Raw genomic sequence first — 144,179 nt, 5'->3', positions numbered from 1 at the left:
CGGGTGTCACAGTTATAGAGGACCTGTGGTCAAGTTTCTGTCCACCCAGACATGCTCCATCACAGATTTATTTATTTCCTGTTTTGTTTTAAATGGAACCTGCCACGTAAAAAAATGCTATTAATCTGCAGATATGCAGGTAATCCGCAGGTTCTGAATGTGCCCAATACCTGCACTTAGACCCCTGTTGCTGACAGGAAATTAACTTTAGTTCCTTCGGCAACTTTCGGGGTGGCGCCAGCTCAGGGTCAGTCACTGCTCTGTGTATAGAGAGCTTTGGCTCTAACCACGCTTTCTGCAGTGACTGACAGCTCGCTTAGGGCCGGGTGTAAGTCAGTGCCGGGGGTGAGGTTACAGCTTCCGTTTTCTCGCTTTCTATACACAGAGCGTTGACTAAAACCGCACCAACGCAGGTTCACAATGCTATTAACGTGCAGATTAATGCCATGTCTGCAGGTTAATAGAATTGTTTCACATAACAGATTCCATTTATAGAGAACCTTTCACCAGTTTGAGCATGTTAAACTGGCCACATCACGGAATTGTGGCTGCAAAGCTGAGTAAAACATATTTTTTTATTTTTTCATTTCTCCTCTCCATTGTGGAGATATTGGCTTGTAAAGCTTAGGTTATAATTCATATTATTGTTCCATTGGGTGTTACCAGAGATTTGTCTTTGCAAAGTGTGCATCTTCCCCTGCATGAGATTGACCAATCATAAGGAGGTAGTGTCATGCAGGTGAGAAAGGAACATGACCTCCTCTCCTCTGATCTCTGCAAGTCCTGTGTAGATTGAGATAGAGCACAGCTGAGTTATTTATCATTACAAACACTTCCAGACCTAATCTCACTGGAGTCAGTGTGAAGGAAGTGTGAAAGCTGACAGCACTGAGATGAGATATGCAAAGCTTTGTAATAATACATAGCTCAGCTCTGCTGTATTTCTATGTAGGGGATCAGCCTCTGTCACAAGCTGAATTAGACTGTTTAGGTACCTTCACACGAAACGACATCGCTAGCGATCCGTGACGTTGCAGCGTCCTGGCTAGCGATATCGTTTCGTTTGACACGCAGCAGCGATCAGGATCCTGCTGTGATGTCGCTGGTCGCTGAATAAAGTCCAGAACTTTATTTGGTCGTCCGATCGCTGTGTATCGTTGTGTTTGAAAGCAAAAGCAACGATACCAGCGATGTTTTACACTGGTAACCAGGGTAAACATCGGGTTACTAAGCGCAGGGCCGCGCTTAGTAACCCGATGTTTACCCTGGTTACCAGCGTAAAAGTAAAAAAAACAAACAGCACATACTTACATGCGTCCCCCAGCGTCTGCTTCCTGACACTTACTGAGCGCCGGCCCTAAAGTGAAAGTGAAAGCACAGCGGTGACGTCACCGCTCTGCTGTTAGGGCCGGAGCTCAGTCAGTGTCAGGAAGCGGACGCTGGGGGACGCATGTAAGTATGTGCGGTTTGTTTTTTTTACTTTTACGCTGGTAACCAGGGTAAACATCGGGTTACTAAGCGCGGTCCTGCGCTTAGCAACCCGATGTTTACCCTGGTTACCCGGGGACCTCGGCATCGTTGGTCGCTGGAGAGCGGTCTGTGTGACAGCTCTCCAGCGATCAAACAGCGACGCTGCAGCGATCGGCATCGTTGTCGCTATCGCTGCAGCATCGCTTCGTGTGAAGGTACCTTTCCTCCACTCTGATTTGTATGCACTTTGCATTGTGTTGGTTTGAGCAAGCAGGAAGTGACAGTTTAGGAAGTGTTGAGACAGGCTCGAGCCTGAGTGAGGGAGACAGGACAATAAGTGTGTCCTGACACTGAGAGACTGGCAAATGAACTAACGGCTTCAAAGGAAAAGATAGTCCCAGATTACCGCAGGATCGATCACCAGTACCGTGTCAGAAGGAAAGAGTCGCATCACACAGCCAAGATGGTTCTCCCCAAGCACCTGTTACCTGACAGAGAAAACAACACTGTGGTAACAGTAATCCCTCAGCATTGAAAATTGGGAATGAGACTTGCCTAGACCCGGAAGAAGACGGATCTGTTAACCTGAAGGAAGATCTCAACACAACAAACTCGGTTCTTCTACATTGGGACCAAGCAGAAGTTTCTCCTAAGTGCTATAGAACTGTGAGTGTGACATTGCTGTTCAATTGTGTTAGGGTTAACTTGAGCGCGACCCTATTATCGGAAGCCAGATTGGAAGTTAGAAAAGAGTAGTTTGTAGAAATTGTTTATTCTGTTTGTATTGAACTATGCATTGCCATAGCTGGAGTACAGCTTGTGTGAAACAATCCAGCTGTGTCTCCTGGTATCTATTTTTGCTATTTTCATTACAAGATCTGATAGTCTTATTTTCTGGCATATAATCCTCTGTATTTTAATAAAGCTGGTGTTTTGTTTCTACCTCCTCGTCTACTGTACCTTATTTGAGTTCTGCCCAGTAGTGTCATTCAGTCACCACTACATCTTGACAGGAGCTGCAGAATTTGATGAGGAGAGTAGGGCTTGTTCTTTTCTCCCCTGCATGATGTTGCCTGCTTATGATTGGTCAACTTCACGCAGGGATAGACGTACATGCCCCCAAATACAAATCTATGGTAACGTCCAGTTGAACTATAACCTAAACTTTATAAGCTAATATATCCACAATGGAGAGTAGAAATTAAAAATGAAAACAGTTTTACTCAGTTCTGCAGTCACAATTTCATAATCAATTAACAATTACTGACATTGCGGATATTCATATATAGATTCTATCAACAATAGATCTACTACTGATAGTGAGGGCTGCTCCCAAACATACATTAATCCTACATAGAAAAATGGAGCCACTATGCTCTCAATAAATGTGGTGAGACAAATGTGTCAAAAAATTTATACAAATTGTATTAATAACTCACTCACATATATACAATAATAAAGTCAATAAATATATGGACAAAGAAAAGACAAGGGGAGAACTCATAGTACAGAGGCGTCCACCTTAAATACCCTCCCAATATTAATTGGGACATAATTTAATGGTTGTGCTGCTTCCAAGCAAATCAGTAACAATTGTGCATATGCTGCTGACATCCCCACATATAAAGTGCCAATGCTAGTGCAGAATGCAAATAATGCAAAGAAGCTTACCTTTACAAAAGATGAACCGGAAGACAGGAGGTAATGACCCGGTGATCAGGGATGCATGTACCAATAGCCCCTATTGTCTCACCACATTTATTGAGAGCATAGTTGCTCCATTTTTCTTTGCAGGAGTAACACAATTTCATAATGTGGTATTGTGCCACCGATGTACGTAGATGAGATGTGTCTAAGGGATGAGAGCACAGATCTCTGTACAAGCAATGGCAGATGTTACTTGCTAACCTCTCCTCCAATTCTTGACCACCTGCATGTTGTTAATCTGGAAAGTATGATGCAGTGATGAATTTTAACATGTTTTATTCACAGTATTTTGAAGAAATGAGGTAAGATGTCAGGAAAGATGAAGGGATGAAGATGAGGTAGAATATGGAGGGTGGAGGATAGAGATATATTTTCCACAAAGGTTCCGAAATAAACCAGGAGCACACTCACTCTCTTCTAGCACCACACATGGAGTTGAAGGGAGTCTTCCAGAATATAATGACTGTTCAAACAAGGAACTTGGTGCATGCTTGGCATGGCTGAGCAAGTCAGTGCAAATTCCCATCTACATGTTTCGCATCTACTGGATCTGCTCTCCTCTGGCTCCTGTAAAACCAAATCTGTCAATCAAGAAAGAAAGGAAGGCAGAGATAAATGAAAAAAGAGTAAGTGGAAGGCGCACTGAACTGCTTGTCCACACCAATGTTACAATGAGCACCTACAATCAGCACCACTACTGGTTAAGTAATGTCAAAGAACACACATGGAGAGATTTACAAGGCTAAATTCTCTGTAATTCAAGCCAAATTTGTATAAAATGTGTCATATATATTTATTATGTGCTTAGATACTTTTGTCTAACTAGACAGTTTAGATAAATGTGTAGACAAGGGTGTATGGTTTAGAAAAAGGGGGCATGGCCATGCTTTTGGCACCAAGCATTGTTGTGAACTAAGTCAACCAAGTTGTTGTCAAAAGGTAACTCTGCAAGATGCGCCAAATCTGTCTTCTAGTGTAAGCAATCTAGGGTTACTATGTTTTTTACTTGCACATATTTTTTCAGGGTTGCTCATTGCATGCTACTTAGTCTATGCATGCCGTGTCAGAGCTGCAGATGCTATCCGTTTTTTGCGTCTACGCCGCCCTGGATCTATACAGACAGGATCGCAAGTTTCTGTTGTTTGTGATTTTGCCCTTTTTCTATGTTCACAATGGACGGTTTTTCCCAAAGCACCTCCTGGTTATATTGCTTTTACCTTGCCTCAATATCTGGTCTGCCAACGACACCTTCTTCATGGACAGGAAGCTCGGAGTTTGCGCCATCTTCCAAAGCCTGTAGTACTTATATGTCGTAGATTGGCCCAGCTGGCAGGTGGAAGGCGAGCAAGAGGACCATGGGTAGAATTGGAAAGAGAGACTGCAAATAGACTTTTACATCAGGTCATCATTAAAGCAGCAAGTGACCGTCAGTGTATGAAGTCTCACTCACCAATTTATGAAAGTGAAGACGCTGAACAGGAAAGAAAAGTTAAAAAGAGACAAGGTCTCCTGCAAAGTCAGGTCAGCTGTGACACAGGAATCCTGCAACTCCTGCTAACAAGTGACACATCAGTAAGTAATAAGACCGTAGCCTTACGTATATGGCAAGGACTTATGTATGGAGCCTGCACAGCAGTATCCAGAGATCCTCTGGTTCCATAGTATAGAGCGGTAGACACTCCGCATGCTGCTGTAGGCTGCCTCCTTATTACTCATTCCTTAGAAGCAATGCTACTTAATAAGAGTACCTCTATAATCCCCATAACAAGTAGGAGAGCTTATAAAGCACAATATGGCCTAATAGTCTTCTATAAGTGCCATGCTATGGCAAAGTACAACTTGAAGGTTGTCATCATGTTTTAGTGCATAAGATATAATTCATTCATTCTTTACTCAGGTGGATACTGTCAACAATGGGCTGTGTGAACTTGATCTTGTTAAAATGTCAGGATCTGAAACATCAAAGCTAAACGTTCCTGGAATGATACCGCACATATCTAATTATACACTGGAAAATAACGGGGCAAAGGTAAGTTATAAAAGAAAAGAATGTCCAGCTTCACCGAATCCGTAAAAAAGAGTTTTCTTTATTCACATACTATTGAGCATAGAGGATACAGACTTCAGCACAAGCCATATGGGTAAGAATCTCAACGCGTTTCTGGAGACTAAGCTCCCTTAATCATGACAGGTAAGTTATGCCCATTATGTGGGTAAATCACTTTTGAGAGTTCTCAGAAAAACATATCATTAAATGTCCTTCTAAATAATGATATGAAGGTAGGGAGTTATGTTGTCACTAGGTGAAGATGGAAAGAAAGTAACGATGAGTGTGTAGTATACACTCACCTCAATGCATGACTCTGGCACTGAACACTTCCGTTCTGTTCTTCGAGCAGGTTAGGATCATGGATACTGGGCATACAACGCACCACTGCACCATTGCAAAGCAGTTCTTCACTTCTAAATAATTAAACTTGCATGTGCTCATAAATGTCTCTGATCTCTTTGGCCAGCTTCATACATTTACATTTCAACAGAGATTTCTGGGGAGAACAAGAGCCTCCTGACTCAAAGTCAACATGCTAATACATGTCTATGAGTTTGTTGAGTTTGGGACAGAAGACTCAGAGCGCCTCTGGAAATCAGGACCTTGAAACTCCGATATGTGAAGCTGGCATAAGTCTATACACTTGACCATTATTTATAGCAACAGTAATTAGTGGTACAAAAGTAAAAGTGCTTTGATAAAGTTACAAGTTCAGAGCATTGTGAGCCACAATGGACACCACTGGCCCTTGTAGACCGTGAACTGTTGCATTCTCAATCCCATGTTTCCACTTTTTAGAAAGTGTTGTTTAGTCCAGTCCTTCTCAAGCTGTAATGAAAGGTAGACATGGCACTTCTGCTGGGTGGTGCAAAAGTAGGATCCAATCCCATCAATAAATATGTGGAAACTTGGCACTCAGATGTGATCAAGAGAGATAAAATTTTATTTCTGTTATTTTCCAGACAATAAAGGGACTTTTTGGTCTGTACCTTGACCAGCTCAGCCTTGCACTGCCTAAGCAGTTATTCCATAATCCAGCGGAATGATGAAGGTTGAGTTGTAGACTGAAACGTTTCTTTATTGTCTCTATTTTTCACATCCGAGTGCCAAGTTTTCATTTACTTCTCAAGCTGGTCTAACCACTGATTATCTCCATAGTTATTGGTGAGGCATGAATGGGGAGGCAGTCTACATAGATGTGATCATATGCTGTACAACCCTTTCTATGACTGCAGGTTTAGCAACATAATTGACTAATTTTGTGCATTTTTGTAATGTTATTCTATTTTCAGGGGGGCAAAAATTGAAGGATTGAATTGAAGGATGCTTTACTTTTTACTTTTTAAGACCATACTAAAATATAAAACATCCTTCAATCCAATCCACTACTTATGGTTAGGTCAGATATAGTCTTGGTCTGTCTGGTGAGAGCCCAGTAGAAAATGTTTCAGAAGTCCTGGTGTTTGAACCTGTTTTTCAGTGATATTTTTAGCTCTTTATGGTAAATTATCTTAAGCCTTGTATTACTGCATTATTGGTGCACTATTTGGTAAGCCATAAGGGTTGGAACCAGTAGAATTTAACACAAAGTGCAGCAATCAACTTGAGTCAGGGCCTGGGCTGACATACATAATTTGCATTCATTTCAATATGAAACATTCAGAAAAAAAAAAGATATAAAACTTTAGATTTTAACAAAGCAACTGAGGCACATTTTTGCTAGGAAATTTGCACACATTGAATAAAAACACTTTATTAGGCTATGTGCACACGTAGTCATTTTGCTGAGTATTCTGAGCAAAAACTGAGTGGAAATTCAAAGTTTTTGAGGAGTTTTGATATTTGGAACATGACATGGAGACTGTCCACTCATTTTCTGCTCTGAAAACTCAGCAAAATAACTCCATTTGTACAAAACATTTATAGTATGTTCACATGGAGTTCTTAGGCTATGTGCACACTTTGCGGGGTCCTCTGCGGGTTCTCCCGCAGCGGATTTGATAAATCTGCAGGGCAAAACCGCTGCGGTTATCCCTGCAGATTTATCGCGGTTTGTTTTGCGGTTTCCGCTGCGGTTTTACTCCTATACTATTGATGCTGCATATGCAGCAATATGCAGCATCAATAGTAATCTTAAAAATAATAAAAAATGGTTATACTCACCCTCTGACGTCCCGATCTCCTCGGCGCTGCACGCGGCGGTCCGGTTCCAAAGATGCTGTGCGAGAAGGACCTTCATGATGTCACGGTCATGTGACCGCGATGTCACGGTCATGTGACCGCGACGTCACGGTCATGTGACCGCGACGTCACCGCAGGTCCTGCTCGCACAGCAAACCTGAGACCGGACGGCCACGTGCAGCGCTGAGAGGTGAGTATATCATTATTTTTTATTTTTTATTCTTTTTTTTTTACACTAATATGGTTCCCAGGGCCCCGGGTACCATCTGCACATGATCCGCTTACTTCCCGCATCGTGGGCACAGCCCCATGCGGGAAGTTAGCGGATCAATGCATTCCTATGTGTGCAGAATCGCAGCGATTCTGCACAAAGAAGTGACATGCTGCGGAATGTAAACCGCTGCGTTTCTGCGTGGTTTTTCCCGCAGCATGTGCACAGCGGATTGCAGTTTGCATAGGGTTTACATGTAAATGTAAACGCTATGGAAACTGCTGCGGACCCGCAGCATCAAAATCGCCGCGGATCCGCAGTAAAACCCGCAGAGTGTGAACATGGCCTTAATGTTGTTTTTTTGTAGCGGGTCCACTTAAAAACGCTTGAAAGGCTATTTGTATTTATTTCTATTGTAAAACAACTTTTGTTGTTCTGTTCACAGGTACACGGATGCAACGGCACAGAGAATGAGGAGACAGTGGTACTTAACTAACAATTATTTATTTGATTAAGACCATTACATAGGTGCTTAGTGCCTACGGCACAATATCAAATGTAAGAAATTAACCCCTTACTGACATCGGACGGGATAGTACGTCCGATGTCAGCTCCCCTGCTTTGATGCAGGGCTCCGCGGTGAGCCCGCATCAAAGCCGGGACATGTCAGCTGTCTTGAACAGCTGACATGTGCCCACAATAGCGGCGGGTGAAATCGCGATTCACCCGCCGCTATTAACTAGTTAAATGCCGCTGTCAAACGCAGACAGCGGCATTTAACCACCGCATCCGGCCGGGCGGCCGGAAATGACGGCATCGCCGACCCCCGTCACATGATCTGAGGTCGGCGATGCTTCTCCATTGAGACTTCTATGGTTACTGATCGCCGGTAGCTGTGAGCGCCAACTAAGCAACTATTGTCGTAACATCTTAGTCTTAATTCCTCGACCTAGGGTGTGTCACTGTCACTAACAGGCCAATTGCCGTCACCACTACTCAAGCGATATGAAGCGCCATACAGGCCCCAACAATCTACGTTACTCCCTGTTAGGCCGCAAGTCTCGTATTGATGGATAACTCAGCACACCCAACAAGCTGGCTGCCTCTGTTTCCTGAAGCATGACAGCGATTCTTTTCCCTCATTTTGTAGCATTTATTTGCATCTGGGTTGTGGCTCATACCACTGTCCCTCTCTAGCAGTCCAATCGCCTCCCCCAGTTCTGGCTCTGCCCACATGACTCGGATCTCCCAACTCTGGTCTCTCGTCTCCAGGTCTGGTTTTATGGGTTTTCAATTGGGTATGGTCTCTCAAATCTTCACTCCAGTCTGGTCTCTTGGGTCTTTACTCGGGTCTGGTCTCTCGTAATGGTGGCTATAACTCTGCTGCTCACACAACCGTCCTGCTACAGGTCCTGGCACTGACTCCTCCCCTTCTCAGCTTTCCCTGGCCTTTTATAATTAGAGCTGTCACCTGACCTGGCATCTCCTTGAATCTTGTCCCTCTGGAGTTGTATACTTCAGTCTTCAGTTCCTACCAATGTAGTTCTGCTTTCTCCTTTGTTTATTTTATCTTTAGTCAACAGATGGTGAATTGATGTTCACTTGCAGATACTCGATTTAGGCATTACTGTGTGTATTCTCACTCATTCATCCCCTTACTGTTCATATGTTCAGTCTTTTGAGGGTCTTTTCACTTCAGGACTTGAAAAACACCTGGTAGGAAAAAAGAAATTGCATCTCACTTCTTTGGAGCAGCTCTTGATGGAATCGATTCCAAACTAAGCACAGACCAATCGAAAGACTGCAAAAGAAAAAAATGATTCAGTAAAGAAAACTCTTCCAAAATGCTCCTGTTCAGTAAATGCTTCAGGAAATAAAAAACTTCTCCATAAACTCCTCAAAGAAGGAGTGTTTCCTGGAGCAATTTCAACTTGAAAACTCATTACTATTGACTGCCTCAAGAAATCTCCTTGAATTACCAAAGGGTTCTTACACACATAGCTATGGTTGTGAGAGGTGAACGACACACTAGGAAATGACTTTTATAAAAATGTATGGTACGTTTAAACCCTTCACAACCTTGGCTGGTACTTACCGACATTAGACGTACACAACTGCCGCTTCATGTCAGCTGATTCTGCTGATTCTGACAGCAGACATCCGTCACTCAGTGCACCGCTCCCATCACTTTAACCCCATAAATAGAGTTTAAGTCCTCTTTTTCTCTGAAGAGGCAATTTGCATATTATATTTACCAGAGGAGCATTGCATGGCGAATAAGCCTCCTTACCTTGACAAGCCAGAGCTGGTATGTCACTCTCCATAAGGAGAAACGTTACCCCCTAGACCCCAGTCCAGAGCCTCTCATCTAGCCAAATTAGTTCTCATGCTTCACACTGACGAGGGCCAACATCCCGAAACACCGTGTCTGCGAATTGAGATACTGATTTGGCTTTTATCCTAAGTCATATTGCACGACTCGTTAAAGGGTTGATTGTGACTTGTAGGATCGCTATTTCCAACAGGTGGCGCTATAGAGTTTAAGTCCTCTTTTTCTCTGAAGAGGCAATTTGCACAATAAAAATGGTATCACTGAAAATGTCATCTTCTCCTGCAAAAAACAATCTGCCACTCAGCTCCACCAGCGGAAAAATAAATAAGTTATACCGGGCTCTCAAAAAGAAGCAATGCAAAAATAATTATTTTTTCTATAAAATAGTTTTTATTGCTGATTTTTGTTTATTCTGCCTCCCAAAATTCTGATTAGAAAGCAATCAAAAAATGCTATTTGGCCAAAAATTGTATCAATAAAAACATCAACTTGTCCCGCAAAAAAACAAGCCATCACATGACTCTGTCTGCAGAAATATGCAAAAATAAAAAGTAACTCTGCTGCTTGATTATAGTGAATGGATCCCTCAGGGGTTTCATCTGAATCACGTCACTTAGAAATTTAGATGGAAACCCCAAAGGAAGTGCTCAGTGTACAGTGCCGGATAAATGTGATCCCAAACATTATGTAAAATATTCCCAATAAAAACTTCAACTCAATCCACAAAAATAGCAAGTCATCACTTGGGTCCGTCACTTGTCAATGGAAATATAGGGGGATTCCACATGACTGGTAGTACAAAGACTCTGGAAAAGCGCTATGGCTTCTCACATTCCATAAGATATCCAGCAAATTCTGCGCTCCCAAATCCAAATGCCCTTCTCCCTTCTGAGCCCCTGTGTTCCTAAACCATTTTTTGGCAAATTTGGCAATTCTGTAGTAATGAGAGACCGCCTAATTTACAGTTGCGTGTCTCCAGAAGAAGGAGTGGGGCATAACGTATTGGTCACTACAACATGCTGGTCACTACAACGTACTGGGCACTATAATGGCAGTTTGCATTTTACTCAGTAACATCCATTGCTTCTTGTTACTGGAAAGCACCCAAGGAGTCCAAATTGTCACTATACCTGTAGATACATTCCCAAAGAGGTGTAATTTCCAAAATGGGGTCACTTGAAAGGGGGATTCTGCTCTTCTAACACTTAGGGGCTCTGTATATGGAGTCCGCAAACTATTCTAGGAAAATCTGGGCTCCAAGAGGCAAATAGCGCACCGTACCACCGTAGTTCTCATGCTTCACACTGACGAGGGCCAACATCCCGAAACACCGTGTCTGTGAATTGAGATACTGATTTGGCTTTTATCCTAAGTCATATTGCACGACTCGTTAAAGGGTTGATTGTGACTTGTAGGATCGCTACTTCCAACAGGTGGCGCTATAGAATTTAAGTCCTCTTTTTCTCTGAAGAGGCAATTTGCGCAATAAAAATGGTATCACTGAAAATGTCATCTTCTCCTGCAAAAAACAATCTGCCACTCAGCTCCACCAGCGGAAAAATAAATAAGTTATACCGGGCTCTCAAAAAGAAGTAATGCAAAAATAATTATTTTTTCTATAAAATAGTTTTTATTGCTGATTTTTGTTTATTCTGCCTCCCAAAATTCTGATTAGAAAGCAATCAAAAAATGCTATTTGGCCAAAAATTGTATCAATAAAAACATCAACTTGTCCCGCAAAAAAACAAGCCATCACATGACTCTGTCTGCAGAAATATGCAAAAATAAAAAGTAACTCTGCTGCCTGATTATAGTGAATGGATCCCTCAGGGGTTTCATCTGAGTCACGTCACTTAGAAATTTAGATGGAAACCCCAAAGGAAGTGCTCAGTGTACAGTGCCGGATAAATGTGATCCCAAACATTATGTAAAATATTCCCAATAAAAACTTCAACTCAATCCACAAAAATAGCAAGTCATCACTTGGGTCCGTCACTTGTCAATGGAAATATAGGGGGATTCCACATGACTGGTAGTACAAAGACTCTGGAAAAGCGCTATGGCTTCTCACATTCCATAAGATATCCAGCAAATTCTGCGCTCCCAAATCCAAATGCCCTTCTCCCTTCTGAGCCCCTGTGTTCCTAAACCATTTTTTGGCAAATTTGGCAATTCTGTAGTAATGAGAGACCGCCTAATTTACAGTTGCGTGTCTCCAGAAGAAGGAGTGGGGCATAACGGATTGGTCACTACAACATACTGGTCACTACAACGTACTGGGCACTACAATGGCAGTTTGCATTTTACTCAGTAACATCCATTGCTTCTTGTTACTGGAAAGCACCCAAGGAGTCCAAATTGTCACTATACCTGTAGATACATTCCCAAAGAGGTATAATTTCCAAAATGGGGTCACTTGAAAGGGGGATTCTGCTCTTCTAACACTTAGGGGCTCTGTATATGGAGTCCGCAAACTATTCTAGGAAAATCTGGGCTCCAAGAGGCAAATAGCGCACCGTACCTCCCAACTCTCGCCGTATGGTTAACCAGTACTTTATAGCCACATATGTGGTATTGCATATTTAGCAGAATTTATGGGCCAAATTTTGGTGCCATTTTTACCCATTTCTCATTGTGAAAATGTAAAATCTGGGGCTAAAACCAAATTTTTGTGGTAAATATAATTATTTTTTCTTCACTGCCTAATGGTATAAAATTCTGTGACACATCTGTGTTGTCAATATGATCACTGCAACTCTAGATTGATTCATCAAGAGGTGTAGTTTGTAAAATGAGGTAACTTATGAGGAGTTTTGCTGTTCCGTCACCTCAGAGACTCTCCCGGTGGATCGTGGCACCTGCAAACCATAACAATAATATCTGCACAATAATATGACGCTCCTTCCCTTGGGATCATTGCACCCCTAAATGAATTAATTGTGGAATGTGGTTTGTAGAATTAGATCATATATGAGGGGGTTCTCCTGCTCTGGCACTTCAGGGGCTCTTCCTATGTGACATGGCATCCTCAAATTATTCCAACAAAATCTGAACTTCAATATGGCACTTCTTCCCTTCTGAGCTTTGCACTGTACCTCAAAAGTAGTTTTCGTCCACATATGGGGTATCTGCGTACTTAGCAGAAATTGTATACCAAACTTTGGGGTCCATTTTCTTCTGTTAGTCTTATGAAAATAAAAAAATTGGGGTTAAAACAACATTTTTGTGGGAAATACTTTTTTTTTTCACAGATCAGCGTTGTAAAATTCTGTGAAACACCTGGGCATTCAAGGTGCTTACCACACATCTACAGAAATTCTTTGAGGGGTCTAGTTTCCAAAATGGGGTCACTTGTGGGGGTTTTCTGCTGTTAAGGCACACCAAGGGCTCTACAGAAACAACATGACACCTGCACACAATTCCATCAAAGTCTGCATTCCAAAGCATCACTCCATCCTTTCTGAGTCCTGCTGTGCGCCCAAATGGTAGTTTTCCCCCACATATGGGGCATTGGCATGCTCAGAAAAAATTGAGCAACAAATGGTGTGGTGCAATTTATCCTGTTACCCTTCTGAAAATAAAAAATGGGACTAAAATAACTTTTTGTGGGAAAAATTTGATTTTTTATTTTCACAGTTCAAGATTTTAAACTGCTGTGAAGCACCTGGAGATTCAAGGTGCCTACCACACATCTAGATACATTCCTTGAGGGGTCTAGTCTGCACAGTGGGGTCACCTGTGGGGGGTTTCACTGTTTCGGCACATCAGGGCTCTTGAAATGGAACATGCAGTCCACTAATGATTCCAGCAAATTTGTGTTCAGAAAGTCAAATGGCGCTCCTTCCCTTCTGAGCCTTGCTGTGCGCAAAAACATTACTTTTCCTCTACATATGGGGTATCGGCGGGCTCAGGAGAAAAGGCACATCAAATTTTTGTGTCCATTTCTCCTGTTTCCCTTGTAAAAATAAAGAAATTTGGGTCCAAAGTAAAAAAAAAGCTTCTTCCACATTTAATTAATGACTGTGATGCACTTAAAATTCTTGAATGTGGTTTTGTCACCTTGAGGGGTGCAGTTTTAAAATGGTGTCACTTTTAGATATTTTCTGTCATATAAACCCCTTAAAATCTCTTCAAATGTGATGTGGTCCCTACAAAATGGTGTGGTAAATTTTGTTGGAAAAGTGTGAAATCGCTGGTCATCTTTTAACCCTTCTAACTTCCTAACAAAAAAATGTTGTTTTAAAAATTGTGCTGTCGTAAAGTAAACGTGATGAAAAATGTTATTTGTTAACTGTTTTGTGTGACAAAACTGTCTGATTTAAAGGCAAACAAATTGAAAGTTTGATTTTTTATGTCATGAAAAAAACATTTTTAGAATGAGTGGGATCCGTCAAAGCGTTCCAGAGTTATTACCTCATGAAGTGACACTGGTCAGAATTGTAAAATTTGGCCTGGTCGTGAATTGTGGAGCAAAGGGGTAAAAAAACGTGATCTCCATTTTCATTGCTATAACAGACAGGACATTCTACATGTTTGAAAATCTTGACCATATTTTGCTGATGCGATTGATAAAAATCCCCTTCACCCTAATACTTTGTCTTCCACTTGGAGCAAGCTAGGTCTTCATACAGTACATACTGGCTGCTCTCAAGTGCTGCAACTCGGCTCCTATTAAAGAGATTGGGAACTGATCTGCAGTACCTGCTAGCGGCCACTACACAGTGTAAAGAGTTGTACTTTTCTAGCTCCATGCAATGTATAATTTTGGCTGCTGGTGGCGCTGTAAACAGCTAATGGTATTTCATGCAGAGGCACACTTTGTTTTAAAATAAAGGGGGTGCAGAGTCCCGGGAGATACGTATACCACTATGTCGCTGTTCAATTGTATATGATCTAACATCCAAATACTTTGTGGAATGCCACAGAGTAGACTTATACCCCTTTTGGATATGTGCTTGTGTATACCACTTAAATAACATACTGAAAATATAATTTTCAGATTTATTTAAATTTGTGGATTAAGATATTTTTCAGTTTATTTTGCAAACACAAATAACATGTATTACCCGTAGTAACTAACTTTATGCATATATTTTACCCCCTCTGATCTAATATTGATGACCTAAATAATGTACAATCCATTTCAGTTTGTTACTGTAGCTTATGGTATTGATGAAAGGTAGATTTTAATAAACATACCTTTCTTTGGTCACTATGTGACTCCTTTGGTCTGTAATTCTTATCATGAGCAGATCAGAAATAATCCATTGATTCTACATTATTTTCTGGATTCCTTTGTCAATCTGCAGGCCAATCTTTATGGGTATACATTAAAATCATAGGGAAATTTCCCACAACTAATTCCTGCTAATTCTTCAGCCGACATGCTCATTCCTAATATATTCTTTACAAAAATTGGAGCTTTCTGTGAATTGTACTCACTAAGCTGATTTTTAGTATTTGTAATTTATGCGTTAGTGACTGGCTGTTTCTGGCTGTTAACAGAGAGACAGTGTTGCAGAGCCATGTCATCCTATTACTCCACACCATATCTTGTGCATTGCAGAAGCCATGGCTGAACTGGAAGTCCCCGAGTTAACAATAAAGCAGAGAGTGGACTATCTGCAGGTGATAATGCTCATTTACTTATATCTTTAAATGTGTTCTCAGCTCATCTGGGTCCAAGAGATTTCAATCCTAAACAGGATAAGAAAAATATAAATTTTCTAAATCAGACATCCCCTTTAAAGAGGTTGCCAAGCCAATTGCAAATTTTTGGAAAGCACTGCAGCTTTCTGAATCCTAACAGTGTGAATAATGCACACTATTAGGATCCGGCTCCACTTGTGATTTGCATATTTGCAGTCAAGTGCCAACTAGCTTCTCTTCTTGCTTCTCTTCTTACTTCCATTAAGGCTCTATTTAGAGAGGGAGATGAGAAACTAGTTGGCACAGTGATGTGACGGCTACTCGAACTGACAAGTACAGTCAAATCTTATTCGTGTGCATGTTACACACTGTTAGGATTTGGCAAGCTACACTGCGCTGGATAACCCCTTTAAGAGTCCTTACAGTATTGATATTTCACATACTGTATACACTGTACCATATTTCTTTTATAGTTTACTAATATTTACACTTTATTATGATTACAGTAATGTTAATTTTCATTGGATTTGCCATGGGTTAGAGTGTGTTGATATTATTTTACCACTTTATGGTAAGCTATGTAAACCACTGTATTGCTGTTTATGTTGAAACCTTCTCTTCATTTTTAGAAATACATCAGACCTACAGGTGCTTCTCACAAAATTAGAATATCATTAAAAAGTTAACTTATTTCAGTTCTTCAATACAAAAAGTGAAACCAATGTATTATATAGAGTCACTGCAAACAGAGTGATCTATTGCAAGTGTTTATTTCTATTAATGTTTATGGCCTACAGCCAATGAAAACCCAAAAGTCATTATCTCCTAAGGCTTTCTAAGCATTTAAAATGGTCCCTTAGTATGTTTCAGTTGGCTCCACAATCATGGGGAAGACTGTTGACTCGATAGATGTTCAGAAGGCAGTCATTGACACACTCCACAAGGAGGGTAAGCCACAAAAGGTCATTGCTAAAGAAGCTGGCTGTTCACAGAGTGCTGTATCCAAGCATATTAAGTGAAAGTTGAGTGGAAGGAAAAAGTGTGGTAGAAAAAGGTGCACAGGCAACCAGGATAACCGCAGCCTTGAAAAGATTAAGAAAAGGCCATTCAAAAATTTGGGAGAGATTCACAAGCAGTGGACTGTTGCTGGAGTCATTGCTTCAAGAGCCACCACACACAGATGTATCTAGGATATGGGTTACAAGTGTCACATTCTTTGTGTCAAGCCACTCATGACCAATGGACAACACCAGAAGCGTCTTACCTGGGCCAAGGAGAAAAAGAACTGGACTGTTGCTCAGTGGTCCAAGGTGTTGTTTTCAGATTAGCATAAATTTTGCATTTCATCTTGAAATCAAGTTCCCAGAGTCTGGAGGAAGAGTGGATAGGCACATAATCCAAGCTGCTTGAGGTCTAGTGTAAAGTTTCCACAACCAGTGATGGTTTGGGGAGCCATGTCATATGCTGGTGTAGGTCAACTGTGTTTTATCAAGACCAAACTCAGCGCAGCCATCTACCTGGAAATTTTAGAGCACTTCATGCTTCCCTCTGCCGACAAGCTTTTTGGAGATGGAAATTTCACTCTCCAGCAGGACTTGACATCTTCCACTCTGCCAAAAGTACCAATACCTGTTTTAAAAACAACAGTATCACTGTGCTTGATTGGCCAGCAAACTGCCTGACCTTAACCCCATAGGAAATCTATGGGGTATTTCAAGAGGAAGATGAGAGACACCAGGCCCAACAATGCAGACAAGCTGAAGGCTGCTATCTAAGCACCCTGGTCTTCCATAACACCTCAGCAGTGCTACAGGCTGATCACCTCCATGCCACGCCGCATTGATGCAGTAATTGATGTAAAAGGAGCCCCGACCAAGTATTGAGTACATTTACTGAATATACATTTCAGTAGGCCAACATTTTGGATTGAAAAATCATTTTACAAGCTGGTGTTATGAAGTATTCTAATTTACTGAGATAATGACTTTTGGATTTTCATTGGCTATAAGCCATAATCATCAACATTAACAGAAATAAACACGTTAAATAGATCACTCAGTTTGTAATGACTCTATATAATATATGAGTTTCACTTTTTGCATTCAAGAACTGAAATTAACTTTTTGATGATATTCAAATTTTATGAGAAGCACCTGTATACCTCTGACGGACATATACATGATGCTTACCACCAAAAGCATACTGAAAATATACTTTTCACATATAGTGAGCTTATTTAAAGCTGTGGACTAAGATGTTTCCCAATTTTATGGCAAACGAACACCATAACCATGGTGTGAACACTTGAAGAACACAAATAACATGTATTACCCATATGTACTGGACTTTTTTTTTGTATTCTTATTAAACATTTACTGTAGAATATTGTGAATGAAGAGGGAGCTTGGGCTGAAGTGTCCACAGAGAGTGATCCCAAAATCCTTAGTACCCTGCTATGGGATTGGCTACAGCAATTATCGGTGAGTCACTTTTTTATGTTGTGGCTATTGAGACTTTTTTCAGCACCGGATAATAATGGCAGTGTCCACAATTCAGAGATTGATTTAGACTTTGGGCTGATTTTTTTCCGAGTAAGGCTGGTTTCACACTTGCGTTTTGATCTGCAGCATTTAAAAAAAAACGCATGTGGTGAAAAAACGCATGTAAACGCATGCAAACGCTGCGTTTTTAAGACGCATGCGTTTTTGCGCCCAAAAAAAACGCGCCAAAACGCGGCGTTTTCCCGCGTTTACATGCGTTTTTGAAACGCATGCTGAGAAGTGTGTGACAGCTGCCAATCATCAAAATCAACTAGAAAACACACTATTAATAGAATTAGCTAGGGTTAGGGTTAGGGTTAGGATCCCTAGGGTTAGGGTTAGGGGTAGCTTTTTATTAGAATGTCCTGGTCACCAGGTCACTGATAAGCCACCCCCCACCATCAAGGTGATAAAGGGATCCAAACCCTAACCCTACTCCTACCCCTAACCCTAACCCTAACCCTTGGGATCCTTACCCTAACCCTAACCCTACCCCTAACCCTACCCCTAACCCTAACCATAACCCTTGGGATCCTAACCCTAACCCTGCCCCTAACCCTACCCCTAAACCTAACCCTACCCCTAACCCTAACCCTAACCATAACCCTTGGGATCCTAATCCTAACCCTAACCCTACCCTTAACCCTACCCCTAACCCTAACCCTAACCATAACCCTTGGGATCCTAACCCTAACCCTACCCCTAACCCTAACCCTGCCCCTAACCCTAACCCTAACCATAACCCTAGGGATCCTAACCCTAACTGTAACCCTAACCCTAACCCTAGGGATCCTAACCCTAACCCTAAGGGTTAGGATCCTAACCCTAAAGGTTAGGGTTAGGATCCCTAGGGTTAGGGTTAGGGTTAGGGCTAGGATCCCTAGGGTTACTAGGGATCCTAACCTTAGGGTTAGGGTTAGGTTTAGGGTTAGGATCCCTAGTAACCCTAGGGTTAGGGTTAGGGTTAGGGTTTTCTTGTTTTTTCTTGTGGTTAGGGTTAGGGTGTTCTTGTTTTTTCTTGTGTTTTCTTGTGCTTTTCGGTAAAAACGCATGCGTTTTTAACGCAAGCAAACGCATGTGCTTAAAAACGCATGCGTTTACATAGACAGCAATGCATTTTTTTGCCGCGAAAAAACGCATGCGTTTTTTTTCGGCAAAAAAACGCCGCTAGAAATTACTACATGTTGCATTTCTGCAAATGAACGCACGCGTCAAAAAATGCATGCGTTGCCGAAAACGCGTCAAAACGCACGCTAAAAAAGCATGCGTTTTTTAATGTTAAGTATAGGAAAAAAAACGCATGCGTTTTTTAGCGCTAAAACGCTGCAGATCAAAACGCAAGTGTGAAACCAACCTTAGGAGGTAGAAGAGTAATATGACTGAAACCTGATTGCCATAATCTAGACAGTTGGGTTTATTTATCCATGCTAATTCTTAGACAGTGCAATGTTAGGTGATGTAAGCTTAGTCGATTGATTGATTGATTGATTTGATTTGTAGCAGAAATTGTAAAAAAATTTTTTTGCATTTTTGGTGCACAGTGTTGCATATTACACACCTTTCCAACAAACACCACATTTCAGTGAGACCACGCCTCTCATCAGACAAGGTGCAGAAAGTGTCAAAAGCACATAATAAGCTATAAGACATATTATTATTATCATTATTATTACTATTTAGAGCACCATTGATTCCCTGTTGTTGTACATTGAGAAGGGGTTACACAAAAAATGCAAATATGAGTTACAGTGAACAAACTAACAATGACAGACAGGTACAGAGGGGCGAGAACCCTGCCCTTGTGGGCTTACAGTCTACCAGATAATGGACAAAGAGACAAGTTGAGGGGGTTGCGGCAGTTTCGGTGGTGGTCAGGAGGCACCCTGGTTATTGCAGGCTCAAAGATTGCTTGAAGAGGTGCGTTTTCAACTTGTGTCTTAATTTTCCAAGACTGGCAGATAATGGGACACGTTGAGGCACCGAACACATCTATGGAGCAAGACATAAAAGACAGTTTTTTTATTATCATATTAATAAATATGCCCAACTTTGTCCAAGTAGTGGCAAGATTGCTGCTAATATGGTGCAAAATTACACTTTTGAAAGTATAAATAATTTAAAAAGTTCAATTTGCAAAATTGACCAAATAATGCAAATCTTAAATTGTAAAAAATAATAGTTTAGTATACACTTTGTGTATATTGTTAAGTTTGATGTACATGACAATTCATGTATCCTGGTCTATTTCAGTGGTTCTGTTTTTGTTTTTGTAGGAACCTGTTCTGAGTCGGAATGATGTAAATGTGTTTTGTGATGGGGATTGGAGACAAAATCTGAAGAAACTGAGTAGGGTAAGATCATATTTATGTTAAAAAGATGGTTAATGCTGGTGGGTTATGATGAAAAGAGCCACTTTTTGCTTATCTGTCTGTTGTTACAGTTAGGCTGCCATCACACTAGCAGTATTTGGTCAGTATTTTACATCAGTATTTGTAAGCCAAAACCAGGAGTGGGTGATAAATGCAGAAGTGGTGCATATGTTTCTATTATACTTTTTCTCTAATTGCTCCACTCCTGGTTTTGGCTTACAAATACTGATGTAAAATACTGACCAAATACTGCTAGTGTGACGGCAGCCTCAGTGGGATGTGAAAAGATGCAGATACTACAGACAACCCCCAAAGGGTTTTGTGCATGGGTTCTATTCTAATTTAAAGGGAATCTGTCAGCAGGTTTTTACTATTTAATCTGAGGGAGAATGAGGTATGGGCTGAGACACTGATTTCAGTGATGTGTCACTTATTAGTCTATGTGCTTTGTTTCAATACAATGGGTGTTTTATCAACAGGAGATTATCACTGCCTGGACTAGGTATCAGCGTGCATTATAGTCCAGCTCCACCCCCACCACTGATTGGCATTGTATTGTCGATAAACAATGTACACAGAAAACTGCCAATCAGGGGCGGTGGTTAGGTTTGTTTTTTGAGCTATACTACATGCTACCCAGTAAAGTAAGTGATTCATCGCTAGATTCGGGGTCTCTTTTTCTTCATTATGCTGCTATCAGATGAGGTAACAAAAATCTGCTGAAGATATTAATGGCCATCATGTGATTATATATGTACCACCAGGGTGCAGCCTGTGACTACCCACAGTTATTTCCTCCATTGTCCTATGAGGCACTTCCAGCAGAAATCTCCCCACCAGTGATCAGTAATCAGTGTCACTCAAGCTGTTGTAAAACTACAACTCTCAGCATTCCCTGATAATCACACACTGCCAGGCATCTGTCAGGATAAGCTGAGTGTAGTAATTTCATAACAGCTGAAGTGCCCGAGAATGCTGCTCTATGCAACAGGAATCGGTGATGGAGGATTCAGTCCAGCTGACGCAAAATTAGATCAGATGTGCTGCATTCTGTTGTTACAAATCCAGTCCTGCCTCTCGAAATTCCGGAAATTTAGGGTGAGGTCCAGAAGCCTCACTACTAGTCCCACAAGATATATAACAATCCTGAGAAACACAATAAACACCCTGATTCTAGCCGATATTCTCTTATTCTTGTTTTTTCAAGTTACTGAAATTAATAAATATATTTATTTATTAATTTACTTTTTACCTGATTGTATTTTACAGTGTCAGGGAGAGACTCTTTGCTGTCTTCTGCAGTGTGTTAGCAAACTTTCTTCACTACCAGTTGTTCTGGAAGATCTGGTTTTATTAAGACTTCTCAAAGCTCTAACACAAGTAAGTTTAACAGTAAGCACAAGAACATTCCTTAGTTCGGTATTTTCCCTTTTAAGGTGAACCGGTCATGTGAAAAAACAATATTAACATGCAGATATGGAGTTAATCCCAGGTTAATAGCATTCCGCAACTGCCCAGGGCCTGGTCTGACAGACCCGCTGCCAGGAGGAAATGAATTGTATTCCTCCCTGCAGCCTCTGGCTTTCAGTCATACAGGTGGTGCGGCACAGCTTCAGTCACCTCTCAGTGCGTAGCGAGTGTTGGCTGTAAGCATGCCCCGGCACTGACTGATAGCCAGTTCTGATTTTTCTTTACTGATTCACCCTGCATTTTGTTAATTGATAAAAATAATCTAATTCATTTATATTTTTCAATCTAATCTTACTCTTTGCAGCATTTTTCCGTGCCTGCCTGTAATTGTAGCACATTACAGTATAATATGTAAAGTCTTTTTTGTGAATATTGTATATTATGTAGCTTTCTTTTCATTTACAGCAACCACCAGTTACCCCCAATTTGTCCGCTACTGTTTTGTGTCAACTGCACTCAATTGTAAGCGAGATAAGAGCTCATGGTGTCACTTCCCGATTACAGCGAAGAGTTGCAGAACCAACACAATGGAGGCAACTAAGTGCAGAGATACAAGAGGAAAAGATCAGTTAATGGATGCTTGGAAGGCTACATGTACTTTGGAAGGTAACTGAATGTTGGTAACATTCATAAAGACACTTCTGCTTCAAATTGAAGTTAATGCAGCAATTGGTTGTGTTTTGGCTTTTCTAACCTCCAGCGGTTTCGTTATCTCCTCTGGCAGCCATGGCAGCCAATCATCCACCTCACTGGACTAATGTACATGTGTTGACATGAATGGAGCATGTGTAAGATTTCAGTACCTAGCGCAATGACGTACAGTATAGAAACAATTTCTTTGGGTGGTTTTCTTCGAACAGTTAATAAATATTGGCCAGCGCTGTAATTGGGTGACATTTTTTATAACAGCCAAAGCACCTGCCTAATGAATTTTATAGGAAAAATAAAAATATAGAGGTGCTCTACTACGGTAATAAGTTTGAGCGAAAAGTTGTCCATAAATCAACAGTGCTCCATCAGCAGTATTGAGTGACTAGATTCAACCCGAAAAACACCAAGTTCTGAGGGCACCACTAAATCCAGCTTCATCCTGCTCCATGCTCATTTGTAAATCCGGTCTTTTGAGTCAGTCTGAAAGCTATACTGCAAGACATTGGGATTGGCTGAGCACATAGCAGCTAAAGAAAAAAGTCAGTTCCACTGCAAAGGAGACTGCAAAGGGGGTCCAGCCTATTTTTACTCTCATTTGATAGCTTGAGGAAGGTGAGTTTCAATGCTCCTTTCATTTAGTGTCAGTGCTGTGTGGCGGCCATTGTTGCAGTGGTTTTGTGCTTGTGGGGCGGTGCTGTCAGGAGTAGTGGTGAGCGATACCTTCCGATATGCAAAGGTATCGGTATCAGATTGGATCGGCCGATACCGGCAAAATATCGGATCTCGCCGATACCGATACCCGATACCAATGCATATCAATGGGACACAAAATATCGGAATGGTTCCCAGGGTCTGAAGGAGAGAAAACTCTCCTTCAGGCCCTGGGATCCATATTCATGTATAAAATAAAGAATAAAAATAAAAAAATATTGATATACTCACCCCTCCGACGGCCCCGGCTCTCACCGGTCCAAGCGTCTGCCTCCGTTCCTAAGAATGCAGAGTGAAGGACCTTCGATGACGTCGTGGCTTGTGATTGGTCGCGTGACCGCTCATGTGACCGCTCACGCAACCAATCACAAGCCGCGACGTCATCGAAGGTCCTTCACTCCCTGCATTCTTAGGAACGGAGGCACCGCTAAGAGCCAGGGTCCGCCGGAGGGGTGAGTATATCAATATTTTTTATTTTTATTATTTATTTTTTACATGAATATGGATCCCAGGGCCTGAAGGAGAGTCTCCTCTCCTCCAGACCCTGGGAACCATACACACCGCACACTTCCGATTCCGATTTCCCATATCGCAAAAATATCGGAACTCGGTATCGGAATTCCGATACAGCAAATATCGGCCGATACCCGATATTTGCAGTATCGGAATGCTCAACACTAGTCAGGAGTCTTTGGAACTTAGTCTTTGGAACTAAGTCTGGCATCATGGGGCCTGTGAGGCACCAGGCCGCCCGCCCAGCTGGTGCATTGTCGCTGCGATAGTGGTTAGTGCACAACAACGCTCCTATAAGGTGACAGACGTTAGGTCCCACTTAGAGGTTCGCTGTAACGTGGCAGTGGGTTTCATACAGTCTGATTACAATCTTAAAGGGAACCTGTCACCCCATTTTTTCAATATGAGGTAAAAATAGTGTTCAATAGGGCCTGAGCTGTGCTGTACAATAGTGCCTTTATTATCCCCTGATTCCCCACCTTTGCTGCCAAAATACCTTAGTAAAGTCGACGTTTTCGGCTGTCAATCACGCAGGTCTGGTCAAATGAGCGTGGTGAAATCGCTGTTTCTCCCCCACCTCTTGCTTTTCTTCCCGGCGTTGGCGTAGTGGTTCGCGGCTGCGCATTAGAGTCTCTTCACTGTAACCGCTGTGCAATACATACTGCGCATGCGCAACAGCCGAATGCACTGCACAACGGCACAAAAAAGAGCGCGATCTGTGCTATTCACCGGTTTATCGGTGGCAGCGGCCATCTTCCTGAGGCCGCGCGTGCGCAGATGGAGTGCTCTGCTTCCCGGGGCTTCAGGAAAATGGCCACGGGATGTCGCGGCGCTCACAGCACACCTGATTTTCTACTACATAGCAGCGAACAGCAGATCGCTGCTATGTAGCAGAGGCGATCGTGCTGTGCCTGCTTCTAGCCTCCCATGGAGGCTATTGAAGCATGGCAAAAGTAAAAAAAAAAAGTTAAAAAAAATGTGAAAAAAATATATAAAAGTTTAAATCACCCCCCTTTCGCCCCAATCAAAATAAATCAATAAAAAAAAAAAGTTAAGCTGATCACAGGGTCTAAAGCTACTGCGTACCTCAGCTACCTGCGGTAGTTTTTAAGAAACATGGAGGGAAGAGTAAAATGAAATAAGCTGCCTTTGTAATACACAAATAATGCGAGGTCTCCTGGGTTAGAGGCATCTTTTCTCCCCGACTAAGGCTGCCGTCACACTAGCAGTATTTGGTCAGTATTTTACATCAGTATTTGTAAGCCAAAACCAGGAGTGGAACAATTAGAGGAAAAGTATAATAGAAACACGTCACCACTTCTGCATTTATCGCCCACTCCTGGTTTTGGCTTACAAATACTGAGGTAAAATACTGACCAAATACTGCTAGTGTGACGGCAGCCTAATAAGTGATTGTGTGCATCACCTGTGTTAACTCAGGATTCCCTACAAAATGATAAGTGAAAATGTTTTTTTTTTTAATCGTACAACCATAATCTGAGTTTGGTCGGGATCACACATGAGAGAAATACGGCTGAGTCTTGCATCTTATGCTTTCACACATCAGGTTTTTGCCATCAGACACAATCCGGCGAATGTGGAAAAAAACGAATAATTTGCAGATTTTGAAAAACTGATGCGACAGATCTGTTTTTTCAATGGATCCGACTAGCTGATCCAGCTAATTGGATCCTAAGAAAATCTGGGCATGCGCAGTTAAATAAAAACAGAATCCGGCGCCGGAATCAGTCATTTGACAGATCCGTGCCTTCCGGTGCCCATAGGCTTCCATTCTAGCAAAGAGCCGGAAGCGCTGTCCGGTTTTTCGCCGCAGACAAAAATGTAACTTTGTTTTTTCCAGACACCGGACAAACACTTTTCGTCAGATCCAGCGAAAGACGGACGAAACGTGAGGCCATTCAGCGCAATCCGGCAATAATACAAGTCTATGAGAAAAAAACTGATCCGGCAACAGCTTTCACCAGATCAGTTTTTTTCAAAAATCGCTGGATTGAGCCTGATGGCAAAAACCTGATGTGTGAAAGGGGCCAAACACTTTTCCTTGCTTGGTGGCTTGCAATAAGGAAATCCCCAACCATTATTCAGCAGGTCTCTATGATTTTCAGAGTTGGATCTCCTGCGTTTCACTCTTGTCCATGGACTATGCATGATATTACAGATGCCCCTTGTGGAGCGGCCCCCAAACGCAGGGCAGCGGGGTACTCGGTATCGGGTCTCTCGGTTCTGGGGATGTCACGGTGGCCCGACCCGGTCCATGGCCCTGCTAAGGGGCGCCCAATAAAAGGTGTAGGTGATGGTGTAGGTTGCAGTAAATGACGAGGACACAGGGTTGCAGTCTCTTTACCTCTTTACTGAAGGCTTCGGCATCCGCAATCCAGAGCACTGCTAACAGGGCTGGCTGAGACCGGCCGGTCCGAAGGCACATCCAGAGTTCCCTTTGCAGGTGGAAATCCGTAGCCTTCCTACTAGCGCCTGGGTGTTGTAGTACTTCCCTGCTGAGCACCACGGGATAGTCCTCACAACTGTCGTGTATGTTTCTGTTCTTTCTCTCTCCATCCCCCAGATGATATGGATAGGATGCACCCGTATGACGGGGTAGGCCTGGAGTTATTTTATAGGGACCCTAGAGACGCCCATCTCCCACAATTGCCTCCGTTGTCTTCATTAGGTGTAAAGGTGAGGTAGCCAACCTAAAGTTAACTGTCCTGCCGTTGGTTCAAAGTAATGCGTAGAGCCTATTACTTCCTCAGCGTTCCGGCCGCCGGCTACACACCTCAGTAGGATGTTGCCGATCTCGGGGCACGACTCCTACTGGTTCTATCGCCTTTGTGCTGTGATCCCGTTTCTCACTTCTCCACAATATCCTTCGCTTCGTGTCCTTTCTTAAGATGCTGCCGCAATGAGGTGCAGGCATGGCTCCGTACCAATCTGTCCTTTGCTAGGCCTCTGCCAGGATCCCACCCCTGACAGGGACCCCCCTGAATCTTCCCAAGTAACGCTCTCTTCTCACTAGATATTACCTGGGCAGGACCCAGTCAGCTTCTCTCTAACTTCCTATCCAACCCCCAGTTTTACCAGAGTGTGAGGAGTGGCCTAATACATAGAACCCTTTGCTCCCCCTGGTGGCCGGAGTGTGAAGTGTAATGTGTGACTGTGATACCTGGTCAGGTGAACTCCTTTAGTGCAATCAGACGTACCATCACTCCCCTTAGTGGCAGAGCGACGTTACTGCAACGACCAGGACTCTGGGGCGCTGCACTTGCACAGTGCCTAGTGAGTTGTGCTATATTATGAAGAATAAAGCTAGCTAAATATACTATTTTAATCTTATCCCAATATGTAGTAGGTGTAATAATAATAATATTTGCAAATACCTCCAAATAGAAATGTTGTATAGTTTTTCTGATTCGCCATGTCTCTTTCCTCATGTGCAGGCATTGCAGGACCTTATGTATTCATGGTTATGTAAGGGGTTAAAAGCACCAGAAGAGTCTGGGGGCGGTTACCTTCTCGGCTCTGTGCCCGGAACCTTTGAGCTGTGCCGCAGGTTCCCTAGGGGAGAGACTTGTAGACTGGGACAGGAGGGAAGCAGCCAGAGAGCGGGAAAGGGACGCATGCAGGAGAGAGAGCAGCTTGCAGAGCAGCGTGCAGAGCCGGGTGCAGCTGCGCTCCAGAAGAGAGAGAGAAAGAGACTGCCCAGAAAGACTGCATCTTGTAGAGACTGCCCAGAAAGACTGCATCTTGTAGAGACTGCCCAGAAAGACTGCATCCAGTGAGTACTTAAAGCGGACTCTGCTGTGACTTTAGGGGGGCGCTTTGAGACCCGTTGAGAGACTACTACACCCTGGCCCCTGACTCCTGGTACAGAGACTTAACAGTGCAGAGCCCCTTGTTTTCCTGGTACAGACGACCGTGCAGAGCCCTGATTTTCTGGCTGTGCTATAAAAGTTAAAGACTCAGAGCCTGTGCATACCACATTAACTCCCGAAACCCCAGGCAGCAGGCTCTCAGAGACTACTCTGCTCACGGACCACAGAGGGACGACAAGTGCCACTGATTCTCGGCGCCTACGTTGGAGAAGACGACCCTCCAAGCAAGTCCTCATGAGACTGATAAGTGTTCTTTTCTCAAGAAATCCTGCTTAATTCTGTTTTATTGTTTAACTCCCGTATTCTTGCATTGTTTTATTGCTAGTTATTTTCCATTGCTTCCTCCCTGCGAGGAGAACCTAATTCCTGTTATTAAACCCCTCAACTGTTGGTCTGCCTGTTCCGTGGTGACATACTCAGTACCTGCACGTTATTACATTTGGCGTAGTCGGCAGGATGTCACACGGTAGTGCGGATAGGGCAGACCAAGCAGTGGGGGAAGTTCCCAGGTCTAGCATTTCCCTGGGAGCCATGTTGAATAATTTGCCAAGGTTCACTGGGAACAATGTAATGTTGTGGAGTTGGACACAGCGTATCCGGGGAATGATGCATATGCACCCCATGACACCAGACCTGGAGGCAGAAATTGCATTGATGGCTCTGGAGGGGGAGGCGCGGGATTCTGTCATGCATAGGTCCCCCCGGGAGAGAGATACCCTGGACAAAGTGCTGCGCATACTTGAGGAAACGCATGGGGACCCCACTGACGTAGGGGAACTTCGCATGCGACTGTTTCACCGGGTACAACGGGAGGGGGAGACCGTGACCCAATTCATGAACACCCTACAAGAGCTTCACACTGCTATCAGACGAAAGGACGGTGTAGGGGTAGGGTCAGTTGATGTGGTGCTCAGAGATCAGCTAGTGACAGGACTGCGTGACGCAATGATGAAACAGGCACTGCGGGAGCGCATGCGAGTAAAGCCAGACATGACTTTCTCTGAGGTTGGCAGTGAGGCGCGTGTGCGAGAACAAGAACAGGGAGTGACGGGGCTGGTAGGAAGGGTGCAGAGCGGGGAGGTAACCACCGCCGCAGGCAATATTCCCCAGTGGGTGGAGGACCTGAGAATGGAGATTAGACAGGTCCGTGAAGAAATGGCGGCCTCCAGAAGAACTCTGGCAGAGGGGCCTGGCCCTCTGGTGCGAGGCAGAGAAGCTGCCCCCCGAAGGGAGGGTGAAACTACACTTGTGGAGAGTCTGGCCACATTGCTCGATGGTGTCCCCGGCGGAGCCGACCATCCCCGCATCCTCCTTTAAACTAGGTGGCTCTGGACTTGAGGGGCGCCGCTCAGAGCGTGAAGAATAGAGGAGGAGGAGTAAAAGTCCCCACAGCCTTGTTTCCACGTGCCCTCTGGTCTGGGCAGAAATCAATGGAAGAGCAGTGCGATGCTTGATAGACACCGGCTCACAAGTGACCACCATGCCTGAGAGATATTTCCGCCATCACTTCACAGAGGCGCTATGGCCCGAATGGGGTCCTGTGATCAAACTTATGGCGGCCAATCACTTGCCCATCCCGGTCGCAGGGGTGGTATGGATGAACATAGAGGTCTGCGGAAAAGACCTCGGGAGGAGAGGAGTGGTATTGGTGGATGGAGAGGTAGCTAAAGACCATACCGTGACCCTGGGCATGAATGTGTTAAAAGACCTCGGAAGCCTCGTTTTCAACGAGTCCCCGGAACAGTTCCTACAACAATGGAGCGACCAAACTCCCCAGAGAAGGGTCTTCCAACAACTGATACGGACCGCCCAGGTCCGGGAAGCATACAGCGACGGAAAGGAACTCGGCAAAGTCGTCGTCCCCGCCTCAGTCAATCGAGTGTTGCCCCCTGGGCAGACAGTGCTTCCCCTGCCTGTACGAGCTGGCATCCCGCTGGAGGGAGTCGAAGTCCAAATTGAGCCCAGCAGAGCCGACCAGCTGCCGTCAGGAATATTGGTCGCACGGTCCCTGGCTACCGTGCGGGATGGAACTGTCCTTGTGCGCTACATCAATTTGGGGGAGACAGATATAACTTTGCCCCCTAGAAGCAAAGTCACTCAAGTCCTGGGCCTTCCAGACGAATTGGTCCCCACTGAGGCGGTACAGCTGACAGCAAGGCCAGAAGATCCGTGGCTGGTGACTGTCAAGGCGGAGGCAGCTTCGGACCCCAGGTTAATGCAAGAAGGGCGCCAGATACTGGAACGCATGAGGGCGGAGCTCTCGGAACTTACTCCTCAGCAGGTACCTCAGGTAGAAGCTGTATTGGGGAAATTTCAGGATGCGTTTGCCAAAGATGAAGATGACTTTGGACGTACCACGGCCATTACCCACGAGATACCCACCGGGGATGCGGCGCCAATCCGGGAACGGTACCGCCAAATACCTCCACAGATGTACCAGGAGGTGAAGGGAATGCTGTCACACATGCTGAAGAAGGGAGTTATACGTGAGAGTCAGAGCCCGTGGGCTGCCCCTATCGTCTTGGTGAGAAAGAAAGACGGGTCCCTGCAGTTCTGTGTGGACTATCGGTGGCTCAATGCTTGCACAGTGCGGGACTCGTACCCACTGTCCAGGATAGAGGAGTCCCTGACGGCACTAGGGAATGCCAGATATTTCTCCACGTTAGACTTGGCCAGCGGCTACTGGCAGGTGCCCATGTCTGAGCAAGACCGAGCCAAGACGGCCTTCATCCTTCCGATGGGACTGTATGAGTTTGACCGGATGCCCTTCGGCCTAGCAAACGCCCCAGGAACATTTCAGCGACTCATGGAGAGATGTCTGAACTTTGAAGCCACTTTGATCTACTTGGATGATATCATCGTCTTTGCCCCCACCTTTGAGGAGCATCTGCAGAGATTAGAGCAAGTTCTGAGTCGGCTACAGAAGTATGGCTTGAAAGTGAAACCCCAGAAATGTCACCTCTTCCGTACCGAGATTGAATACTTGGGAGATGTTGTCTCCGCTGAAGGGGTGAGGCCTTCCCAGGAGAAGATCACTGCGGTACAAGAGTGGCCAACTCCAAAAACGGTGAAAGATGTGCGTGCATTCCTGGGACTCACGGGATACTTCAGACGCTTTGTAAAAGACTTTACCTGCCTTGCTAATCCACTCCAGGAGTTGTTGAGGGGAGTGCCCTCTTGCGCCAAAAACAGGAACATACAGTGGGGGAAGCATCAGGAGGAGGCATTCTTGGCTTTGAAGAAGGCATTGACGGAGGCCCCCGTGCTGGCCTACGCTGACTTCACACAACCGTTCATCTTGCACACTGACGGGAGCCTTCAGGGCCTCGGGGCTGTACTGTCGCAGATGCAGGACGGGAAAGAGCGCGTCATCGCATACGCCAGTCGGTCTCTGCATGACTCAGAAAGGAATCCAGAAAATTACAGTTCATTCAAGCTGGAGTTGTTGGCGCTGGTGTGGGCAATGACTGAGAAGTTCGCGGAATATCTGGATGGCTCAGAAGTTCATGTACGCACCGATAACAATCCGTTGGCCCATCTCGAGAATGCCAAGTTAGGCGCCCTAGAACAACGTTGGGTAGCCCGAATGGCCAAGTTCCGATACAGAATTTCGTATAAAAGAGGAGCTGAGAATGTACATGCGGATGCCCTCTCTCGAGTAAACTATCGCAAACCAGCACCCAGCCAGGATGAAGAACTGGAAGATGTAGAGGTTCCAGGTTTTGGAAAGACTGCCAGGACGGTGGCAGCGGCGCAGGAAATTCAACAGGAAGAGGCCTGTGTGAATTTGCTGGAGCAGCCCCGCGATGAGTGGGTCCGAGTACAACAGGAGGATCCGGAGCTAGCTCAGTTGAGAAGGTGGGTCGTGTCTGAACAAATGCCCAATCGACGTGAGAGGAGGTCCATGTCACCTGAAGTACTGAAGATGCTACGCCAGTGGGAGAGGCTCGAGTTGCGGGATGGTATCCTGTACCGGAAGGTATTCCTGCAAACAGAACTCAGTCTTGTATGGCAGACAGTGATTCCCTCGTCCATGATAGACCAGGTGGCTAAGGAAGCACATGAGAAAGGAGCACACTTTGGGCCAGAAAAGACTTTCCAGTGGTTACAGCGCCTATTTTATCACCCCCACTTAAGGAACACTGTTGATAAAGTATGTCGGCAATGCAGAAGTTGTGAGCTGGTCAAACCACCAGAACAAAGAGCTCCCACAGAGACGGTGAGGTCTTCTGGCCCCATGGACCTACTGGCAATAGATTACTTGACAATTGAACCAGCACATCAAGGTTATGAGCATTGTTTAGTGATGATAGACCACTTTACTAAATTTGCCGTAGTGACGCCCATGCGGGACCAAACTGCCGAGTCTGCGGCTCACGCAATCTGCAAACACTTCATTCAGGTGTACGGGTGTCCCAAGCGCATCCATTCTGATCAAGGGGCCTGCTTCCTCGGAAGAGTGATGGAGGAGCTGCACCAGCTGTACAAAATAGATAAGTCCCGGACCACCCCTTATCATCCACAGGGAATGGGGCTTGTGAAAGATTTAACCGCACTCTGATTCAAATGCTGAGGACTCTGGAGGAGGACCAGAAGGCGAAGTGGACTGAGTCCGTCCCTGAATTGGTGTGGGCATATAACAATCGTAAACACAGCACTACCGGATTCACCCCCTACTCTCTGTTCTTTGGCCGACCCGGGAAGGGACTGGCAGAGCTGGCGCTGGAACCCGAGGAGGACTACCCACGGACGGGGGTGTATGTTATGACCCCAATGGCGAGGGTCTCAGAGGAACGTGGAAGTCTGCAGAATACAAAAATCCAGCTCATAGGGCAGTGGTAACTGGGTTGACCATATATCTACTCCTAACGCCAACACTAGAAGTAGCCGGGGATCATTCCTACGTTGATTCTAGATGACACGCGCCAGCCGGAGAATCTAGCTACCCCTAGTAGAGGAAAACAAAGACCTTTCTTGCCTCCAGAGAAGGGGACCCCAAAGCTGGATAGAAGCCCCCCACAAATAATGACGGTGAGGTAAGAGGAAATGACAAACACAGAAATGAACCAGGTTTAGCACAGAGAGGCCCGCTTACTGATAGCAGAATAAAGAAAGGTAACTTATATGGTCAACAAAAACCCTATCAAAATCCACACTGGAAATTCAAGAACCCCCGAACCGTCTAACGGTCCGGGGGGAGAACACCAGCCCCCTAGAGCTTCCAGCAAAGGTCAGGATATAGATTTGGAACAAGCTGGACAAAAATACAAAACCAAAACAAATAGCAAAAAGCAAAAGGCAGACTTAGCTGAATAACTGGAACCAGGATCAGTAGACAAGAGCACAGCAGACTAGCTCTGATAACTACGTTGCCAGGCATTGAACTGAAGGTCCAGGGAGCTTATATAGCAACACCCCTAACTAACGACCCAGGTGCGGATAAAAGGAATGACAGAAAAACCAGAGTCAAAAAACTAGTAACCACTAGAGGGAGCAAAAAGCAAATTCACAACAGTACCCCCCCCTTAGTGAGGGGTCACCGAACCCTCACCACGACCACCAGGGCGATCAGGATGAGCGGCATGAAAGGCACGAACTAAATCGGCCGCATGAACATCAGAGGCGACCACCCAGGAATTATCCTCCTGACCATAGCCCTTCCACTTGACCAGGTACTGAAGCCTCCGCCTGGAGAGGCGAGAATCCAAGATCTTCTCCACCACGTACTCCAACTCGCCCTCAACCAACACCGGAGCAGGAGGCTCAGCAGAAGGAACTACAGGCACAATGTACCGCCGCAACAAGGACCTATGAAATACATTGTGAATAGCAAACGACACAGGAAGATCCAGACGAAAAGATACAGGATTAAGGATTTCCAATATCTTGTAAGGCCCAATAAAACGAGGTTTAAATTTGGGAGAGGAGACCTTCATAGGAACAAAGCGGGAAGAAAGCCATACCAAATCCCCAACGCGTAGTCGGGGACCCACACCGCGACGGCGGTTGGCAAAGCGCTGAGCCTTCTCCTGTGACAACTTCAAGTTGTCCACCACATGATTCCAGATCTGCTGCAACCTATCCACCACAGAATCCACCCCAGGACAGTCAGAAGGCTCCACATGACCCGAAGAAAAGCGAGGATGGAAACCAGAGTTGCAGAAAAAAGGCGAAACCAAGGTGGCGGAACTAGCCCGATTATTAAGGGCAAACTCAGCCAACGGCAAGAATGTCACCCAATCGTCCTGATCAGCAGAGACAAAACACCTCAAATAAGCCTCCAAAGTCTGATTGGTTCGCTCCGTCTGTCCATTAGTCTGAGGATGGAAAGCAGACGAAAACGACAAATCAATGCCCATCCTACTACAAAAGGATCGCCAGAACCTGGAAACGAACTGGGATCCTCTGTCTGACACAATATTCTCAGGGATGCCGTGCAAACGAACCACGTTCTGGAAAAACACAGGAACCAGATCGGAAGAGGAAGGCAGCTTAGGCAAAGGAACCAAATGGACCATCTTGGAGAAGCGATCACATATCACCCAGATAACGGACATGCCCTGAGATAGCGGAAGATCAGAAATGAAATCCATGGAGATATGTGTCCAAGGTCTCTTCGGGACAGGCAAGGGCAAGAGCAAACCGCTGGCACGAGAACAGCAAGGCTTAGCTCGAGCACAAGTCCCACAGGACTGCACAAATGACCGCACATCCCTTGACAAGGAAGGCCACCAAAAGGACCTGGCCACCAGATCTCTGGTGCCAAAAATTCCCGGGTGACCTGCCAACACCGAGGAATGAACCTCGGAAATGACTCTGCTGGTCCACTTATCCGGGACAAACAGTCTGTCAGGTGGACAAGACTCAGGCCTATCAGCCTGAAATCTCTGCAACACACGTCGCAGATCCGGAGAAATAGCTGACAAGATAACTCCATCTTTAAGAATACCAACAGGATCAGTGACTCCAGGAGCATCAGGCACAAAGCTCCTAGAAAGAGCATCGGCCTTCACATTCTTTGAACCTGGTAAATACGAGACAACAAAATCAAAGCGGGAGAAAAACAATGACCAGCGGGCCTGTCTCGGATTAAGGCGTTTAGCAGACTCGAGATACATCAGATTTTTGTGATCAGTCAAGACCACCACACGATGCTTAGCACCCTCGAGCCAATGACGCCACTCCTCAAATGCCCATTTCATGGCCAACAACTCCCGATTGCCCACATCATAATTTCGCTCGGCAGGCGAAAACTTCCTAGAGAAAAAGGCACAAGGTTTCATAACAGAGCAACCAGGGCCTCTCTGCGACAAAACGGCCCCTGCCCCAATCTCCGAAGCATCCACCTCAACCTGAAAGGGAAGTGAGACGTCAGGCTGGCACAAAACAGGCGCCGAAGTAAACCGGCGTTTCAACTCCTGGAAAGCCTCCACGGCAGCAGGAGCCCAGTTAGCTACATCGGAGCCCTTCTTGGTCATATCCGTCAAAGGTTTCACAATGCTAGAAAAATTAGCGATAAAACGACGGTAGAAGTTAGCGAAGCCCAAGAACTTCTGAAGACTCTTAACTGACGAGGGCTGAGTCCAATCAAGAATAGCTCGGACCTTGACTGGGTCCATCTCCACAGCAGAAGGGGAAAAAATGAACCCCAAAAAGGGAACCTTCTGTACACCAAAGAGACACTTTGAGCCCTTGACAAACAAAGAATTTTCACGCAAAATTTTAAAGACCAACCTGACCTGCTCCACATGCGAATCCCAATTATCAGAAAAAACCAAAATATCATCCAGATAAACAATCAAAAATTTATCCAGATACTTCCGGAAAATGTCATGCATAAAGGACTGAAAAACTGAAGGCGCATTGGAGAGCCCAAAAGGCATCACTAAGTACTCAAAATGACCTTCGGGCGTATTGAATGCGGTTTTCCATTCATCACCTTGCTTAATGCGCACAAGGTTGTACGCACCACGAAGGTCTATCTTGGTGAACCACTTGGCACCCTTAATCCGGGCAAACAAGTCAGACAACAGCGGTAAAGGATACTGAAATTTGACAGTGATCTTATTCAAAAGCCGATAATCAATACAAGGTCTCAAAGATCCGTCCTTTTTTGCCACAAAAAAGAATCCCGCACCAAGAGGGGAAGAAGACGGACGAATATGTCCTTTCTCCAGAGACTCCTTGATATATGAACGCATAGCGGTATGTTCAGGTACCGACAGATTAAACAGTCTTCCCTTAGGAAATTTACTGCCCGGGATCAAATCTATAGCACAGTCACAGTCCCTATGAGGAGGCAGTGCACTGGACTCAGACTCACTGAAGACATCCTGATAATCAGACAAATACTCCGGAACTTCCGAAGGCGTAGAAGAAGCAATAGACACAGGCAGGGAATCCCCATGAATACCACGACAGCCCCAACTTGAGACTGACATAGCCTTCCAGTCCAGGACTGGATTATGGGTCTGTAACCATGGCAGCCCTAAAACAACCAAATCATGCATTTTATGTAAAACCAGGAAACGTATCACCTCGCGGTGTTCAGGAGTCATGCACATGGTAACCTGTGTCCAATACTGCGGTTTATTTGCTGCCAATGGTGTAGCATCAATACCCCTAAGAGGAATAGGATTTTCTAATGGTTCAAGAGTAAAACCACAGCGCTTAGCAAATGAGAGATCCATGAGACTCAGGGCAGCACCTGAATCTACAAACGCCATGACAGGATAAGATGACAGTGAGCAAATCAAAGTTACAGACAGAATAAATTTAGGTTGCAAATTACCAACGGTGACAGGACTAACAACCTTAGCTATACGTTTAGAGCATGCTGAGATAACATGTGTAGAATCACCACAGTAGTAGCACAAGCCATTCTGGCGTCTATGAATTTTCCGCTCATTTCTAGTCAGGATTCTATCACATTGCATTAAATCAGGTGTCTGTTCAGACAACACCATGAGGGAATTTGCGGTTTTTCTATCACATTGCACCGAATTAGGTGTCTGTTCAGACAACACCATGAGGGAATTTGCGGTTTTGCGCTCCCGCAACCGCCGGTCAATTTGAATAGCCAGTGCCATAGTATCATTCAGACCTGTGGGAATGGGAAAACCCACCATAACATTCTTAATGGCTTCAGAAAGGCCATTTCTAAAATTAGCGGCCAGTGCACACTCGTTCCAATGTGTCAGCACGGACCATTTCCGAAATTTTTGGCAATACACTTCAGCCTCGTCCTGCCCCTGAGACATAGCCAGCAAGGCCTTTTCTGCCTGAATCTCAAGATTGGGTTCCTCATAAAGTAAACCGAGCGCCAGAAAAAAACGCATCAAGATCAGCCAATGCCGGATCTCCTGGCGCCAGCGAAAAAGCCCAATCCTGAGGGTCGCCCCGTAAGAACGAAATAACAATTTTTACTTGCTGAGCAGAATCTCCAGATGAACAGGGTCTCAGGGACAAAAACAATTTACAATTATTCACGAAATTCCTAAACTTAAACCTGTCTCCGGAAAACAGTTCAGGAATCGGTATTTTAGGTTCTGACCTAGGATTTCTGATAACATAGTCTTGTATGCCCTGCACACGAGTAGCCAGCTGGTCCACACTTGTAATCAAGGTCTGGACATTCATGTCTGCAGCAAGCATAGCAACTCTGAGGTAAAGGGGAAGAAGAAAAAAAAAAAAAAACTCAGAATCTTCTTTCTTATAATCCCTCTTCTGCAATGCATTAAACATTTAATACGGGCCTGGCAAACTGTTATGACCCCAATGGCGAGGGTCTCAGAGGAACGTGGAAGTCTGCAGAATACAAAAATCCAGCTCATAGGGCAGTGGTAACTGGGTTGACCATATATCTACTCCTAACGCCAACACTAGAAGTAGCCGGGGATCATTCCTACGTTGATTCTAGATGACACGCGCCAGCCGGAGTATCTAGCTACCCCTAGTAGAGGAAAACAAAGACCTTTCTTGCCTCCAGAGAAGGGGACCCCAAAGCTGGATAGAAGCCCCCCACAAATAATGACGGTGAGGTAAGAGGAAATGACAAACACAGAAATGAACCAGGTTTAGCACAGAGAGGCCCGCTTACTGATAGCAGAATAAAGAAAGGTAACTTATATGGTCAACAAAAACCCTATCAAAATCCACACTGGAAATTCAAGAACCCCCGAACCGTCTAACGGTCCGGGGGGAGAACACCAGCCCCCTAGAGCTTCCAGCAAAGGTCAGGATATAGATTTGGAACAAGCTGGACAAAAATACAAAACCAAAACAAATAGCAAAAAGCAAAAGGCAGACTTAGCTGAATAACTGGAACCAGGATCAGTAGACAAGAGCACAGCAGACTAGCTCTGATAACTACGTTGCCAGGCATTGAACTGAAGGTCCAGGGAGCTTATATAGCAACACCCCTAACTAACGACCCAGGTGCGGATAAAAGGAATGACAGAAAAACCAGAGTCAAAAAACTAGTAACCACTAGAGGGAGCAAAAAGCAAATTCACAACAGGTGTACTCCTGGGTTCAAGAACATCATCGTCGGCTGCGGACAATTCAACGTCTAGTGCAGGACCGGCTACAAGAATTGGAGCATCCCCAGGTAGCTCCTAAAAAGGGGACAGCCCTGTGGCCTGGAGACCGAGTCTTAGTGAGGGAAAAGCGCCCACACAACAAACTGGAGTACCGATGGGAGAAAAGGCCGTACCGAGTGAAGCGGCGGCTCGGCAACGGGGGTCCCGTTTATGAGGTCCAGCCCGAAACGGAAGAAGGGACTCCCACCCGCACGCTGCACAGGAATATGTTGCGTCCATGTTTGTCTCGAGATCCTGAATCAGTCCAATTGGCTCCAGCACCCCCACCGGCTGCGCCAGTGATCAATGTAGATGTGGAAGATGAGGAAGACTTCGAATCTCCTCCAGTGAACCCAGGAACAGGGCTGGTGCCAGATTCTACCAACGTATCGGAGGAAGCCTCGACTCCTCCCACAGCAGCTGACACCACCGCCCCTGCTGGTTTTAGACGCTCTGAACGTTCAACGGCTGGTGTACCCCCTGTTCGCTACAATCAGGATGAGTTCATCTGGCAGCAGATTGTGCAAGGACTAGAAGATTGCCAACAGGAGCTCCTGAAGATCTCGCCCGTGGAATGGCGAGTAGAAAGAGGGGGGGAATGTAAGGGGTTAAAAGCACCAGAAGAGTCTGGGGGCGGTTACCTTCTCGGCTCTGTGCCCGGAACCTTTGAGCTGTGCCGCAAGTTCCCTAGGGGAGAGACTTGTAGACTGGGACAGGAGGGAAGCAGCCAGAGAGCGGGAAAGGGACGCATGCAGGAGAGAGAGCAGCTTGCAGAGCAGCGTGCAGAGCCGGGTGCAGCTGCGCTCCAGAAGAGAGAGAAAGAGACTGCCCAGAAAGACTGCATCTTGTAGAGACTGCCCAGATAGACTGCATCTTGTAGAGACTGCCCAGAAAGACTGCATTGTTGTGAAATTGGATTTTGGGCTCCCCCGGTGGCCACTGGTGGAATTGAACTGGTGTGCATCATCCTCTCTGTTCACCTGTTTCCATCAGGATGTGGGAGTCGCTATTTAGCCTTGCTCCTCTGTCACTTCCATGCCGGTCAACATTGTAATCAGAAGCCTTTCTGTGCATGTTCCTGCTGCTAGACAACTCCCAGCTAAGTTGGACTTTAGTCCTTGTTTGTTTTTGCATTTTGTTCCAGTTTACAGCTGTAGTTTCGTTTCTGTGTCTGGAAAGCTCTTGTGATCTGAAATTGCCACTCTGATGTTATGAGTTAATACTAGAGTCTTAAAGTAATTTCAGGATGGTGTTTTGATAGGGTTTTCAGCTGACCATGAAAGTGCCCTTTCTGTCTTCCTGCTATCTAGTAAGCGGACCTCAATTTTGCTAAACCTATTTTCATACTACGTTTGTCATTTCATCTAAAATCACCGCCAATATTTGTGGGGGCCTCTGTCTGCCTTTCGGGAAAATTTCTCTAGAGGTGAGCCAGGACTATATTTTCCTCTGCCAGGATTAGTTAGTCCTCCGGCCGGCGCTGGGCGTCTAGGGATAAAACGCAGGCTACGCTACCCGGCTACTGTTAGTTGTGCGGCAGGTTTAGTTCATGGTCAGTTTAGTTTCCATCCTTCCAAGAGCTAGTTCTTATGTTTGCTGGGCTATGTTCTCTTGCCATTGAGAACCATAACAGTTTGACCGGCCTCAAAGGGTTAAATTAATTGACAGAGAAAGGAGAGAAAAGAGAAGTCTGCTGAAGATTTTTTTTTTTTTTTTTTTCCTTCAGTTCTGAGTGTGCTTGTAATTGAACCCTTGTAAGTCTGCCTATATTGCAGCCTTTCTCTCTCTCTCTCCTTCTAATCCTGGAATGGCTCTGTGTTCACCTGTTTAAAATGGATATTCAGAGTTTAGCTGCAGGTTTGAATAATCTCACCACGAAAGTTCAAAATTTACAAGATTTTGTTGTTCATGTTCCTATATCTGAACCTAGAATTCCTTTGCCTGAATTTTTCTCGGGGAATAGATCTTGCTTTCAAAATTTCAAAAATAATTGCAAGTTGTTTTTGTCCCTGAAATCTCGCTCTGCTGGAGATCCTGCTCAGCAGGTCAGGATTGTGATTTCCTTGCTCCGGGGCGACCCTCAAGATTGGGCTTTTGCATTGGCTCTAGGGGATCCTGCGTTGCTCAATGTGGATGCGTTTTTTCTGGCCTTGGGGTTGCTTTATGAGGAACCTCAGTTAGAACTTCAGGCGGAAAAGGCCTTGATGTCCCTATCTCAGGGGCAAGACGAAGCTGAAATATACTGCCAGAAATTCCGTAAATGGGCTGTGCTTACTCAGTGGAATGAGTGCGCCCTGGCGGCGAATTTCAGAGAGGGTCTCTCTGATGCCATTAAGGATGTTATGGTGGGGTTCCCTGTGCCTGCGGGTCTGAATGAGTCCATGACTATGGCTATCCAGATCGATAGGCGTCTGCGGGAGCGCAAACCTGTGCACCATTTGGCGGTGTCTACTGAGAAGACGCCAGAGAATATGCAATGTGATAGAATTCTGTCCAGAAGTGAACGGCAGAATTTTAGACGAAAAAATGGGTTGTGCTTCTATTGCGGTGATTCAACTCATGTTATATCAGCATGCTCTAAGCGTACTAAGAAGCTTGATAAGTCTGTTTCAATTGGCACTTTGCAGTCTAAGTTTATTCTATCTGTGACCCTGATTTGTTCTTTATCATCTATTACCGCGGATGCCTATGTCGACTCTGGCGCCGCTTTGAGTCTTATGGATTGGTCCTTTGCCAAACGCTGTGGGTATGATTTGGAGCCTCTTGAAACTCCTATACCCCTGAAGGGGATTGACTCCACCCCATTGGCTAGCAATAAACCACAATACTGGACACAAGTAACTATGCGGATTAATCCGGATCACCAGGAGATTATTCGCTTTCTTGTGCTGTATAACCTACATGATGTGTTGGTGCTTGGATTGCCATGGCTGCAATCTCATAACCCAGTCCTTGACTGGAAAGCTATGTCTGTGTTAAGCTGGGGATGTAAGGGGACGCATGGGGACGTACCTGTGGTTTCTATTTCATCATCTATTCCCTCTGAGATTCCTGAATTCTTGACTGAATATCGTGACGTTTTTGAAGAACCTAAGCTTGGTTCATTACCTCCGCACCGGGAGTGCGATTGTGCCATAGATTTGATTCCGGGTAGTAAATACCCTAAGGGTCGTTTATTTAATCTGTCTGTGCCTGAACATGCTGCTATGCGAGAATATATAAAGGAGTCCTTGGAAAAGGGACATATTCGTCCTTCGTCATCTCCCTTAGGAGCCGGTTTTTTCTTTGTGGCTAAGAAAGATGGCTCTTTGAGGCCGTGCATTGATTATCGGCTTTTGAATAAAATCACGGTTAAATATCAATATCCGTTGCCACTGCTGACTGATTTGTTTGCTCGCATAAAGGGGGCCAAGTGGTTCTCTAAGATAGATCTCCGTGGGGCGTATAATTTGGTGCGAATTAAGCAGGGGGATGAGTGGAAAACCGCATTTAATACGCCCGAGGGCCACTTTGAGTATTTGGTGATGCCTTTTGGTCTTTCAAATGCCCCTTCAGTCTTTCAGTCCTTTATGCATGACATTTTCCGTGATTATTTGGATAAATTTATGATTGTGTATCTGGATGATATTTTGATTTTTTCGGATGACTGGGACTCTCATGTCCAGCAGGTCAGGAGGGTTTTTCAGGTTTTGCGGTCTAATTCCTTGTGTGTGAAGGGTTCTAAGTGCGTTTTTGGGGTTCAAAAGATTTCCTTTTTGGGATATATTTTTTCCCCCTCTTCCATCGAGATGGATCCTGTCAAGGTTCAGGCTATTTGTGATTGGACGCAACCCTCTTCTCTTAAGAGTCTTCAGAAATTTTTGGGCTTTGCTAACTTTTATCGTCGATTTATTGCTGGTTTTTCTGATGTTGTTAAACCATTGACTGATTTGACTAAGAAGGGTGCTGATGTTGCTGATTGGTCCCCTGCTGCTGTGGAGGCCTTTCGGGAGCTTAAGCGCCGCTTTTCTTCCGCCCCTGTGTTGCGTCAGCCTGATGTTGCTCTTCCTTTTCAGGTTGAGGTCGACGCTTCTGAAATCGGAGCTGGGGCGGTTTTGTCGCAGAGAAGTTCCGATTGCTCCGTGATGAGACCTTGTGCTTTTTTCTCGCGTAAATTTTCGCCCGCCGAGCGAAATTATGATGTTGGGAATCGGGAGCTTTTGGCCATGAAGTGGGCTTTTGAGGAGTGGCGTCATTGGCTTGAGGGGGCTAGACATCAGGTGGTGGTATTGACTGACCACAAAAACCTAATTTATCTTGAGTCCGCCAGACGCCTGAATCCTAGACAGGCGCGCTGGTCGTTGTTTTTCTCTCGGTTTAATTTTGTGGTGTCCTACCTGCCGGGTTCTAAGAATGTTAAGGCGGATGCCCTTTCTAGGAGTTTTGAGCCTGACTCCCCTGGTAATTCTGAACCTACAGGTATCCTTAAGGATGGAGTGATATTGTCTGCCGTTTCTCCAGACCTGCGGCGGGCCTTGCAGGAGTTTCAGGCGGATAGACCTGATCGTTGCCCACCTGGTAGACTGTTTGTTCCTGATGATTGGACCAGTAAAGTCATTTCTGAGGTTCATTCTTCTGCGTTGGCAGGTCATCCTGGAATCTTTGGTACCAGGGATTTGGTGGCAAGGTCCTTCTGGTGGCCTTCCCTGTCTCGAGATGTGCGAGGCTTCGTGCAGTCTTGTGACGTTTGTGCTCGGGCCAAGCCTTGTTGTTCTCGGGCTAGTGGATTGTTGTTGCCCTTGCCTATCCCGAAGAGGCCCTGGACGCACATCTCGATGGATTTTATTTCGGATCTTCCTGTTTCTCAGAAGATGTCTGTCATCTGGGTGGTGTGTGATCGTTTCTCTAAGATGGTCCATTTGGTTCCCCTGCCTAAGTTGCCTTCTTCTTCCGAGTTGGTTCCTCTGTTTTTTCAAAATGTGGTCCGTTTGCATGGTATTCCGGAGAATATCGTTTCTGACAGAGGTACCCAATTCGTGTCTAGATTTTGGCGAGCATTCTGTGCTAGGATGGGCATAGATTTGTCTTTCTCGTCTGCTTTCCATCCTCAGACTAATGGCCAGACCGAGCGGACGAATCAGACCTTGGAGACATATTTGAGGTGTTTTGTGTCTGCAGATCAGGATGATTGGGTTGCTTTTTTGCCTTTAGCGGAGTTTGCCCTCAATAATCGGGCCAGCTCTGCCACCTTGGTGTCTCCCTTTTTCTGTAATTCGGGGTTTCATCCTCGATTTTCTTCTGGTCAGGTGGAATCTTCGGATTGTCCTGGAGTGGATGCTGTGGTGGAGAGGTTGCATCAGATTTGGGGGCAGGTAGTGGACAATTTGAGGTTGTCCCAGGAGAAGACTCAGCTTTTTGCCAACCGCCGGCGTCGGGTTGGTCCTCGGCTTTGTGTTGGGGACTTGGTGTGGTTGTCTTCTCGTTTTGTCCCTATGAGGGTTTCTTCTCCCAAGTTTAAGCCTCGGTTCATCGGCCCGTACAAGATATTGGAGATTCTTAACCCTGTGTCCTTCCGTTTGGACCTCCCTGCATCTTTTTCTATTCATAATGTTTTTCATCGGTCATTATTGCGCAGGTATGAGGTACCGGTTGTGCCTTCCGTTGAGCCTCCTGCTCCGGTGTTGGTTGAGGGCGAGTTGGAGTACGTTGTGGAAAAAATCTTGGACTCCCGTGTTTCCAGACGGAAACTCCAGTATCTGGTCAAGTGGAAGGGATACGGTCAGGAGGATAATTCTTGGGTGACTGCCTCTGATGTTCATGCCTCCGATTTGGTCCGTGCCTTTCATAGGGCTCATCCTGATCGCCCTGGTGGTTCTGGTGAGGGTTCGGTGCCCCCTCCTTGAGGGGGGGGTACTGTTGTGAAATTGGATTTTGGGCTCCCCCGGTGGCCACTGGTGGAATTGAACTGGTGTGCATCATCCTCTCTGTTCACCTGTTTCCATCAGGATGTGGGAGTCGCTATTTAGCCTTGCTCCTCTGTCACTTCCATGCCGGTCAACATTGTAATCAGAAGCCTTTCTGTGCATGTTCCTGCTGCTAGACAACTCCCAGCTAAGTTGGACTTTAGTCCTTGTTTGTTTTTGCATTTTGTTCCAGTTTACAGCTGTAGTTTCGTTTCTGTGTCTGGAAAGCTCTTGTGATCTGAAATTGCCACTCTGATGTTATGAGTTAATACTAGAGTCTTAAAGTAATTTCAGGATGGTGTTTTGATAGGGTTTTCAGCTGACCATGAAAGTGCCCTTTCTGTCTTCCTGCTATCTAGTAAGCGGACCTCAATTTTGCTAAACCTATTTTCATACTACGTTTGTCATTTCATCTAAAATCACCGCCAATATTTGTGGGGGCCTCTGTCTGCCTTTCGGGAAAATTTCTCTAGAGGTGAGCCAGGACTATATTTTCCTCTGCCAGGATTAGTTAGTCCTCCGGCCGGCGCTGGGCGTCTAGGGATAAAACGCAGGCTACGCTACCCGGCTACTGTTAGTTGTGCGGCAGGTTTAGTTCATGGTCAGTTTAGTTTCCATCCTTCCAAGAGCTAGTTCTTATGTTTGCTGGGCTATGTTCTCTTGCCATTGAGAACCATAACACTGCATCCAGTGAGTACTTAAAGCGGACTCTGCTGTGACTTTAGGGGGGCGCTTTGAGACCCATTGAGAGACTACTACACCCTGGCCCCTGACTCCTGGTACAGAGACTTAACAGTGCAGAGCCCCTGTTTTCCTGGTACAGAGACTTAACAGTGCAGAGCCCCTTGTTTTCCTGGTACAGAGACAACCGTGCAGAGCCCTGATTTTCTGGCTGTGCTATAAAAGTTAAAGACTCAGAGCCTGTGCATACCACATTAACTCCCGAAACCCCAGGCAGCAGGCTCTCAGAGACTACTCTGCTCACGGACCACAGAGGGACGACAAGTGCCACTGATTCTCGGCGCCTACGTTGGAGAAGACGACCCTCCAAGCAAGTCCTCATGAGACTGATAAGTGTTCTTTTCTCAAGAAATCCTGCTTAATTCTGTTTTATTGTTTAACTCCCGTATTCTTGCATTGTTTTATTGCTAGTTATTTTCCATTGCTTCCTCCCTGCGAGGAGAACCTAATTCCTGTTATTAAACCCCTCAACTGTTGGTCTGCCTGTTCCGTGGTGACATACTCAGTACCTGCACGTTATTACAGTTATGACCACTAGCAACTAGCTAACTGTCACTATATCAGTGGTTGAAACCATGGATACCTAAGGTTCTGCAATGCCTGCACATGAGGAAAGAGAAATAGCGAATCAGAAAAACTATACTACATTTCTAACTGGAGGTATTTGCTAATATAATTATTATTACTACACCTACTACATATTGGGGTAGAATCTTGGAGATGGGAATACTCCTTTAATTAAAACATAGACATTTCTAGTTAATCAGGCATAGTGACCACTCCACGGGAATAGTCAGACTGCCGTATAACTCGGATGAGGATCGCAATGGTCGGACTGGCCATCGGCTCTCCCAACCCACGTGTGACAGCTGCATAGAGATAGTGTTTGGAATAAAATATATGTGAATAATGCTGAAAATATCATAATGTTACACTTAAAGAGTAACTAAACTTTGTTATTATTATTTTATTGTCCTCAAGGCATCGCAAATTTTATGTCCTTCTATCTGAAACATCATGCTGCAGTTCAGTTCCCCCAGTTTATACTACTTTATACTGAGATGCTGCTCGGCAATACCCCAACACTATATTGAGAGTACGGGAATCCCCCTGTCTGAGTAAGGAGAGTGGAGAAGCCCCTGTAATGCTTTCAGTAACACATCCACCAAATGGTAATTAGTAGTGATGAGCGACTATACTCGTCACTCGAGATTTCCAGAGCACGCTCGGGTGTCCTCCGAGTATTTTTTAGTGCTTGGATATTTAGCTTTCCTCGCCGCAGCTGAATGATTTACATCTGTTAGCTAGCTTGATTACATGTGGGGGTTCCCTAGCAACCAGGCAACCCCCACATGTACTTATACTGGCTAAGGCTACGTTCACATTTGCGTTGTGCGCCGCAGCGTCGGCGCCGCAACGCACAACGCAAACAAAAACGCAGCAAAACGCATGCACAACACTGCGTTTTGCGCCGCATGCGTCCTTTTTTTCATTGATTTTGGACGCAGCAAAAATGCAACTTGCTGCGTCCTCTGCGCCCGGACCCGGGCGCCGCAGGGACGCATGCGGCGCAAAACGCAAGTGCGACGCATGTCCATGCGCCCCCATGTTAAATATAGGGGCGCATGACGCATGCGGCGACGCTGCGGCGCCCGACGCTGCGGCGCCGACCGCAAATGTGAACTTAGCCTAACAGATGTAAATCATTCAGCTGCGGCAAGAAAAACGAAATCTCCGAGCACTAAAAAATACTCGGAGGACCCCCGAGCGTGCTCGAGAAATCTCGAATAACGAGTATATTCGCTCATCACTAGTACGGTAATTAGCTGTTTATTATTATAGAACATAAAAGTGGACAGAATCATTTGAGTAATGCTATGTAGAAACAACATATGATCTTTCATTTTATAAGCAAAGTTGCACTTTAAGTTGGTGTTATATGTTAATGCCAACTGGATCATTTTATTTAATGAATAGTTTTTCAACGTTTCCTTTTTTTCAGTCCAAAGAATACAATGGGAAAATGTTGAATATTCTCTTTACTTTGCCATTGCCAAAATGAATCCGAAACAAGTAGATTTTCTCAATGCCTCCAAATTGCTGTAAACTGATACATTTAGGAAATCATTAATCGACACTATTTTAAATACATTTTAACTGTTTTGATAATGAATAATTTGTTGTTATACACCCTTAGAGGGGCTGTTCACTACTGGACAACCAAATTATTAAAGGGCTCAGGAAGGTGAAAAAATAAAAAAAAAGATACTTACAAGATTTACAAGAGAATTGTATCACACTCTGATCAAACTCTGATCCGAGTGCAATTTCCATAATTGACCCAATTCTCTCGGATGAGAGAAAATACTGCCATGTGGCCCTAGCTTATAGTGAATTTGATATATGGTTATGTGCAAAGTGCATATAGAGTGTGGGAAGAGCGGGGAGTCTGTGGGGTGCAGCTTTAACCATTTGCTGCAGAGCAGGAATACTTTCTGGGGAAATTGCAAAACGAGAAGTAATGTCCTCGAATGAGCATTGTTTTGGTAATGTCTGTTATATAGCCCACTGTGACGCAGCCATTTTCTTCAATAGGTTGTTGATTTAAAAAAATATCTTTACTGTAGATATATTCCTAATCAAAATTTAAACAACTTACTAATATCCTTTTATTTTAAAAGTTGTCCCTATGTTCAGATATCAAAGCATTTGCAGGGCTCGACTCCACCATTAGTTTGTGTTTAAAACATGAGAGAGTTTCCTTTATCCGCTTTTTGTCAGTGCAATATGTGATGGGGCTGACTGTGGTTAACTTCAATAACTAAGCCAGCCCCCTTTTGTCACAACCTATACATGAACAGAAAATGGGGCTGTGAAGAGGTAGAAGGTTTGTGGATGTAATCCGCACTGCCGATTAAAATGCAGGACCAAAGATATCCAAGTGAAGGAAAGTGGTTTTTATTTCAACGCGTTTCGAAGTTCAAGTGACTTTTTCCTCAACGTGTGGTTGTGTTCCTGAGGAAGAAGTCACTTGAACTTCGAAACACTTTGAAAAAAAAACTACTTGCCTTCACTTGGATATCTTTGGTCCTTCATTTTAATCGGCAGCGCAGATTACATCCACAAACCTTCTACGTCTTCACATCTGATACGGTCAACTATGGACCAGTGGATCTGCTGCAGCTGATATTCTCAAAGAGATCTTTATGTCATTACATTAGATCTATCAGGTTAGTGCAATTTGAATAGATCGCTTATTTTGTCCATCGGATAAGGCCCTATGTGCGCCGATTTCTTCTTCCCCAGAAAATGGGGCTGGCTTTCCTATTGATTTGATCCAGTCAATTCTTTCATAAACAGCATTTATTATGTGCCGATAGAGGAAATATGTCAAATACAAGCCAGAATTGTAATGATACACAGCGGATATGAAAAGTCTACATACTGTTGTGAATTTGGATTCTGGGCTCCCCCGGTGGCCGCTTGTGGAATTGGACTTGTCATCCTCTTTCCTGTTTCACCTGATTCCATCAGTAGTGGGTGTCGCTATTTAAGCTCATTTCTCTGGTGGTTTCTTGCCGGTCAACAATGTTATCTGATGCCTCTCAGTGCTTGTTCCTGCTTCTAGACAACTACTGATAAGTTGGACTTTTGTCCATGTTTTGTTTTGCCTATTTGTTCCAGTTCGCAGCTGAAGTTTTGTTACTGTGTCTGGAAAGCTCTCGTCGATCAGGGATTGCTACTCTGGCGTTATGAGTTAATGCCAGAGTTTAAGGTAATCTCTGGATGGTGTTTTGTTAGTATTTTTCTGCTGACCATGAAAGTATACTATCTGTCTTCTGCTATCTAGTAAGCGGACCTCAAATTTGCTAAGACTATTTTCCTGCTGCGTTTGTTGTTTCATCTGAACTCACCGTCATTATATGTGGGGGGCTACTGTCTTCTTTGGAATATTTCTCTAGAGGTGAGCCAGGTCTTATATTTCCCTCTGCTAGCTATTTAGGTCTTAGGCCAGAGCTGGGCATCTAGCTATAAATAGGAAATGCTACCTGGCTATTTCTAGTTGCGCGGCAGGCTTAGTTCATGGTCAGTATAGTTCCATCTTCCGAGAGCTTGTCCCTCTATAGGCTTGCTATGATCTCTGCCTGCAGAGATCATGACAGTTTGACCGGCCCACTAAAGTGTTAAAGACCCAGGTTGAGAAAGGAGAGTTATAAGAAGTCTGCTGGAATTTTTTTTTTTTTTTTTTCCTCCAGTCTGCCTTGCTGCAGTCTTTTTTCTCTCTCTCCTCCTAATCTCTGTATGCTCTGTGTGCACCTGACAATAATGGATCTCCAGAGTGTAACTGCGGGTTTGAATAATCTCATCACGAAAGTACAAAATTTACAAGATTTTGTAGTACATGCTCCGGTATCTGAGCCGAGAATTCCTTTGCCGGAGTTCTTCACAGGGAATAGAGCTAGCTTCCAGAATTTCCGAAATAATTGTAAGCTTTATTTGTCCCTGAAGTCTCGTTCAGCTGGAGACCCTGCTCAGCAGGTTAGGATTGTGATTTCCTTGCTCAGGGGTGACCCTCAAGATTGGGCCTTCTCATTGCCAGCAGGGGATCCTGCGTTACGCGATGTGGATGCGTTTTTTCTGGCCTTGGGCTTGCTTTATGAGGAACCTCATTTGGAACTTCAGGCAGAAAAAACTTTGATGGCACTATCTCAGGGGCAAGACGAAGCTGAAGTTTTCTGCCAAAAATTCCGTAAATGGTCTGTGCTTACTCAGTGGAATGAGTGCGCCTTGGCGGCAACTTTCAGAGAAGGTCTCTCTGATGCCGTTAAGGATGTTATGGTGGGGTTCCCTTTGCCTGCAGGTCTGAATGAGTCCATGACAATGGCTATTCAGATTGATAGGCGTCTGCGGGAGCGCAAACCGATGCACCATCTGGCGGTGTCTATGGAAAAGACGCCAGAAAGTATGCAGTGTGATAGAATTCTGTCCAGGAGTGAGCGACAGAATTTTAGACGGAAGAATGGATTGTGTTTCTATTGTGGGGATTCTACTCATGTTATATCGGCATGCTCTAGGCGTACAAAGAAGCTTGATAAGTCTGTTTCCATTGGCACCATTCAGTCTAAGTTTATTTTGTCTGTAACCCTGATTTGCTCTTTGACATCCATTGCCACGGACGCCTATGTTGACTCTGGCGCCGCTCTGAGTCTTATGGATTGGTCCTTTGCCAATCGTTGTGGTTTTGATTTAGAGCCTTTGGAGACTCTTATTCCTCTGAAGGGGATTGACTCCACCCCATTGGCTAATAATAAACCACAATACTGGACACAAGTAACCATGCGTATCAATCCGGATCACCAGGAGATTATTCGTTTCCTGGTGCTGTATAATTTACATGACGATTTGGTACTGGGATTGCCATGGTTGCAGTCTCACAACCCAGTCTTGGACTGGAGAGCTATGTCTGTGTTGAGCTGGGGATGTAAGGGTATTCATGGGGACGTACCTTTGGTTTCTATTTCGTCGTCCATTCCCTCTGAAGTCCCTGAGTTCCTCTCTGATTATCAAGACGTCTTTGACGAACCCAAGCTTGGGTCGTTACCTCCGCACCGTGAGTGCGATTGTGCCATAGATTTGATACCGGGTTGTAAATATCCAAAGGGTCGTTTGTTTAATTTGTCTGTGCCGGAACATGCTGCTATGCGGGAATATATAAAGGAGTCTTTGGAAAAGGGACATATTCGTCCATCTTCTTCTCCCTTGGGAGCTGGGTTTTTCTTTGTCTAAAAAAAAGACGGCTCTTTGAGACCATGTATTGATTATCGGCTTCTGAATAAGATCACTGTTAAGTATCAATACCCATTGCCATTGCTTACTGATTTGTTTGCTCGTATAGAGGGTGCTAAGTGGTTCTCTAAAATTGATCTTCGTGGGGCGTATAATTTGGTGCGGATCAGGCAGGGGGGTGAGTTGGAGTACGTTGTGGAGAAAATTTTGGACTCTCGTGTTTCCAGACGGAAACTCCAGTATCTGGTCAACTGGAAGGGTTACGGCCAGGAGGATAATTCTTGGGTCAATGCATCTGATGTTCATGCTTCTGATCTTGTTCGTGCCTTCCATAGGGCTCATCCTGGTCGCCCTGGTGGATCTGGTGAGGGTTCGGTGCCCCCTCCTTGAGGGGGGGGTACTGTTGTGAATTTGGATTCTGGGCTCCCCCGGTGGCCGCTTGTGGAATTGGACTTGTCATCCTCTTTCCTGTTTCACCTGATTCCATCAGTAGTGGGTGTCGCTATTTAAGCTCATTTCTCTGGTGGTTTCTTGCCGGTCAACAATGTTATCTGATGCCTCTCAGTGCTTGTTCCTGCTTCTAGACAACTACTGATAAGTTGGACTTTTGTCCATGTTTTGTTTTGCCTATTTGTTCCAGTTCGCAGCTGAAGTTTTGTTACTGTGTCTGGAAAGCTCTCGTCGATCAGGGATTGCTACTCTGGCGTTATGAGTTAATGCCAGAGTTTAAGGTAATTAGTCCATGAGCCGGGCCAGATATCGGTACCACCCGGAGTGACTAATTTTCTTTGGTATTTTTAGGTAGATGCATGTCTGTAGTTTATTTTTTGATATGATAGCCCTTACATATACGTAGCTTATTAACCCCTTCAGCCCTAGGCCTATTTGTACCCAAGTGCCTAAGCCAATCTGACCTGTGCCACTTCATGGGCTAATAACTTTGGAACGCTTTCACCTATCCAAGCCATTCTGAGATTGTTTTCTCGTGACATATTGTACTTCACGTCAGTGCTAAATGGGAGTCAATATATTTTACCTTTCTATATAAAAAAATGCTAAATATTCGGAAATTTTGGAAAAATCGGCAATTTTTTAACTTTGAAATTCTCTGCTTTTTACAAAAATACTGATACCCCCCATAATAGTTATTAATTTACACTCCCCACATGTTTACTTCATATTGGCATCATTTTGAAAATGAAACCTTATTGTTTTACGACGTAATAGGGCTTATAGTTTTATGCGCAATTTTTCACATTTACAGCAAAACCCACTTTTCAAAGGACCAAGTCACTTCTGAAGTCACTTTAAGGGGCTTACATAACAGAAACCACCCATAAATTACCCCATTTTGCAAACTACACCCCTCAAGCTGTTCAAAACTCATTTTTAAAAACTGTTAACCCTTTAGGTGTTCCACAGGAATTTTAGCAGAATGAAGGCGAAATTTCAAAATTTCATTTTTTTTCCAGATATTACATTGTAATCCAATTTTACCTGCAACCTAGCAAGGGTTAACGGCAAACCCAAACTTGGTTACCCTAATTCTGCAGTTTATAGAAACACCCCACATGTACTCGTAAACTAAAGTATGGGCACACAGCACAGCTCAACACGGAAGGAGCGCTATGTGGTTTTTGGGTGGCGGATTCACTGGAAGAAATCTAGGGGGCCATGTCACATTTGAAGGCTGCCTGAGGTACACCCACAGTGGAAACCCCAAAAAGTGACCCTATTTTGGAAACTACACCCCCAAGGAATCTTTTAGGGGGTATAGTGACCACTTTGACCCAACCAGTGTTTCACAGTAGTTGGAAACACTTGGTTGAGAAAATGGAAAAAGTGCATTTTTTACATGAAGGTGTCATTTTAGGCTCATTTTTTTATTTTTAAGAGGTGTACCAGCAAAAAATGCACCCCACTATTTGTTCACCAATCTCTCCCGAACACAACAACACCCGATATGTTGTCGTACACTGCAGTATTGGGGAACGGCAGGCCTCGGAAGGGAAGGAGCGCCAAATGACTTTTGGAGTGCAAATTTTACTGGAAGAAATCTAGGGGGCTATGTCACATTTGAAGACACCCTGAGGTGCCCCAACACACGCACACACACTGACACATACACGTTCTGTGCTGAACAGGACTCTCCGGTCTTCTCTGCAGAGCTCCTATCTCCCTCTGCTTGCATGGAAAAACTTCCTTCCATGGCTAGAAGAAAACCATGCAAGGGACCTTCACCATCTGGATGAAACACTGAAGAACATCACAAACTTTCGCATCAGTGTGTCGCAGGGATCCTTCGAAAAGCTCTTGGATAATGAATCTTGCACACTTACCCTGAAGCTCTTTCAAGTTTATCTTGAGACCCTCAGAAATGAACAACTCTCAGCATTCTGGATGTCATACTTGGACATGGTCGAGACCATGCTGGCCCTGGTTCGAGCTTCAAGAGAAGGCAACTGGATGCTTCACCTAGGAGCAATCCGACAGATGATACCATGGTGTTTTGCCTATGACAAGGTCAACTATGCCCGATACCTAACCTATTACTATGCCACAATGTCTCGGCTGCCCATAGAACACCCAGAGGTCCATGAATACTTCATGCAAGGTGGCTTTTCGGTCCAGATCGGTAGCAAGAATCCTTTTGGACGAATTCCTGTGGACCAGACCATTGAAGAGACAATCAACAAAGACACCCAGACACCAGGGGGCACAAAAGGCTTCAGCCTCAAAGTTGGAGCTGTTTCCAGGTTCTACCTGACATCAGAGTACCGCAGTATGTACTTGAGGCAGCTGAGGGCCCTGGTAGGCCAACAATATACTGACTTCAGCCATTCAGACCTACAGGTGTCTAGGATTAGAAGAGATGAAGCCGATGTCCAATCTTTCGTTCAACTGCTGGAGACAGGTTGGGTGAACCCCTTCAACAAAGAGCATAATGGTGAACTTATCAGTTTGTCAACAGCGACTGTAGCACCACCAGATGTAGCCAAAGACCTTCAAGGGGCATACAGTATAGGAGAGGATGCATATCAAACATTCAAGGATGAGCGTTTGGGTACCGATAAGCCAACTACATTGTTTCATGACAAGATGACGAAGAACAAACTTAAAACGTTCTCTAACATCCAAATGAAGACACGCAGACAAGGTCTTGGCAAGGAGGTAATTTTGAAGGCTGACAGAAACCTATTTGGCCAGATGATACTTGTAGCTGAGAACAGAAAGCTACAAATGAGTGATGTCTTGACTCATCCCCTGGGTCCATTGCCATGGGCACTTGCCAATGGTGATGGGTCTATCCGCAAGACCAACAAGGCTGCCCTCGCAAGGGAGTTGGAGAGGAATGCTCGTCCTGCAGAAGTGATCCCCGAGCCCTCTGCAACCATCATTGATGGGATGAGCCTGGTTCAGAAACTGAAGGGAAACAATGCAACATTTGGCCAGCTAGCAGGCACAGCAATGAGTCGCGCTATCCATGAGGGTGCTAAGAGCAAGCGCATTGATATTGTCTTTGACGTCTACAAGGAGACATCCATCAAAGATACAGAAAGAGTCAACAGATATGAAGGCACAGGGATCCATTTCAAGAACATTCAACATGGGCACAACATCCAGCAGTGGAAAAAGCTTCTAAGTAGTTCCTCCAACAAGGCAAGTCTCATAAAGTTTCTGGTAGAAGAATGGAAGGCGAAACACCACAGGGAGAAGCTTGAGGAGAAGGAGCTGTATGTCACATGTGAGCAGCTCTGCTTTAAGATCACCAAAGAACAGTGGGAAGAGGCTGCTGACCTTAAGTCAAATCAAGAAGAAGCAGACACACGCCTCCTTCTCCATGCTCTTCATGCAGCAGAATCTGGTTACAAGTCGGTCATCATCACTTCGGAGGATACTGATGTCATGGTCCTGTGTCTGGGCATGTGCCACAAAATCCCATCCCACCTGTTCCAGAAATGCGGTACACAGAACCGGACAAGATTCCTGGATATCACCACTCTGAGCCGAACATTGGGAGGCAGCGTATGTGATTCATTGATTGGTATGCATGCATTTACAGGCTGTGACACCGTCAGTGCATTCGCTGGCCGTGGGAAGATGACGACACTCAAGCAGTTGAAGATGAACAAGACATACCAGGATGCCTTTCAGGAAGTTGGTCGTTCATGGGAAGTGTCTACCGAACTTTTTGAGAAGTTACAGGAAATCACCTGCCACATGTACCTGCCAACTACCCAAACAACTGAGGTAAACAGGCTCCGTTATCAGCTGTTCTGTGCCAGACGTGGAGTGGTAGAGTCAAGTCAACTCCCTCCTTGCCAGGACTGCCTTTTCATGCATGCACTGCGTGCAAACTACCAGGCTGCGATCTGGAGGAGAAGTCTGCAGAGCCAGCCATGGGTTGCAAACCCAACAGACTGCGGTTGGATGATAGATAACGACGGAAAGCTTGTTGTCAAGTGGATGCAAGGGGCACCAGCACCAGAAGCTATTATACAGCTACTGTCCTGCAAGTGTGTGCGGTCATGTGAACTTCCTCAGTGTACTTGCCTCAGCAATGGCCTGAAGTGCACAGACATGTGCAGATTACAGACATGCCAGAACAAGGGTACTGAAGACGAGCCAGTAGAACAACAGTCAGATTCAGAGTCCGATGTTGAAGATATTATGGAGTAACATATATATATATATATATATATATATATATATATATATATATATATATATATATATATATATATGCACATGACATGTTCAGTGTGTATTTACATAACTTGGATTAAATTTTGTTACAAATACTACATCTAGTCACTCCGGGTGGTACCGATATCGTCATATTTGGTTCTTGGCTCATGCTAAAATTCCTGTGGAACACCTAAAGGGTTAACAGTTTTTAAAAATGAGTTTTGAACAGCTTGAGGGGTGTAGTTTGCAAAATGGGGTAATTTATGGGTGGTTTCTGTTATGTAAGCCCCTTAAAGTGACTTCAGAAGTGACTTGGTCCTTTGAAAAGTGGGTTTTGCTGTAAATGTGAAAAATTGCGCATAAAACTATAAGCCCTATTACGTCGTAAAACAATAAGGTTTCATTTTCAAAATGATGCCAATATGAAGTAAACATGTGGGGAGTGTAAATTAATAACTATTATGGGGGGTATCAGTATTTTTGTAAAAAGCAGAGAATTTCAAAGTTAAAAAATTGCCGATTTTTCCAAAATTTCCGAATATTTAGCATTTTTTTATATAGAAAGGTAAAATATATTGACTCCCATTTAGCACTGACGTGAAGTACAATATGTCACGAGAAAACAATCTCAGAATGGCTTGGATAGGTGAAAGCGTTCCAAAGTTATTAGCCCATGAAGTGGCACAGGTCAGATTGGCTTAGGCACTTGGGTACAAATAGGCCTAGGGCTGAAGGGGTTAATAAGCTACGTATATGTAAGGGCTATCATATCAAAAAATAAACTACAGACATGCATCTACCTAAAAATACCAAAGAGAATTAGTCACTCCGCTTGGTACCGATATCGTCAAATTTGGTTCTTGGCTCATGGACTAAATCTCTGGATGGTGTTTTGTTAGTATTTTTCTGCTGACCATGAAAGTATACTATCTGTCTTCTGCTATCTAGTAAGCGGACCTCAAATTTGCTAAGACTATTTTCCTGCTGCGTTTGTTGTTTCATCTGAACTCACCGTCATTATATGTGGGGGGCTACTGTCTTCTTTGGAATATTTCTCTAGAGGTGAGCCAGGTCTTATATTTCCCTCTGCTAGCTATTTAGGTCTTAGGCCAGAGCTGGGCATCTAGCTATAAATAGGAAATGCTACCTGGCTATTTCTAGTTGCGCGGCAGGCTTAGTTCATGGTCAGTATAGTTCCATCTTCCGAGAGCTTGTCCCTCTATAGGCTTGCTATGATCTCTGCCTGCAGAGATCATGACAACATACCATGTTAAATTGACAGGTTATTTCCATGGGAAAAGATCATAGCAAGAATAATCAAATTAGAATTTTTTTCCACCTTTAATGTCACCTATAATCTTTACAAAGCCATTGAGAAACAAACTGAAATCACTTTGAGGGGGAAATAAAAATTGCAAAACTAAAATAAAAGTGGTTTCATAAGTGTGAAGTTCCTCTTATAATTGGGGATGTGGTTGTGTTCAGAATTAGCCAATCACATTTAAATGCATGTTAAACAATAGTTATTACACGGCTGCCATCATTTACAGCAGTGTTCCCCAACTCCAGTCCTCAAGAGCCACCAACAGGTCATGTTTTCAGGATTTCCTTAGTATTGCACAGGTGATAATTTCATCACCTGCACAGGCAATAATTCCATCACCTGTGCAATACTAAGGAAATCCTGAAAACATGACCTGTTGGCCCTTGAGGACCGGAGATGGGGAACACTAATTTACAGTGATTCTAATTAATCCTAATGTCATATAATGTTTAGCTGTTCTTCCAGAAACTGGGATATAGGTGTACTTAACCATCTAATCTGCCTCATTTAGGAACCTTTATATTGACCAAGAAGCAACAGTCCGAACAGAGTGCAATACGGCATGATTCAAAGTAGAACGTTGCAACAGACAAGGCTGTATCCTGTCACCATTTCTCTTCAATTTATATGCAGAAGCTATTTACAGGAAGGCTAGACTTGCCAAAAAAGAACAAAGAATCAAAATTGCTGGATGGATCATCCACAATCTTAAATATGCAGATGATAAAACATTTATAGCAATAAGCATACATGGAATGAAAGACTTATTAGGGAGTGTCAATATGGAAAGTTCGAATATGGGACTGCTTCTCAATACAAAGAAAGCAAATATATTGACTACTTCCAGATACGACCGAGACACATTTGAGATGGATGGCGATGAACTGGAAGTTGTAAAGGACTTCAACCTACTCGGATCAATGATAACTTCAGATGCAGCGAAGACACCGGAAGTCAATAGGAGAATAGATATGGGCAAATGAACAATGAAGTCACTGGACAAGGTCTTCAAAACAAGGAATGTTTCACTTGCGACGATAACATGGCTTGTACATAGTTTGGTCTTTTTTACGTTAACATACAAATGCAAAATCTGAATGATAAAGAAAGAAGAAAGAAGAAGAATCGACTCCTTCAAAATGTAGTGCTAGAGAAGGATCAATACCATGGATGGTAAAAAGAACAAACAAATACATTTTGCATCAAATCAAGCCAGACATGTCACTCGAAGAAATGATCACCAAGCTATGACTTCCCTTGCTGGACACATCATACAAAGAGCAATAACTGAAGAAGGACATTATAGTCAGAACAATAAAAGGAACACAGCAAAAAGAAAGACCAGCAACCTGATGGCTTGATGATCTCAAGATAATGGCTGAGAAGACCCTGATTGTCTTATCTAGGCTTGCATAAGATCGATCTTCCTACAGAGCATTCATCCATCAAGTCACCATTGCACGATTTCAGCCTCAAGGCCGTTAAATAATAATAATAACATTAACAATAATAAGAAAGGATTTTCCTGACATTTTCTTAGTAGCAATTTAAGGTAAAATCAATTGTCTGTAAACAGCTTACAACACATCAAAGGGATTTCACTGTTGAAAGCTATCAGTCAAGAGAAGGTTACAAAAATTTTTCCAAGGCATCTATAGAACATTGTGAAGACGGTCATCTAGAAGTAGTTTAAATTTGGTGCAACAGTGAAATTACCTAGAACTATTGTCCCTCACAGATTAATGAAAATGCAAGAAACAAATTGGTCAGCGAGGCTTCCAAGAGGCCTACAGCAACATTAAAGAAGCTAAAGCAATTTTTGGCAAGTACTGACTTTGTGCTGAATGTGACAACTGGCTTGTGGGATTGGGTTGTAAGATGAAAGTCATTTTTTTACAAATAAAAACATCCAAGCCTGGCTATGTTTTAACAAAACCTACTCAAGTCTGCCAAAAGCATATGGGAAAACATGTTATTGTCTAATGAGACCAAGTTGGAACTTGTTTACCATAATTCCAAAAGGTATGTTTAGCATCACCAAAAAGACACCATACCTACAGTGAAGTTTGGTGGAGGCAGAAATATGCTTTTGTGCTGTTTTTCATGCATTTTAAATGACATGTTAGTCAAGGTGGAGGGAATTATGAACAGTTACACGTCAGTCAATTTTGCATCAAAACCTTAAGGACTCCTGCTAAAAAGTGACATTCCTTTTAGTCTTTTTAGTTAACAGCTACCCAAAGCATAACACCAAATCATAAAATAAATGTTTTCGCCAGAAGAAGATCAAAGTCTTAGAATGGCCCAGCTAGAGCTCAGAACTGAATCCAATTGAAAAGTAAGAAGATTGCGCTATTGAAAAGTAGTGTGGGCAAAGGTTGACATTACTAGATATGCTATGCAAATAGACTCCTACCCAAAAAGACTGAATGTTGTCATAATTTTAAAACACACTTCAACAAAATATTAGTTTAAGGGTGTGAATACAAAGATAAAACTATTTTACTTTAGTTCTTTATTTTTATTTTTCCACCCAAAACAATTTCAGTTTGTTTTTCATCTAATTTGTACAGATTATTGGTGACTTTAAAAGTGGAAAAAGTTCTGAAATTATTCTTCTTGGTATGATTTTTACATGACAAAAAGTTGGAATTTTATAAGGGGTGTGAAGACGTATTACATCCACTGTATGAAGAATATAAAGCATAGGAATTAATATTTTTCCAAGTTGACAGCCACTATAATACCACATGTAATATACAAACAACACTTAAGAAATTTTTCCGTACAGAGCACCTTGAAGAATTGCAATAACAGTCTGGTATCATGAATCTGGTGGCCACATTCTGCTAAATATGAAAAGATGACTGGAGTTTCACTTTACTAATCTATTTCATGTCTTGACTAGTGTTGAGCATTCCGATACCGCAAGTATCGGGTATCGGCCGATACTTGCGGTATCGGAATTCCGATACCGAGTTCCGATATTTTTGTGGTATTGGAAATCGGAATCGGAAGTTCCCAGTGTATGGTTCCCAGGGTCTGGAGGAGAGGAGACTCTCCTTCAGGCCCTGGGATCCATATTGATGTAAAAAATAAAGAATTAAAATAAAAAATATGGATATACTCACCCGTCCGGTGGCCCCTGGACCTTACCGGTTGTAAGCGGCAGCCTCCGTTCCTAAGAATGAGGAGTTTAGGACCTGCGATGACGTCGCGGCTTGTGATTGGTCGCGTGAGCGGTCACATGAGTGGTCACGCGACCAATCACAAGCCGCGACGTCATCGAAGGTCCTAAACTCCTCATTCTTAGGAACGGAGGCTGCCGGTTACAATCGGTAAGGTCCAGGGGCCGCCGGACGGGTGAGTATATCCATATTTTTTATTTTAATTCTTTATTTTTTACATGAATATGGATCCCAGGGCCTGAAGGCGAGTTTCCTCTCCTTCAGACCCTGGGAACCATCCAGGATAGCTTCCGATACTTGTGTCCCATTGACTTGTATTGGTATCGGGTATCGATATCGGCGATATCCGATATTTTTCGGGTATCGGCCGATACTATCCGATACCGATACTTTCAAGTATAGGAAGGTATCGCTCAACACTAGTCTTGACATTTATTATGAAACTGTATAAATAAAATGAAATGGTGAGATGTCACTCAGCTAAACTCCCCCTCCCTGCGTACACTAGAATCATGAATAACATCCCTAATAAGAGATGCGGGGATAAATGCTGGTTGATCTGAAATACAAAGAGCATTCTGAAGGGCCTGTCGTTGTCTTTCTTGAAGAAGTGGTTTCTCATAATGGATCCGTATCCAGGGAGCTCCTGTGAGGAGGGAGAATGTTAGAGTTTGTGAGTATTTCTTTCATCTTATCATATAATGGAGATGTGCATCATTACAATATTACAAAAATGTAAGATATATCGAAAATATACAGTAGCAGTTCTTCAGATGTTCTCTGATTACCAGGGCCCGCCTGGCAGTCAGGAAGGTGAGCGCCAGAAAATGGTTTATTAACAGTGTCACTGACCCATGTCTTACTGCAATCGTGTACTCATATTCATCTTCATAACAAACTAAGCACTTAGAAAATCTAAAGAATTGTTTTTTACTTGCCTTGTAAGTATGCTTTACCTTTCTCTACACGCTGCCCCACTCTCACCAGCAGTTCTGCTCCAACACTATGGTTAATTACATCTGTAGCTTTCTTTCTCCCAGCTCCAAGTGCATTCAGGATTTCGGCAATAGGTCTGGCTCGGATTAACTCCACTGTACCTAGATATATTATAAAGTTTGTCATATTTTATTAAATTGGTTTGAAATACAAATAATTTCTATTGTGCTCCAAAAGAGACATTGAAAGGAAATAAAATTTGTGCTGTTGATGTGTTGAAACTGACACAATAGATCAAGAGTCACCTGAGCTCCAACCCAAGGTGTTCTGCCCATTAATTAGTGCAGCAAGTTAATTCACAATGTAGTACCAGTTGTCACCATTAGAGGTCATTAGGTACACATTTATCCTGTTCTGTATTCAGGAGCATAACGCTTTAAGTCTGTGTTCTGACTAGAACCACCCCCCCTGGTTTCCCGGGCAAGAGTAGCCATTTTCCCCCGGACCTTGAGTCTTAAGGCCCCGTCTCACATAGCGATTTACCAACGATCACGACCAGCGATACGACCTGGCCGTGATCGTTGGTAAGTCGTTGTGTGGTCGCTGGGGAGCTGTCACACAGACAGCTCTCTCCAGCGACCAACGATCAGGGGAACGACTTCGGCATCGTTGAAACTGTCTTCAACGATGCCAAAGTCCCCCTGCAGCACCCGGGTAACCAGGGTAAACATCGGGTTACTAAGCGCAGGGCCGCGCTTAGTAACCCGATGTTTACCCTGGTTACCAAAAAAAACAAACAGTACATACTCGCCTTTCGGTGTCCCTTGCCGTCTGCTTCCTGCTCTGACTGAGCCGCCGTACAATGAGAGCAGAGCGCAGCGGTGACGTCACTGCTGTGATCTGCTCTCACTTTCCGGCCGGCAGTCAGTCAGAGCAGGAAGCAGACGGCAAGGGACCTGAAGGACATCAGATGGTGAGTATGTAGTGTTTGTTTTTTTTTACATTTACGCTGGTAACCAGGGTAAACATCGGGTTACTAAGCGCGGCCCTGCGCTTAGTAACCCGATGTTTACCCTGGTTACCAGTGAAGACATCGCTGGATCGGTGTCACACACACCGATTCAGCGATGTCAGCGGGACCACAACGACCAAAAAAAGGTCCAGGCCATTCCGACACGACCAGCGATCTCACAGCAGGGGCCGGGTCGCTGGTACGTGTCACACATAGCGAGATCGCTACTGAGGTCGCTGTTGCGTCACAAAACTAGTGACTCAGCAGCGATCTCGCTAGCGATCTCGCTATGTGAGATGGGGGCTTTACACACATGTTCCTGGCTCTCTCTTCCTGCAGATCATTGCTCTTGATATGCGGATTCCGGTGAGGCGCAAATGTAGTTACATGTGTGTGTTATGTTAGAACAGTTATGCAGCCACTGTGTAGCAGAGTGTGTAGTTAGGCATGTTGTGCTTTATTTCATATTGCTGTTTCTCTGTATGTAGATAGATGTTTGCCTGTATAAAGTAATACAATGCTGACAGCCTGAACCTGCCATAAGATAGCCATGATAACTGTGTATCTGCCTTATCCTGTGTTCAGTGTTAGCTCTCTAATCTCTCGGTTATTCATGTTATTGCATCTTGTAATATGCTGTAATATGCCAAGTACTCATGCACTGTTATTTCCTTTGTAGGTTTTACCTGATCATCCATTATATGGAATACCTCACAATATCATCTACTATTGTTGTTCATCATTCACCATCTCAATAAATATAGACTTAAGAACCTATACAGTCTGTTTACTGAGGCAATGGATGAAGGTTTAGCCATATGCTAGAATCCACACAGCATCATACGTGGAGGAAGGCAGAACACAAGGCAAATCATCATTCAGAACATTTAACATCACAGCTGCATTAAAGAGAAGCAGTTTTCAGTCATTTAACCCCTTTCTGACATCTGACGTACTATCCCGTCGAGGTGGGGTGGGCCCGTATGACCACCGACGGGATAGTACGTCATACGCAATCGGCCGCGCTCACGGGGGGAGCGCGGCCGATCGCGGCCGGGTGTCAGCTGCATATCGCAGCTGACATCCGGCACTATGTGCCCGGAGCGGTCACGGACCGCCCCCGGCACATTAACCCCCGGCACACCGCGATCAAACATGATCGCGGTGTAGTGGCGGTACAGGGAAGCATCGCGCAGGGAGGGGGCTCCCTGCGGGCTTCCCTGAGACCCCCGGAGCAACGCGATGTGATCGCGTTGCTCCGAGGGTCTCCTACCTCCCTGCTCGCCGCAGGTCCCGGATCCAAGATGGCCGCGGCATCCGGGTCCTGCGGGGAGGGAGGTGGCTTACCGAGTGCCTGCTCAGAGCAGGCGTTGGTAAGCCTGCAGCCCTGCACAGCAGATCGTCGATCTGAAAGAGTGCTGTGCACACTGTCAGATCAATGATCTGTAATGTCCCCCCCTGGGACAAAGTAAAAAAGTTAAAAAAAAATTCCCCACATGTGTGTAAAAAATAAATAAAAAAAATATCCTAAATAAAGAAAAAAAAAAAAAATATTCCCATAAATACATTTCTTTAGCTAAATAAAATAAAAAAAACAATAAAAGTACACATATTTAGTATCGCCGCGTCCGTAACGACCCAACCTATAAAACTGCCCCACTAGTTAACCCCTTCAGTAAACACCGTAAGAAAAAAAAAAAAAAAACGAGGCAAAAAACAACGCTTTGTTATCATACCGCCGAACAAAAAGTGGAATAACACGCGATCAAAAAGACTGATATAAATAACCATGGTACTGCTGAAAACGTCATCTTGTTCCACAAAAATCGAGCTGCCATACAGCATCATCAGCAAAAAAATAAAAAAGTTATAGTCCTGAGAATAAAGCGATACCAAAATAATTATTTTTTCTATAAAATAGTTTTTATCGTATAAAAGCGCCAAAACATAAAAAAAATGATATAAATGAGATATCACTGTAATCGTACTGACCCGACGAATAAAACTATTTTATCAATTTTACCAAACGCGGAACGGTATAAACGCCTCCCCCAAAAGAAATTCATGAATAGCTGGTTTTTGATCACTCTGCCTCACAAAAATCGGAATAAAAAGCGATCAAAAAATGTCACGTGTCCGAAAATGTTACCAATAAAAACGTCAACTCGTCCCACAAAAAACAAGATCTCACATGACTCTGTGGACTCAAATATGGAAAAATTACAGCTCTCAAAATGTGGTAACGCAAAAAATATTTTTTGCAATGAAAAGCGTCTTTCAGTGTGTGACGGCTGCCAATCATAAAAATCAGCTAAAAAACCTGCTATAAAAGTAAGTCAAACCCCCCTTCATCACCCCCTTAGTTAGGGAAAAATAAAAAAATTAAAAAATGTATTTTTTTCCCATTAGGGTTAGGGTTAGGGCTAGCGTTAGGACTAGAGTTAGGGCTAGGGTTAGGGTTAGGGCAAGGGTTAGGGTTAGGGCTAGGGATGGGGCTAGGGTTAGGGCTAGGGTTAGGGTTAGGGCTAGGGTTGGGGCTAGGGTTAGGGCTAGTGTTAGGGCTAGGGTTGGGGCTAGGGTTAGGGCTAGGGTTAGGGCTAGGGTTACGGCTAGTGTTACGGCTAGTGTTAGGGCTAGTGATAGGGCTAGGGTTATTGCTAGGGTTAGGGCTAGGGTTAGGGCTAGGGTTGGGGCTAGGGTTGGGGCTACAGTTAGGGTTGGGGCTAAAGATAGGGTTAGGGTTTGGAATACATTTACGGTTGGGAATAGGGTTGGGTGTGTCTGGGTTAGAGGAGTGGTTAGGGTTACTGTTGGGATTAGGGTAAGGGGTGTGTTTGGATTAGGGTTTCAGTTATAATTGGGGGGTTTCCACTGTTTAGGCACATCAGGGGCTCTCCAAACGGGACATGGCATCCGATCTGAATTCCAGCCAATTCTGCGTTGAAAAAGGAAAACAGTGCTCCTTCCCTTCAGAGCTCTCCCGTGTGCCCAAACAGGGGTTTACCCCAACATATGGGGTATCAGCGTACTCAGGACAAATTGGACATCATCTTTTGGGGTCCAATTTCTCCTGCTACCCTTGGGAAAATACAAAACTGGGGGCCAAAAAATAAGTTTTGTGGGAAAAAAAGGATTTTTTATTTTCACGGCTCTGCGTTGTAAACTGTAGTGAAACACTTGGGGTTTCAAAGTTCTCACAACACATCTAGATAAGTTCCTTGGGGGGTCTAGTTTCCAATATGGGGTCACTTGTGGGGGGTTTGTACTGTTTGGGTACATCAGGGGCTCTGCAAATGCAACGTGACGCCTGCAGACCAATCCATTTAAGTCTGCATTCCAAATGGCGCTCCTTCCCTTCCGAGCTCTGTTATGCGCCCAAACAGTGGTTCCCCCCCACATATGGGGTATCAGCGTACTCAGGACAAATTGGACAACAACTTTTGGGGTCCAATTTATCCTGATACCCTTGTGAAAATACAAAACTGGGGGCTAAAAAAACATTTTTGTGAAAAAAAAAGAATTTTTATTTTCACGGCTCTGCGTTATAAACTGTAGTGAAACACTTGGGGGTTCAAAGCCCTCAAAACACATCTAGATAAGTTCCTTAGGGGGTCTACTTTCCAAAATGGTGTCACTTGTGGGGGTTTTTAATGTTTAGGTACATCAGGGGCTCTCCAAACGCAACATGGCATCCCATCTTAATTCCAGTCAGTTTTGCATTGAAAAGTAAAATAGCGCTCCTTCCCTTCCGAGCTCTGCTATGCGCCCAAACAGTGGTTTACCCCCACATATGGGGTATCGTCGTACTCAGGACAAATTGCACAACAACTTTTGTGGTCTAATTTCTTCTCTTACCCTTGGGGAAATAAAAAAATGGGGGCAAAAAGATCATTTTTGTGAAAAAATATGATTTTTTATTTTTACGGCTCTGCATTATAAACTTCTGTGAAGCACTTGTTGGGTCAAAGTGCTCAACACACATCTAGATAAGTTCCTTAAGGGGTCTACTTTCCAAAATGGTGTCACTTGTGGGGGGTTTCAATGTTTAGGCACATCAGGGACTCTCCAAATGCAACATGGCGTCCCATCTCAATTCCAGTCAATTTTGCATTGAAAAGTCAAATGGCGCTCCTTCCCTTCCGAGCTCTGCCCTGCGCCCAAACAATAGTTTACACCCACATATGGGGTATCAGCGTACTCAGGACAAATTGCACAACAATTTTTGGGGTCCAATTTCTTCTCTTACCCTTGGGAAAATAAAAAATTGGGGGCGAAAAGATCATTTTTGTGAAAAAATATGATTTTTATTTTTACGGCTCTGCATTATAAACTTCTGTGAAGCACTTGTTGGGTCAAAGTGCTCATCACACATCTAGATAAGATCCTTAGGGGGTCTACTTTCCAAAATGGTGTCACTTGTGGGGGGTTTCAATGTTTAGGCACATCAGGGGCTCTCCAAATGCAACATGGCGTCCCATCTCAATTCCAGTCAATTTTGCATTGAAAAGTCAAATGGCGCTCCTTTCCTTCCGAGCTCTGCCATGCGCCCAAACAGTGGTTTACCCCCACATATGGGGTATCAGCGTACTCAGGACAAATTGTACAAGAAATTTTGGGGTCTATTTTCTCCTGTTACCCTTGGTAAAATAAAACAAATTGGAGCTGAAATAAATTTTTTGTGAAAAAAAGTTAAATGTTCATTTTTATTTAAACATTCCAAAAATTCCTGTGAAACACCTGAAGGGTTAATAAACTTCTTGAAAGTGGTTTTGCGTACCTTGAGGGGTGCAGTTTTTAGAATGGTGTCACACTTGGGTATTTTCTATCATATAGACCCCTCAAAATGACTTCAAATGAGATGTGGTCCCTTAAAAAAAATGGTGTTGTAAAAATGAGAAATTGCTGGTCAACTTTTAACTCTTATAACTCCATCACAAAAAAAAATTTTGGTTCCAAAATTGTGCTGATGTAAAGTAGACATATGGGAAATGTTACTTATTAAGTATTTTGCATGACATATGTCTGTGATTTAAGGGCATAAAAATTCAAAGTTGGAAAATTGCGAAATTTTAAAAATTTTCACCAAATATTCGTTTTTTTCACAAATAAACGCAAATTATATCGAAGAAATTTTACCACTATCATGAAGTACAATATGTCACGAGAAAACAGTGTCAGAATCGCCAAGATCCGTTGAAGCGTTCCAGAGTTATAACCTCATAAAGGGACAGTGGTCAGAATTGTAAAAATTGGCCCAATCATTAACGTGCAAACCACCCTTGGGGGTGAAGGGGTTAATTAACTCACCCCTTATTGTGTTAGTTAATTAAATGTTTGACCAAATGTAGCAGTTGATAATTTTGTATGGCTCCAGAAGGATGATGTAAATATCCAAATGGCACTTGGCGGAAAAAAGATTAGACGCCCCTTTAATAGAACAAACCTTCAAGTGTATGACCAGGACTAGGTCTTGAACATTTAAAGGGTTCTTCCCTCAAAAAACATAGGGTAGGAGATAACGTTCTGATCACTGGAGATCCAACTACTGAGACCAGGACCAATTCGGAGACCAGCACCTTAAAACCCAGAGGATAGACCTCTGGAGTCTCATCCTGAATGGAGCAGATGTATGCATGAAGGGTATCTGCTCCTTTTATTGTCTCTATTAGCTATTCCCACAGACAAACAATGAAACGGAGGCTACCCATGCACACCTGTGCTCTATTCAGGATGCAGGCTTCCCCTATGGTAGCCCTGTTCTCAAGGTTTTAACCCCTTCACGGCATGCAGGTTTTGGTGCGGCCTTCTGCGCTGAGCCTGCATCTTTTCCCATACATGACAGTTGATTTAATCAGCTGCCATGTGCCTTTAACAGCCGCCGGTGGATTGGAGCTCCACCCGCAGCTGTTAACCATTTAATTCCCACTATCAGAGATTGACAGCAGGATTTAACTGGCTAACAGCCGCAGGTGGACCTCTGATCCGCGGCTGTTAAAGGCACATAACAGCTGATGAAATAATTAAACATGCTCCAGCCGCTCATCTGCACCCCTGTCATGTGATTGCGGGGCGCTCATAGGTAGTCATGACAGCCGGAGGTGTGCAGAATACCCGTTTGCCTATCATTATGATACTCCAGTGGCTGGCGTTCATAAGCGATTGTGATTTCTGCTATACATAGCAGTGCTGAAGAACTGCTATGTATAGCACAAGCGATCAGATGATAACAGCTTCGACAAGTCTCCTAAAGGGACTATTGAAGTCAGTAAAAAGTGAAAAACATTTTTTTAAAAAATATGAAAAAAAAATAATTAAAAAAAAGTTCAAATCACCTCCCTTTTGTCCCATTGAAAATAAAACAATTGAAAAAAAAACACATTTGGTATAGCGGCATTCAGAAATGTCCAATCTATCAAAATACAAAATAAATTAATCTGATAGATAAACAGAGTAACGAGAAAAAAATCAAAACACCAGAATTACCTTGCAATAAGAGGCAATCAAAACATCGTACCTACGCAAAAATAGTATCAATAGAAAGTCAGCTCAGGACACAAAAAATAAGACATCACTCAGCCCCAGAACCTGAAAAATGGAAACGCTACGGGTCTTCAGAATTTTTCTTCAACACTTAAATAAAAGAAAAACTATATGTTTGGTATCAGTGTCATTGTATTGACCTGGGGAATCATATTGCCAGGTCAGTTTTACCATATAGTGAACATGGTAGATGAAAAAAAAAAAAAACATTGTGGAATTGTACTTTTTTCTGCAATTTCACGGCACTTGGGATTTTTTTCTGTCTTCCAGTGCACTATATGGTAAAATCAGCAGTGCCATTCAAAAGAACAACTAGTCTATCAAAAAAGCGCTCATATGACCATATTCATGAAAATATAAAATGATATGGCTCTTGGAAGAAGGTGAGGAAAAAACAAAAACGGAAAATGGCCATGGCATTAAGGGGTTAAATCCTTGATCTAAGAAAAGCTGGGGGTCCCAGCAATCAGACCTCAGTGCTCAGCAAGTAATCCCATATCTGATGGATATGGGATAAGGTGGATAACTTGTGTCCTTTGGAAATAACTTTTTAAGCCTCCGAATGTAAATAGTAAAATAACAAGTAAATGTAAATCTAATATATAAAGCTGAATGTGTGTATGTATGTATGTCTGGGATTGGCATCTGAACCGTCGCAGCTACAGCCACAAAATTTTGCACAGTCACACGTCTGGACCCCGAGAGCGTCATAGGCTATATTGTGAGGTGAAATTTTAACCCCGCGCTTTCCAATTCACCAAACAATTTTGCCCCTATCTACATAATGGGGAAAAAGAGAAAGGAAAAGTGTTGGAGGCGTCGCAGCTACAGGCACAAAATTTTGCACAGTCACACGTCTGGACCCTGAGAGCGTCAAAGCATTGTTGTGAGGTGAAATTTTAACCCCGCGCTTTCCAATTCACCAAACAATTTTGCCCCTATCTACATAATGGGGAAAAAATGAAAGGAAAAGTGTTGGAGGCAAATTAACAGCTGCCAGATGTGAACAAGGGGGACTTAAAGAATGAGAGCGATGGCGCCAAGGAGTATATACTGTACAGTTCTAAGGTGGGGCCCCGACATGGGATAATCACCAAACCACCACGGGGATATGAACACACACACAAAATGCGCCACACACTACCACGTGCTCGAACACATATACCACCCTCAGCGCACATTTCACCACACATACACCAACCTCGCCACATAAAAGTTGAAACACAAAAGTCGCCGCTCAAAACTCGCCACGCGCAAAACTCTCCACATGCAAAACTCGCCACACGTGCAAAACTCACCTCATGGAAAACTCGCCACACACAAAACTTGCACACGCGGAAAAATTGCCACATGCACAAAAGTTGCAACACATGCAAAACTTGCACATACTCAAAAGGCACCACACATAAAACTCGCCACGCGCAAAACTCGCCATTCGCAAAACTTGCTGCACACAACTTGCTACACTAACCTGTCACATGCAACTCGACACACAAAAAGTTGCTACACGCATGTCGCCACACAAAACTCATCTCACAAAAGTCGCTACATGCATGTCGCCACACGCAACTCAACACACACAACTTGACACACGAAACTCGCCCTAAAACAAACACAAGTCTGGTATTATCCTTCAAAAATAAAAATCTGATTAATAAGCTGACAAACTACAAGAGCAACAAATGTACCATATAGGAATCCGGCAGCTGTCAGTCACATGACCAGTCTATTATGTGTATGTGTGAGCTAATATATACTGCCAGGGGGTGGGCTTACTGTTGGCTGCGGATTTATCAGGCTGCCAATTTAGCTTACAAATACTGAGGTAAAAATACTGACCAAATAACGTGTGAACGAGGTCTAATACAGGAGGAGATGACACACAGATATATACTATATACAGGAGAGATGACACACAGGTATATACTATATAGAGGAGGAGATGACATACAGGTACATACTACATACAGCAGGAGATGACATACAGGTATATACTATATACAGAAGGAGATGACACACAGGTATATACTATATACAGGAGCAGATTACCTACAGGTATATAGTATATACAGGAGGAGATGACATACAGGTATATGCTATGTATAGGAGGAGATGACATACAGGTATATACTATATACAGGAGGAGATGACACACAAATGTATACTATATATAGGTGAGATGACACACAGGTATATACTATATACAGGAGGAGATTACATACAGGTATATACTATATATAGGAGGAGATGACATACAGGTATATACTATATACAGGGGAGATGACACATAGCAGGTATATACTATATACAGGGGAGATGACATACAGGTATATACTATGTACAGGAGATGACATACAGGTGTATACTATATATAAGGGAGATGACAAACATGTATATACTGAGGTGAAAATGAGAGGTGTGAGGTGAAAATGAAAAGGTGTGAGTGCAAAATGAGAGGAGTGAGGGAAAATAGTGGAGTGATCGGAAAATGACAGATGTGAGGTCGAAATGACCTCAGTTAGGGGGGAATGAGAGGAGTGAGGGGGAAAATAAGAGGAGTGAGGGGGAAAATGAGAGGTGTGAGGGAGAAAATGAGAGATGTGAGGGGGAAAATGAAAGATGTGATGGGGAAAATGAGAGGCGTGATGGGAAAATAAGAGAAGTGAGGTGCTATAACTAACCACAGATATTTACTATGCCCAGGCAACGCCGGGCTCTTCAGCTAGCTTAGATTTACAATCTCCATGCTTTTCTCATGGTCAACTTTATGTGGCCTGTTCAAGAGTTGGAACAGCCAAAAATCTGTTTGTCTTTGCACCTGAAGGAAAAACTAAGAATGTCGTTTATCAAAAGGCTCTTGAATAAGTAGTAGAAGATTACTTCACATTACTTGGCCAATTTAGTTAAATCTGTGTGGAATATCTCTGGTGTTGAAATATATGTTGTAAAATGCTTCTATTAGCTTAGTTTTTGCCTTTTAATAATTACATTTCTATCTTTGTTTTGTGTTTTTTTTGTGCAGAATAAATTTTTGGTAACACATTCTATTTTGCTAACAGCAGTTATTACCCCGGGCGAAGCCGGGTAGTACAGCTAGTATATTAATATTAATATATATACATAATTTACTGATTGCAGGCAGAGTTCTTATAAATGGTGAGGAATTAAAACTCAAAGGTGCCAATTCATCAAAGCTTTTATGCAACCTTTCACATACACATGGAGAGACCTGTCAGTCACTGCTACAGGGTACGGAGAAGCCATTAAGAACTCGCCTGGTCCAGCATGACTCGGTGCCTGGCAGCTTTTAAAGTATGTTTTCCTGTGAAATGTGACAGCCATAGGACAACAATCAGTCATACACTGCACAAATCTGGCCTTTATGGAAGTGTGGCAAGAAGAAAGCCATTTCCCAAAGATATCCATAAAAAGTGTTGTTTATAGTTTGCAAGAAGCCACCTGGGAGAATCGAACTTTTTGGCAACAATGCCAAACGATATGTTTGGCATAAAGGCAACACAGCTCATCACCCTGAACACACCATTCCCACTGTCAAACATGCTGGTGGCAGCATCATGGTTTGGGCCTGCTTTTCTTCAGCAGGGACAGGGAAGATGGTTAAAATTGATGAGGAGATGGAAGGAGCCAAATACAGGATCATTCTTGAAGAAAACCTGTTGGCGTCTGCAATAGGCCTGAGACTGGGACGGAGATTTGTCTTCCAACAAGACAATGATCCCAAACATAAAGCAAAATCTACAATGCAATGGTTCACAAATAAACGCATCCAGGTGTTAGAATGGCCAAGTCCAGACCTCAATCCAATCGAGAATCTGTGGAAAGAGCTCTGTGGAAAGAGCTGAAAACTGCTGTTCACAAACAATCTCCATCAAACCTCACTGAGATTGAGCTGTTTGCCAAGGAAAAATGGGCAAGAATTTCAGTCTCTCAATGTACAAAACTGATAGAGACATAACCCAAGCGACTTGCAGCTGTATTCACAGCAAAAGGTGGCGCAACAAAGTATTAAGTTAGAGGGAACGAATAATATTGCACGCCCCACTTTTCAGTTTTTGAATTTCATCAAAAATTTAAAATAACCAATAAATTTCGTTCAACTTCACAATTGTGTTCCACTTGTTGTTGATTTTTCACCAAAAATTTACATTTGGTATCTTTATGTTTGAAGCATGATATGTGGGAAAAGGTTGAAAAGTTCCTGGGAGCTGAATACTTTCGCAAGGCACTGTATGTAATGAAAATGGATCTGTGGAAATATTTAGGGCCTGATTCATCAAGCAGTTTATGACAGAATTCTGACAAACTGTTTGAAATTTTTACAAAAATGTAACTACTTTTGTCAATTTTCTGCCTGCTCTTTGATAAGTAGGCAGAGCTATAAGGGAGGAGTTGGCCAAGCCTGTTTTGACAAATTCATTATAAGTAAATTGCCCCAGAAATGTACGCTACCAGCCCATGGATGGAGTAGCAAATTCATTAAGAGGCATGCAACACTCAATTCAGGGCCTTAATATTTTGTTCAGTTTTATTAGTGACATCACACTTTCCCCCGTACCAGAAGTCCGCTACCTCAGAGTAACCCTTGACTCTGCCTTGTCCTCAAACCGCACATCCAAGCTCTTTCCACCTCCTGTCGCATCCAGCTTAAAAATATCTCCAGAATCCGTCCTTTCCTCAACCCTCAATCTACTAAAATGCTTGTGCATGCCCTCATCATCTCCCGCCTTGAATACTGCAACATCCTTGTCTGTGGCCTCCATGCTGACACCCTTGCACCTCTCCAGTCCATCCTTAACTCTGCTGCCCCACTAATTCATCTCTCTCCTCGTTACTCCTCCACTTCTCCCCTCTGCAAATCTCTTCACTGGCTCCCATTCCCTCAGCGTATCCAGTTCAAATTACTAATAATGACCTACAAAGCCATCCTGTTGTGATTTTGCTTTTTGCTCCCTCTAGTGGTCATTAGTGATTTGACTCTGGAGCTTCTGTCTTTTCCTATATCCTCACCTGGGCCGTTAGTTCAGGGGCGTTGCTATATAAGCTCCCTGGACCTTCAGTTCAATGCCTGGCATCGTTGAAATCAGAGCTAATCTGTTGTGCTCTTGTCCTATGATCCTGGTTCCTGTATTTCAAGCTAAGTCTGCTTCCTTGCTTTTTGCTTTTGTTTTGTTTGGTATTTTTGTCCAGCTTGTTCCTATCTGTATCCTGACCTTTGCTGGAAGCTCTAGGGGGCTGGTGTTCTCCCCCCGGACCGTTAGACGGTTCGGGGGTTCTTGAATCTCCAGCGTGGATTTTTATAGGGTTTTTGTTGACCAGATAAGTTATCTTGCTATATTCTGCTATTAGTAAGCTGGCCTCTCTTTGCTGAACCTGGTTCATTTCTGTGTTTGTCATTTCCTCTTACCTCACCGTTATTATTTGTGGGGGGCTTGTATCTTGCTTTGGGGTCCCTTTCTCTGGAGGCAAGAGAGGTCTTTGTTTTCTTCTCCTAGGGGTAGTTAGATTCTCCGGCTGGCGCGAGTCATCTAGCGATCACCGTAGGCATGATCCCCGGCTACTTCTAGTGTTGGCGTTAGGAGTAGCTATTTGGTCAACCCAGTTACCACAGCCCTATGAGCTGGATTTTTGAATCTCGCAGACTTACACGTTCCTCTGAGACCCTGTCCACTGGGGTCATAACAGTATGCCAGGCCAGTATTAAATGTTTAATGCATTGCAGAAGTGGGATTATAAGAAAGAAAATTTTGAGGTTTTTTTTTTCCCTCTCTCATTTTTTTTTTTTTTTTTTCTTTTCCCCTTTACCTCAGAGTGGCTTAAGCTTGCTGCAGACATGAATGTCCAGACCTTGATTACAAGTGTGGACCAGCTTGCCGCTCGTGTGCAGGGTATACAAGATTATGTTACCAGAAATCCTAGGTCTGAACCCAAGATTCCGATTCCTGAACTGTTTTCAGGAGACCGATTTAAGTTTAGGAATTTCAGGAATAATTGTAAATTGTTTTTGTCCCTGAAACCTTGTTCGTCTGGAGACTCTGCTCAACAAGTAAATATTGTTATTTCATTCTTACAGGGTGACCCTCAAGATTGGGCTTTTTCGTTGGCGCCAGGAGATCCGGCATTGGCTGATATTGATGCGTTTTTTCTGGCGCTCGGTTTTCTTTATGAGGAACCCAATCTTGAGATTCAGGCAGAGAAAGCCTTGCTGGCTATGTCTCAGGGCCAGGACGAGGCTGAGGTGTATTGCCAAAAATTTCGGAAATGGTCCGTGCTGACACATTGGAACGAGTGTGCACTGGCCGCTAATTTTAGAAATGGCCTTTCTGAGGCCATTAAGAATGTTATGGTGGGTTTTCCCATTCCCACAGGTCTGAATGATACCATGTCCCTGGCTATTCAAATTGACCGGCGGTTGCGGGAGCGCAAAACCGCAAATTCCCTCATGTTGTTGTCTGAACAGACACCTGATGTGATGCAATGTGATAGAAAAACCGCAAATTCCCTCATGTTGTTGTCTGAACGGACACCTGATTTGATGCAATGTGATAGAATCCTGACTAGAAATGAGAGGAAAATTCATAGACGCCGGAATGGCTTGTGCTACTACTGTGGTGATTCTACACATGTTATCTCAGCATGCTCTAAACGTATATCTAAGGTTGTTAGTCCTGTCACCGTTGGTAATTTGCATCCTAAGTTTATTCTGTCTGTAACTTTGATTTGCTCACTGTCATCTTATCCTGTCATGGCGTTTGTAGATTCAGGTGCTGCCCTGAGTCTTATGGATCTCTCATTTGCTAAGCGCTGTGGTTTTATTCTTGAACCATTAGAAAATCCTATCCCTCTTAGGGGTATTGATGCTACGCCATTAGCAGAAAATAAACCGCAGTATTGGACACAGGTTACCATGTGCATGACTCCTGAACACCGCGAGGTGATACGTTTTCTCGTTCTACATAAAATGCATGATTTGGTTGTTTTGGGGCTGCCATGGTTACAGACCCATAATCCAGTCCTTGACTGGAAGGCTATGTCAGTATCTAGTTGGGGCTGTCGTGGTATTCATGAGGATTCCCTGCCTGTGTCTATTGCTTCTTCTACGCCTTCGGAAGTTCCAGAGTATTTGTCTGACTATCAGGATGTCTTTAGCGAGTCCAGGTCCAGTGCATTGCCTCCTCATAGGGAATGTGACTGTGCAATAGATTTGATTCCAGGCAGTAAATTTCCTAAGGGAAGACTGTTTAATCTGTCGATACCTGAACATACCGCTATGCGTTCATATATCAAGGAGTCTCTGGAGAAAGGACACATCCGTCCGTCTTCTTCCCCTCTTGGTGCGGGATTCTTTTTTGTGGCTAAAAAGGACGGATCTTTGAGGCCTTGTATTGACTATCGGCTTTTAAATAAGATCACTGTCAAATTTCAGTATCCTTTGCCGCTGTTGTCTGACTTGTTTGCCCGGATTAAAGGTGCCAAGTGGTTTACCAAGATAGACCTTCGTGGTGCGTACAACCTTGTGCGCATTAAGCAAGGGGATGAATGGAAAACCGCATTCAATACGCCCGAAGGTCATTTTGAGTACTTGGTGATGCCTTTTGGGCTCTCTAATGCCCCTTCAGTTTTTCAGTCCTTTATGCATGACATTTTCCGGAACTATCTGGATAAATTTTTGATCGTTTATCTGGATGATATTCTGGTTTTTTCTGATAATTGGGACTCGCATGTGGAGCAGGTCAGGATGGTCTTTAAAATTTTGCGTGAAAATTCTTTGTTTGTCAAGGGCTCAAAGTGTCTTTTTGGTGTACAGAAGGTTCCCTTTTTGGGGTTCATTTTTTCCCCTTCTGCTGTGGAGATGGACCCAGTCAAGGTCCGAGCTATTCTTGATTGGACTCAGCCCTCGTCAGTTAAGAGTCTTCAGAAGTTCTTGGGTTTCGCTAACTTCTACCGTCGTTTTATCGCTAACTTTTCTAGCATTGTGAAACCTTTGACGGATATGACCAAGAAGGGCTCCGATGTGGTTAATTGGGCTCCTGCTGCCGTGGAGGCTTTCCAGGAGTTGAAACGTCGGTTTACTTCGGCGCCTGTTTTGTGCCAGCCTGATGTCTCGCTTCCCTTTCAGGTTGAGGTGGATGCTTCAGAGATTGGAGCAGGGGCCGTTTTGTCGCAGAGAGGCCCTGGTTGCTCTGTTATGAGACCTTGCGCCTTTTTCTCTAGGAAGTTTTCGCCTGCAGAGCGAAATTATGATGTGGGCAATCGGGAGTTGTTGGCCATGAAATGGGCATTTGAGGAGTGGCGTCATTGGCTCGAGGGTGCTAAGCATCGTGTGGTGGTCTTGACTGATCACAAAAATCTGATGTATCTCGAGTCTGCTAAACGCCTGAATCCTAGACAGGCCCGCTGGTCATTGTTTTTCTCCCGTTTTGACTTTGTTGTCTCGTATTTACCAGGTTCAAAAAATGTGAAGGCCGATGCTCTTTCCAGGAGCTTTGTGCCTGATGCTCCTGGAGTCGCTGAACCTGTTGGTATTCTTAAGGATGGTATTATCTTGTCAGCTATTTCTACAGATCTGCGACGTGTGTTGCAGAGATTTCAGGCTGATAGGCCTGATTCTTGTCCACCTGACAGACTGTTTGTGCCTGATAAGTGGACCAGCAGAGTCATTTCCGAGGTTCATTCCTCGGTGTTGGCAGGTCACCCAGGAATTTTTGGCACCAGAGATCTGGTGGCCAGATCCTTTTGGTGGCCTTCCTTGTCTAGGGATGTGCGGTCATTTGTACAGTCCTGTGGGACTTGTGCTCGAGCTAAGCCTTGCTGTTCTCGTGCCAGCGGGTTGCTCTTGCCCTTGCCTGTCCCTAAGAGACCTTGGACACATATCTCCATGGATTTCATTTCTGATCTTCCGGTGTCTCAAGGCATGTCTGTTATCTGGGTGATATGTGATCGCTTCTCCAAGATGGTCCATTTGGTTCCTTTGCCTAAGCTGCTTTCCTCTTCCGATCTGGTTCCTGTGTTTTTCCAGAACGTGGTTCGTTTGCACGGCATCCCTGAGAATATTGTGTCAGACAGAGGATCCCAGTTCGTTTCCAGATTCTGGCGATCCTTTTGTAGTAGGATGGGCATTGACTTGTCGTTTTCGTCTGCTTTCCATCCTCAGACTAATGGACAGACGGAGCGAACTAATCAGACTTTGGAGGCTTATTTGAGGTGTTTTGTTTCTGCTGATCAGGACGATTGGGTGACCTTCTTGCCATTGGCTGAGTTTGCCCTTAATAATCGGGCTAGTTCCGCCACCTTGGTTTCGCCGTTTTTCTGCAACTCTGGTTTCCACCCTCGTTTTTCTTCGGGTCATGTGGAACCTTCTGACTGCCCTGGGGTGGATTCTGTGGTGGATAGGTTGCAGCGGATCTGGAATCTTGTGGTGGACAACTTGAAGTTGTCACAGGAGAGGGCTCAGCGCTTTGCAAACCGCCGCCGCGGTGTGGGTCCCCGACTACGTGTTGGGGATTTGGTGTGGCTTTCTTCCCGCTTTGTTCCTATGAAGGTTTCCTCTCCCAAATTTAAACCTCGTTTTATTGGTCCTTACAAGATATTGGAAATCCTTAATCCTGTATCCTTTCGCCTGGATCTTCCTGTGTCGTTTGCTATCCACAACGTGTTTCATAGGTCCTTGTTGCGGCGGTACGTTGTGCCTGTGGTTCCTTCTGCTGAGCCTCCTGCTCCGGTGTTGGTCGAGGGCGAGTTGGAGTACGTGGTGGAGAAGATCTTGGATTCTCGTCTCTCCAGGCGGAGGCTTCAGTACCTGGTCAAGTGGAAGGGCTATGGTCAGGAAGATAATTCCTGGGTGGTCGCCTCTGATGTTCATGCGGCCGATTTAGTTCGTGCCTTTCACGCCGCTCGTCCTGATCGCCCTGGTGGTCGTGGTGAGGGTTCGGTGACCCCTCACTAAGGGGGGGGGTACTGTTGTGATTTTGCTTTTTGCTCCCTCTAGTGGTCATTAGTGATTTGACTCTGGAGCTTCTGTCTTTTCCTATATCCTCACCTGGGCCGTTAGTTCAGGGGCGTTGCTATATAAGCTCCCTGGACCTTCAGTTCAATGCCTGGCATCGTTGAAATCAGAGCTAATCTGTTGTGCTCTTGTCCTATGATCCTGGTTCCTGTATTTCAAGCTAAGTCTGCTTCCTTGCTTTTTGCTTTTGTTTTGTTTGGTATTTTTGTCCAGCTTGTTCCTATCTGTATCCTGACCTTTGCTGGAAGCTCTAGGGGGCTGGTGTTCTCCCCCCGGACCGTTAGACGGTTCGGGGGTTCTTGAATCTCCAGCGTGGATTTTTATAGGGTTTTTGTTGACCAGATAAGTTATCTTGCTATATTCTGCTATTAGTAAGCTGGCCTCTCTTTGCTGAACCTGGTTCATTTCTGTGTTTGTCATTTCCTCTTACCTCACCGTTATTATTTGTGGGGGGCTTGTATCTTGCTTTGGGGTCCCTTTCTCTGGAGGCAAGAGAGGTCTTTGTTTTCTTCTCCTAGGGGTAGTTAGATTCTCCGGCTGGCGCGAGTCATCTAGCGATCACCGTAGGCATGATCCCTGGCTACTTCTAGTGTTGGCGTTAGGAGTAGCTATTTGGTCAACCCAGTTACCACAGCCCTATGAGCTGGATTTTTGAATCTCGCAGACTTACACGTTCCTCTGAGACCCTGTCCACTGGGGTCATAACACATCCACAACCTGTCTTCTCCATATATCTCTGAGCTAATCTCCCAATATCTTCCCTCATGTAATCTCCGGTCCTCCCAAGACCTCTTTCTCTCCTCCACACTTATTCGCTCCTCACCTAATCACATCCAAGACTTCTCCTGAATATCCCCCATCTTCTGGAATTCTGTGCCCCAACACGTCTGACTATCAAACACTTTCGGATACTTCAGACGGAACCTGTAAACCCACCTCTTCAAGAAAGCCTACAGCCTGCAATGACCCCGCTGCCTCCTCACCACTACTGGAGCTACCGCCTCACCAACATCGGAGCTGCCGCAACCCCCTAACCTACTGTCTCCTTCCCCACCATCCTGTAGAATGTAAGCCCGAAAGGGCAGGGTCCTCGCCCCTTTGTATCAGTCTGTCATTGCTAGTCTGTTTACTGTAATTTGTATGTAAACCGCTTCTAATGTACAGCACAATGGAATCAATGGTGCTATATAAATAATAATAATAATGTAGGCCCGCATGACAGTATAGTGCTAGTAAGGGTCACTGGGTAATAACTAATGGGCCCATGATTCGAAACCGTTGCTGATTTTACATTTTTATTTCATAGTAATATGCAGGTCTTTCATACATACTGTATATCCACATCCTGGTTTGATACTCACTATATGAATAATGCTACATATTTCTTGGTACTGAGGAGTTACTATAAGCCTAACAATATTCTGACCTGTTTTGGGAGCTGTAAGTTCTTCTTTATGAGCTGCTTTTCCCAGTTTGCTGCTGGAGCTCAGAGTCCTTGCTATGTCAGGTTTGACACCCTGTGCTTCCAGCATCTTTCGAAAACATTGGAGCGCAGATCCATCGCTTAAGACGCTGGCAATTTTTTCTGCCCCGTGTGTTGCTGAATTAGCCTTTCCACAGAGCCAAAGGAGATGACCACCTGTAGATAAGGAAAGATGGCACAACATAATAATGCATTCTTAGAACCTTACTACATGGAAAATTCATATTAATTGAAACAAGTACTTAAAGGGAACCTGTAAGATAAGATAACGTTCCTAAGGTACCTTCACACTAAGCGACTTTACAACGATAACGATAGCGATCCGTGATGTTGCAGCGTCCTGGATAGCGATATCGTTGTGTTTGACACGCAGCAGCGATCTGGATCCTGCTGTGATATCGCTGGTCGTTGCTGAACTTTATTTGGTCGTCAGATTGGCGTGTATCGTCGTGTTTGACAGCAAAAGCAACGATGCCAGCGATGTTTTACAATGGTAACCAGGGTAAATATCGGGTTACTAAGCGCAGGGCTGCGCCTAGTAACCCGATATTTACCCTGGTTACCATTGTAAAAGTAAAAAAAAAAACAGTACATACTCACCCTCTGATGTCTGTCATGTCCCCCGGCTGCTCAGAGCTTCCTGCACTGAGTGTGTCAGTGCCGGCCGGAAAGCAAAGCACAGCGGTGACGTCACCGCTCTGCTGTTAGGGCCGGCGCTCACACAGTGCAGGGAAGTGGACGCCGGGGGACGCGAATGTAAGTATGTAGTGTTTGTTTTTTTACATTTAACACTGGTAACCAGGGTAAACATCGGGTTACTAAGCGCGGCCCTGCGCTTAGTAACCTGATGTTTACCCTGGTTACCCGGGGACTTCGGCATCGTTGGTCGCTGGAGAGCTGTCTGTGTGACAGCTCTCCAGCGACCAAACAGCGACGCTGCAGCGATCGGCATCGTTGTCGATATCGCTGCAGCGTCGCTTAGTGTGAAGGTACCTCTAGCCTACAGATAAGGCATTAATCTTCAGGTTTATAGCGTCTGATAATGCTATGAACCTAATATATGAGTTAAATAAATACATCTTGATAATTTAGCCTTAATTTGCAGGTTAATAGCATTACTGAAAATGCGACACTCCGGAGAAAATTAATTATATTTCTCCTGTAAGCCGCCAGCTTTCAGTCATGGTGTGCCGGCACGACGTCAGCCATCATGCAGCAGTTTATCTAACCCTAACATTAAAGTCTGAGTTGTGCTGTAGAATCATAGACTGTTAAAATTGGTAGGGACCACCAGGGTCATCGTGTCCAACCCCGTACTCAATGCAGGATTCACTAAACCATCTCAGTCAGATGTCTGTCCAGCCTCTTTTTTAAGACTTCCATTGAAGAACTCACCACCTCTCTTTTCAGTCTGTTCCACTCATTGATCACCCTCACTGTACATATATGTATAATTAGTTTGACAGATTTGTATTACTATTCACCTTTTAAAAACTGTCAAATTAGTAATATACCAAGAGGAATATCTGAGTGTTCAATGGCATCATGTGAAGTTCTAATAAAGATGCTTCACAATTACATACATGTCCCATGTATTACTTTTTGCGTCATGCATGATATGCATGCATGAGTATTACAAAGTATATAGCAGAAGTGGAATACAATATATGACCTGTTTGTAGCACTAGCTCTTTGAGGTCTTCAGGCCCTCGTCCCTCCAAACACTCTAGGGCTTCTATGACTTCAAGGCTATTTCCTATACAATAACCAATGGGATTATCCATGTTAGTAATAAGAGCAATTGTAGGAATTCCCAGAGAGACACCAACATTTACCTGTGATAAGAAAAGGTGTACGTGAAAATCATATCATTTATATAATTATTAGTGATGAGCGAATATACTCGTTGCTTGGGTTTTCCCGAGCACGCTCAGGTGGTCTCCGAGTATTTTGGCCATGTATTCAGGCTGTCCAGCAGCCGCAAATCATGCAGCTGTGTCGACAAAAACTAAATCTCCGAGCATGCCAAAATACTCGGAGACCACCCGAGCATGCTCGGGAAAACCCGAGCAATGAGTATACTCGCTCATCACTAATCATTATAAATACCTGAGACAGTGTCAGGCCCCTACCAGCAAACACATACTTACCAGACTATTTGCTAGATGCTTTGCCTCTTCAATAGTTGGACTTTGAGCTGCCTCACCAAACTTTACATCCAGTATTAATGCAGAGAGACTCTCGGCCACCTTTTTACTCATGATAGAAGCTGAATGAAAACAAGTAAACACCAAAGACATGTGAAATATTAAATTCTAGGATAATATATCCAACCTAAATTTCGAAAAAGTTGGGGCGCTGGGTAAAATATAAAGAAAACAAGAATGCAATGATTTGGAAATCTTTTATATCAATAGTTTATACACAACATAACAAAGAGTGAATATCAGACATTGAAATTTAGACATTTTAGCGACATCAATTTATCAATGAGTTAATTTTTTCCAATTAAATAAAACATTTCTCTACTTCCAACTCCTGACACATTTTCTATGTTCAGCAACATGTCTCAAAAAAGTTGGGACAAAGTTAACAAAAACATTTTGGCATTGGAATTATTACAACAGAGGGTGATAATTCTGTCTTTAATCTTGCCAAATCACTCACTTATCCAGCTCATGCAAATATTGAATGGAGGAGATGAAAATAGAATAAAATCTTATCCTTTACCAGTGTATCATAAAAACAAGCTGACGCGTTTCAGGCAATGCTGCCCTTAGTCATAGCATAGTCTTCTCCGTTATGCACTTTCTATTTAGCACATTCTTGGGTCTCAATTGGATCCGTGCACACTCTGCAATATGAGATATAATGGCCTTGTCTTCTTCTGCAAACTGAGGGTTCGTCAGTGGCCATTGGACTTTTCTCTGGGCTCTTCTCCAGTAATATATATTGAGCATCCAATATTATTATATTAGACATCTTTGAGAGGAGCCTGCCTAGAATGCTAAACCTCAGTATAGCAAACAACATGCTGGTAGCTCAGTATCCTAAAATCTAAATTGATAGGTTCCCTATGGATGTGGAGTGGCAGGTATAAGATATACTACCTGTTATAAGTGGCAGACTGTCCACTGTGGCTGTCACATCTCGCATCTCATAAAAGATCTTATCAGCTGGTACAAGGTTCTTAGATTGTCCAACAATACAGCAACCAACAGAGTGTAGGATTTCCATCATCTGCATATAAAACACAAAGGTTTGTATAGAGGAATGATAGTGGAAATGTATAGCCAATTGGGGCTTATTATGTCTTCACATTATATTGAATGGCACCTCTGTGACCCCTCAGTTACTCCCCTGCACTTAGGCTAGGTTCACATTGCGTTAACAGCAGCCCGTTCAACACATGCATTAACGGGCTGCTGTTAACGCAAGTGCCGACTTGTCATACTGCTAGCACAGAAAGAGCTAGCAGATGCTCTATCTGCGCTAGCAGTGACGGACCCGGAAACACTGCAGCCCGCGTCCCAGGGTCATTGTGGGCGTGCGCTGGTGATGTGTCCGCCATAGGGCTTTATGGCGGCGTTAACGGACTGCGTTACACCGCGTTATGCCGCGGTGTAACGTAGTCCGTCTAACGGACGCCAATAACGCAGTGTGATCCTGGCCTTATAGATCACATATTCAGGCTAATCATTTCTTGATCAATATAATTAATTACTAACTCATATTTTATTAAACAAGATGGCTCTGGATCAATTTCCCCTGGCAGAGACTTTGGCTAGGTAGCTGATACATGTACAGTAGCTCCACTTAGAATTCTTGCAATGCATAGACAAACGGCCCGAATTAGCACTGTACAGACATGGCCAAAGGTTTTGAGACTCACACAAATTTTGGTTTTCACAAAATTTGCTGCTTTGGTGGTTTTAGATCTTTTAGTCAGATGTTTACATGGTTGCTAAAGTACAATTATTAGCATTTCATGAGATTTTAAGCTATTATTGACAAATAGGACAAATTTATTCAAAAACTCAGTATTTATTTTTCAAGACTTCTGCAATTTACCCAAGCTGCTGGATATCCGCATTCTGACTGACAACCCATTCTTATCTCAGAATTGATTGGAGTTTATCACACTTTCTGTGTTTTTGTTTGTCCACCCGCTTTTTGAGGATCACAATGGGATTGAGATCTGGGGAGTGTTCTCACCATGGGCCCAAAATGCAAATGTTTTATTTACTGAGCCACTTAGTTATCACTTTTGCTTTTTGACATGGTCTTCATCATGCTGGAAAAGCATTGTTTATCACCAAATTGCTTCTGGATCACTGAGAGAAGTTGATCCTGGGGAATGTTTAGATCCCATTCCTTAAGGCCCCGTCTCACACAGCGACGCTGCAGCGATACAGACAACGATGCTGATCGCTGCAGCGTCGCTGCAGCGTCGCTGTGTGGTCGCTGGGGAGCTGTCACACAGACAGCTCTCTCCAGCGACCAACGATCAGGGGAACGACTTCGGCATCGTTGAAACTGTCTTCAACGATGCCGAAGTCCCCCTGCAGCACCCGGGTAACCAGGGTAAACATCGGGTTACTAAGCGCAGGGCCGCGCTTAGTAACCCGATGTTTACCCTGGTTACCAAAAAAAACAAACACTACATACTCACCATCTGTTGCCCGTCAGGTCCCTTGGCGTCTGCTTCCTGCTCTGACTGAGCCGCCGTACAGTGAGAGCAGAGCGCAGCGGTGACGTCACTGCTGTGCTCTCACTTTACGGCGGCTCAGTCAGAGCAGGAAGCAGACGCCAAGGGACCTGACGGGCAACAGATGGTGAGTATGTAGTGTTTGGTTTTTTTTACATTTACGCTGGTAACCAGGGTAAACATCGGGTTACTAAGCGCGGCCCTGCGCTTAGTAACCCGATGTTTACCCTGGTTACCAGTGAAGACATCGCTGGATCGGTGTCACACACACCGATTCAGCGATGTCAGCGGGACCTCAACGACCAAAAAAAGGTCCAGGCCATTCTGACACGACCAGCGATCTCGCAGCAGGGGCCTGATCGCTGGTACGTGTCACACATAGCGAGATCGCTACTGAGGTCGCTGTTGCGTCACAAAACTTGTGACTCAGCAGCGATCTCGCTAGCGATCTCGCTATGTGAGACGGGGCCTTTACTCATGGAAGTTCTTAAACAAAATTGTGAGCGAGCTCACTGCCTTGGATGAAAAGCAATCTCACATTATTGATCTCAGGATTCTTTACTGTTGGCTTGACACAGGACTCATAGTAGCCTTCACTTTTTCTTCTCTGGACAATCATTCTTCAAGTGGTCCCAAGCAATCTGAATGGGGCTTCGTCAGAGAAAATAACTTTGCAGGATACACAGTAATTGGGCTCCATAGACACATATGACAGTCAAACATGGTATATTATAAATAAATCCACCATTTATTTCCATGAAATCAACAGGATTACTGCGGCCTATCATCAATTACTACATAGAACTCCACAAAAAGATGATCATACGGCAATTGTTTAGTATATCAAAAAACTATAATTTTATTAAAGCACTAAATCATTTAAAATCACACTGCCCCTTGAGAAAGGAGTCCGAAACGCGCATCGGGGCGGACGTGCAGACCTGGGTGATAGTAATTATACCGCTTCACCTACCACATGTCCCATATGGTTTGGGTTGGTAGATATAGAATGAAGGTAGTGAAATGTGGCTGATTAATGGTGGTGATATATACAATTAACTCATATAAGGGTACATACTATTTTGGATTTTACCTGTATGATAATTTGAAAAAGAAAAGTATTTATTTATTTATTATGGTTATTGTTAGTTTCCCACCAAATATTTAATATGTGAGGTAAACTGTCTATCGCCTGGCCTGTGCGTCAATAACGGCAATAGTGTGAGATGTAATCGTTGTTCCACTCCCTAACTCTGGCAGTATGATTTTAAGTGATACAGTAATTGGGTTGCAGAGGACTGGCGTGACTGCAAAAAACTTAGGTAAAGTTGTTGTAGCGCCCCCACTGCCGCAGGGCCGAGGGGCACCCGGTCCGTGACCCTGCTGAGGGGCGCACAATGATAGATGTGATGGTAATGTTGCGGTGCAGTGTAGGTCGTAGTAAATAACGAGGACACCAGGTTGCAGTCTCTTTACCTCTTTACTGAAGGTTAAAGAGTCCTCAGTCCAGAGTGCTGTCAACAGGGCTGTCAGAGACCGGCCGGTCCAAAGGCACATCAGGAGTTCCCTTTACAGGTGGGAATCAGTGTCTACCAGGGCCGGCCTTTGCCCTGTGCGACCTGTGCGGCCGCACAGGGCGCCAAGGCTCGTTAGCATACAAGGGGCGCATTTGAGCTCAGCAGATTAATGTCACATTACATCACAATGTAGACGCTTAATGGCCTGAGGGCGCCCGCACCTCTTGTGGCGCCCCCCGCCGCGCCATTTGAGCTATCTGTATCTGCTGCTCGCCTGCTCCTGCCCAGTGCCGCCCGCCCGGCGCCCGCCCTGTCGCTCGGCTCTCTGCGTGTGACGTAATGTCACACGCGCAAGCCGTTCTCCCCGCTGGGCAGGGACAGCACGCAGAGGAACTTTAGTTCCGCCTTCTGCTGTCCCCGGCGGGAGAGAACGGCTGCACAGCGTGTGACATGATTACGCCACACGTCCCCGCTCGTGCCCCGCCGCTCTCTTCCCGGCACTGAAGAGCAGAGCAGAGGTGGACCTGAGGAGCCAACTGTTACTCAGCCAAGCAAAGCGTGAGTAATAACCACCTCACATGGCCTCCACTATGCTGGCGGTCGCCCCGGGGGGGGTTGGGGTGCAGCTTGCTTTTTTGCAGTGTGCGTGTGGGGGGGGGGGTGGGGTTGGGGTGCAGCCTTATTTTTTGGTGTGTGTGGAGGGTGGGGTGGGGTTGGGGTGCAGCTTGCTTTATTTTTTGCAGAGTGTGTGGGGGGGGGGGGGTTGGGGTGCAGCTTGCTTTATTTTTTGCAGTGTGTGTGTGTGGGGGGTGGGGTTGGGGTGCCGCTTGCTTTATTTTTTGCAGTGTGCGTGTGTGGGGGGGGTGGGGTTGGGGTGCAGCCTTATTTTTTGGTGTGTGTGTGTGGGGGGGGGTTGGGGTGCAGCCTTATTTTTTGCAGTGTGTGTGTGTGTGGGGGGGGGCGGGGTGGGGTTGGGGTGCTGCTTTATTTTGCAAACGTATTATGTGGGGGGGGGGGCGGGGGGTTGGGGTGCAGCTTTATTTTGGAAACGTATTATGTGTGTGGGGGGGGGGCGGGGTGGGGTTGGGGTGCAGCTTTATTTTGGAAACGTATTATGTGTTGCCGCAAGCAAGGGGCCCATCCGCAAGCATGGTCGCTGTGACTGGGTCCGGACACTGTGGCTGGGCACCATTGCTGTGACCCTTTTGCTGTGGGGCCCATTGTGTGGCTGGGCCCTGTTGCTGTGGCTGGGCACTGTGCTTGTGGTGGGGCCTAGCCACAGCAATGGGGCCCAGCAGCAAGCACGGGGCCCAACAGCAGCAATGGGGCCCAGCCACAAAAAAAGGGGACCAGCCGCAAGAAAAGGGCCCAGCGACAGCAATGGGGCCCAGCCACAAGCACGGTCACTGTGACTGGGTCCGGACACTGTGGCTGGGCACCATTGCTGTGACCCTTTTGCTGTGGGGCCCATTGTGTGGCTGGGCACTGTGCTTGTGGCAAAAATAAAAAAAAAGGACACACCATGGATGCGGGCGGGCGGCACTGGGCCCCCCCAAGCCACGGGCCTGGGTGCTTCCGCATCCGTCGCATCTATGGTGTGTACGCCACTGCATATGGCTCTAGGAACACAAAAGGGTGTTTAGCCTGATTTTCAGGCGTCCTATGGGTCTACCATGTAACATACTACTATGTCCAGGGCAGAAGGGGCTAAAATAGCCCTATGGTGCCTAACCTAACCATGGCAACCGGGGGGGCAATTGGGGGTTAGGTGCATTGCTCAGGAGCCACCCTACTCTCACTTCCTCCCGCTCCTCTCTGCTAAATGTATTCATCCATCCTTCTCCTTCTCCTTCTCCCCCTCCCACTCTTCCCAGACTTTGTGCAGTGTACAGTGGCTTACTTGTTTCTAGTTACTTATCACCTGCTCACCTCTGCCACCTTAGGTTTAAATGAGCAGATAGATGGTTATAGTAGCATGTGGACTGCACTAATAAGACTTTTGGTCCACACCTAACCTTTTCAGGGAAGAATAACATTTGTCAGGCAAGATGAGCCCTAAGAAAGCATCTGGTGCACAGAACAGAAAGCGAAAGGCCTTAGCAGAACAGGCAAATCAAAAGCAAGCAGGGTCTTTAAAAAGACTGTTCGAAAAATCTTCTGAACATGGTGGCACCAATGTACCGAGCACTGCTGAGGAATCAACATCAGATATTCCACAGCAAGAATGTGAAATAAGGAGTGGTATGGATACAATCCCATTGGAGCCAGGGGAACCATCAACGTCATTGAAAATTAGGATCAGCGAAGTTGACCAAGAGTCTACCATAGCAGACGTTTATGAGGTTGCAGTAGAACAAGATCAGTCTACCACACCAGCCCTCACATCAGAAGGGGATAACACATGCCAGCATGTGGAGGGCATTGATGAGGCTGAAAGCAGTGAAATTTCTGCAATCGTTGACTCAGATCCTGCACTTTGGCCTACATTAAATTCTTCATCAATTGATCTAATCGTAGAAGCAGGCCCTGTGCAACTTAAAAATATAGAATTTAAGAGAGATGAGAGGAATCGACATTTTTCAGAGGACTTTTACTCTAGAATTTTGGACAATGGCGTGAAACGAGCAAGAAAGTGGTTGGTGTACTCCAAAAGTTTGAACAAAGTATTTTGCTTTTGTTGCAAACTGTTTGATAGAAGATCCCGTACGGCACTTGCATTGGATGGATCACAGGATTGGAGCCATATGAGTCAGATGTTAAAGGCCCATGAAACTTCCATTAACCATTACTCAGCAGAAACAAAGTGGATAGAAGTTCAGCTTCGCATGAAAAACAAAAAAACAATTGACCATCAGTTACAGAGCAGAATACAGAAAGAGCAGCAGCACTGGAGAAACGTACTGGAAAGACTCATGCGTATTACTCAGTTGTTGGCTGAACGGAACTTGGCATTTCGAGGATCTTCTGATCGTCTATACACCGCAAATAATGGAAATTTTCTTGCTATAGTACAGTTATTAGGAAATTATGACTTTGTAATGGCAGAACATCTGCGACGAGTCAAGTCAAAGGAGACATCTGACCACTACTGTAGTAAAACTATTCAAAATGAAATAATTAATTTGATGGCCAAAAAGGTTATTAGTGAAATTCTTGAAAGATGCAAAAAGGCAAAGTATTATTCCTTAATTCTTGATTGTACAACTGATCTAGCCCATCAAGAGCAGATGTCTTTTACCATCCGTTTTATTGATGTTAAACTTGGGTTATGCCAGATCAGGGAACATTTTCTTGGATATGTTGCTGTAACAGACACAACTGGTAGAGGATTATCAGATATTATTCTTAATTTCCTAATTAGCAAAGAGCTAGATATTGATGACTGTCGTGGCCAGGGCTATGACAATGGTGCCAATATGGCAGGCAAAAATAATGGTGTTCAAGCCAACATACTAAAAAAAAATCCAAGGGCGTTTTTTGTACCATGTGGATGCCACAGCCTCAATTTAGTGGTTGGAGATGCAGCAGAATCTAACATAGATTCTATAACCCTGTTTGGAATTATTCAGCGTGTATATACTATTTTTGCTGGGTCAGCCAAGAGATGGAAGGTTTTGACAGACCATGTATCAGGTCTTACTGTAAAACCTCTATGTACCACAAGATGGGAATGCCGGATAAACTGCCTCAAACCACTGATCCAAAATCTAGCAGGTATACAGGAGGCATTATTTGCCCTTTCTGAAGACAGCAGTACAGAGCCAAAAACAAAACATGATGCTCTAGAGTTGTCCCAACATATCCTTAATTTTAAATTCATGGTGTCCTTAATTGTGTGGTATGACATATTATTTCAAATCAATATTGTGAGCAAAGCTTTGCAAAACCAGACCGCCAACCTCATCACAGCAGCAGACATGATTGAAAAAACCCATGATTTTCTTAAGAAATTCAGGGAGAATGGTTTTGAAGGCTCTTTCCAAAGAGCAAAGAATATAGCAGAGGAAAATGGTGTGGACCCCATATTTAAGAGTACCTCACGTGTTAGAATTAAAAAACCCACTTTTAGCTATGAAGGACGGGATGAACCAATTGTGGATGCAAAGCAGAAATTTAAGGTTGAGTTCTTCAATGTGTTGGTGGATACTGCTTTAAATTCAATGGAGGAGCGTTTCCAGCAACTCAGTATTCATAATAAAAAATGGGGCTTTTTGTACGATATAAAGAGCCATGAATCACGGGAAGACTTGTTGGCACATAGTGTAGAACTGCAGAAGTCTCTGACTTATGGCAATAAGTCTGACATAAATGGTGCTGAACTTTCTGATGAACTCTGGCACATTCGGAATGTGCTCCCTGATGATGTTGAGACTCCGCTGCAGATACTTGGTTTCCTCACCAAAAATGAGTTTACAGAGCACTTTCCACAAACCTGGACTGCACTTCAGATTCTGTGCACCATCCCGATTTCTGTGGCCTCAGGAGAGCGCAGTTTTTCAAAACTTAAGCTCATTAAGACATATTTAAGGTCCACTATGACAGAGAGCAGGTTATCCTCACTTGCAGTCTTGTCAATTGAAAATGATGTGTTGGCATCTCTAGACTTAAATGAAACTATTGATGAGTTTGCCAAAGTAAAAGCACGGAAAGTTGCTTTTTAAATCAGTTTATGTAGCACGTTATTATGTTCTTGTTGTTGCTGGATTACAGTATAGTGCACTTTATTTTTATTTTTTTGTCTTGAAGGTTGAAAATTGTGCACATATTTAATGACAGTTTTTCTCATGTATGTTGCATATTTATTATATTATTTATATTTGATATTTTAAGATATTTTATTTAGTATTAAGGTGGATCAAAAGTCATAGAATGACTCTTGGTCCGCACGACACCCGACCTGCTGCCACCCGTCCGGAACTCTTCTCCATGCTGGCCATCATCTCTGCACTCCGATTGGCTGTCAGCGTTGGGCTGACAGCCAATCAGAGTGCAGGGCGGTGTTTGGCCTTGCAGGCCGCCGCTCTGCACTCTGATTGGCTGTCAGCCCATATGGCTTTGGACCAAGCGTCATTTTTTCCTTTTGGTCCGCTTTAAAGCACTTTATAATTCCCGTTATTGCAATATTAGTGTTTCTTCAAGTGTTTTGCAGGGAAACATAAGTTTTCTAAGTAAACGTGTTGTTGTGAATATTAAAGAGTTATTGTTTTCTTTCAAAGTTTGGAGGGAGGGGGGGCGCCGTCCTGCAGTCTCGCACAGGGCGCCTTTTGGGCTAAGTCCGGCCCTGGTGTCTACCTTCTAGCGCTGGGTGTTGTAGTTCTTCCCTGCTGAGCTACCGGGATAGTCCTCACAACTGATTCTGCCTGTCTCTGATGTTCGTTCTCTCCGTCCCCCAGGTGATATGGTAGGACGCACCCGTATGACGGGGTAGGCCTGGAGTTCTTCCGGGACCCTAGAGTCGCCCCTCTCCCACAGCTGCCTCCGTTGTCTGCTTAGGTGATTTGTGTGAGACAGCCAACCTATAATTGGCTGTCCGGCCGTGGTTTGCAGTAGTACTTAGAGTCTCTTACTTGCTCGGCGTTCCGGCCACCGACTGTTTGCGCCTCAGAAGGATGTTGCCTCGGTCTAACAGCACGACTCCTTCTGGTCCTAATTCCTCTTTACTGTATTCCCGTTGTTCACCGGTTAGTTCTGTTCTTAGGAGTCTGCCAGGATCCCATCCCTGACAGGTCCTCTCACTAGCTCTTCCCAGTTACTTCTCTCCCTGTCTTCCTGTCCAACCCTCAGTTTTACCAGAGTGTGAGGAGTGGCCTACTAGATAGAACCACCCCCCCTGGTGGCCGGAGTGTGAAGTGTAGTGTGAGTGTTACCTGGTCAGAGAAACTCCTTTAGTGCAATCAGACGTAACATCACTCCCCTTAGTGGCAGAGCGACATTACTGCAACGACCAGGACTCTGGGGCGCTGCACTCCCCCCCGGTTAAATCCAGTACTCCCGGACTGGGAAAACAAGAACAACATTACATGTTAACAGAAAACACACAAATTTTTTTAAATATCTTAAACAATTAAACATAGCAGTGCTTCCCTTTATGGGAGGTGAGGACTCTTGAACGTTGCGAAAGTTAGGTCATGCACAGTTTATGACTCTCAGTTCAGTGGTTGGAACAGCGGGGACCCCGGGTAAACAAAGGGGTCCCCTTTTAGAAGTTTTTGGAGCAATTCACCGTCCATTACTCTATTGTCCATTTTAAAACCTGTAACAAAAGATATATACACAAACATTTTCAACTAAATAACAGCCCTTATTAGTATCTCTAAGTTTTGTAGCGGAGGGGAATTTGATTCTGAGTGCTGCGTGTGGACCTTCGCAGCACAGGGGTTGCTACTGGCCTAACAGGGCCCACTATACTTGCTACCCCTGGTGTGGTGTACTGCCTTCTAGCTACACTTTCAGTGAGTCTGGGTAGCATTGGCAGGCCGAAGCTCTCAGGGCTGCTGCTGCTGGCAACAGTAGGTACGGCAGGCTCACCGATAGCAGAGGGAGGATTTGCCGGTTCAACGGTTGGCATGGCATCCTCAGGTAGGGCTTGTTGAGGTTGCGGGGCCGGATGATCTGGTACCACCATTGTTTCTGGTGGGTCCAGCTGTTGAAACATTAGAACAGGTACCACGATGGCCTGATTTATCTGAGTCCAGGACTGGGGAAAGTCACCAAGGACGGTATGGATCATCTTCTCCTTTTCCACCGGCGGGGAGATTCCTGGGGCCGTGTCCCTCTCTCTCAACTTATCGGGGCAGACCTTAAGGTGATCCCTGGATACCGCTGTCGAGGTCTCCCCTCTGTCCTTGCTGATGAGACAGACCTTCGTGTTGTCGAAATCGGATGGCAGGATGGTATACGGTTCTGCTTCCCATTGGTCATCGAGCTTGTGTAGTCTCCTCTTTCGTTTAAGTACTTGCTCACCAGGTAACAGGGGAATCGCAGGAGCGTGCTGGTTGTAGTCCCTTTCTTGTTTTTGCCTAGCCTGGGCGAGACTTCTTTCCACGCACTCCTGTACTTTGCGGTACCTTCGCTGCCTTTCTGCATCCCAATCTGCATCCAGCGAGGTATCTTCGGGGACTAGGACCCCCATGTCCAGATCAACGGGTAGCTGGCTAGGCCTTCCCCTCATTAGGTACGCTGGAGTACAGTTGGTGGAATTTACTGGGATGTGATTGTAGATATCCACCAAGTCAGGCAACTTTGTCGGCCACAGGTTCCGTTCCTCTACGGGCAAGGTCTTTAATAAGTCGATCACCACCTGGTTCATCTTTTCGCACATCCCATTGGTTTGAGGATGGTACGGCGTGGTTCGGATCTTCTTACACCCGTACAGTTGGCAGAACTCTTGGAACACTTCTGCTTCGAATGCTGGTCCCTGATCAGTCAGTACCTTCTCCGGGTAGCCATGGGGCCTACAAAAGTACTGCTGGAAGGCCTTGGCGGCAGTCCTGGCCGTTAGATCCTTGACAGGTACAACCACCAGAAATCTGGAGTAGTGATCTACGATGGTAAGAGCGTAGATATAGCCGGACCGGCTAGGTGTCAACTTCACATGATCCAGCGCGCCCAGTTTGAGCGGCCGTTTGGTGATGATAGGCTGCAGGGGAGCCCGTTGGCTGCCACGGTCCTTCCTGCGCAGGCTACATGGACCGCACTCCCGACACCACTTCTCAATGGCTCTCTTCATACCAATCCAATAGAACCTCCCTCGGAGTAGCCTCTCTAGCTTCCTCCATCCGAAGTGTCCGGCTCCATCGTGGTAGGCTCCCAGAACCATGAGCGCATCTCGCCTTGGCACCACTATCTGCCACACCAATTCATGAGTACGTGGGTCGATGCTCCTCCTGCACAGCTTGCCATCATGGATAAACAGTTTGCTTCTCCCCTTCCACAGCTGTTGGGTTTCTTGTGGATCATCTGGGCCGGGATGCAACCCTGCCTGCGTCAAGAGCTCTTTCACCCGACGGACCGCGGGGTCACCATCCTGAGTTTCCGCCCATCCGTGATGGGGCAGGGGATTCAGCGTGGCATCCGGTTGGTTCCTGTGCTTGTTCTTCACATGATGAGAGTTCTGAGTGGCTTTGGGGCGATGGAATGCAGGCAGCTCCACCTCTTCAAGTGCCTCCGGGTCTTCTCCCGTTTCTGGCAAATTGGGCATTCGGGACAAGGCATCGGCATTGGCATTCTTGTGTCCTGCCCGGTACTTGATGGTGAAATCGTAGTTGGACAGCCGGGCCATCCACCGCTGTTCCAAGGCCCCAAGTTTGGCAGTATCCAGATGCGTTAGCGGATTGTTATCCGTGAAGACAGTGAATTTCGCGGAGGCCAGGTAGTGTTTGAACCTCTCTGTCACTGCCCAGATGATGGCAAGGAATTCCAGCTTAAAGGAACTGTAGTTATCAGGGTTTCTTTCCGTGGGACGGAGTTTCCTGCTGGCATAAGCGATCACCCTTTCTTTGCCTTTCTGGACCTGGGACAGTACGGCTCCTAATCCCACATTGCTGGCATCTGTGTACAGCACAAATGGTTGGTCGTATTCGGGGTAAGCCAGTACCTCTTCTCCTGTCAGTGCCGACTTCAAACAAGTGAAGGATCCCTCCAGCTCCTCGTTCCAATCAAAGGGGGTGTTCCTCCCCTTGGTCCTCTTTGGTTGGCCCACCAACAGGTTTTGCAAGGGTGCGGCCTTCTTGGTAAAGTCCTTAATGAACCTCCGGTAATAGCCTACCAGCCCGAGGAACTGCCGGACTTCGTGAAGGTCACTGGGCTTTGGCCAGTCCTTGATCACCGTGTGTTTTGAATTTGCTTTTTGCTCCCTCTAGTGGTTACTAGTTTTTTGACTCTGGTTTTTCTGTCATTCCTTTTATCCGCACCTGGGTCGTTAGTTAGGGGTGTTGCTATATAAGCTCCCTAGACCTTCAGTTCAATGCCTGGCAACGTAGTTATCAGAGCTAGTCTGCTGTGCTCTTGTCTACTGATCCTGGTTCCAGTTATATCAGCTAAGTCTGCCTTTTGCTTTTTGCTATTTGTTTTGGTTTTGTATTTTTGTCCAGCTTGTTCCAAATCTATATCCTGACCTTTGCTGGAAGCTCTAGGGGGCTGGTGTTCTCCCCCCGGACCGTTAGACGGTTCGGGGGTTCTTGAATTTCCAGTGTGGATTTTGATAGGGTTTTTGTTGACCATATAAGTTACCTTTCTTTATTCTGCTATCAGTAAGCGGGCCTCTCTGTGCTAAACCTGGTTCATTTCTGTGTTTGTCATTTCCTCTTACCTCACCGTTATTATTTGTGGGGGGCTTCTATCCAGCTTTGGGGTCCCCTTCTCTGGAGGCAAGAAAGGTCTTTTGTTTTCCTCTACTAGGGGTAGCTAGATTCTCCGGCTGGAGCGTGTCATCTAGAATCAACGTAGGTATGATCCCCGGCTACTTCTAGTGTTGGCGTTAGGAGTAGATATATGGTCAACCCAGTTACCACTGCCCTATGAGCTGGATTTTTGTATTCTGCAGACTTCCACGTACCTCTGAGACCCTCGCCATTGGGGTCATAACAGTTTGCCAGGCCAGTATTAAATGTTTAATGCGTTGCAGAAGAGGGATTATAAGAAAGAAGATTCTGAGTTTTTTTTTTTTTCTTTCTTCTTCCCCTTTACCTCAGAGTGGCTATGCTTGCTGCAGACATGAATGTCCAGACCTTGATTACAAGTGTGGACCAGCTGGCTACTCGTGTGCAGGGCATACAAGACTATGTTATCAGAAATCCTAGGTCAGAACCTAAAATACCGATTCCTGAACTGTTTTCCGGAGACAGGTTTAAGTTTAGGAATTTTGTGAATAATTGTAAATTGTTTTTGTCCCTGAGACCCTGTTCATCTGGAGACTCTGCTCAGCAAGTAAAAATAGTTATTTCGTTCTTACGGGGCGACCCTCAGGATTGGGCTTTTTCGCTGGCGCCAGGAGATCCGGCATTGGCTGATATTGATGCGTTTTTTCTGGCGCTCGGTTTACTTTATGAGGAACCCAATCTTGAGATTCAGGCAGAAAAGGCCTTGCTGGCTATGTCTCAGGGGCAGGACGAGGCTGAAGTGTATTGCCAAAAATTTCGGAAATGGTCCGTGCTGACACATTGGAACGAGTGTGCACTGGCCGCTAATTTTAGAAATGGCCTATCTGAAGCCATTAAGAATGTTATGGTGGGTTTTCCCATTCCCACAGGTCTCAATGATACTATGGCACTGGCTATTCAAATTGACCGGCGGTTGCGGGAGCGCAAAACCGCAAATTCCCTCATGGTGTTGTCTGAACAGACACCTAATTCGGTGCAATGTGATAGAAAAACCGCAAATTCCCTCATGGTGTTGTCTGAACAGACACCTGATTTAATGCAATGTGATAGAATCCTGACTAGAAATGAGCGGAAAATTCATAGACGCCGGAATGGCTTGTGCTACTACTGTGGTGATTCTACACATGTTATCTCAGCATGCTCTAAACGTATAGCTAAGGTTGTTAGTCCTGTCACCGTTGGTAATTTGCAACCTAAATTTATTCTGTCTGTAACTTTGATTTGCTCACTGTCGTCTTATCCTGTCATGGCGTTTGTAGATTCAGGTGCTGCCCTGAGTCTTATGGATCTGTCATTTGCTAAGCACTGTGGTTTTACTCTTGAACCATTAGAAAATCCTATTCCTCTTAGGGGTATTGATGCTACGCCATTGGCAGCAAATAAACCGCAGTATTGGACACAGGTTATCATGTGCATGACTCCTGAACACCGCGAGGTGATACGTTTCCTGGTTTTACATAAAATGCATGATTTGGTTGTTTTAGGGCTGCCATGGTTACAGACCCATAATCCAGTCCTGGACTGGAAGGCTATGTCAGTCTCAAGTTGGGGCTGTCGTGGTATTCATGGGGATTCCCTGCCTGTGTCTATTGCTTCTTCTACGCCTTCGGAAGTTCCGGAGTATTTGTCTGATTATCAGGATGTCTTCAGTGAGTCTGAGTCCAGTGCACTGCCTCCTCATAGGGACTGTGACTGTGCTATAGATTTGATCCCAGGCAGTAAGTTTCCTAAGGGAAGACTGTTTAATCTGTCGGTACCTGAACATACCGCTATGCGTTCATATATCAAGGAGTCTCTGGAGAAAGGACACATCCGTCCGTCTTCTTCCCCTCTTGGTGCGGGATTCTTTTTTGTGGCTAAAAAGGACGGATCTTTGAGACCTTGTATTGATTATCGGCTTTTAAATAAGATCACTGTCAAATTTCAGTATCCTTTACCGCTGTTGTCTGACTTGTTTGCCCGGATTAAAGGTGCCAAGTGGTTCACCAAGATAGACCTTCGTGGTGCGTACAACCTTGTGCGCATTAAGCAAGGTGATGAATGGAAAACCGCATTCAATACGCCCGAAGGTCATTTTGAGTACTTGGTGATGCCTTTTGGGCTCTCCAATGCGCCTTCAGTTTTTCAGTCCTTTATGCATGACATTTTCCGGAAGTATCTGGATAAATTTTTGATTGTTTATCTGGATGATATTTTGGTCTTTTCTGATGATTGGGATTCGCATGTGGAGCAGGTCAGGTTGGTCTTTAAAATTTTGCGTGAAAATTCTTTGTTTGTCAAGGGCTCAAAGTGTCTCTTTGGTGTACAGAAGGTTCCCTTTTTGGGGTTCATTTTTTCCCCTTCTGCTGTGGAGATGGACCCAGTCAAGGTCCGAGCTATTCTTGATTGGACTCAGCCCTCGTCGGTTAAGAGTCTTCAGAAGTTCTTGGGTTTCGCTAACTTCTACCGTCGTTTTATCGCTAATTTTTCTAGCATTGTGAAACCGTTGACGGATATGACCAAGAAGGGCTCCGATGTAGCTAACTGGGCTCCTGCTGCCGTGGAGGCTTTCCAGGAGTTGAAGCGCCGGTTTACTTCGGCGCCTGTTTTGTGCCAGCCCGATGTCTCACTTCCCTTTCAGGTTGAGGTGGATGCTTCAGAGATTGGAGCAGGGGCCGTTTTGTCGCAGAGAGGCCCTGGTTGCTCTGTTATGAAACCTTGTGCCTTTTTCTCCAGGAAGTTTTCGCCTGCCGAGCGAAATTATGATGTGGGCAATCGGGAGTTGTTGGCCATGAAATGGGCATTTGAGGAGTGGCGTCATTGGCTCGAGGGTGCTAAGCATCGTGTGGTGGTCTTGACTGATCACAAAAATCTGATGTATCTCGAGTCTGCTAAACGCCTTAATCCGAGACAGGCCCGCTGGTCATTGTTTTTCTCCCGCTTTGATTTTGTTGTCTCGTATTTACCAGGTTCAAAGAATGTGAAGGCCGATGCTCTTTCTAGGAGCTTTGTGCCTGATGCTCCTGGAGTCGCTGATCCTGTTGGTATTCTTAAAGATGGAGTTATCTTGTCAGCTATTTCTCCGGATCTGCGACGTGTGTTGCAGAGATTTCAGGCTGATAGGCCTGAGTCTTGTCCACCTGACAGACTGTTTGTCCCGGATAAATGGACCAGCAGAGTCATTTCCGAGGTTCATTCCTCGGTGTTGGCAGGTCACCCGGGAATTTTTGGCACCAGAGATCTGGTGGCCAGGTCCTTTTGGTGGCCTTCCTTGTCAAGGGATGTGCGGTCATTTGTGCAGTCCTGTGGGACTTGTGCTCGAGCTAAGCCTTGCTGTTCTCGTGCCAGCGGTTTGCTCTTGCCCTTGCCTGTCCCGAAGAGACCTTGGACACATATCTCCATGGATTTCATTTCTGATCTTCCGCTATCTCAGGGCATGTCCGTTATCTGGGTGATATGTGATCGCTTCTCCAAGATGGTCCATTTGGTTCCTTTGCCTAAGCTGCCTTCCTCTTCCGATCTGGTTCCTGTGTTTTTCCAGAACGTGGTTCGTTTGCACGGCATCCCTGAGAATATTGTGTCAGACAGAGGATCCCAGTTCATTTCTAGGTTCTGGCGATCCTTTTGTAGTAGGATGGGCATTGATTTGTCGTTTTCGTCTGCTTTCCATCCTCAGACTAATGGACAGACGGAGCGAACCAATCAGACTTTGGAGGCTTATTTGAGGTGTTTTGTCTCTGCTGATCAGGACGATTGGGTGACATTCTTGCCGTTGGCTGAGTTTGCCCTTAATAATCGGGCTAGTTCCGCCACCTTGGTTTCGCCTTTTTTCTGCAACTCTGGTTTCCATCCTCGCTTTTCTTCGGGTCATGTGGAGCCTTCTGACTGTCCTGGGGTGGATTCTGTGGTAGATAGGTTGCAGCGGATCTGGAATCATGTGGTGGACAACTTGAAGTTGTCACAGGAGAGGGCTCAGCGCTTTGCCAACCGCCGCCGCGGTGTGGGTCCCCGACTACGCGTTGGGGATTTGGTATGGCTTTCTTCCCGCTTTGTTCCTATGAAGGTCTCCTCTCCCAAATTTAAACCTCGTTTTATTGGGCCTTACAAGATATTGGAAATCCTTAATCCTGTATCTTTTCGTCTGGATCTTCCTGTGTCGTTTGCTATTCACAATGTATTTCATAGGTCCTTGTTGCGGCGGTACATTGTGCCTGTAGTTCCTTCTGCTGAGCCTCCTGCTCCGGTGTTGGTTGAGGGCGAGTTGGAGTACGTGGTGGAGAAGATCTTGGATTCTCGCCTCTCCAGGCGGAGGCTTCAGTACCTGGTCAAGTGGAAGGGCTATGGTCAGGAGGATAATTCCTGGGTGGTCGCCTCTGATGTTCATGCGGCCGATTTAGTTCGTGCCTTTCATGCCGCTCATCCTGATCGCCCTGGTGGTCGTGGTGAGGGTTCGGTGACCCCTCACTAAGGGGGGGGTACTGTTGTGAATTTGCTTTTTGCTCCCTCTAGTGGTTACTAGTTTTTTGACTCTGGTTTTTCTGTCATTCCTTTTATCCGCACCTGGGTCGTTAGTTAGGGGTGTTGCTATATAAGCTCCCTAGACCTTCAGTTCAATGCCTGGCAACGTAGTTATCAGAGCTAGTCTGCTGTGCTCTTGTCTACTGATCCTGGTTCCAGTTATATCAGCTAAGTCTGCCTTTTGCTTTTTGCTATTTGTTTTGGTTTTGTATTTTTGTCCAGCTTGTTCCAAATCTATATCCTGACCTTTGCTGGAAGCTCTAGGGGGCTGGTGTTCTCCCCCCGCACCGTTAGACGGTTCGGGGGTTCTTGAATTTCCAGTGTGGATTTTGATAGGGTTTTTGTTGACCATATAAGTTACCTTTCTTTATTCTGCTATCAGTAAGCGGGCCTCTCTGTGCTAAACCTGGTTCATTTCTGTGTTTGTCATTTCCTCTTACCTCACCGTTATTATTTGTGGGGGGCTTCTATCCAGCTTTGGGGTCCCCTTCTCTGGAGGCAAGAAAGGTCTTTTGTTTTCCTCTACTAGGGGTAGCTAGATTCTCCGGCTGGAGCGTGTCATCTAGAATCAACGTAGGTATGATCCCCGGCTACTTCTAGTGTTGGCGTTAGGAGTAGATATATGGTCAACCCAGTTACCACTGCCCTATGAGCTGGATTTTTGTATTCTGCAGACTTCCACGTACCTCTGAGACCCTCGCCATTGGGGTCATAACACCGTGACCTTGTCGGGGTCTGGGGCCACTCCTTCAGCGCTCACCACATGGCCCAGGTACTGCACTTTAGGTTTCAGCAGATGACACTTGGACGGTTTCACCTTTAAGCCGAAGTTGGACAGGGCTACAAACACCTCGGCCAGGTGCTTCAGATGGTCTTCGTAGGTCTTAGAGAAGACAATGACATCATCCAAATACAGCAGCACGGTTTCGAAGTTCATGTGTCCCAGGCAGCACTCCATCATCCTCTGGAACGTCCCGGGAGCATTGCACAGTCCGAAGGGCATGTAATTGAATTCGCAGAGACCCATTGGTGTCGTGAAGGCTGTCTTCTCTTTGTCCGCCTCCGCTACAGAAACCTGTCAGTACCCACTGGTGAGATCTAAGGTAGAGAAGTAGTTAGCAGATTTTAAGGCAGCCAGAGACTCCTCTATCCTGGGCAGTAGGTATGCGTCCTTATGTGTAATGCGATTCAACTGCCTGTAATCAACACACATTCTCATTGTACCATCTTTCTTTTTAACAAGGACTAACGGAACTGCCCAGGGGCTACAGCTGTCTCTCACCATCCCAGCCTCCTTCATTTCCCGCAACATGTCCTTGGCACACTGGTAATGAGCTGGGGGTACAGGGCGATATCTCTCTTTTATGGGTCGGTGATCTCCCGTGGGGATATGGTGTTGGATCCCTTTCACCTGCCCAAAATCTAAGGGGTGTTTGCTGAATACCTGTTCGTACTCGTGTACCACCCTGTAGGCCCCCTGTTTTTGATGGGATGGGGTAGAGTCAGTGCCCACATGCAATTCCCGACACCAGTCTTTCGAGTGCTCTGCAGAACCGTTGTCCTCCGCCACGTTTGACGGGACCAAGGGTTCAGGTGTCTGTATCACACTATTATTAACAGTGAACAATTTGGCAAGCGTGGCATACTTGGTGAGGTGAACCTCTTCCTCCCCACAATTGAGGACACGTACGGGCACTCTCCACTGGCGAACGTCGACCACCCCCCGGGCTGTCAGAATAGTAGGCCTATTGTCTGAATATACGGGTTCTACCAAGGCCTGGTAGTCCTTTCCCCTGAGGCCTATGGCTGCCCGACACCATATTAACATTTCACTCCTGGGGGGTATCGCGATGGGGTTTGAATCACTCACAGTGACACGACCAATCTCACCACCAGTCAGCTCTACCTGCTGTCTCTGCATCAGAGCTCTGATTTCCTTCTGCAGGGCACGTTGCTCACTGTGGCCAGCGGTTTCTGCCACCTGCTGCAATAAAACAATAACTTCTGCAAGACAATTTTCTATAACATTAGTACCAAGAGTCATCATGGGATTACATTCTCGACGGTCAATATCAACAATCACAATCCCTTGGGCTTTCAATTCCACCCGCCCCACCTTGATGGTGACCTCCTTATACCCCACTTGTGGCAACGGCTGACCATTACTGGCTATTATGGTGAAATCATCGTCAGGGCCACGAGTAATATCGGTGTCCTCCCAATACCGTCTATAAAGCACGTAAGGTATAGTCGTCACCTGAGAACCGATGTCCAGCAAAGCGTTCAAGGGGATTCCATCAACCACTACAGGGAGAACTGGTCGTCCTCCAATGTACTTGGTTCTCCAATGCTGCGGGCCTGACCGTCCTACTCCTGGGGGTTGGCCCTTTGCCCCAGGGGTTGCTCGTTTAAAGGGCAGTACCTTGCAAGGTGGCCCACCTGGTGACAGCGGGGGCAGATGGGTCGTCCGTCCTGGTGGAAGAGATCGTCGTTCCGGCCTCTGGTCGGCGGAGTCCTCCTCTGTCGCATCCAAGGGACATCCTCTGGTCTGGAGGCCAACTGGATCTTCTCCTTGGGGGCCTCCTGTAGGGACTGCACCGTCCGGGCCAGGGCAGCAACGCTCTTGGTTAGCTCCTGCATCTGGAGGCGAAGTCCTGCAGGGGAGTCGTCCTCTAGGCTCTGGGCATCGGTCTCGGCGGCGACTGGGGCATCCGACGCCACCTCCTGGTGGTATGTGAGCGCGGGGCGCCGGGGAGGTGCTGCACGGCTGGGCTGTCGCTCCTGCAATGCCTGGATAGCTTTATCTTTGAATTGCGCTAAAGTAAAGTCTGGATTTTGCATGGCCAAGAAGTGCAATTGGCCCCGCTGTTGACTGCACAGGAGCCCCTCAATGAACCGCTCCTTCAGGAGTTTATCCTCATCCTGCATGCTGCCGGGGTCACTCTGCTTAATGGCCCGCATCGCCTCCTGGAGAATAAGGGCATAGTCCCGTAAGCTATCCTGCGGTCTCTGTTTGCATCCATAGAAAGTCAGTTTAATTTCTGTAGCAGTGCGAGTATCGAAGGTGGCTTTAAGCTTTGCGAAAATCTGCTGTGCAGTTCCCTTATCCTCGGCGGGCCAGGACTTCAATTCTCTCAGAGCCGCCCCAAAGAGTTGGCCGGTTATCATATGAACCTTCTGAGGCTCTGTCAGGGGATAGAACTCGAGCAGGCTGCAGAGCCCTTCCTTAAAGTCAGTGAATGTATGCGACTCCCCGGAGTATCGCGGGAGCCAGGCCGCTCTGGGCAGGTACGGCATAGAGAAGGGCATTATGGCCTTTGTGGTAGCGGCAGTGTCCGACTGACTGCTGGGGGCAGCGGGTTCTGCGGCAGCCGGTGGTGGTATTAGGGCCGCGGCTTCGCCCGCTGCGGGGCCCGGAGGTGCCCCTGCATCCCCGGTTGCGGCCTCCTCCTCCGCTCCTCCTGACTCGGACATGGCTGGCCCTTCCTCCACTAACCTGCTGGAGATTGGGGTTCCTCTTCCGGGATCGGCACGTTACCGCGCTTTCTCGTTCCGCGCTTCTTTTGGCCGGTTCCGCCCACGAAGCTGTGGCTCCTCCCTCCGCACACTGCGATGGCGAATCGTGGCGGGAACTCTTGGCGGCAATTGTCGACGCACAGTCTTTGCAATAAGTTACAGTCCAAGCACAATAAATCACAGTTCCAAGGCACACATGACCTGATTCTTCAGGCTTAAGTAGATCCTGTTCGTGACGCCAAGTTGTAGCGCCCCCACTGCCGCAGGGCCGAGGGGTACCCGGTACCGGGCCTCTGAGTCTCTGCTCTGGGGTTGTCACGGTGGCTAGACCCGGTCCGTGACCCTGCTGAGGGGCGCACAATGATAGATGTGATGGTAATGTTGCGGTGCAGTGTAGGTCGTAGTGTAGCGCCCCCACTGCCGCAGGGCCGAGGGGTACCCGGTACCGGGCCTCTGAGTCTCTGCTCTGGGGTTGTCACGGTGGCTAGGCCCGGTCCGTGACCCTGCTGAGGGGCGTACAGTGAATGATAGTTGCAGATGGTGGTGGTGCGGTGCAGTAAATAACGAGGACACCAGGTTGCAGTCTCTTTACCTCTTTACTGAAGGTCTCTGGGTCCTCAGTCCTGAATACAGTTCACCAGGCTGCGCAAGTCCGGCCGGTCCAATAGCACCTCCAGAGTTCTCTTTGCAGGTGGAAATCTGTGCCTACCTGCTAGCGCTATGTGTTGTGGTCCTCCCCTGCTGTGCTTACGGAAAGTCCCCACAACTGTTGTGTCTGTTTCTTAAGTTCCCTCACAACTCGATTAGATGATGTTCTGCTAATCTTCCGTCCCTCCCTGATGTTACGCTTAGGACGGCACCCGTATGACGGGTAGGCTCGGAGCTCTTCCGGGACCCTAGAGTCGCCCCTGTCCACAAGTTGCCCCCCAAGACTGCATAGGTGATTTAGGTGAGACAGCCCGCCTATGACTGACTGTCCTGCCGTTGGTTTGAAGTATTGCCTGAAGCTGAATATAGTAATACTTCCTCGGCGTTCCGGCCGCCGGTTGTGCGCCTCAGTAGGATGTTGCCTCGGTCTTACAGCACGACTCCTACTGGTATTCTCCTTCTTGCTTTGATCTCGTTTCTCACTCAGCACAATATATCTCGCTTCTATTCCTTTCTTAGGGCACCACCGCTATGCTGAGCAGGCACGGTCCCGTGACGTTCCTTCTTGTAGCCAGGCCTCTGTCAGGGTCCCAAACCTGACAGGGACCCTACCGAATCTTCCCCCACAACACCCTCTGCCACCAGGTGTTGTCTGGTCCAACCCAGTCAGCTTTCTGAACTAACTTCCTGCCTGACCCCCAGTTTACCCACAGTGGTGAGGAGTGGCCTAATAAATAGCACCCTTAGCTCCCCCTGGAGGCCCGACTGTGAAATGTATTGGTGTATGTGATACCTGGTCAGATGAACTCCTTCAGTGCCATCAGACGTACCATAGCCCCCCTTAGCGGCGGAGCCACAGTACTGCAACGACCAGGACTCTGGGGCGCTGCAGTAGTAAATAACGAGGACACCAGGTTGCAGTCTCTTTACCTCTTTACTGAAGGTTTTAGAGTCCTCAGTCCAGAGTGCTGTCAACAGGGCTGTCAGAGACCGGCCGGTCCAAAGGCACATCAGGAGTTCCCTTTACAGGTGGGAATCAGTGTCTACCTTCTAGCGCTGGGTGTTGTAGTTCTTCCCTGCTGAGCTCCCGGGATAGTCCTCACAACTGATTCTACCTGTCTCTGATGTTCGTTCTCTCCGTCCCCCAGGTGATATGGTAGGACGCACCCATATGACGGGGTAGGCCTGGAGTTCTTCCGGGACCCTAGAGTCGCCCCTCTCCCACAGCTGCCTCCGTTGTCTGCTTAGGTGATTTGTGTGAGACAGCCAACCTATAATTGGCTGTCCGGCCGTGGTTTGCAGTAGTACTTAGAGTCTCTTACTTGCTCGGCGTTCCGGCCACCGACTGTTTGCGCCTCAGAAGGATGTTGCCTCGGTCTAACAGCACGACTCCTTCTGGTCCTAATTCCTCTTTACTGTATTCCCGTTGTTCACTGGTTAGTTCTGTTCTTAGGAGTCTGCCAGGATCCCATCCCTGACAGGTCCTCTCACTAGCTCTTCCCAGTTACTTCTCTCCCTGTCTTCCTGTCCAACCCCCAGTTTTACCAGAGTGTGAGGAGTGGCCTACTAGATAGAACCACCCCCCCTGGTGGCCGGAGTGTGAAGTGTAGTGTGAGTGTTACCTGGTCAGAGAAACTCCTTTAGTGCAATCAGACGTAACATCACTCCCCTTAGTGGCAGAGCGACATTACTGCAACGACCAGGACTCTGGGGCGCTGCATTATTTTCTCTGAAGAAGCCCCCTTTTAGACTGTTTGGGACATCTGAAAGAGTAATTAAAGAAAAGGTGAGCGCTACCACGGGTCCTGTGTCATGCTAACAGCCAAAGCATCCTGAGACCATTCATGTGTGTGGTTGCTTTTTATACAAGGGAGTGGGCTCTCTCACAGCTTTGCTTAAGAACAGTGCCATGAGTAAAGAACAGAATGTATACATCCTCCAAGGGTAAATTCCTCCAACGATTCAGGAGCAATTTGGTGAATAACAATGATTTTCCTTGCATGACAGAGCACCATGTCACAAGGATAAAGTGATGACTCAGTGGCTTGGTGAACAAAACATTGACATTTTGGATCCTTGGCCAAGAAACTCCTGAAATATCAGTCCTATTGAGAACTTGTGATTAATCCACAAAAAGCAGACGGACAAACAAAATAACAGAAATTGTGATAAACTCCAAGTACTGATTAGACAAGAATGGGTTACCATCAGTCAAAATTTGGCCCAGTCCATCTGCAAGGCTGAATTGTAGAAGTCTTGAAAATAAAGGTCAAATGTTGAGTATTTACATAAACTTGATGTATTTGTCAATCAAAGTATAAAACCCTATGGAATGCTTATATTTGTACACCTGTAGCCATTCAAACATCTGATTAAAAGGTCTAAAAGTACTGAAGCAGAAAACTTAGTGAAAACCAAAATGTTTGTCAATCTCAATACTTTTGGCCATGAATGTACACCTATTTTGTCTCTCCATTTTTCTCCTCAGATAAAGCTCTTACTGACAGGTCCTATTTCCTTTAAATAATATGGATGTCATGGACTGGATATGCCAAATACTTAGAAAGGAATACCTCTTAAATTATTTATTTAAACAAAATTCAAGTTTTTGACACAATTCTTACGGTATATGTTTTCCTGTGTCTGTGAAGTGTTTCAGAATTATCTTCTGTAATTTTTTGTTCTTTTTTTTCTCCTGTTTATAGCTACTCTTCATTTATTCTGACATACCTGTTCAGGGTTCTGCTGTGAGCTGAAACCTGGAACTGACTCCAATTTATCCAAAGTCCCTCCAGTGTGCCCCAGTCCTCTCCCACTGATCATTGGAACCTTAAATGAACATTAGAAATTACAAATAGAAAAATAAAAAAAACTGTTTCAAAAAATCATCCTTGGAGACATTTTTTCTGTAGATGTGACTTGTCTATGTAATGCTACGTTCACATTTGCGTTGTGCGCCGCAGCGTCGGCGACGCAACGCACAACGCAGGAACAACGCATGCACAACGCTGCGTTTTGCGACGCATGCGTTCTATTTTTGAATGCAAAAAAAATGCATCATGCTGCGTCCTCTGCGCCATGCCGCTTGTGCCAAAAAGGACGCATGCGTCCCAAAACGCAACGCAACGCATGTCCATGCGCCCCCATGTTAAATATAGGGGCGCATGACGCATGCGGCGACGCTGCAGCGTCCGACGCTGCGGCGCACAACGCAAATGTGAACGTAGAATTAGGCAATAAATGACATACTACCACTTTCCAAATGTTTGTGATTGAATTGTGTGTTCTTAGGCGCTGATCACGTCTAAAATATTACATTTCATAGTTCTTGAATAACATTTTGTAAACAGAAATCAGAGAATGTTGCTGTTTTAAAAAAAAAAAAATCCACACCTACACATATCTCTTATTAATAAGGTGATGGAACGTGAAGTAAGAATGAAACTACAGGTTTTCCAGATTTGTTATCAGATTACAGTGCGCGCAAAATACACAGGATGAGAGTCGTGCCTGCCAACCTCACAACTTGATTCTATGTCATATATGGATTTTTAAAATATTTTATTCAAGCTAGTTAGTTAACTTTTTAACAACACGTGAGGGCACAAGTTGGGAGGAAGTCTATGACTAAGGCTCAGGAGCTAATCTCACTCCATATTCTCCTAAATGATCTTAGAACATGCTACTGTCACATCAGAAGATGAACTTGTTCCCAATAGCTTGACCCATTAGGTGCTTTATTTAATAGTTACTACTGGGGTCCCCTATGACACACCATCTGGGCCACATAACGCATCTAAGGCAGCCATCTTAGTACTCTGACTAATCAATACACTGCAATGCTTAGTTTATGCAATTGTAGGTTCGTTTCTTAGTGGAACCATCAATGCACTAAAAAATTTGGGGTCTTTTTGCTAGATTTTAACACGTGTTATAAGTTATTATAGTCACTATCTGAGGCTTGGCTGGTCTCTGCTTGCCACATTCTCTCCTACTAATGCACACTGACAGTGCTCTCTTTTGCTGGCCTATGACACTTCTCATCAGAGCCAGCAAGGGAGCTCACGGTCACTGTGCATTGTAAAGGAAATCGCACAGTGACAGCTGAGTGGAGCTTGTACTGAGTATATTTTGGAATTGACAACCAATGCGTGCTCAGTAGAGCTGGGACTAGGCCAGTCACTGTTGACGCTATGTTTAAGGGTGGGGACAGAGGCTGTGGCCGCAGCCCCTTTGCCCCATACACTGGTACACTGGGGATTCGCAAATGAAATGTCATCAAACCGGAAGCAGGTAAAAAAAAAAATAAAGCAGCTAAAGAGAGTAGAAAAGGAAGGTAGGTACTTTTTAAACATAGTATATTTAGAAAATCTATTATTGCATTAAATAGATATACATTTAGGATTAAATCCGTACTAGTTTTGGACGACCCCTTTAAGAATAGACCATCAATGGAAAAGTCCGAGACAACCCCTTTTAAAAGGTAAATGGCTGGGATTGGAGTTTTTCTCCATTCTCAGCATTCAGTGCATGACTATGGTGGTCAAATACTTGCCTCTGATCATGCAATCAACAACGACATAGATGTACGTTATCCTGCAGGAACTATCTCCCGATGATAATGAACCTGTATGTTATTCGTTGGTTGTTATGGGTTTGTATGGCAGTGCTCTCTTGCACATTGGGAAGCAATTGCTAATAAGCGTGCCTCACTGGCAGGTATTGTTCACCTGTTCCATTCATTAAAATCGAACATGTACATGATACCTGACAATTGTGCATGCGTCCCGGCAGATATGATAAGATTCCTACTCATTGGCGACACTTACGTCCTAATGCGGCAACATAGAACCTGTTTAAGGATTAAATCATGGGTCCTGATAATTGGAGCTTGAGGAATATCTGAAAATACTGTGAATAATAATTTGTGAATAATAAAAAAAAAAGTAATATCAGTAGAATATAATTGTTTGATTTTGGCAGCAGTACTGAATATCTATTGCTTTGGGTAATGCTTCAACTAGTACAAGAGCTGCCTATTTCTGGTAGAAAAATAATGGACATACTTATACTTAGTGACTAGTACCTTGCAACCACAGGCAGCGAGTGCTGGAGCCAGAGGTAGGCTTACTTTGTCCCCAACTCCTCCTGTCGAATGCTTGTCCACCAACAAACCACTCCATTCCTCTGGCCATTCTAGTACACAACCAGAGGCCACCATTTCCTTTGTCAATGTCATGGTTTCTTCTGGGCTCATTCCTCGAAGTCGGATTGCCATAAGCAAAGCGCCTAGAGATACAAATGCACAATGTCCTACACTGTATGCATGTTTGATGTTTGACTTTTTATATGTTAACATTAACGCCGCTTCACAGAACTAATGAAGAAAAAGCTTTTTTTCCTTTATCAAGTTTGTTGTATTTTGCATTCACTATATCTGGTTAAGGCCTTTAATTATGTGGCACTAATTAAACAAGCACCTCAATTAAAGTTTTCATCATCTTAATATATTATAAAGATCATATTATATACTGTGGGTATAAAAAGTATTCAGACCCCTTTACATTTTTCACTCTTTGTTTCATTGCAGCCATTTGGTAATTTCAAAAAAAGTTCATTTTTTTCTCATTAATATACGCTCTGCACCCCATCTTGACTGAGAAAAAACAGAAATGTAGTAATTTTTGCAAAATTATTAAAAAAGAAAAACTGAAATATCACATGGTCATAAGTATTCTGACCCTTTGCTCAGTATTGAGTAGAAGCACCCTTTTGAGCTAGGGCAAGCAGGTGCTGAGATGCAGTATGCAGTGATTGTAGAGCAGTACAGTGTAACAATATTATTTATTTTAACAGTAAAGGTAAAGTTAATCTCCTCACAGGGAGTTAATGAGCAGTGAAGAAAATGGTTAATAGAACAACAAGAAATAAATGAAATAAGCAGAATGAGTGCGACAGTCTGAGTTTCAAATGGCACTTATTGTAGCTCCTGCTGGTGTTCCTTAGTCCGCAGTCCGAGGGCAGTAGTAGTACCGGCTACGGCCGGTATAGGGTCCTCCATTGAGGTCCAAGATTAGCGATCCGTCTTCTGGCAGCAGTGGCGGTCTCCGGTTTTACCCGCTGAGCCCCCAGTCCTTAAGCCCACACAATCAAAGCGGGAAAAGCTGCAGAAGTTTCTATACCAAGCGTGGGCTGATGCGCGCTAGCCAGCAAAGGGAACCGCACCTCAATGTCCTGTAACTGGCCCACGCTTTTCTACAAGAGCACGGTTTGGCTGGGCGCATGGTGCTTCCCACAGTCACTGTCCCGCTGGAGCACTCAGGAGATGTCGGCTGCCATACGTCGCAGTGGCAGGGCTCAGGAGCGGAGCGCACTTCCCACCCTGCTGTGCTCTACCTGATGGTGGGAAAATAACACCTATTTCACGCACTTTTTCCTCTGCTTCTGGCTTCAACATGCCCCCTCTTCCTCGGTCATGTGACCTGTTCGGTCCCCTATTCCTTCCCCCGGGCAACGTGGGACACAGTCTTAATAGTTCCGGACCCGGCTCAATACAAGTACCCACAGCCCAGTCTTCCACCTTACACTATACAGCCATGAGTCTTCTTGGGAATGATGCAACATGCTTTTCACACCTGGATTTGGGGATCCTCTGCCATTCTTCCTTGCAAATCCTCTCCAGTTCTGTCAGGTTGGATGGTAAACGTTGGTGGACAGCCATTTTCATGTCTCCCCAGAGATGCGCAATTGGGTTTCGGTCAAGGCTCTGGCTGGGCCCGTCAAGAATGGTCACAGAGTTGTTCTGAAGCCACTCCTTTGTTATTTTAGCTGTGTGCTTAGGGTCATTGTCTTGTTGGAAGGTGAACCTTTGGCCAACACTGAGGTCCAGATCACTCTGGAAGAGGTTTTCATCTAGGATATCTCTGTACTTGGCCGCATTCATGTTTCCCTCAATGACAACCAGTCGTCCTGTCCCTGCAGCTGAAAAACACCCCCATAGCATGATGCTGCCACCACCATGTTTCACTGTTGGGATTGTATTGTGCAGTTGATGAGCAGTGCCTGGTTTTCTCCACACATACCTCTTAGAAATTATCACCAAAAAGATCTATCTTTGTCTTATCTGACCAGAGAATCATATTTATCATAGTCTCGGAGTCCTTCATTTGTTTTTTTTAGCAAACTCTATGCGGACTTTCATATGTCTTGCACTGAGGAGAGGCTTCCGTCAGGCCACTCTGCCATAAAGGCCTGACTGATGGAGGGCTGCAGTGATCGTTGACTTTTCTCCCATCTCCCTACTACATCTCTGGAGCTCTTATATATAGTTAGAACACAGTTATACCATTAATGTATGAACTACAATAATATATATTCTCCTCAATATTTTTTTAAAATTCACCAATACTTGGTATACTGTGTACGTGAGTGACCACCGCCACCTAGTGGAGACAAAAACCCAGACACCTTTTTATGGATTATCAGAGAGCACCAAGACAAGAAAGTGTATTCAAGATAATACTTTATTCAATATACAATAACTCCATACAATAATATATAATTAAATAACCTAAAATCAATAAATAACAACAAAAGTGCAACGTGCTATAATTAATTATGAGAAAAAATATAAATAGGCATACTTTAGGGGCCTTATTATATTTTTTCTCATAATTATAGCACGTTGCACTTTTGTTGTCTCTAGTATCAGTTCACATATAAGCAGTGAGGTCTAGGGAGTACCTATGTGAAATTGGCCGGCATATTTTATGCTATCATCTTTTTTGTCCTGTATTCATTTATTGATTTTAGGTTATTTAATTATATATTATTGTATGGAGTTATTGTATATTGAATAAAGTATTATCTTGAATACACTTTCTTGTCTTGGTGCTCTCTGATAATCCATAAAAAGGTGTCTGGGTTTTTATCTCTGGAGCTCAGCCACAGTGATCTTGGGGTTCTTCTTTACCTATTTCACCAAGGCTCTTCTCCCACGATTGCACAGATTGGCTGGACGGCCAGGTCTAGGAAGACTTCTGGTGGTCCCAAACGTCTTCCATTTAAGGACTATAGAGGCCACTGTGCTCTTAAGAACCTTGAGTACTTCAGAAATTCTGTTGTAACCTTGGCAAGATCTGTGTTGTGAATTCCGTTCTCGAACTCCCTCCTGTGGTCATGAATGGTACTTCGGCGAGTTCTGTTCGTGGACTAACTCTGGTGGCTGTGAGTGGAACTGCTGGTTCTGAGGTTGTGTCCTCAGCTGCCCTCGTTTGCGGCTAGGCTGGCTTCTCTATTTAACTCCACTCAGATCGTTACTCCATGCCAGCTGTCAATGTATCGGTACTGGTTCAGATCTCTCTCGGATCTTTCTGATGACCTGTCTACTCCAGCATAAGCTAAGTCCCTGCTGGTTCATTTGTTGTTCATTGGTGTACTAATATGTTTCTTAGTGCTTGCTAAGTTCTTGTCCAGCTTGCTAACATGATATTGCCTTGCTAGCTGGAAGCTCTGGGTTGCAGAGTGGCACCTCCGCATCGTGAGTCGGTGCGGGGGTCTTTTTGCACACTCTGCGTGGCTTTTTGTAGTTTTTTGTGCTGACCGCATAGATTCCTTTCCTATCCTCAGTCTATCTAGCAAGTCCGGCCGCCTTTGCTGAAACCTGTTTCATCCCTGTGTTTGTGACTTTCCTCTTAACTCACAGTTAATATATGTGGGGGGCTGCCTTTACCTTTGGGGGAATTTCTCTGAGGCAAGTTAAGGCTTATTTTCCTATCTTTAGGGGTAGTTAGCTCTTAGGCTGTGAAGAGGCGTCTAGGGAGAGTTAGGTACGCTCCACAGCTATATCTAGTGTGTGTGTTAGGATTAGGATTTGCGGTCAGCAGAGTTCCCACTTCCCAGAGCTTGTCCTGTCTTTCAGTTTAACCATCAGGTCATTCCAGGTGCACCTAACCACCAGGTCCATAACAGATCTGTGCCTTGCCACAATTCTGTCTCTGAGCTCCTTGGCCAGTTCCTTTGACCTCATGATTCTCATTTGGTCTGACATGCACTGTGAGCTGTGAGGTCTTATATAGACAGGTGTGTGCCTTTCCAAATCAAGTCCTATCAGTTTAATTAAACACAGCTGGCCTCCAATGAAGGAGTAGAACCATCTCAAAGAGGATCACAAGGAAATGGACAGCATGTGATTTAAATATCAGTGTCTGAGAAAAGGGTCTGAATACTTATGACCATGTGATATTTCAGTTTTATCTTTTTATTAAATTTGCAAAAACGTCTACATTTCGTTTTTTTCAGTCAAGATGGAGTGCAGAGTGTACATTAATGTGAAAAAATGAACTTTTTTGAATTTACCAAATGACTGCAATGAAACAAAGAGTGAAAATTGAAAGGGTTCTGAATACTTTCCATACCCACTGTAGCACTGTGTACTTATGTGAGATGTGTGACGACTCACCAGAGAGGTATTAATGTGTATACATATGTGCCCACACCAGTATAACACTGTACCTGTTGTAAATAGATTTGCTTCTCTACAGTAATGCTGTTATTCAGTCACAAGATGTCACTGTTGTCTAAGATTTGCTGAAAGACTGTGAGATGCTTGTAAAATTACAAAGGCTTTCACTGATGTGAAACACAGGAAGAGGAAGTGTGGACATCTTAAGGGCAGTCTGCAGCTAATGAGAACAGGGAGAGGATGTGCTGGAGATGAATCCAACAACATCCTCTCGTGGAAGCACCTCACTGGGACTAACATAGGAAGCCTCAGAAGTAAATATAAAATATAACTTTTAATGTAACTAATTAAAACAACACAAATCCCATACATAAAAAGTGCACACTAGGTTCACCCTACATTATGGACCCTGAAACTTGAACCCTGACTAACAGCGGAGGTTGGCACCCTAGTTTTATCAATACAAAAATGGCGCCCCCACTCGTCGGCAGCTGACCCTCACTACCCTGATTATCCCTCCCTGAAATCAGTCGCCCAATCATGCAATAATGGGGATGGAGGGTAAGAAGTCAAGACCAGTGAGCAGCTGAAGCTCAGGATGTGGGTAGGCCAGTGTCAAAAAACGAATGGGTAAGTGAACCATTGAGCATCATTCAGATGTTGTTTTTTATTATAAAGTAAATATTGTTGATATCTGATATTCCCGTATTTATATATCTCCCCTCCCTTTGCTGCCTCCTATCTGATTCAGCCTGTCTATCAGTGGAGGTTGGCAAACTACTTGACAGCGGATATGGTGCCCCCCGCTGAACAATGGCTGACCCTGGGAGTCGCGAAGATACAAGGAAGAATGCAGGCAGGCAACTTTAGCTCCACACTGAGGAGAAAAATCCCTCAAAGTCAAGGATTAATAATCAAAGAACAGTATGTGAGACAGTTCAACTAAGGCAGACAGCATAAGGGGGAATTTATCAGATCAGTAGCTTGTAACCTCTACGCGTTTCACCACACATGGCTCGTCAGGAGATAGGATGAAGTCATGTCACCATCAGTGTATGTGCACACGTCAGGATTTCTTGCAGAAATTTCCTGAAGAAAACCGGAAATTTTCTGCAAGAAATCCGCATTTTTTTTGCGTTTTTTTTCCTGTTTTTTTCGCGTTTTTTTTAGCATTTTGCAAGCGTAATTAGCTTGCAGAATGCTAAAGTTTTCCAAGCGATATGTAGCATCGCTTAGAAAACTGACTGACAGGTTGGTCACACTTGTCAAACATACTGTTTGACAAGTGTGACCAACTTTTTACTATAGATGCTGCTTATGCAGCATCAATAGTAAAAAGATATCATGTTAAAAATAATAAAAAAAATAAAAAATGGTTATACTCACCCTCTGCAGACAGCCGATCTCCTCAGCGGCATCCGTTCCTATAGATGGTGTGTGTGTGCAGGACCTTCCATGACGTCGCGGTCACGTGAGCGGTCACATGAGCGGTCACGCGACCAATCACAAGACCGCGACGTCATCGCAGGTCCTTCACACACACCATCTATTGGAACGGAAGCAGCAGCGTGCACCAGAGAGGCGGGAAGACTCCGGGGGCCATCAGAGGGTGAGTATATGACTATTTTTTATTTTAATTCTTTTTTTTTTACCAATTATATGGTGCCCAGTCCGTGGAGGAGAGTCTCCTCTCCTCCACCCTGGGTACCAACCGCACATAATCTGCTTACTTCCCGCATGGTGTGCACAGCCACATGCGGAAAGTAAGCAAATCAATGCATTCCTAGTTGTGCGGAATCCCCGCAATTCCGCAAATTTAATGAACATGTTGCTTTTTTTTCCCGCGATGCATTTTTTTCCGCGAAAAAATCGCAACATTTGCACAAGAAATGCGGAATACACTGTAAATAATAGGAGGCATATGTAAGCATTTCTTTCGCGTTTTTATCACATTTTTATAGCGAAAAAACGCGAAAAAAACGCAAAAAGTACTGAACATGTACACATGGCCTCAATGCAGCATCAGTGCAGGATCAATTCATCCTACCTCCTGAGGAGCCATGTGTGGTGAAACGCGTAGAGCTTACAAACTACTGATGTGATAAGTACCACCTTCCGCTGTCTGTCTTAAATTAACTGTTTTACATACTGTTCTTAGATTATTAATTTTATTCCTCCCTGCAGCCTCTGGCTTTCAGTAATAGGGGTGGTCAGCATGGCAGTGAGTGGCAGCAGTAACCGCGCCACGACAATGACTGACAGCTGGCTCACTGCAGACTAATAGCGTTTCTTAACATGACAGGTTCCCTTTAAGTTTTAGTTATGCCCCTGAGCAGAGCAAACGAAAACATGCCGCAAACTCACAGATACTGTATGTATGATATGTATAGAACTACATCATCTGTATTGTGTGGATGCATCTGAAACGAAGAGGGCATTTTGTAGGTTTTCAAATATTTTGTGGATAATAGTATATTATGCTATAAGCTATGTTTCTATTCAAGTGAAGAATTGTTCTGGTTACCTAGCTGACATTCTTGTGCTTGGCCGCTCATTGTTACTTTTATCACATGTTTGATCTCTTGTGGGGACAATGTCAAGCCATCACGTTTCTTCGCAATTGCATCAAAAATGCGAAACTGGGAATCATCTTGAAAAGAAAACAAGGTAAAATAAATCACAAAGATATCCAAGAAGTTTTATAAACTATTTTTATAATGTACGTTATATATCATTTTTCTTTCCTTATTATTGTCAAGAAATGTTACAGATTGGCAGCTTTCTGCCTATGCACAGTGAACACAGAAAGCTACCAATCGGTGGTGTGGGCGGGGTTATTCAGCATTCAGAGAACTGGAAGAATGTAGAACTGCAGCAGATAAAACAGGGATTTTATAAAATTTGCAGGAAGAAACCCAGTATGTGACAAGTTGCTGGAATCAGTGTCTGTATCCCTACACTATGCTGCTCTCAGATGGGGTAGCAAAAACCATGTGGCAGATTTCCTTTAAGAATAAGGGGGTTGCAAGCTTATTGATCATCATAACACTCCTAGACTTTAATGGAGACCATGCACAGGCATGGAAACTTCTTTATATGACGGCAATAGGGGATCAGGTGAGGTCCAGGTTCCAATTTTAACCCATAAATAATATAGAGCCTTCCCCTTGGCTCTTCTAGCGTACCTTCGCCTCTAGGAACTGATATGGACGACATCTGAAAAACAAGAGAAAACATAAGTTACCTTTCCAGTCCGGATGCCGTCCTTGTGCCAAGCGGATGGTACACGGACAGCACACAGTGCAATACATGTGAAGCGGTTCTGATGAATGATTATAAACTTTATACACTTTTAAAAACTGACATATGGGTGACAATATGAATGAAAAAAATAGTGTGTATTTTTTTCTGGAGAAAAAACGGATGATATTACAAAGGCTTGGTGGAACCCAGTTTTACAGTGCAAATATCCAATTATAATATTTGTAGAAGTAGGACATTTTTTGGAACACTGTGTAACATGGGAGCTGAGCTTCTTTTTCTACTTTGACAAGACAGTACAGCTGGCTGTATTACAATGGGTTAATCATTACTATGGAAAGCTGCTCTAGATTTATAAGGTCCTATACGCACATTCCAATGAAATGTTCAGTTCTGAATAATGACTTAACCCCTTAACCCCCGAGCCATTTTCCGTTTTTGCGTTCGTTTTCTGCTCCCCTTCTTCCCAGAGCCATAAGTTTGTTTTTTTTATTTTTCCGTCAATATGGCCATGTGAGGGCTTGTTTTTTGTGGGACAAGTTGTACTTTTGAATGACACCATTGGTTTTAACATATTGTGTACTGGAAAACGGGAAAAAAATTCCAAGTGCAGTAGAAAAGCGCAATTCCACAGTTTACCATGTTCACTACATGCTAAAACTGACCTGCCATTATGATTCTCCAGGTCATTATGAGTTCACAGACATCAAACATGTCTAGGTTCTTTTTTATTTAAGTGGTGATAAAAAAAATCCAAAATTGTAAAAAAAAATAAAATGGCGCCATTTTCTGAGACCTGTAGCATCTCCATTTTTCGTGATCTCAGGTTGGGTGAGGACTTAGTTTTTGCATGCCAAGCTGACATTTTTATTGATACCATTTTGATGTAGATACAATCTTTTGATCACCAGTTATTGCATTTTATTGCAATGTAGCGGCAACCAAATAAGCGTAATTCTGGTGTTTTGAATTTTTTTCTCGTTACGCCGTTTAGCAATTGGGTTAATTCTTTTTTTATATTGATAGATCGGGCGATTCTGAACATTGCAATGCCAAACATGTATATTTGATTTTTTTTATTGTTTTATTTTGAATGGGGGGGTGATTTGAACTTTTATTTATTTTTATTTTTTTTAAACTTTTTTTTTTTTACTGTTTTCATCATGCTTCAATAGTCTCTATGGGAGACTAGAAGCTGCAGTACTTCGATCACCTTGGCTACACAGAGGCGATGATCAGATCGCCTGTATGTAGCAGAAATGCTCACTTGCTATGAGTGCCAACCTCGGAGGGGTGCTCATAGCAATCTGGCAATGACAACTACAGAGGTCTGCTGCAGACCTATGGTTGTCATGTCGACGGTCGGTGACCGGCAATCATGTGACGGGGTCACCGGTGGGTGGGATAAGTAACGCTCTTCCTGTAAGCATGAGTTAAATGCTTATGTCAGAAACTGATTCCACCCGCAGCTGTTGCGGGCACATGTCATGTATAGATCAGCTGTCATGTGACCGGAAAGGTGTGGGCTCAGCGACATAGCCAGCACCAAACAGGGGGAGTCCGACATGCACGCACTATTACGCCACATGTTGGAAAAGAGTTAAAAAAAAGTCTGTTACATCCGAAATGGAATTTCAATTAATTATACCATGAAATAGGGGACAAGTCACATAGCCCCTATGAAAATTATAAAAGCAACGTACATACTGTGTGTGTGGGAAAGCAGGGTGATCCCTGGACATTGGCCGCATCGGTGTCCCCGAAACGCTCCCCTCTGCAGCTCTCGACTATGATGAGGTAGAATTCTACGGCCCATTGCCTATCGGCCCAGAAAAGGAACAGGCACTTGAGGCTTCCAAATTGGCTGCTCTATTGAACCTGGGCACATCCCCGTCCTCGCCCGCACAACCTGACTCCACTACTTAACTTGATTTCACTTACTCAACCTAACTTCACCACCCAACATGACTTAGGCCGCATGGAATGGACAACAGCAGGAGTACCACCTAACCGATATGAGCAAGATCAATTTATTTGGCAGCAAATCATCCAGGAGATGGAAAAATGTCAACGCTTACTTCAAGAACTCTCACCCGTGGAATGGCGAGCTAAAGGAGAGGGGGAGTGTAAGAAGAGGGACCGTGTCATGGGTACCTTTCTTGCGCTGGGTTTGGAACTGTCGAGGCTGTCTCCTCTCCTCTGTTGTCTGGGGGAAGGCATAAGAGACCGGAACAATGTTTGCAGGCGGAAGCATCTTCCTTCTTGCTTTGAGTGTATGACACGTCCCTGCGTCATCCACACAGTCTCCTCGGCATTGTGCTACTGCACAGGCGTACTTCTCTGCCCTGTTGATGGCAGAGCAAAGTACTGCAGTGCGCAGGCGCCGGGGCTCTTTGACCTTTCCCGGTGTATGCACACTTCAGTACTTTGCTCTGCCCTCAACAGGGCAGCGAAGTCTGCACAGAAACGCGATGCTGTGGAGAATGTGTGGATGATGCACACAAATCAAGAAGGAGGGTGACTTCTAAAGAAGATGGGAGGTGCCAGACCAAGAACATCGACACTCCTAGGACCAAACCGCCCTGCAGGTCAGTACATTAAAAGTTTTTCTGCTCTTACAGGTCAGATTGGGGACATACATACAGAATATTATAATGCTGTATATCAGCCCTGATAGATTGTAACCATATCTCATACGGTGATAGGTTCCCTTTGCATGGAAGATTTAAGGTGAAGAAAAACAACGCACCTCTCTTGGAGGCTGTGATTTGTGCTGTCCAACAGATTAAGAAACTGACAGACTTCATGTATGGAAGACCTATGACTGTTATTGAAAACAAGGGTGGCTATATTCATTACTAATGTTTTTATGCATTTTTGTACATTTTGAGTTGTTTGGTTCTTATTTATGAATTTTGCACAAAGCTAAGAATTTTAATTTTTACTGACTTTTGGCAACTGTTTAGAGCAAAAAGTCTCATGTTTTGCAAAATATCAGGGAAAAAAATGGCTCAGGAGTTCCTGACGTTCATAAAACCACTTCAAGGCGTACATTTATAACAAATTTTGCCACTGTTTGGAAAGTTGCAAATGATGAAAAAACATCTGGCAACCCTAAACTCCACACATAGTGGCACCCCCCCCCCCCCCCCCCCCCCCGAAAATAGGTGTACACACATAACAATAGTCATAAAAAAAGGTGCAAATTGAAGAATGAATTTAATGCCAAAAAAGGTGTAACACACCAAAAAGATTTAAAAAAAACAAAACAGGCAGATGTAATAATAAATCAGACACTATTTAGCTATATACAACATGGCACTATGTATCTGCCTGTTGTATGGCCAATTATCTAGATACTTTACTGCCAGCTCACCAGCTATATAATAAAGGAAACAATGTAAGCACCAGTATGTGAAATGAAAATTAACAATTCTCATTGCCTTTCTGACAACATAAGCTATAAGTTCATAGTACAGTAAAGGACAGTAAGCAGAGAAGAGGCTGGCAGCCTGGCACTACTTCCTGCCCCTGACAGTGCAGATGTTTGCTTTGCTTGATTTGACACATAAGACATTACGGTATATAGAATTTACACAGAATAACAAACTCACCTCAGATGCCCAGGTAGACAATCTGTAAACACCCCTTGTGTTGCCAGCATGTGCCTCCCTGTGCTGGCAAGAATCTGATCAAGCTCTTGTCTGTGGTTTCGTTCTAGTTTCCTCTCTCTAGCTCACTGTTCTTTGCAGTTGTAGCTCTTGTGTTGTGCTGTTTTGTCCAACCCACTTTCTTCTGCCAGGTTTTAACTTTCTTGTGCAATAGTTTATTGGGCGGTTTCTGTAGAATTTAAAATCGCTGGTTCTCCTTTAGAAATTCTTCTGTCTGATTTTATTTTCTGCGTCTTCTTCATAGTGTGATTTTACCTAAGCTGATGACACAGAGGTTACGCTCCAATCAGGAGCTGGATGATGATGGGTGGATGTAAGTTTCCATAGTACTCATTTGTACTGTTTTATGTATTAACCCAATAATGACCAAGCCTGTTTAGGTCTCAAGTTTTGGATTTTTTTTTTTAGTCGAGATAGCTGTATCAAGGCTTCCTTTTTGAAGATTTGATTAATTTTAGACCTTTTGTGGTGCTCAAGTGTAATTAGAAGCCATGATATCTCTGGAGAATTCTTGCAGGATGTGCCATTAATGAGGGGAGACTGCCATCTGCTGTCCAACCGAAATCAAGCGGAACCAACTTGTGCTGGAAGATTTGCAGGGGGTGCGGCCGCGTGTGCTGGACTGGATCAGGTGACCCATAGGAAGGACTTCCCTCATATAAATGAGAGGAGATATGGCGCCAGGGAAGAGAGCGGAGCAGACGTGCTCCAGAGACAGCGAAGACACCAAACTGACAAGCCTCAGTGGGAAGTCTGTGCCACCCAGGTTCCGGTCGCCGCCTAGCAAGGTCCAGATTCCCTGCAGGAGACCTCCAAGCACTGCCTACGTCAGAATCTGTGCCCTGTGCTTGTCAAGCCTCCAAGGCCCGACGTCACTAGTCAAGAGCTGTGGCCTAGTACTCTCTGCCCTGGGAATAAGAGACGGTCAAGCCGAGAATATCCATGAGAGGACTGAGTCAAGCAAGTCCCACCGGCGATTGTATAGAAACAGAGCAAGTGAACAGGGTCGTCACTTCCAGCTATCATCTACGGTACCGGTGTCAGCTAAGATTAGGATTACAGGTTGAGAGGGTGCTGATTGGTGCATGGTGTTACGCCGCTGCCGTTGCCGCCTTATACTCGCCTGTCTTCGGAGACTCGGCACACCTCCTCTCCTGCGGCAACCTCCTCTCTGTGCTCGCTCCCAGCTTCTGTTACTCGTCGGGTGCACGCGAATGCCAGATTCAGCACTGCGCACGCGCACCTCTAACCTTCCTGGTGGCGCTCCTTCCCTCCTCTCTTTCATCTTGGAGGATCTTCACCCGGAAGTGCCTTGCTGCATTGGTATGTAAGCGGCTTCCGTCCGCCTCTCAAGTGCCTGAAGATCACTTGTGTTATACTTGTGCTCTTGGCCTCTCCTCTGTGCTCTTTTGTTTCCGTCCCTGTGTTACCAGTCCTGTATCACTGCAGTCCTCCTGCCGTCCCTGTGTTACCAGTCCTGTATTGTCGCAGTCCTCCTGCCGTCCCTGAGTTTCCAGTCCTGTATTGCCACAGTCCTCCTGCCGTCCCTGTGTTACCAGTCCTGTATCACCACAGTCCTCCTGCTGTCCCAGTGTTACCAGTCCGGTATCGCGGCAGTCCTGTGTTTCACCCGCTCCCGTCAGTCTGGTTCCTCTTTTGTTTCCTCCGGTCCCACGTAACCTTTTGTCTGTTCTATCTTGCTTCCCCAGCTTCCGTGGTGATAGTCCCTCACGGGCCTGCCCCTAACTCTCCTTGTATAGGGGGCGCTCCACCTGGTCAGCTCGTCCGTGGGGGGATCGTCATCACGGTCCAGAGGGTGCACTTTCCATCTTTTCCCTAGTTAATTCTCACACATGGGAGGCTCAACGAGAATTGATATACTACATGAAAAAGAGACTTGCGGCCTAGCATTAAAAAACCTAGTGACCACCGCTAGGGCCAGAGCTTCAGAGAGAATTTATGGGGTGACTCCCATGACTGGGCACACCAACGTTTGTAAAAAGAACATTAACATTAAATCGTTAAATACTTTCTTGGTTATTCTAAACTTATTGTTATTCTTTCTACTGTTGATTTGCATAGTTATTAACACTAATTGTTTAACCCTTTTCTGACGTTGGGCGTAATAGTACACCCATGTCGGAATCCCTCCCTTTGATGTGGTCTCCGGCGCTGAGCACACATCTTTCCCAGCATCTTTCCCTCTAACAGCAGATGGAATCGCAATCCACCTGCATCTGTTAACCTGTTAAATGCCGCTGGCAATCTCTGACAGCGGCATTTAACTCAAACTTCTGGGAAGCGTTCTGGAAATCCCGCCCATCGGTGACCCCATCACGTGATCGCAGGTCACCGATGGGTTGGCATGTCTCCAGCAGACCTCTGTAGTTGTCACTGCCGGATTGCTATGAGCACTGCCCGGTGGTCGGCGCTCATAGCAAGTGAGCATTTCTGCTACATACAGGCAATCTGATCATTGCCTGTATGTAGCAGAGCCGATCAGTCAACTGCAGCTTCTACTCTCCCATGGAGGCTATTGAAGCATGCAAAAAGAAAAAAATAAATGTTTTGAAAAATATTTAAAAAAAAGTAACAAAAATAAAAGTTCCAATCACCCAATCTATTGATATAAAAAAAAAATTTACCTGACTGGTAAAAGTAGTAATGAGAAAAAAATTCAAGATGCCAGAATTACGTTTTTTTAGTCGCCGCTACACTGCAATAAAATGCAATAACCGGTGATCAAAAAATCATATCAACACTAGTGATGAGCGAATATACTCGTTACTTGAGATTTCTAGAGCATGCTCGGGGGTCCTCCGAGTATTTTTTAGTGCTCGGAGATTTAGTTTTTCTTGCCGCAGCTGAATGATTTACATCTGTTAGCCAGCATAAATACATGTGGGGATCCCCTAGCAACCTGGCAACCCCCACATGTACTTATGCTGGCTATCAGATGTAAATCATTCAGCTGCGGCAAGAAAAACTAAATCTCCGAGCACTAAAATACTTGGAGGACCCCCGAGCATGCTCGAGAAATCTCAAGTAACGAGTATATTCGCTCATCACTAATTAACACCAAAATGGTATCAATAAAATTTCAGCTCGGCGCACAAAAAATAAGCCCTCACCCAGTCCCAAATCACGAAAAATGAAGATGCTCGGAAAATGGCAGCATTTTTTATTTTTTTTACCAAAGTTTGGATTTTTTTTCACCACTTAAATAAAAAAGAACCTAGACATGTTTGGTGTCAATGAACTTGTAATGACCTGGAGAATCATAATGGCAGGTCAGTTTTAGCATTTAGTGAACATGGCAAAAAAAAACAACAACTGTGGAACTTTTGTTGCTATTTCACCGCACTTGGATTTTTTTCCCGTTTTCCAGTACACAATATGTTAAAACCAATGGTGTTGTTCAAAAGTACAACTTGTCCCGCAAAAAACAAGCCCTCACGTGGCCATTTTGGCCTGGAAAATAAAAAAGTTATGGCTTTGGGAGCAAAAAATGAAAAACGCAATAAAGAAAATGCCTTCAGTCATGAAAGGGTTAAAGTTACTGCTGTATATAAATTAAATTATATAAACCCCTAGCTGTTTCCACCTCGTGATATCTGTTCTTTGCATCCAGACAACTGCATTACACATGACTTTTCGATTACGGTACTTGTTATTCAGTTTGAGTGGCAGAAAAGAGCAAACAAAGTCAGCCTGTTTTTTTTTTACATTGTGGGTTAAATCTACTATATAATTGTCTAAGGGTCACTTCCGTCTTTCTGTCTGTCTGTCTGTCACGGATATTCATTGGTCGCGGCCTCTGTCTGTCATGGAATCCAAGTCGCTGATTGGTCGTGGCAAAACAGCCACGACCAATCAGTGATAGGCGCAGTCCGGCGGAAAAATGGCCGCTCCTTCCTCCCCGCAGTCAGTGCCCGCTCCATACTCCCCTCCAGTCTGCCCTCACACAGGGTTAATGGCAGCGGTAATGGACCACGTTGTGCCACGGTGTAATGCACTCATTTACTGCTGCTATTAACACTGTGTGACCAACTTTTTACTATTTATGCTGCCTATGCAGCATGAATAGTAAAACGATCTAATGTTAAAAGTAATAAAAAAAATAAAAAATCGTTATATACTCACCGTCCGTCGGCCCCCGGATCGACAACAGGCCTTTCCCGCTCGCGACGCTTCGGATAACCGGTCCATGCTGCGATCTCGCGAGATGATGACGTAGCGGTCTCGCGAGACCGCTACGTCATCATCTCACGAGACCGCAATGCACTCTTGAGACCGGAGCGCACGAGCAGCGAGTCAGTAACCGCTTCGCTTGGATCTGGGGGCTCCGGAAGGTGAGTATATAACTATTTTTATTTTATTTCTTTTTTTTTAACAGGGATATGATGCCCACATTGCAATATACTACGTGGCTGGGCAATATACTACATGGCTGGGCAATATACTACATGGGCTGTGCTATATACTACGTGGGTGGCAATATACTACATGGGCTGGGCAATATACTACGTGGCTGGGCAATATACTACATGGGCTGGGCAATATACTACATGGGCTGTGCTATATACTACGTGGCTGGGCAATATACTACGTGACTATACAACATGGGCTGCGCAATATACAGCATGGGCTGCGCTATATAGTACACGGGCTATGCAATATACAACATCGGCTGCGCAATATACAACGTGGGCTGCGCAATATACAACTACGTGGGCTGCGCAATATACAACGTGGGCTGCGCAATATACAACGTGGGCTGCGCAATATACTACGTGGGCTGCACAATATACTACGTGGGCTGCGCAATATACAACGTGGGCTGCGCAATGTACTACATGGGCTGCGCAATGTACTACATGGGCTGCGCAATGTACTACGTGGGCTGCGCAATATACAACGTGGGCTGCGCAATATGCAACGTGGGCTGCGCAATATACTACGTGGGCTGCACAATATACACGTGGGCTGCGCAATATACAACGTGGGCTGCGCAATATACTATGTGGGCTGCGCAATATACTACGTGGGCTGCGCAATATACTACATGGGCTGCGCAATATACAACGTGGGCTGCGCAATGTACTACGTGGGCTGCGCAATGTACTACGTGGGCTGCGCAATGTACTACGTGGGCTGTGCAATGTACTACGTGGGCTGCGCAATATACAACGTGGGCTGCGCAATATACTACGTGGGCTGCACAATGTACAACGTGGGAAAATTGTTCGGGATGCAAAGAAAAACCCACAAATAACATCAAATGAAATACAGAACTCTGAAAACTAGCAGGGTGGCTGTTTCAAGATGCACAATAAAGGAGGCACTTGAAGAAAAATGGGCTGCATGGTCGAGTCGCCAGAAGAAAGCCATTACTGCGCAAATGCCACAAGTATCTCACCTACAATATGCAAAACAGCACAGAAACAAGCCTCAAAACTTCTGGAACAAGGTAATTTGGAGTGATGAGATCAAAATTGAACTTTTTTGGCCACAGCCATAAACGTTACATTTGGAGAGAGGTCAAAAAGGCCTATAAAAAATAATAAAAATAATTATTTACTACAAAAATTCAGATTTTACATTTTCACATGGGGAAATGGGGAAAAATAGCAACAAAACTTGTCACACAGTTTCTGATGAGTGTGACAATACCCTAAATGTGGCTGTACAGTATGCGCGCGTCTCCTGCCTCCCGTGACGTCACGGCTTGTGATTGGTCGCGTCGCCCATGTGACCGCGACGCGACCAATCACAAAGCCGGAACGTAATTTTAAAATACTGAATGCCTAGAAGGACCTGAAAATTACGTCACGGCTTGCTGTGATTGGTCGCGTCGCGGCCACATGGGCGGCAAGCGACCAATCAGAAGCCGTGACGTCACGGAAGGAAGGAAAAGCGCGCATTTTAAGCAAACAACGCTGCCGGTTCCCTCGGTGAGGTGAGTATAGCAATATTTTTTATTTTAATTCTTTATTTTACACATTAATATGGTTCCCAGGGCCTGAAGGAGAGTTTCCTCTCCTTCAGACCCTGGGAACCATCAGGAATACCGTCCGATACTTGAGTCCCATTGACTTGTATTGGTATCGGGTATCGGTATCGGATTGGATCCGATACTTTGCCGGTATCGGCCGATACTTTCCGATACCGATACTTTCAAGTATCGGACGGTATCGCTCAACACTAATTATAAGTGAAAGGAGGACTTTATACTAACCAGACAGCAGATGGCGATAGTGTGTAAAGTTATATACTTGCTGTAATGTGGGGAGGGAAGCTCTCAATTGTTGGTTGTTTTTCTTACTTCTTGTTTTTCTTCTTCTTGAATATGTTATATGCTTCAGTGCACGGACTGTGTGACACTGAATTGTATCTCATGTTTATCCAGCATGAAGCAAATACTGTTTACTCAAGATATCTTGCTGATTGAAGCTCTCGTAAGTACAGCGGTGACTGCAAGAAGACGCACTCTGCAACAGGTTATGGGCCCAGACACTACAGGTCTGCACTACAAGCCCAGGGAGCAGGATTCTGGTTTATATCCCCAGATAACGGAGCACACAGATAAGCTCTGTAAACAGAAGGAAATAAATACAGAGTGAGGGTATGTGCACACGTCCGGATTTCTTGCAGAAATTTCCTGAAGAAAACCGGAAATTTTCTGCAATAAATCCACATTTTTTTTTGCGTTTTTTTTCGCGTTTTTTTTAGCATTCTGCAAGCGTAATTAGCTTGCAGAATGCTAAAGTTTTCCAAGCGATCTGTAGCATCGCTTGGAAAACTGACTGACAAGTTGGTCACACTTGTCAAACATACTGTTATGCTTATGCAGCATCTATAGTAAAAGATAGAATGTTTAAAAATAATAAAAAAAATAAAAAAATGGTTATACTCACCCTCTGCAGACAGCCAATCTCCTCAGCGGCGTCCGTTCCTATAGATGCCAGTGTGGTTCAGGACCTTTGATGACGTCGCGGCTTGTGATTGGTCGCGTGAGTCACATGAGCGGTCACGCGACCAATCACAAGACAGCGACGTCATCACAGGTCCTGAACCACACCATCTATAGGAACGGAAGAGAGAGCATGCACCGGAGAGGCGGGAACACTTCGGGGGCCATCAGAGGGTGAGTATATGACTATTTTTTATTTTAATTCTTTTTTTTTTACCAATTATATGGTGCACAGTCCGTGGAGGAGAGTCTCCTCTCCTCCACCCTGGGTACCAACCGCACATAGCCCCGTGCGGGAAGTAAGCAGATCAATGCACTCCTAGGTGTGCGGAATCCCCGCAATTCCGCATTTTTAATGAACATGTTGCTTTTTTTTCCGCGATGCGATTTTTTTGCGGAAAAAAATGCAACATTTGCACAAAAAATGCGGAATACCCTGTAAATAATAGGAGGCATATGTAAGCGTTTTTTCGCGTTTTTATCACATTTTTATAGCGAAAAAACGCGGAAAAAACGTGAAAAATCCTGAACGTGTGCACATGGCCTGACAGAGGAATTCATCATCCCAGGAGCTGGACATACAGGAGAATATCTTCAGTACAACTCTCTAAACAAGTAAGACTATATAAAGATGATGAGTAACACAGAACTGAAATTTACAGTAGCTAAACTGAATAGTGAAAATTATCAGTTATGGAAATTCAAAGTAGAGAAGTTGTTATCTAAGGATGATCTATGGGAAGTAATTGTTACAGCAAGACCAGATCAAGATAATCAGACATGGGATAAAAAGAATAGACACGCTAAAGCCACTATTAGCTTATTAGTGGATGATGCTCAATTAATACATATAAGAAATTAAGAAACAGCAAAGGGAATGTGGGAAGCATTAAGAAAACTGTATGAAATACCTAGCTTGAATCACAAGTTATTTTTATTAAGAAAGCTTTACAGTATGAGATTGAGTGCAAATGACGATATGCAGAAGCACATATTCTCAATGATGGAAGTGATATCACAGCTAAGATCTATTGGTGAAGACGTTAAAGAAAGTTATGTAGCAGCTATATTGTTGTGCAGTTTACCAGATTCGTATACAGCCTTGATAAATGCCCTTGAGACGAGACCAGAAACTGACATTACCTTAGATTTTGTGAAAACAAGACTAATAGATGAATATCAGAGAAGAAAAGAACAAAGAAATGATTCTTCTACTGAAAAGGACAGTGAAAATGCTCTTAAAGCTACAGAATTCAAAAAACCCTATAATAAAGAGACAACAGAATGCTTCAGATGTAATAAAAAAGGTCATTTAAAGAAAGACTGTACCATATGGAAAGCAGAACAACAAAAATTACAACATAAAAAGCATACACAGAAAGTAAAAAACACAATTTCCGATTCATGTGAGAATAATTGGAATGGCACATTTAAAGTAACAGACAAGAAATCATCACTTGGTTGGTTTATTGATTCAGGAGCAACAAGTCATATGACAAGTGACAAGAATTTCTTTACTGATCTTGATTTAGATAAGAAAGAAGCCATTTATCTTGCAGATGGAAGCAAAATAACCGCAGAAGGTATCGGACAAGGTATGCTAAATTGTTCAAACAAGTTCGGGCAAGATTCAAAGATACTTGTACAGGATGTGTTGTATGTTCCAAAATTGGAAGGCGGATTATTATCTGTGAAACGTTTAACAGCAAAAGGACTTACAGTGAAATTCAAAGACAATTAGTGTGCAATTATTGCAGGAAACAAGGTGATAACCAAAGTCAAGGCAGATGAACAATTATATCATTTTGACACACCAAAGGAACAGATGAAGGTATGTACACATGATCACAAAAAGTGTATTCACATGTGGCATAGACGTCTAGGACATAGACACCCTGACAGTATAAGGGAACTACAGAGAAAAGAATTGACACAAGATTTAAAGATATCAGATTGCTCAATTACCATAAGATGTGAATGTTGTATAAAATCCAAAGCCACAAGGATATCTATTCCAAAAGAAAGTGAGATGAAAAGCGAAAGACCACTTGATTACGTGCATACTGACGTATGTGGACCCATGAAAGTGACTACATCAGGAGGCAATAGATACATGTTGACTTTTATAGATGATTACTCAAGATACACAGTCACATAATTAAAAACAAAAGTGAAGTTTTTGATAAACTTGTAGACTATGTAACAAGATCAAGTAACAAATTTCAAAGGAAGCCAATTGTTATCAGAAGTGATAATGGAGGTGAATTTACAGGTCACAGAATAGAAGACTACTTAAGACAAAATGGAATAGAACACCAGAAAACGGTTCCATACACACCTGAACAAAATGGAGTAGCAGAAAGAAAAAACAGAACTCTAACAGAAATGATAAGATGTATGCTGACGGATTCCAAACTACCAGAGAAATATTGGGGTGAGGCAGCAATGACAGCTACATATCTACAGAACCGACTTTTTTCCAGAAAACTGACGAAAATTCCATATGAACTGTGGCAAGGTATGAAACCAAGTGTCAATCATTTTAAAGTTTTTGGATGTAAAGTTTTTATATTCATTCCAACAGAAAAACGTTCCAAACTTCAAAACAGATCCATGGAAGGAATATTTGTTGGATATAGTGAAAATTGCAAAGGATACAGAATCCTAGATCCCAAAACAGAGTTACGGTGAGTAACAGTGTGACATTCATTGAAGATTTAAATGAAGACATTATTATTTCAGTTGAAACAAAAAATGAGAAAACCAATAGTGACACAACTGAAGAAATATCTGATGAGAAAGAAGCAGAAATTAATGAAGAACAAAATACTGAAAGTGAAGAATCACAACTACAAACAGACACAAAACCAAGACCTTCAATGAGAGAGAACAAAGGAAAACCACCAAAACGTCTCTCATACAAGACATGCACAAGAAAAATCTATGAGCCTACCTCTTGGGAAGACATATCTAAACTTCCTGTAGAAGAAGCTATTAAATGGATACAAGCAACAGAAACAGAAATTAAATCCATGCAAGACTCAAATACATGGACACTAACAGATTTACCAGAAGGAAGAAAAACCATAGGATGTAAATGGATTTTTAAAGTTAAATACCAAACAGATGGCACAGCTGAAAGATACCGAGCAAGACTCGTAGCTAAAGGGTATTCTCAAAAATATGGAGAAGACTATGATGAGACATTTGCTCCAGTTGTCAAACACACTACAATAAGAACTTTACTTACAGTTGCCGCAATGAAACAGAGGCAACTGAGACATCTGGATGTAAAGACAGCTTTTCTGAATGGAGATTTAACAGAAGACATTTATATGGAACAACCTCCAGGATTCAAAGATGAAAGAAGTCCAAACAAAGTTTGTAAACTACAGAAAAGCATATATGGTTTAAAGCAAGCAGCTAAAGCGTGGAATGACAAAATCACGGAAGTACTTACAAATGAAAAATTTCAAAGAAGCAAAGCTGATCCATGCTTATACACAAAAAGGCTGATTAATAGATGGATTTATATACTCATATATGTAGACGACATTTTGATTTGTTTTGAACAAGAAAGGGATAACGAAAACATTCTAAAAATCCTGAAGCAACATTTCGAAATCAAAGACTTGGGAAATGTAAAACAATATCTAGGAATACAGGTAGAAAGAGAAGAAGATGGAAGTTTCCTACTGAATCAAAATCACATGATTCAAGACATAACAGAAAAATTTGGGTTAAAGGATGCAAAAACAGTAAAGTCTCCAATGGAAACTAATTATCTCAAAGAGATGAACAGTGAAAAAAATATGCTACCAAATAATGAAGAATACAGAACAGCAATAGGGAAACTACTGTATCTAGCGACCGTTACAATACCAGACATCGCAGCAGCAGTAGGAATCCTGAGTAGAAAGGTATCAAAACCAAATAAAGCTGATTGGAATGCCGTGAAGAGAGTAATGCGTTATTTGAAAGGAACTAGCAATGTTAAGCTGAAATTACCCACAAGTGATGATTGCATTTTAACAGGATATGTTGATGCAGATTGGGCTGGAGATCCAACTGACAGAAGATCTACCAGTGGACATATTTTTTTCTCTCAGGTGGACCAATAAGTTGGACAAGTAAGAAACAGTCAATTGTGACACTATCTTCAACAGAAGCAGAATATGTTGCCGCAGCACATGCGAGTCAAGAAGTACTGTGGTTAAGACAATTGTTGACAGAATTAGGACAACCACAGTTGGCACCAACAAAACTGAAAGAGGACAATCAAGGATGTCTTGTTCTTGCTCAGATAGAAAGAGTCAATCCAAGAACCAAGCATATTGATGTGAAATATCATTTATTGAGAGATCATCAGGAACAAGGAGTCTTGAAGTTAGAGTACTGTCCTACTGAAGAAATGACAGCAGACATCTTCACAAAGGCGTTGAATGCTGATAAACATCAGAGACTAATAAAAAAGTTGGGTTTGATTGAATAAGTCCTTATTGTTGAGAAAGGGTGTTGGCATATGCAACAGATTAGGACTTATTATAAGTGAAAGGAGGACTTTATACTAACCAGACAGCAGATGGCGATAGTGTGTAAAGTTATATACTTGCTGTAATGTGGGGAGGGAAGCTCTCAATTGTTGGTTGCTTTTCTTACTTCCTGTTTTTCTTCTTCTTGAATGTGTTATATGCTTCAGTGCAAATAGATAATGGCTGCACTCAATTTTATTGTGCTAAGGCATGGAAATGTGCAATACATGAAATGTTAACAGCATAATGACTTGTGAAATTTATGAAAAAAACACATGAGATTCTTAGCACAAGATTTGGCCAAAAGTTGTGAGCCCATCCACCAAACGTCAAGGTAATCTCAAAACGGATGGGTAACTAACCTGTCTGCCTAGTGTGAACACTTACCTATGGCTAATAACATGGTAAAGCCTGCATTTATAGGAAGGTTAGAACCAACTGTGTTTGGATGTAATTAAAATCACAGCATGGTGAAGGGCTTCAGTGCACGGACTGTGTGACACTGAATTGTATCTCATGTTTATCCAGTATGAAGTAAATACTGTTTACTCAAGATATCTTGCTGATTGAAGCTCTCATAAGTACAGCGGTGACTGCAAGATGACGCAATCTGCAACATTTTCCAGAAACAAGCAGTAGTGAATATTGATGAGTGAAAACTGCAAATCTGTAGTGCTCATACATTGCAGTTCCCAGAGTACATTTTGCCCAGCTCGTGCTTCCGGATACATGCAAGGCCGGTGTTAGTGCCAGGCAGACCAGGCAGCTGTCCAGGGCCCTCGTTCCCCCAGGGTCCCCAGCCAGTTGCCTGCCACCAGTGCTGACTCCTCCCCGCCAGTGCTGATGCATTCAACTATACCAGCATCTATGACGCCGGTACAGTTCAAAGCAATGATGGAGGAGAGAGCGTCAGCTGACGTTCCCTCTCCCATCATTCCCCCCTGCCTCTGACACTGCGGGTGCGCGATGACGTCAGTTCATCGCGTACCTGCTGTGTGCCAGGCAGACTGCAGCTGCAGAGTCCGGAGCCGAGCCGAGAGCAGTGCGAGGCACAAGGAGAGGTGAGGATTGTCTGTTTTTTTTTTAATACATCAATGAATGAGTACTGGACGGTGGGGCCATTCTTTGGGGGGCTACATTATATTCTATGGGGGAGGGCTGTATTAGATTTTATGAGGGAGAATTGCATCATACTCTGATGGGGCTGCATTGTATTCTATGGGGAGCTGGGCTGTATTATATTCTATGGGGCCTACATTATATTCTTGAGGGGGCTTAATTATATTCTATGGGGGGCTGTATTATATTCTATTGGTGAGAATTGCATCATACTCTTTGTTTGGACTAAATTATATTCTATGGAGAGGTGGGTTGTATTATATTCTATGGGGGGGCTACATTATATTCTATGGGGGCTGCATTATATTCTATGAGGGTGGATTGCATCATACTCTGATGGGGCTACATTATATTCTATGGGGAGGTGGGCTATATTATATTCTATGGGGGGCTACATTATACTCTATGGAGGGTTCTATTACATTTTATGAGGGAGGATTGCATCATACTCTTTGATGGGGCTACATTATATTCTATGGGGGGCTGCATTATATTCTATGGGGGTTAGATTATATTGTGTAGGGGGCTTCATTATACTCTATGAGGGGGCTACATTATATTCTATGGGGGTTACATTATATTCTATGGAGGGTTCTATTAAATTTTATGAGGGAGGATTGCATCATACTCTTTGATGGGGCTACATTATATTCTATGGGGAGGTGGGCTGTATTACATATATTCAATGGGGGCCTACATTATATTCTATGTATTAAATTTATTTTATGTATTCAATGTATTATATTCTATGAGTAGTGATTGCATCATACTCTATGAGGGGGCTACATTGTATTCTATGGGGGCTGCATTATATTCTATGGGGGCTAGATTATATTGTGTGGGGAGCTTCATTATACTCTATGAGGGGGCTACATTATATTCTATGGGGGCTGCATTATACTATATGAGGAGGGCTACATTGTATTCTATGGAGGGGCTACATTATATTCTATATGAAGCTGCATTATACTCTATGAGGGGCTACCATATATTCTATGGAGGGGCTGCATTATATTCTATGGGGGGTTACATTAAATTGTATGGTGGGTCTGCATTATACTTAGGGGGCAACATTCTGTTCTGTGGGGTGGCTGCATTATACTCTTTGGGGTGGCAGCATTATACTATATGTGGGCTGCATTATACTGTATCGAGGACTATGGGGAAAAAATTATACTATATGAAGAACTATGGGGTGCATTATACTATGGGAAGTGAATTGTACTACATGGATGACTATGGCAGTGCATTATACTATATGGAGCACTATGAGGAGTGTACTATATGGAGGACTGAGCAGCGTATTTTAATATATGGAGGACTATGAGGAGTGTATTATACTATATGGAAGACTGAAGAGTGTATTATACTATATGGAGGACTGAGCAGTGTATTTTAATATATGGAGGACTATGAAGAGTGTATTATACTATATGGAGGACTGAGTAGCGTATTATAATATCTGGAGGACTGAGGAGTGTGTTATACTATATGGAGGACTGAGGAGTGTATTATACTATATGAAGGACTATGGGGGGTGTATATGTTAGGAGTCGAGTTCCCGCCGCTGCACAGGGGGAATCTCGAACCATGTCTGCTGTGGTCTCCCATTCTGCATCAGCCGCAGTGGAGCCTGCTCAGCGGAGATGTCGGTCCCAGCATCACACTGAATCTGGTACTGTGCAAAGGGTTACTTCTGCCTCTGCAGGCTCTGCTATTGTACCCTGCACTGGTCTGCGGCAAGCAGGCTTTTTTGGGACTAAGTCCTGCTTTGCACACACTGAGCATGCCCAGGGTAAGATCTCTCAATGAAGATCAAGGGTCACATGCTCAGGTACTGCAGCAACTTCCATTGGTCCTCCAGGAAGGTCATGCACCTGTTCAAGTTCTGTGGAAGTCTTCCATTGGTCCTTCTCGGAAGGTCATGAAGTTGCTGCAGCTATAAAAGGTTCTCATGACCGCACGGCCATTCGCTAGTATCAAATATATACGAGCTCAGCGCCAGTGTGATCGTGTGTGTGGTCAGGGACCCGGCTGAAATAAGCCCCTAGAATGCTGGCACCTCCGGCGAGGAGTTTCTTATGTGTGAATTCAGGGCTGGCTAATAGCCATTAGAATTCCGGCTCCACCGGAGAGGAGCTGCGTGTTTGGTTCAGACTGCATGACCACTGTTGGCTCAACTTTGTAGCTGTGTCTCCTGTGAGCTAAACAGGTCACAGCATTCTCTTTTCTATGGGCTCTGTGAAGTAACAGAGTTCGTTTATTCTAATTTACTTCACCGCCTTGCTTAGCAGCAGGTACTTTCCTGCACGGTGGATCCCGGGTTGCGAACGCACCTATCTCACCTAATAAATATATTCGGTGCGTTCCGCCAACCCTAACAGTATACTAGCGCCAGGATCTGGCTAAATAATGGCGAATGAACAGCGATTGCAGGGGTACATCCAGCTGCTGGAGGGCTGGTTGGCGTCTCTTGAGCGTGCAACTCGGCGGTGGATGTTACCGCAATAGCTGTTCAGGCTGCTAGCGTGGCTGCAGCAGCTTTACCCACTGCCACCTCTGTTCCGACCTTATCACACCTCCCGTTGCCTGAAAAATACTCTGGGGACAGTAAGTCCTGTAGGGGTTTCGTGAGTCAGTGTGGTATACATCTCGAGCTCCTGGCTGCACGTTTTCCCACAGAGCGGGCAAAGGTGGGAGATTCATAATCTCTCTCCTGTCGGACAGAGCTTTGGAGTGGGCTACGCCGCTGTGGGAGCGCAACGATCATGTGGTGCGGAGTGTTCCTCGGTTTCTGGACACTCTGAAACAGGTCTTTGTAGGACCTCAAGTCACCCATGATACGGCGCTCCAACTGCTGGCTTTGACTCAGGGTTCAACCATGGTCAGCCATTTTGCCGTCCACTTCCGGACATTAGCGTCTGAGCTGGAGTGGCCAGATAAAACCCTCATCCCTGTATTTTGGAGGGGGCTGGCTGACCATGTGAAGGACGCTTTGGCCACTAGGGAGATTCCCACCACACTGGAGGAGCTCATAGCTGTATCAACTCGCATAGACCTTCATTTTCACGAGCGAAGGTTGGAGTGAGCCCACTGTAAGCAGAAGTTTCGGCTGGCTCCCACCTTCGCCAGACCTTTGGAATCTCCGCTCCAGGCGCCCGAGTCACATGAGGCCATAGAGGGGTCACGAGCGGGGTCCAAGTCACGGTCCGCTCGTGCACTTAAGGTCTGTCATGTTTGCCAGCAGTCAGGACATCTTGCCTCCAAGTGTCCTCAGCGGTCGGGGAAATGTCAGCGTCTAGTGGCAGTTGGAGGAGGTACACTAGACACGGCGACGTTTGCCTCTAAGTTGTCCTTCAAGGGGACAATTACCATAGGCCCATCCACTCTTATGGTAGAGCTATGCGTGGACTCTGTGGCGGAGGGTAATTTTATGTCATCTGCTTTCGCCCAGCGACACGCAATAACCCTGGTGATGCTCGCCAAACCAGTAACCATTTGAGTGGTAAATGGGTCAACACTACCCTCACAGATTACACACCAAACCATTCCTTTCACTCTTTCTGTGTCTCCATCACATCAGGAGATTATCTCTCTATTAGTCCTTCCTGAGGAAGTTGATGAGGTCCTGTTGGGGATACCATGGCTACGCTATCATTCTCCTCATATAGAGTGGTCCTCAGGGAGAATTTTGGAATGGAGTAAATCCTGTGAGGGTAGATGTCAGAGGGAGTGCGTTCAGGTTGCTACAACAGAGGTACCCGCAGATCTTTCTTCTCTCCCCAAGCACTATTGGCCCTATGCGAACGTGTTCTCCAAAAAGGCTGCAGAGACCCTTCCGCCTCACCGCCCCTATGACTGTCCTATTGACCTCTTGCCTGGTGCTGAGCCTCCCCTGGGTCGAGTCTATCCCTTATCTCTCCCGGAGACAGAGGCAATGTCTTAGTACATCCAAGAGAATCTGGCAAGAGGATTCATTAGGAAGTCAGTGTCACCTGCAGGGGCTGGGTTCTTCTTCGTGCAGAAAAAGAGTGGAGAATTACGTCCATGCATAGACTACAGGGGTCTTAACACCATCACCATTAAGAACAAGTACCCACTACCCCTGATATCTGAGCTCTTTGATAGGCTACGGGGAGCAAGGGTATTTACTAAATTAGATCTGCGGGGTGCTTACAACCTGATTCGCATCCGTGAGGGGGACGAATGGAAGATGGCTTTTAACACCAGGGATGGGCACTATGAATATCTGGTGATGCCCTTCAGGCTCTGTAATGCCCCAGCCATTTTCCAAGACTTTGTGAATGACATCTTCCGGGATATGCTCACCACCTCGGTCGTAGTCTATCTGGATGATATTCTCATCTACTCTCCAGATATTGACTCCCATCGGAGAGATGTTCGCAAAGTCTTCGACCTCTTACGGGCAAACTCCCTGTACGCCAAGTTGGAGAAGTGTGTGTTTGAGCAGGAGTCCTTGCCTTTCCTTGTGTAATAATTATAGGGGATAATTCAGGAGACTCTTTGCGTGGAACAAGACAACAGGACACAGTTTTATAAGTGATAAAGTTTATATTATCACACGGTGATTCAAGCAGGTGCAGAGAGAAACTCAAGTCCACAACACTTGGTGCAAATAATAAACGCAGCTTAGCAGTCAATAGGAAACTTCAGAGGTAGATGCAAACAAACCGAAAGTCTATGAAGCACAGTTATTCTTGAGGAAACTTGACACGAATAGATCCTTGACTTAGTCCAGACACAGATAGATATGCTATTAGGCAGTTCAAATCATATCTTAGCTCAACCAGGGAGGCCTTGTTAATAGTCTCGGGTTTTGCAGAGTAGAAACAGCTTACATGTCCAGCAAATGCAGATGGAAGTAACACGAGCAGCAGATGAAGGAGGATTACTGAACACTGGTGTATGCAGCAGGAACTCAGAGCAGAGTGGAAGGATCTCCAACACAGGTTCACAGGAGCAGGTGCAGGTGCAAGGCCAGGGAGTAATCAGGAGCTGGATGCAAAGCAGAATAATCTAGTACAGACTGAAGGCTGGGGTGGAGTTTTATAGCAGGAAGACAAGTGCACATGAGACCAAAGACGCCATGTTGGAAAAGGGCAGTAATGCACAAAAGGTAAAAAATGTTCAGAGTCCTGACACCTTGGTTATATCATCTCTGCCCAGGGTTTGGCTATGGATCCTGCCAAGCTACAGGCTGTGATGGACTGGCAGGAACCCCATTCACTTAAAGCGGTGCAGCGCTTTATGGGGTTCATTAATTACTATCGCCAGTTCATTCCACACTTCTCAACTTTGGTAGCTTCCTTGGTTGCCTTCACCAAGAAGGGAGCAAATCCCAAGTTGTGGTCGGAGGATGTCTCCAAGGCTTTTCTCTCAATTAAATCACACTTTGCTAGCGCTCCCATTCTACATTGCCCCGATGTAGATAAGCCATTTATCATGGAGGTGGATGCCTCATCCGTTGGTGGTGGAGCAGTCCTTTTCCAAAAGGATGCTCAAGGTCGAAAGCATCCTTGCTTCTTCTTCTCCAAGACCTTCACACCGGCGGAGAGGAATTATTCCATCGGGGACAGGGAGTTGCTAGCCATGAAGTTGGCTTTTTCAGAGTGGAGACACCTCTTGGAGGGGGCTCGCTTTCCCTTCCAGGTATTCACTGACCACAAGAACTTGGTATATCTACAGACAGCCCAGCGGCTGAATTCTCGCCAGGCTAGATGGTCCCTGTTCTTCTCCCGGTTTCATTTTACTCTCCATTTCCTCTCCGGGGAGAAGAACATTCGTGCCGACGCTCTCTCTAGTGTCATCTGAGGAAGAGGAGCCTCGGCTTATTGTCCCTTCTGAGAGCCTGAGAACTGTGGCTCCGGTTTCGCTAGGGTCCGTGCCCCCGGGCAAGACTTTCGTGCCAGTGAATTTGCGACCGGAGGTTCTCTCTTGGGCTCATTCGTCCAGAGTGGGTGGGCATTTTGGGACCAAAAGGACATCTGAGCTTTTGGCGAGGATGTACTGGTGGCCGCATATGGCCCGTGACGTCGGGTGTTATGATCCTTAGTGGTTGAGGATCACAAATTACTCCAGCTAGGTAACAAACATAGGACAAGCTCTAGGGAGGTGGCAAACTGGACTGACCGCAAATCTGAACCTATCCAAACACACTAGAAGTAGCCGGTGAACGTGCCTAAAAATCCTAGACGTCTCGAGCCAGCCTGAGGAACTAACTACCCCTAGAGAGAAAGAAAGACCTCTCTTGCCTCCAGAGAAATAATCCCCAAAGATATAGAAGCCCCCAACAAATAATAACGGTGAAGTAAGAGGAAGGCACATACACAGGGATGAAAGCAGATTCAGCAAATGAGGCCCACTAATACTAGATAGCAGAAAATAGAAAAGGGAATCTATGCGGTCAGTAAAAAACCCTTACAAAATATCCACTCTGAGATTTCAAGAACCTCCACACCAACTAACGGTGTGGGGGGAGAAACTGAGTCCCCTAGAGCAACCAGCAAGCGAGGAAATCACATTTTAGCGAGCTGGACTAAAAACATAATGAACGCTGATAATCAAAAAATGATCAAACAAAAACTTAGCTTGTCTTGGAGAGACTGGGAGCAAGGTAGACACAAGGAATCTGAAGAGCACTGAATACATTGATAGCAGGCAAGGAACTGAGTATCCAGGTGAGCTAAATAGGAAACCAACCAGGATAACGAACCAGCTGATGCTGCAACCTGCAGAAAGACAACACTACACAGTACCGCTTGTGACCACTAGAGGGAGCCCAAAAATAGAGTTCACAACAGTACCCCCCCTTGAGGAGGGCGATCAGGATGAGCCGCGTGGAAGGCACGAACCAAATCGGCCGCATGAACATCAGAGGCGACAACCCAGGAATTATCCTCCTGACCATAGCCCTTCCACTTAACCAAATACTGAAGCCTCCGTCTAGAGATACGAGAATCCAAAATCTTCTCCACCACGTACTCCAATTCGCCCTCGACCAGCACCGGAGCAGGAGGCTCAACAGAAGGAACCACAGGTACCACATACCTCCGCAACAAAGACCTATGGAACACATTATGAATGGCAAACGATGCTGGGAGATCCAAACGAAAAGACACCGGGTTAAGGATTTCCAAGATCTTATAAGGACCGATGAAGCGAGGCTTGAATTTAGGAGAGGAGACCTTCATAGGAGCATACCGAGAAGACAGCCACACCAAATCCCCAACACGAAGTCGGGGACCCACACCGCGGCGGCGGTTGGCAAAGCGCTGAGCCTTCTCCTGTGACAACCTCAAATTGTCCACCACATGGTTCCAAATCTGCTGCAACCTATCCACCACAGAATCCACCCCAGGACAGTCAGACGGCTCAACCTGACCCGAGGAAAAACGAGGATGGAAACCAGAATTGCAGAAAAAAGGCGAAACCAAAGTAGCAGAACTAGCCCGATTATTAAGGGCAAACTCGGCCAAAGGCAAAAAAGTCACCCAATCATCCTGATCAGCAGAAACAAAACATCTCAAATAAGTTTCCAACGTCTGATTAGTTCGCTCGGTTTGGCCATTAGTCTGAGGATGGAAGGCCGACGAAAAAGACAAATCAATGCCCATCTTAGCACAAAAAGTCCGCCAAAACCTGGACACAAACTGGGATCCTCTATCAGACACAATATTTTCAGGAATGCCGTGCAAGCGAACCACATTCTGAAAAAATAGAGGAACCAAATCGGAGGAAGAAGGCAACTTAGGCAAGGGCACCAAATGGACCATCTTGGAAAAACGATCACACGCCACCCAGATGACAGACATTTTGTGAGATACTGGAAGATCCGAAATAAAATCCATGGAAATGTGCGTCCAAGGCCTTTTCGGAACAAGCAAAGGCAAAAGCAAACCGCTGGCACGAGAACAGCAAGGCTTAGCCCGAGCACAAATCCCACAAGACTGCACAAAGGAATGCACATCCCGCGACAAGGAAGGCCACCAGAAAGACCTAGCCACCAAATCTCTGGTACCAAAAATCCCAGGATGACCCGCCAACACAGAAGAATGAACCTCGGAAATAACTCTGCTGGTCCATCTATCCGGGACAAATAGTCTCTCTGGTGGACAACGGTCAGGTCTATCCGCCTGAAATTTCTGCAGCACTCGTCGCAAATCTGGGGAAATGGCAGACAAAATCACTCCCTCTCTGAGAATACCAGCCGGCTCAGAAACTCCCGGAGAGTCAGGCACAAAACTCCTAGAAGGTGCATCAGCTTTCACGTTCTTCGAACCAGGCAGGTATGAGACCACGAAGTTGAAACGGGAGAAAAACAACGACCAACGAGCCTGTCTAGGATTCAGGCGCTTGGCAGATTCAAGGTAAATCAGATTTTTGTGATCAGTCAAGACCACCACACGATGTTTAGCTCCTTCGAGCCAATGTCGCCACTCCTCAAATGCCCACTTCATAGCCAACAACTCCCGATTACCAACATCATAATTCCGCTCGGCAGGCGAAAACTTTCTTGAAAAGAAAGCACATGGCTTCATCACAGAGCCCTCAGAGCTTCTCTGCGACAGAACAGCCCCTGCTCCAATCTCAGAAGCATCAACATCGACCTGGAAGGGGAGAGAGACATCTGGCTGACATAAGACTGGAGCTGAAGAAAACCGGAGCTTCAGCTCCCGAAAGGCCTCCACGGCCGCAGGAGACCAATTAGTCACATCAGAACCCTTCTTGGTCAAATCCGTCAAAGGTTTAACCACGCTAGAAAAATTAGCGATGAAACGACAGTAAAAATTAGCAAAACCCAAGAACTTCTGAAGACTCTTAACAGACGTGGGCTGAGTCCAGTCATGAATAGCCTGGACCTTGACTGGGTCCATCTCCACAATAGAAGGAGAAAAAATAAAACCCAAAAAGGAGACCTTCTGTACTCCGAAGAGGCATTTTGAGCCCTTCACAAATAAAGCATTAGCACGCAGGACCTGAAACACCATCCTGACCTGCTTCACATGGGACTCACAATCATCAGAAAAGACCAAAATGTCATCCAGATAAACAATCATAAATTTATCCAGATATTCTCGGAAGATGTCATGCATGAAGGACTGAAACACAGAAGGAGCATTAGAGAGTCCAAAAGGCATCACTAAGTACTCAAAATGGCCTTCGGGCGTATTAAATGCTGTTTTCCATTCATCTCCCTGCTTAATGCGCACAAGGTTATACGCACCACGGAGATGTATCTTGGTGAACCAACTGGCACCCTTAATCCAAGCAAACAAATCAGACAATAGTGGCAAAGGATACTGAAATTTGACTGTAATTTTATTCAGAAGACGATAATCTATACAAGGTCTCAAAGAACCGTCCTTCTTGGCCACAAAAAAAAATCCTGCACCAAGAGGGGAAGAGGATGGGCGAATATGTCCCTTCTCCAAAGACTCCTTTATATAACTCCGCACCGCGGCATGCTCTGGTATAGACAAATTAAAAAGTCGTCCCTTAGGGAATTTACTACCAGGAATTAAATTTATAGCACAGTCACAATCCCTATGAGGGGGCAGGGCACTGGACCTGGGCTCATCAAATACATCCTGGTAGTCAGACAAAAACTCAGGGACCTCAGAAGGAGTGGAAGAAGCAATAGACACCAACGGAGTATCGCCATGAATTCCCTGACAACCCCAACTTGACACAGACATAGCTTTCCAATCTAAAACTGGATTATGAGCTTGCAGCCATGGCAGACCCAAAACGACAACATCATGCAAATTATGCAGAACAAGAAAGCGAATCACCTCCTGATGTACGGGAGTCATGCACATGGTCATTTGCGTCCAATACTGAGGCTTATTCTCAGCCAATGGCGTAGCATCAATTCCCCTCAGATGAATAGGAAATTCCAAAGGCTCCAGGACAAAACCACAGCGCCTGGCAAAAGACAAATCCATCAGATTCAGGGCAGCACCCGAATCCACAAAAGCCATAACCGGGTAGGACGACAAAGAACAAATCAAAGTAACAGACAAAATAAATTTAGGCTGTATAGTACCAATGGTGACAGGTTTAGCGATTTTTTTTTAAGCGTTTAGAGCATGCTGAGATAACATGAGTAGAATCACCACAGTAAAAGCACAACCCATTTTGACGTCTATGACTTTGTCGCTCAATTCTGGTCAGAGTTCGGTCACATTGCATAGATTCAGGTCTCTGTCCAGAAAATACCGCCAAAGGATGAGCAGATTTGCGCTCCCGCAAACGCCGATCAACCTGAATGGCTAAAGCCATAGAATCACTCAGACTTGTAGGGGTGGGAAACCCCACCATAACATTCTTAACGGCCTCAGAAAGACCTTCTCTGAAATTTGCAGCCAGGGCACACTCATTCCATTGAGTAAGCACCGACCATTTCCGAAATTTCTGACAATACACCTCTGCTTCATCCTGACCCTGAGAGATAGCCAGCAACGCTTTTTCTGCCTGATTCTCAAGATTAGGCTCCTCATAAAGCAGTCCAAGAGCCAGAAAAAATGCATCTACATTAAGCAATGCAGAATCTCCTGGCGCCAGAGAGAAGGCCCAATCTTGAGGGTCGCCACGCAACAAGGAGATAACAATTTTAACTTGCTGAGTGGAATCTCCAGAGGAACGAGGTCTCAGAGATAGAAATAACTTACAATTATTCTTAAAATTTAGAAACCTAGATCTATCTCCAGAAAACAATTCAGGAATGGGTATCTTTGGTTCTGACATAGGGCTATGAATAACAAAATCCTGAATACTTTGCACCCGTGCAGTAAGATGATCCACACTAGAAGTCAGAGTCTAAACATTCATGTCTGCAGCTGAGCTCAAAACCACCCAGAGTTCAAGGGGATGAAAGAAGCTAA

The 144,179-nt window shown here is 44.7% G+C and overlaps 2 protein-coding genes across 2 annotated transcripts; one reads left to right on the top strand and one right to left on the bottom strand.

The window, feature by feature from the left end:
• Positions 1-1,933: 1,933 nt before the first annotated feature.
• On the top strand, positions 1,934-22,864 carry LOC143774977 (uncharacterized). Its single transcript, XM_077262792.1, has 11 exons — positions 1,934-1,981; positions 3,463-3,479; positions 3,599-3,803; positions 4,441-4,749; positions 5,075-5,206; positions 8,065-8,103; positions 15,457-15,579; positions 17,982-18,080; positions 20,414-20,491; positions 21,779-21,889; positions 22,385-22,864. The coding sequence occupies exons 1-11, from the start codon at positions 1,934-1,936 to the stop codon at positions 22,550-22,552; spliced, it is 1,329 nt and encodes a 442-aa protein (XP_077118907.1). The 3' UTR covers positions 22,553-22,864.
• A 37,403-nt stretch (positions 22,865-60,267) lies between these two features.
• On the bottom strand, positions 60,268-120,896 carry TYMP (thymidine phosphorylase). The gene is made up of 11 exons (XM_077264321.1): positions 120,595-120,896; positions 116,905-116,935; positions 116,244-116,369; positions 109,343-109,545; positions 106,987-107,085; positions 83,101-83,230; positions 82,141-82,259; positions 81,663-81,825; positions 79,934-80,146; positions 60,952-61,092; positions 60,268-60,641 (listed from the first exon to the last, which is right to left on the bottom strand). The coding sequence occupies exons 2-11, from the start codon at positions 116,933-116,935 to the stop codon at positions 60,472-60,474; spliced, it is 1,395 nt and encodes a 464-aa protein (XP_077120436.1). The 5' UTR covers positions 120,595-120,896; the 3' UTR covers positions 60,268-60,471.
• Between the last annotated feature and the right edge of the window lie 23,283 nt (positions 120,897-144,179).

The sequence above is a fragment of the Ranitomeya variabilis genome, chromosome 5 (genome assembly GCF_051348905.1).
Source record: "Ranitomeya variabilis isolate aRanVar5 chromosome 5, aRanVar5.hap1, whole genome shotgun sequence".
Classification (NCBI taxonomy): domain Eukaryota; kingdom Metazoa; phylum Chordata; class Amphibia; order Anura; family Dendrobatidae; genus Ranitomeya; species Ranitomeya variabilis.
Note: the sequence above shows the minus strand (reverse complement) of the source record. Positions and strands in the feature narration are given on the sequence as shown.

Excerpts from the sequence above, each read along its gene's own strand:
- LOC143774977 (XM_077262792.1), top strand. The coding sequence starts at position 1,934 with ATGGTTCTCCCCAAGCACCTGTTACCTGACAGAGAAAACAACACTGTG. Across the intron at positions 5,207-8,064 it reads TGGAAAATAACGGGGCAAAG|GTACACGGATGCAACGGCAC; the intron begins GTAAGTTATAAA and ends TTCTGTTCACAG. Across the intron at positions 8,104-15,456 it reads CAGAGAATGAGGAGACAGTG|AGAGACAGTGTTGCAGAGCC; the intron begins GTACTTAACTAA and ends GGCTGTTAACAG.
- TYMP (XM_077264321.1), bottom strand. The coding sequence starts at position 116,935 with ATGTCGTCCATATCAGTTCCTAGAGGCGAAG. Across the intron at positions 83,231-106,986 it reads CACAGCAGAACCCTGAACAG|ATGATGGAAATCCTACACTC; the intron begins GTATGTCAGAAT and ends TTTTATATGCAG. Across the intron at positions 61,093-79,933 it reads ACTTACAGCTCCCAAAACAG|GTACAGTGGAGTTAATCCGA; the intron begins GTCAGAATATTG and ends TAATATATCTAG.